Source organism: Balaenoptera acutorostrata, chromosome 17 (assembly GCF_949987535.1).
Source record: "Balaenoptera acutorostrata chromosome 17, mBalAcu1.1, whole genome shotgun sequence".
NCBI lineage: Eukaryota > Metazoa > Chordata > Mammalia > Artiodactyla > Balaenopteridae > Balaenoptera > Balaenoptera acutorostrata.
The window spans coordinates 2,501-132,133 of record NC_080080.1 but is presented as its reverse complement, the minus strand read 5'-3'; the positions used below and the strand labels follow the sequence as shown (position 1 = coordinate 132,133).

Sequence of the window (129,633 nt, the reverse complement as noted above, 5' to 3'; positions counted from 1 at the left end):
GGCTCGAACCCATGTCCCCTGCATTGGCAGGCGGATTCTTAACCACTGCCCCACCAGGGAAGTCCTCCCATAGGTTTTGGATCATCGTGTTTTCGTTGTCATCTGTTTCTAGGTATTTTCTTATTTCTTCTTTGATTTCTCAGTGATATCTTGGTTATTTAACAGTACACTGTTTAGCCTCCATGTATTTGTGTTTTTTACAGTTTTTTTCCTGTAATTGATTTCTAATCTCATAGTGTTGTGGTGGAAAAAGATGCTTGATACAATTTCAATTTTCAGAAATTTTGCAGGGCTTGATTTGTGACCCAAGATGTGATCTCTTCTGGAGAACGTTCTGTGTGCACTTGAGAAGAAGTGTATTCTACCACTTTCAGGTGGAATGTCCTAAAAATATCAATTAAGTCTGTCTGGTTGTTTGTGTCATTTAAAGCTTGTGTTTTCCTTATTTATTTTCTGTGTGGATGATCTGTCTATTGGTGTAAATGGGGTATTAAAGTCCCCCACTATTATTGTGTTACTGTCAATTTTTCCTTTCATGGCTGTTAGCATTTGCCTTATGTATTGAGGTGCTCCTATGTTGGGGGCATACATTTAAATAAATGTTTGGGGCTTCCCTGGTGGCGCAGTGGTTGAGAATCTGCCTGCCAATGCAGGGGACACGGGTTCGAGCCCTGGTCTGGGAAGATCCCACATGCTGCGGAGCAACTAGGCCCGTGAGCCACAATTACTGAGCCTGCGTGTCTGGAGCCTGTGCTCCGCAACAAGAGAGGCCGCGATAGTGAGAGGCCCGCGCACCGCGATGAAGAGTGGCCCCCGCTTGCCGCAACTAGAGAAAGCCCTCGCACAGAAACAAAGACCCAACACGGTCAAAAATAAATAAATAAATAAAAATTAAAAAAAAAATTTTATTTATTTTTGGCTGCATTGCATAAATACAATTGTTATGTTTTCCTCTTGGATTGATCCCTTGATCATTATGTAGTGTCCTTCCTTATCTCTTGTAACAGTCTTTATTTTAAAGTCTATTTTATCTGATATGAGTATTGCTACTCCAGCTTTCTTGTGATTTCCATTTGTGTAGAATATCTTTTTCCATCCCCTCACTTTCAGTCTGTATGTTTCCCTAGGTCTGAAGTGGGTCTCTTGTAGACAGCATATATACAGATCTTGTTTTTGTATCCATTCAGCCAGTCTGTGTCTTTTGGTTGGAGCATTTAATCAATTTACATTCAAGGTGATTATTGATATGTGTGTTCCTATTACCATTTTCTTAATTGATTTGGGTTTGTTTTTGTGGGTCTTTTTCTTCTCTTGTGTTTCCTGCTTAGAGAAGTTCCTTTAGCATTTGTTGTAAAGCTAGTTTGGTGGTGCTGAACTCTCGTAGCTTTTGCTTGTCTGTAAAGCTTTTGATTTCTCCGTCGAATCTTAATGAGGTCCTTGCTGGGTGGAGTAATGTTGGTTGTAGGTTTTTCCCTTTCATCATTTTAAATAGGTCCTGCCATTCCCTTCTGGCTTGCAGCGTTTCTTCTGAAAGATCAGTTGTTAACCTTGTGGGGATTCCCTTGTATGTTATTTGTTGCTTTTCCCTTGCTGCTTTTAATATTTTTTCTTTGTATTTAATTTTTGATAGTTTGATTAATATGCGTCTCGGCGTGTTTCTCTTTGGGTTTATCCTGTATGGGACTTTCTGCACTTCCTGGACTTGACTGACTAGTTTCTTTCCCATGTTAGGGAAGATTTCAACTATGATCGCTTCAAAGATTTTCTCAGACCCTTTTTCTCCTCTTCTTCTGGGACCCCTATAGTTAAAATGTTGGTGAGTTTAATGTTGTCCCTGGGGTCTCTGAGATGTCCTCAATTGTTTTCATTCTTTTTTTCTTTATTTTGCTCCCTGGCAGTTATTTCCACCATTTTATCTTTCAGCTCACTTATCCAGTCTTCTGCCTGAGTTATTCTCCTATTGATTCCTTCTAGAGTATTTTTTTTAATATATTTTTTTAATATATTTATTTAATTAATTTATTTTTGTCTGTGTTGGGTCTTCGTTGCTGCACGCAGGCTTTCTCTAGTTGCGGTGAGCGGGGGCTACTCTTCGTTGCAGTGAGCGGCGCTTCTCACTGCAGTGGCTTCTCTCATGGAGCATGGGCTCTAGGCGCGTGGGGTTCAGTAGTTGCGGCACGTGGGCTCAGTCGTTGTGGCTCACAGGCTCTAGAGCACAGGCTCAGTAGTTGTTGTGCACGGGCTTAGTTGCTCCGCAGCATGTGGGATCTTCCCGGACCAGGGCTCGAACCCGTGTCCCATGCATTGGCAGCCAGATTCTCAACCACTGTGCCACCAGGGAAGCCCCTTCTAGAGTATTTATAACTTCAGTAATTGTGGTGTTCATCACTGTTTGTTTGCTCTTTAGTTCTTATAGATCCTTGTTAAATGTTTCTTGTATTTTCTCCATTCTTTTCCCGAGATTTTGGATCATCTTTACTATCATCACTCTGAATTATTTTTCAGGTAGGTTGCCTATTTCGTTTTCATTTATTTGGTCTTGTAGGTTTTTACCTTTCTCTTTCATCTGTAACATATTTTTTTGTCGTTTCTTTTTCTTTTTCTTTTTTTTTTTTTTGATGGGTGGGGCTGTGTTCCTGTCTTACTGGTTGTTTGGCCTGAGGCATCCAGCCCTGGAGTTTGCAGGCAGTTGGGTAGAGCCAGATCTTGGTGACGAGATGAAGACCTCCGGGAGGCCTCACTCTGATTGATATTCCCTGGGGTCTGAGGTTCTCTATTAGTCCAGCAGTTTGGACTCAGAGCTCCCACCACAGGAGCTTGGGCCCGACCTGGGCACCAAGATCCCGCAAGCTGCGTGGCACGGCAAAAAAAAGAAAAGAAAAGAAAAGAAAAAAAGCAGTACAATAACAAAGAATAAAAAATAAACTTAGATAAAATTAGGGAAAATAAAAATATAGTTGAAACAACTGCAACAAGGTAAGACACAACCACAACAGAAAAAAGAAAAACAAAAACCAAACCAAAAAACCAGTTGTCTTATCTTCAAGTTCATTGATCTTCCTTCTGCTGCTCAGATCTGCTCTTGAACCCCTCCAGTGAGTTTTTCGTTTCAGTCGTTGTACATTTCAGTCCCACAGTTTCTGCTTGGTACGTTCTGAGCATCATGTGATGCCAAGTCCGGATTGTAAGTCCCCCACCCCTCGGGGTTGCTGCATCTTGCTTGTTGAGGGTTGGAGCCACCTGTGACTTTTCCTTACTTTTTCAAAGTGTAGTCCCTGAAATTTCTGTTTAATTTTCCATGTGGTCATCCAGTGACCTAACAAAGATTTCCTTAAATATCTAGTTCCCAAAAGGGGAAGAAACAAGTATCTTTTTAATTCCCCCTGGAAGCCACTTTTACCCATTTGAAACCAGTGTTTAAAACAATGACAGGGGCTTCCCTGGTGGCGCAGTGGTTGAGGGTCTGCCTGCTAATGCAGGGGACACGGGTTCGAGCCCTGGTCTGGGAGGATCCCGCATGCCGCGGAGCGGCTGGGCCCGTGAGCCACGGCTGCTGAGCCTGCGCGTCTGGAGCCTGTGCCCCGCGGCGGGAGGGGCCGCGATGGTGAGGGGCCCGCGCACCGCGATGAAGAGCGGTCCCCGCACCGCGATGAAGAGTGGCCCCCACTTGCCGCAACTGGAGAAAGCCCTCGCACGAACCGAGGACCCAGCACAGCCAAAAATAAATAAATAAATTAATTAAATAAATAAATTTAAAAAAAAAAAAAAAAAAAAACAATGACAGCCAAACCTGTGCCAGCCCCGCAGTGATCAAAAGCAGCAGTCAGCTGTCAGAACACAGTTCTCATGTTTGGAAGATGGTGGCCTTATTGCCTATCCTTCCTCCAGCAAAGCTGTGTCAGAAATGCAGTCCAGCATCCACACGGCTGTGTGCCACGGGCCAGGTGATGGGTGTGCTACATGCCGGCCAGCTGTGGATTCACTGGAATTTGCTGAAATTTCCTACCCTCTTCGTCAAGCTCTCTCCTGGATGCTGCAAGCGTCTGACTAGACTTGAGTTCCAGAATAGTTACTTTAGAGTTCCTGCCAGCTCAATGATCCTTTAGGTAGAGGGACAGAGTCCTGGAGCTTCCTACTCTGCCATCTTCCAGGACATCACTCCCTGTTAACTGCCTTTGTAACAGTAACAAAATGTCTACCTAATTAACATATTTTAGTTTTATAAAACTTATCATTTGGACATATATTATTCCACAGTGACTACTTCAGACCTTTAACTTATTCTTTTAAATTGTGTCTTTAGCATACATTCCTAGGAACAGGATAAATGTTTTAAAGGACACTGATGTAAATATGCAAACGCTTTCCAGAGTGGTTGTACCCAATTTGTAATGTCACCAGCACTGAATCATTGGAAAACTATTCGCCTGCCTGCCTGTCAGGATGCAAAGTTGAGCAGAGCACAGTCTGATTTCCACTCCACCTTCCCGCATGGACGTTGTGCTTTTAACCTCTGCTTGCAGATTAAACAGGCACGACCGTGGCCAGTGCTTCACTAACTGACTGGTTACTCAGGAAACAGCATTTCTTTGTTTGGGTTTAAGTGGGACCCTCCTCTTTCTCAGACCCTTTGCCCTGTCACTGCTTGTGGCCCAGATGATCTTTTCTTGGGTTGTCTAAGAACCCCTGCTCTGGGGGGGTCCCTTCCACTGGCGTGGATGTCCCCTGAGCCAGTGGTACCCGAGGGACTGTGGCCTACTTGAAGGGAGCCCCAAAGCCCTGGGTTGGGGGGTAGGCTGGAGAGGCAGGGAGGGGTGGAGGGGCAGTGCAGTCTGAAGAAACATATTTAATGGTGAAGTGTACCTGGAAAAAGAAAGGTACGCTGTCGTTTTCATTGTGCAGAACCAGAGGACACGGTCTGACAGGTTTTCCTGGCTGTTTGGTTTTGGCTTAATAGAGCTAGTAACACGAGTTGGTGACACATTTTCACAGGGGCCAAGCGTCCAGCCCGTCTTGGGATGGGGAGGGAGCACGGGCAGAGGGACCCACTGGTTCTGGATGTTGGCACTGGGCCGTCTTGGGCGACCGCTCCTGGGCACCTGGTCAGCTCACTCCTGTGGCTGTGTCCTGTTGTCTCCTCAGCTCAGGAGATCAGGAACCAATTTGTGAGCCTGCCTTTGGGGGTGATATCATCCCAGACCACAGGCTGCTTGTTAGATATTAATTGTTAACAGCTCTGGGCAGCTAGCAGTGAGTCAGATGAGCAGTTGGGGTCAGAGGGTCGGACAATGAGGACACTGGCCTGTTAGGGGAGGCTCAAGCATCCCTGAGTAAAAGAGGTAACGGCATCCACCCTGAAGGTCATGGTGAGGCCAGGTGAGGTCATGCTCACAGCGTGCATGTTTGGTGCTCACATACTAGGTTTTGTGCCTGGCCCTGTGCACACCCTTCGGGCAAAGACCCAGACAGGACATCAGATCTGAGCCACAGGGTTGCTGGGAGCTGGACCTGGGCCCTCCCAGCCCTGTCCTTGGGTTGAGCCAGTCCATGGGTGCCCCCCGGGTGAATGGCCTCTCTGCTCTCCTTGAGTGGCTGGAGTGGCTGGAGGGGGCCATGAGGCCTCTCATGCTTGCCTGGGGAAGCGCCTGTCCCAGTTCCCTACGTGGGTCTCGGGGTCCCCGGGGTTGTAGAGTGCTTGGACGCCTCCTCATGGGGGCGAGTGGCTCCCCTTAACCCCGTGGTGGTTGCACCTGTCCAGAGTCCTGCAAACTCAGCACGTGGATCACACGGACTGAGGCCTGGGCTGGTCTTCCCGCAGTGACTTAATTCCACACCGACCCTGTGACAGAACCCCAGGCTCACGAAGGGAAGTGACTGGCTTGAGGTCACAGTAGTTGCAGGCAGGTCTGGGCTCCAACCCACTCTTTTTTTTTTTTTTTTGCCCGCGTTGGGTCTTCGTTGCTGCGTGCGGTCTTTCTCTAGTTGCGGCGAGCGGGGGCTGCTCTTCATTGTGGGGCGCGGGCTTCTCATTGCGGTGGCTTCTCTTGTTGTGGAGCACGGGCTCTAGACACGCGAGCTTCAGTAGTTGTGGCGCACGGGCCCAGTAGTTGTGGTGCACAGGCTTAGTTGCTCCGCGGCACGTGGGATCTTCCAGGACCAGGGATGGAAACTGTCCCCTGCATTGGCAGGCAGATTCTTAACCACTGCACCACCAGGGAAGTCCCTCCAACCCACTCTTAATCACCTTTGCAGAAAAGACTACCCTCACCTCAGGAGAGGGCTGGCCTCTGTCCTGGGCTCCTGGATGGTTGGAATGTCCTGCCTGAGAAGAGTATCTTTGTTTACCTGCAGCCTTGGGCCATGCGAGGTGGTCTACACCAACAATGACCTGTGGTGGAGTCCTTGGGCTGCACGGCATCAGCTCAACCTCTGGAGGGGCTGGAGCCTGAGGTCGGTCATGCAGGCGGCCAGCTGTCACCGGCCCCAGTAAGAGCTCTGGATGCCAAGGCTCAGGTGAGCTTCCCTGTTGCCATACCCGCGCACTGTGTCCCACACCAGTGTCAGGAAAGTAATGCTGCCTGTGACTCTGCAGGGAGAGGACAACGGAAGCTCCACAACTGGAACTTTCCCTGGATTCCGCCCCATGCAGCCTCTTGGCTGATTTGAATCTATGTCTGTTCCCTGTAACACATTGTAACCATGGTATATCAGCTTTCAAGGTGAGTTCTGTGTGTCCATGTAGCAAATTATTGAACTTAAGAGTGATCTTGGGGAGCCTGAAACCTGTGAGTGGTGTCAGAGGTGAGGGCAGTCTTGGGGACCCTGAACTGCACACCATCTCACCGGCATTTCTCAGCTCAGGAACTTTTACACATGAAACTAAAAGTGTTCCCCAAACTTATCCAGATGGGCCAGAGTCGAGACCCCAGTGCTGTCCCCACCGCCACTCCTGATTTTCCTCTGCCCCCGGGCAAGTCCGACTCCTGGGCCTCAACCTCCAGCCTCTCTGTGCACAGAGTGGACTTTGGTGGACTAAACTTCCAGACTCGTTGTCCAGGAGTGCCCCCTGCCCCTCAGGGAGCCTCTGGGCTGCCTGGCACCTGCCAGCCACGTCCTGGTGCTCAGGCATCTTCCTCCAGAGGAGATGGTCACACTCTTGTGTCCCCTTACCCGGCAGGTGGACTGTATTGTCACCAGCATGCATTTTCCTGTCCCTTCACAGCTCTGCATATCACAGCATAGCCTTCAGTGATTGACTGGCGGGAGAGGCATGGTTTGTTTGCATTTGGCACCCATGAGCCTTTCTCAGGCTCTCCTGGTTGGATTGCCCACTCATGTCCAATGGCCTCTGATGTGTAGGAGATCCTTAAGCCAAAGTTACTGATCTTCCTTCACGCATAAATATGGTGTCCAGGCATTGCTTTTTTATTGGAAAATGTCAGATTATACACAGTACACCAAATTCTAGGTGGTCTAAAATATTTTCCAAATAATAGAACATTTGAAGAGAACTAAGCATCAGATTTTTGGTAGCTGTAAGGAGAAATAATAGGAAGATTTAAATACATAAAATATAAAGACTTCAAACTAAAAAAAAAAAAAAATCCAAAGTAAGTATGAATGCTGCTGACAAGTCAGAGGTGGGAGATAATGGCTGAGAATGGTGTTACCAGGGTGAGGGGGACCCCAAAGGTCATTCCAGCCTCTGACGCGACTTCCAAAAAGGGCAGACTGCCCTTAGGTCCCAGCAGGTCATGTGCTACTCCTGCTCCTTGGAGAGGCAAGTGGCAAAAATGCATGTTCCAGGCTCCTTCCCAGGGAGAGGGGCACTGCAGCTTGCCACCCAGGTCAGTGCAGCTGAGAGCAAGAAAAGGCAGAATGACAGAGTAAATGCACTTCATTTGGCAAGGTGGGAAAACAAACTATACATTTTGGAACGATTTCCCCCAAAACCCTAACTTACTTGGAGGATTTAGCAATCAGAATGATTTGCACTGTGTAACTCAAGTTGTCCTGTGATAGAGCGTCTTTCCAAATAAACATCTCTGTACATTGAAATTACCTGACCTCTTATTTTCATCTCGACTACAACATGACCATTTCTTTTTTTTTTTTCCAAGAGCATTAGTTTTTTTTTCTTTTTTAAAAAATCAATATATATTTTTAATTGAAATATAGTTGATTAACAATGTTGTGTTAATTTCTGCTGTGCAGCAAAGTGATTCAGTTATACATATATATATTCTTTTTTAAAATATTCTTTTCCATTATGGTTTATCATATGATATTGAATATAATTCTCTGTGCTATACAGTAGATCCTTGTTGTTTATCCATTAAACATTAACAATATATATAAAAGCTTCCATCTGCTAACCTCAACCTCCCACTCCATCCCTCCCCAACCCCCTCCCCCTTGGCAACCAATAGTCTGTTCTCTATGTCCAAGATTCTGTTTCAAAAATAGGTTCATTTGTGTCATATTTTAGATTCCGCATATAAGTGATATCATATGGTATTTGTCTTTTTCTTTATAACTTACTTCACTTAGTATGATAATCTCTAGTTGCATCCATTGCTGCTGCTAATGGCATTATTTTGTTCTTTTTTATGGCAGAGTAGTATTCCATTGTATAAATAGACCCCATCTTTATCCATTCATCTGTCAATGGACATTTAGGTTGCTTCCATGTTTTGGCTATTGTGAATAGTGCTGCTATGAGCATAGGGGTACATGTATCTTTTTGGATTAGAGTTTTGTCTGTATATATTCCCAGGAGTAGGATTGCTGGATCATATGATAATTCTATGTTTAGTTTTCTGAGGAATCTCCATACTGTTCTCCATAGTGGTTGTACCAGTTTACATTCCCACCAACAGTGTAGGAGGGTTCCCTTTTCTCCACACCCTCTCCAGTATTTGTTATTTGTAGACTTTTTAATGATGGCCATTCTGACTGGTGTGAGGTGGTACCTCATTGTAGTTTTGATTTGCATTTCTCTAATAATTGGCGATGTTGTGCATTTTTTCACGTGGCTGTTGGCCATCTGTATTTCCTCTTTGAAGAAGTGTCTGTTTAGGTTTTCTGCCCACTTTTTAACTGGGTTATTTGTTTTGTTGTTGTTGAGTTGTATGAGCTGTTTGTACATTTTAGAAATTAAGCCCTTGTCAGTTGATTGTTTGTAAACATTTTCTCCCACTCTGTACGTTGTCTTTTTGTTTGGCTTATGGTTTCCTTTGCTGTGCAAAAGTTTGTAAGTTTGATTAGGTCCCATTTGTTTATTTTTGTTTTTATTTCTATTTCCTTGGGAGACTGCCTCAGGTACGATTTGTCAGGGAATGTTTTGCCTATGTTCTCTTCCACGAGTTTTATGGTGTCATGTCTTATGTTTAAGACTTTAAGCCATTTTGAGTTTATTTTTGTTTATGGTGAGAGTGTTCTAACTTCAATGATATACATGCATCTAACTTTCCCAACACCATTTGCTGAAGAGAGTTTTTTTTACCACTGTATATTCTTGCCTCCTTTGTCAAAGATTAATTGACCATGGGTGTGTGGGCCTATTTCTGGGCTATTCTGTTCCATTGACTCATTTGTTGGTTTTTTGTGCCAATACCACAGTTTTGATTACTGTAGCTTTGTACTGAGTTGGCCAAAAAGTTCAGGTTTTTCCGTAAGATGTTACAGAAAAACCCGAATGAACTTTTTGGCCAATCCAATAGTATTGTCTCAAATCTGGGACGGTTATGCTTCCTGCTTTGTTTTTTTTAATAAATTAATTTATTAATTTATTTTTGGCTGCATTGGGTCTTCGTTGCTGGAACTTGTGTCCCCTGCATTGGCAGACGGATTCTTAACCACTGCGCCACCAGGGAAGTCCCCTGCTTTGTCCTTTTTCCTCAGGATTTCTTCAGCAATTCTGGGTATTTTATGGTTCCATATGAATTTTAGGATTGTCAGTTCTAGAAGTTTTTGTGTGGAGTCTTTAGGATCTTCTATATATTCAGTTGGTGAAAAAGTGCCTTTGGCTTTTAAGTAAAAATAAAAGACACATTTTTCATTTTCACCAAGAACTTTATTGAACAACGTATTCACTCTTTTGTTCTACCTTCCGCCATTTTTCAGGCAACTTCGTAATTCCATCTTCCCAAAATTTTTTTTAAAATAAATTTATTTATTTAATTTATTTACCTTTGGCTCTGTTGGGTCTTTGTTGCTGCACGCGGGCTTTCTCTAGTTGCGGCGAGCAGGGGCTACTCTTTGTTGTGGTGCGCAGTCTTCTCATTGTGGTGGCTTCTCTTGTTGCAGAGCATGGGCTCTAGGTGTGTGGGCTTCAGTAGTTGTGGCATGCAGGCTCAGTAGTGGCTCCCGGGCTCTAGAGCGCAGGCTCACTAGTTGTGGCGCACGGGCCTAGTTGCTCTGTGGCATGCGGTATCTTCCCGGACCAGGGCTTGAACCGTGTCCCCTGCATTGGCAGGCGGATTCTTCAACCACTGCACCACCAGGGAAGCTCCCCCAAAACTTTTTGAGCAAAGAACTGTTCCAGGTGCCTTTTACAGTGTTCCAGGGAGTTGAAATTTTTTCCATTAAGAGAATTTTGTAAAGACCTAAATAAATGGAAATCCAAAGGTGCAATGTCTGGTGAATATGGTGGATGAATCAGAACTTCCCAGCCAAGCTGTAATAGTTTTTGCCTGGTCATCAAAAAGAAACATGTGGTCTCGCGTTATCCTGATGGAAGATTATGCGTTTTCTGTTGACTAATTCCAGACACTTTTCGATGAGTGCTGCTTTCATTTGGTCTAATGGGGATCAGTACTTGTTGGAATTAATCGTTTGGTTTTCCAGAAGGAGCGCATAATAGAGGACCCCCTTCCAATCCATATACACAACATCACCTTCTTTGGATGAAGACTGGCCTTTGGTGTGGTTGGTGATGGTTCATTTCTCTTGCCCCATGATCTCTTCCATTTCACATTATTGTACAGTATCCACTTTTCATTCACCCATCACAATTTGATTTAAAAATGGAACATTTTCATTATGTTTAAGTGGAGAAGCGCATGGGAAATACGGTCAAGAAGGTTTTCTCCACTTAACTTATGTGGAACGCAAACATCAAAGTGATGAACATAACCAAGCTGGTGCAAGTGATTTTCAGCGCTTGATTTGGATATTTTGAGTATGTTGGCTATCTCCTGTGTGGTATAATGTTGATTGTTCTCAGTTAATGTTCTCTATTTGATCGCTATCAACTTCAACTGGTCTACCCAACCATGGAGCATCATCCAGCGAGAAATCTCCAGTACAAGACTTCGCAAACCACTTTTGACATGTTCAGTCCATCACAGCACCTTCTCCATACACTGCACAAATCTTTTTTTTGCATTTAGGTTGCATTTTTGCCATTTCTGAAATAATAAAGCATAATATGCTGAAAATGTTGCTCTTTTTCTTCCATCTTTGATATTAAAATGGCTACACAGAAATTCAAGACTTTTGATACAAGTCTTTTTTTAAATGCACACTGATATGACAGCTGTCACATACAGTCTAACAAAATTGTTTTTAATGAAGTTAAAACTTCATTAAAAGTTCATTTAAGATGGCTACTGAGCCATCTTAAAGAACGAGCTGAATGAACATTTTGGCCCATCCAATAGTATTCACATCATCTGCAAATAATGGCAACTTTACCTCTTCCCTTCCAATTTGGATGCCTTTTCTTTCTTTTTCTTGTCTGATTGCTGTGGCGAGGACTTCCAGTACTATGTTGAATAGAGGTGGTGAGAGTGGGCAGCCTTGTCTTGGAACATGACTGTTTCTTACTCTAACTTCCACACGATTAGGAATTGTGTCCTGAGGAGTAGTGGTAGGCTCAGCTCTGAGTAGCACTGGGAGTCAAATGCCAGTCATGGACTGAGTCAAAAAGTTTGGTATCTTTCCTGTGATCTCAGTTCCTCTCTCATGTTACACCTGAGTGATGTAAGCTCCTCTCAGCAGTGTCTGCAGAGAGGGGCAAACAAGTTTTCACCTGCATCAGTGATTGCTATGGACGTAAGGATCAACACTCTAGGACTTCCCTGGTGGTGCAGTGGTTAAGAATCCACCTGCCAATGCAGGGGACATGGGTTTGAGCCCTAGTCCGGGAAGATCCCACATGCTGTGGAGCAATGAAGCCCGTGCGCCACAACTACTGAGCCTGTGCTGTAGAGCCCAAGAGCTACAGCTACTGAGCCCATGTGCCACAACTACTGAAGTCTGTGCACCTGGTGCCTGTGCTCTGCAATGAGAAGCCACTGCAATGAGAAGCCCACGCACCACAACTAGAGAAGAGCACACGTGCAGCAACGAAGACCCAACACAGCCAAAAAAAAAAAAAAAAAAAAAAGAAAAAGAAAAGGATCAACACTCTGGTCCTTAATTTTTCCTGAGAAGCTGATATGTTCTCAATAGAGAGAAAAAAACTTTTACAAATTATGAATAAACTAGATATTAATCACAGTATATGACAATGAATGCTAGACTCTCTTGGAACTAGAAGTAAAAAATGAAAGAAAACCCTCATAGGAATAGAAATATTAGAAAGAGTAAACAAAAAGCTATTTGAGAATTTTGTTTTAAAACTATGTGCCAAAGAACTGTCTTTTTAGTAACACTATTTTTGGGAAACACCATAGTGTATAAAGAGGCACCCATGTGGTGTAGCAGCTGTGAGGTCTGGGCTCTGAGTGCAAAGAGGCTTCCTAAGCCTACATGGGCCCAGAAGCCCAAGACATCCCATGATTTCCGTGCACAGGTTTTGAGGAAAAGATCCATTTTTGAGTTGAATCTTCACTAATAAGTAAGTTAGGACATCCCTTCTGATCTTGAAAAGTTAAAGGACTAGATAAAGGGTTTTCTAAATTACATCATTTCTCACTAATTAATCTTTAGAGTCCCGCCCCTGCCCCACCACCCGGTTTTCATACAAAACAAGTGGTTCCACACACACAGGATTTTCAGCCATAATACATTATGACACTTGGTGACAATCTTTTTTATATCATTTTATCCACACAGCATTGTAGTGCTTAACAGAATACTGAAAGTATAGTCCAACATTCTAATTTTAAGTAAGTGCAATAATCAGAACAGTCATTGAATTTAGGAAAGGCATATAACGTTCTAAGAAAAAAACCTTTATTTGGAGTGTGAGGAAGTTTTACTGTGACAGTAATCCTTATGCTGTAACTTCCTTTACTTCCTCACTTCTAATAAACTAATGTTAAATAATGAATTGTAACTGTCTTCACCAAAATTCTCTACAACTGTGTAATTACTCTGCAATGTAACCTCAAGAAGTTGAGAGAAACAAATGAGGCATCCTCTGAAGTTCTTCCAGAGCCATGTCAGTGCTTCCCTTGAGTTTCTCAGTGACACTTGGTGATGCTGACGGGCACCTCCCTTGGACTGGAGGCTTCCTGGGGCTGGGTGCCCAAGTTCCCGAGTGCAGCTTCGCGTGCGGCCAAGGTCACAGCTTCCTGTGTACCTTCTGGTGCTGGATCAGGTGGCCGTGCTGGTTAAAGGCGCGGCCACACTCCCCACATTCATAGGGCCTCTCACCTGTGTGGATGCGTTGGTGCTGCACGAGCACTGAGTACTGGCTGAAGGCCTTGCCACAGCGGCTACACTCGTAGGGCCTCTCGCCTGTGTGGGTCCTCAGGTGCACGATCAGCGTGGCCTTCAGGCTGAAGGCCTTGTCGCACTGTGCACAGCGGAATGGCCTCTCGCCCGTGTGGACCCGCTGGTGCTGGACCAGGGACCTGCGGGCACTGAAGGCGTGGCCACACTCGCCGCACACGTAAGGCTTTTCGCCAGTGTGGACCCGCTGGTGCTGGGTCAGGTGGGAGTGCTGCACGAAGGCCTTGCCGCATGCGTAGCAGCCATAGGGCTTCTCCTCGGTGTGGATGCGTTCGTGGTTCAGGAGGGTGGAGCGGTGCCGGAAGGCCTTGCCACACTCACTGCACTCATAGGGCTTCTCGCCCGTGTGCACGCTGTGGTGCTGGATGAGGACGGAGCGGTCGCTGAAGGCGCGGCCACACTCACCGCAGGCGTAGGGCTTCTCCCCGGTGTGCACCCGCTGGTGCTGGAGCAGCGTCCTCTTCACGCTGAAGGCACGGCCACACTCTGCGCACGCGTGTGGCTTCTCCCCGGTGTGCACCCGCCGGTGGCTGCGCAGCACAGTGCTGTGGTTGAAGGCCTTCCCGCACACGCCGCACACGTAGGGCCTCTCCCCGGTGTGGATGCGCTGGTGCTGGAGGAGGTGGGAGAGCTGTGTGAAGGCCTTGCGACACTCGAGACACTCGTGTGGCTTCTCCCCCGTGTGTATCTTGTGATGCTGAGCAAGATCTGAGCTCACTCGAAAGGCCTTTCCACATTCGTGACATGCGTAGGGCTTCTCACCCGTGTGGATCCTCCTGTGCTTGCTGAGGACCGAGCTCTGGCTGAAGGCCTTGCCGCACACGCCACACACATAGGGCCTCTCCCCAGTGTGGGTCCTCTGGTGCTGGAGGAGGTGGGAGCTCCGCCCAAAGCACTTCCCACACTCCACGCACCGGTAGGGTCTCTCCCCGCCAGGAACGGCTGGTCGCTGAGCGACGGGCATGCCCTGACTCAAGGCCCGGCCTTCAGGGGGGCCAGCGTGGCTGGGACTCAGACAGAAGCTCTCTTTGGGTTCGTAGCTTCCCTGATCGCTCCACTCGGCAGGTGTTTTCCTCAGAATCATCGATATTTCCTCTGAAGTGAGGGGTCTCAGACTCAAGTCTCTGTTCTGGTCCTGCTCCTTGTTTTCACATCCTGAAACAACAAAACCAAAGTGAGTGTGTTAACCCACTTGAAACTGCAGAGCAATTGCCACCCTGAAGGCGCTTCACTGGAGCAGGGAGGACCCTGAATGCCCACGGCTGAGAAGCCACCAGCAGGTGACACAAAAGGTGCCCAGGCCGACAGTGTGGCTGGAGAGAAGGGCTGGCTCCAGTCCGAGGGCCCCTGTGAGGGGCACACGAGGTCAGAGCCCACTGCCACCCCAGCCCCGCCCTCCCTGGAGTGTCCAGAGGCCATCGGAGGTGGGATCGAGGCAGGACCACACCTATGACCGTGGGGGGTGGGAAGGGGGCTGCTAGGGAGATGTGTGAGTGCTGCGTGCGTGTCCAGCAGACTGCTCCCTGGGGGACAAGACAGGCCTTTCAGGCGTCAGTGAGGATGGCAGAGAATGCCAGGGGATGTTTCTACAGTCAGGTCAGGGGCTCTGTAGGTTGAGTGGGCGAAGCAAGGCATGCCAAGGACATTTTTTTAAATCTCGGAGACAGAGCCACTGAGTTGACGTCACCAGGGGACAGGACTGTCCCGGAGGACGGCCTGCTCAGAGTCATGTTCATCAAGGACACTCAGCAGGTGAAGGTGGCCTGCGGCAGGGCTGTGACAGCACGAGACGTGGGACAGGACGGAACCAGTCCTCCCACGACCCTCCCAGTGCCCATCTCAGCACCCACTGTGCTGCTGCCTCTAGCTTCCCAAAGGCATCGCTGGGGACAGTGCTAAAAACGGTGGTCGGGGGCTTCCCTGGTGGCGCAGTGGTTGAGAATCTGCCTGCCAATGCAGGGGACACGGGTTTGAGCCCTGGTCTGGGAAGACCCCACATGCTGCGAAGCAGCTGGGCCCATGAGCCACACCTACTGAGCCTGCGCGTCTGGAGCCTGTGCTCCGCAACAAGAGAGGCCGCGATAGTGAGAGGCCCGCGCGCTGCAATGAAGAATGGCCCCTGCTCGCCACAACTAGAGAAAGCACTCGCACAGAAACGAAGACCCAACACAGCCATAAATAAATAAATAAATAAATAAATAAATAAATAAATAAAATTTAAAAGGACTACTTAAAAAAAAAAAAAACAAAAAAAACCCAAAAACGGCGGTCGCTGAGGGACATGCCAGAGTGAGAAGTCCTGGGGGCCGAGGAAGATCCGAGGAGGGAAGTCTCACTCCCTCGCCACACAAGGACACTCCTGCGGCCTCTGACAGGTGCCAGGGCCGGCAGCCCTCGGGGGAAGCAGACTGACAAACGCTCTCCCAGCAGCGCCAGGAGATCACGAGCTAGGATGGCACCAACGTGCGTGCCCGTGGCGCCTGCCTCTCCCTCCCCTCCTCCGGGCCTTCTCGGCTCAGGGGACCTGCATTCTGCTTCACGGTGAAGACACAGAGGCCCCTCCCTGCCTGAATCTGGTGGTTAAAGGTCTTTCTGGAGTTTCTGATTAGGAAGCATACTGAATGGCAACCAGGCACGTTGTCACCGAACTGTGCTTTTTCTGTAGTAAGAATATTTTCAAGTACCATCAGCTTTTCTTTTCTTTCTTTTTTGGTGGTAACAGCATTATTGAGATATAAGCTTTACTTTTTAATTCATTCAGAACTTGGTTTGAGAAGACAGGTGCTGTGCAACGGGCTCCCTCAAACCCCAACCAGGACCCTTGGAAAATAATGGGCTCGGAACCCAAGCAGTCCCTCCACCAAGCAAGGGAGCTTCTAAGATAGACTTTGACTGAAGTGTTTGGAAAGAGATTTGTGCCAACGGGGTCAACATGTGCTTGATTTGACCTGTGATGTCTTGTGACATCCAGGAAATGGTTACCTTGGAGGGACTTAGACATACCAAATGCTAATACTTCTTGCAAAAGGATGGAGGCAGGGGCTTCCCTGGTGGCGCAGTGGTTGAGAATCCGCCTGCCAATGCAGGGGACACGGGTTCCAGCCCTGGTCCGGGAAGATCCCACATGCCGCGGAGCAACTAAGCCCGTACGCCACAACTACTGAAGCCTGTGTGCCTAGACCCTGTACTCCACAACAAGAGAAGCCACCGCAACGAGAAGCCCGCGCACCGCAACGAAGAGTAGCCCCGGCTCACCGCAACTAGAGAAAGCCCGTGGGCAGCAACGAAGACCCAACACAGTCAAAAATAAACAAAAATAAATTTATTTTAAAAAACCCCAAAAAACATTAAAAAAAAAAAAAAAAGGATGGAGGCAGCCCAACTGCAGCAAACCCTCAGCAGAGGGTCATCTCGCAAGAGGCAGGAGCAGGGCTGGGAAGACTTACCCAGGGTTCCTTAAAGAAGTCACACTGAGGGAGAGGGGCCCCCACAGTGGTGTAGAGGCTGGGGTCCCACCCCGAGCTTCAGCTGCCCCCGACACGGGGACATCCTGGCTTCCCCACCCACACTGCTCTCCAGGGCTCAGGTGGGTGTTCTGCCTGCAGCCAGACCTCTTCATCTGGAGGGCCCACCAGCACATCCATGTCAAAAGTCCAAAACGGAACTTGGCTCCTCCCTCCTGCAGCTGGGGGCCTTCAGGACCCACGTCTCTCTTCTGATTCCCTTTTTTTTTTTTTTTGGCTGCACCATGTGCCACGTGGGATCTTAGTTCCCTGGCCAGGGATCAAACCTGCATCCCCTGCATTGGAAGCGTGGAGTCTTAACCACTGGACCACCAGGGAAGTCCCTCTTCTGTTCTTCTCTTCCTCTTCCAACCCCAGTGTTCAAGCCCTTGTTCCTGTTGCCAAACAGTCACCGCCCTCTGCTTCCAAGCACTGCCTCTTCATCAGAGGCAGTGAGGGCTCCTCCCCGGGACCCTCAGAAGAACACAATCTCAATTTGGCAAAGTCTCGTGACTGCACTGACCAATCCAGCTGTGATTCCCATGTTCTTCTACCATTAAAGTCGTTATTATATTATTTAAGACAACACGTATTATTATGTCATTTTGTTAACGGCCTTCCCCCAGGGGCTAGAAACCTGGAAAGAGCATCTCTTCCACCCCGACAGCAAGAAAAAGCTAGACAATCTACAAAATCTTAACTTTTCTGAATCCATCACAGAACTAATGTCACAATAATAACCAACTGACCCGAAACCTAGGGAAAGACAGGTGCGTGGGATGGCCTATGGCTGAAGGGCGGGGTGAGAGGAAGATGGAAGGCAGGGCCACCACACAAGTGGCTCAGAGACTCCAGCTAAAACATTAACAGGGCTTCCCTGGTGGCGCAGTGGTTGAGAGTCTGCCTGCCAATGCAGCGGACACGGGTTCGAGCCCTGGTCTGGGAAGATCCCACATGCCGCGGAGCCACTGGGCCCGTGAGCCACAGCTGCTGAGCCTGCGCGTCTGGAGCCTGTGCTCCGCAACGGGAGAGGCCGCGACGGTGAGAGGCCCGCGCACCGCGATGAAGAGTGGCCCCCGCTCGCTGCAACTGGAGAAAGCCCTCGCACAGAAACGAAGACCTAACACAGCCAAAAATAAATAAATAAATAAATTTATAAAACATTAACAAATTGACAAAGAGCCCCTGGGAGCATGGACACGAGGGTGCATCTCTATGGACCTCCCCTGGGGGTTCAGGTCTGAAAGGGGGGGAGCCTTCTCTACGGAACAAAAGTTGTGAGTCACTGGGGGAGGGTAAGCAAACTTGACACTCTGGGGACAGATGAAAATCATGGCTGGGGGAAGGGAAGACTATCCTGTGCTTGGTGGGTGGGGGTGGGGAAGGGGCAGGAAACGACCCTGGGCCCAGACAGTTAGAACCTCCTTCAGCTGGGGGAGGGCTGAGCCCAAGGACGGACCAGGACAGCAGGGGTTGCTCCATCCCCGCTTCCCCAAGTCTAACAAGCGCTGAGCAACAAGCCACAGCAGGCTGTTGCGGGTGGAGCAAGCCTCTGCGGTACAGAAGCACACGGGAGACTGAGCGCCCCCGCCCTGCACGGGGAAGTGCCTGTGGAACCTGAATCTGGTGGCGCCCTGAAGGCAACTATGGGCACAAAAGAACCCAGCCCAGCTCCTGACTGAACTGACTCTGCCTTCCTCACTAACAGTTGAGCAGGAGAGGCTGTGTTTCCAGACAGACAGTTTACCTCTTTCGCTGTCCCATGAGTGATGGCTGACATTCAATAAAAAAGTAAGAGATACCAAAAAAGAAAAGGGTGTGTGAGTGCGCGCACATGCGTGCACACACACACACACACACACACTATCAAGACACTAAGCAGCAATACGCCAGGCTCAGAGGTGACCCGTGTGTTGGAACAACCTGCACCATCAGACACAAGACACAGCGACAGGTAAAGGATGCCTTTGATGTGCTCGTCAGTAGACTCAACTCAGCTGAGGAAACGACCAGGGAGCTTGCAAATAGGTCAACAGAAATTATTCAAACTGAACCACAAAGAGGAAAATGAACAGTAAACAATAAAAACAACACTGAACAGAGCTGTGGGTCAATACCGAACAGACCAACTTGCACGTCGTTAGAATCCCAGGAGAAGACAGAGAACAAGGAAGTAAAACATCTGAAAGGATAATGGCTGGGATTTTTCCAACAATAACAGATGGTATCAAAACACAGATCCAAGATCAGAGAAACACAAACATGTTTCCTATTCAAACTCCTAAAAACCAAAGAGAAGGAGAAAATCTTAGACGCAGCTACAGGGAAAAAAACCACAGAGAACACAGAGGAACCAATGTAAGAAATACAGCAGACTCGTCATCAGAAACCTTCATCACGTCAGAAGACAATGCACGGACATCCTTCAAGTGCTGAGAGGAAAACACTTGTCAATTTACAATTCTGTGCCCAGCAAAAAATACCTTTCAAAAAAAAAGATAATTTTTTGAAAAGAAAAAACCCAATGGAGAGAGTTCCCAACCATGAAATCCACATTACTGTTAAAGGAAGTTCTTCATGGGGAAAAAATATACCTGACAGAAACTTGGAATTGCACAAAGAAATGACGGTTTTTGGAAATGGTTAAAATGAAGGTAAATATAAAAGACTATGAAAAAGTTTTCTAAGTCACTCTAAAAGACAACCGTCTAAAGCAAAAACAGTAGTTGCATATTGTGGGTTTACAACATATATAAAACTTAGGACAGTATCATAAAATTGGGAAAGAAGGAACAGGGAAGTTGTTAAGGACTGAAAATTTGTGTTCTCCCAAATTCGTATTCTGAAGCCCTAACCCCCAGTGTGATGGTATTTGGAGGTGGGGCCTTTGGAAAGTGCTTAGGGCTAGTTGAGGTCATCAGGGCAGGCCGCAGTGATGAGAATAGTGTCCTTATGTCTCCACAGGCACAGAGAGTCAAGTGAACACACAGCAAGAACGTGGCCGCCTGCACAGTGGATAAGACTCCACGTTCCCAATGCAGGGGGCCTGGGTTCAATCCCTGGTCAGGGAACTAGATCCCACATGCATGCCACAACTAAGAGTTCACATGCCACAACTAAGGAGCCCATGTGCTGCAACTAAGGAGCTGGCAAGCTGCAACCAAGGAGCTGGCAAGCCGCAACTAAGACCTGTTGCAAATAAATAAATAAATATTGAAAGAAAGGGAAGGAAGGAAGAAAGGAAAGGAAGGAAGGAAAGAAGGAAGGAAGGAAAGAAAGAAAGGAAGGAAGGAAAGAAGGAAAGAGAGAGCGAGAGAGAGAAAGAAAGAAAGGAAGGAAGGAAGGGAAGGAAGGAAAGAAAGAAAGAAAGAAAAGAAAAGGAAGGAAGGGAGGGAGGGAGGAAGGAAGGAAGGAAGGAAGGAAGGAAGACAAAGTGGCTGCTTGCAAGTCAGGAAGAGAGCAGAGCCCTCGCCAGAAACCAAATCAGCCGGTACCTTGATTTTGGACTTCCAGCCTCTAGAACTGTGAGAAGTAAATTTCTGATGTTTAGGGACCCGATCAGTGGCATTTTGCTACGGCGGCCTGAGCCAGCCAATACAACAGCATGCTTTGTGTGCTCCACTATGGAGCAGTCAGTAGTGCAGGGAAGCAGTGGTTACCCTGGACCAGCCACTATACACCCTGTTGTTTGTTCCCTCTTCTTTTTCTCCTTTCTAAAAAGTTAGGTATTTTTCATGATTCTATCTTATCTCCTTTGCTGTCTTCTCAGCTATAACTCTGGGCTATTTTAGTGGTTGTCTCAGGGTTCACAGCATGAGTCTTCAGTCTGTCAGTCTGCCTTTGGCCCCTGCTTCTCTCCATGTGATGTGTCTTTTTCTCTGGCTGCCTTTAAAATGTTCTCTTTGTCACCAGTTGTCAACATTTAATCATGATATGGTTTAGTGTAATTTTATTCATGTTTCTTATGCATAGGGTCCCTTGAACTTCTTAGATTTCTGAGTTTATAGTTTTCATCAAATTTGGAAAAACTTCAACTGTCACTTCTTCAAATATTTTTCCTGCTTTGTTCCCATCAATGATATGTATCAGGCTATTTCAGGTTCTCCCACAGCTCACTGACATTCTTCAATCTTTTTTAGCCTTTGTCCTGTTTCCTTTTCAAAAGTTTCCATGCCTTTGTTTTCAAGTTCACTAATCTTTTCTTCTGCAATGTTTAATCTGCCACTAATTTTACCCAGTGAATTTTTCATCTCATCGTTGTTTTCATCTTTAGAAATTAGATTTGGGTTTTAAAAAAATTAATCTTCCATGCTTCTACCTAATACACTATTTCCTGTAGCTCCCTGAACATATGGAATTTATTCTGTTTTAATATCCTTATCTCCCAATTCTATCATCCCTGTCATTTCTGGTCAGTTTCACTTGGCTGGTTTTTCTTCTAATCATGGTTGTATTTTCTTGCTTCTTTGTATCTCTGGTAATTTTTCATTAGATGCTGGACATCATGGATTTCCCCTTGCTTGGTGCTGGATACTTCTGTATTTTTATAAACATTATTGAGCTTTGTTCTAATACTGGCTATGTTACTTGGAAATTGTATGGTTCTTGCCTTTCAACTCTGTTCAGTCTGACCAGAGCAGTGTTTAAGGTTATTCCCCCCACCCCCCATTAGCGAGGCAAGACCCTACTCAGTACTCTACCTGATGATGCCTTGTGAGTTACAAGGTTTTCCACTCTTGCTGGTGGGAAGCAACAGTGTTCCCAGCCTTGTGTGAGCACTGGGAACTGTATTTATTAGCTTACAGTTCTGTAGGCCACAATTCTGCATGGTGGGGATGGGTTCTCTGCTCAGGGTATCACAAGGCTGAGATAAAATGTCAGCCGGTCTGAAATCTTGTGTGAAGGCTCAGGGGATAAATCCACTTCTCAGCTCTTTTTTATTGTTGGCAACATTTGGCTCCTTGGAGCTGCAGGGCCGAGGCGACCGTTTCCTTGCTGGATGCCGCCTGGGAGTCACTCTCTGCTCCTACCTCCTACCTGCATCTTTAAGGCAGCAATGATGCATCATATCCATCTCCTGCTTTAAAAAAATTTTTTTTAAAATTAATACATTTATTTTTGGCCACACAGAGCAGCTTGTGGGATCTTAGTTCCCTGACCAGGGATTGAACCTGGGCCAAGGCAGTGAAAGTGCTGAGTCCTAACCACTGGACTGCCAGGGAATTCCCTCCTCCTGCTTTGAATTTGACTTGTCTCTGAGCTCTAGACCCAGATTTAGAGCATTCTCTGTTCCTTAAAGGCAACAGTGCCATTTAACATAACCTAATCATAAAACACATATCACAGTCCTGGGGATTATGCAGGGCACGTATACCAGGGATCAGAGGGCAGGGATCCTGGCGGTTATCTTAGTTGGCTTGGTATCCTAACAAAATATCCTAGACTGGGGGGTTTAAACAACAGGAGGCTGGGAAGCCCAAGATCAAGGTGCCAGCAAGGTAGATTTCATCCTGAGGCCTCTTCTGTTGGCTTGTAGGTGGCCGCCACCTTCTCATCTGGCCTCTCCTTTGGTTCTCTTCTATTAGAACCTGTTCAAGTTTTGTGCCCATTTTTCTTATTGGGTGTTTCTTCATATTTTATTCTCTTCAGAGCAATTTATTTATTAAGTGTGCACTGTACTGATAAATGGTAACAGTATTCCATAGGTTCTTCATTGAAATATCTGAATTCACTGTCATCTGTTTAATAAGATTTTTACATGTTCTTAAAAACTTGTACTATGTTTTTTTTTAAGCGGAAAACAAGTTTTAGTTCCTTTTTTTGACTTATAAGCCTCATCATCACAGAGTAAAGCTGGTAGGTCAAAGAAACAATTACTCATTTGCGTGGAAAAGTATCACTTCTAATGTTTGAAGCTTCCTGAATGGGTGGCTTCTGGCCTGATGCCAGACTAACAAGACAAGAAAGACGACTTTAACGGTGAAGAATAAATTAACATTTCAGGAGGTAACTCCCTCCATTACCCATGGCACAAACACAGCGCACAACAGACCCAGGCTGCCAGGAATGTGGGGATGGGCTGCCTCTTGCCCCACACTCTCAGGATGGCAGCTTCATCGTTGTTTCAAGTGTACAGTAGCAACAAGACAAATAAAGGGGAAAAAGCAAGTCCACTGAAACCAATTTTTTAATTAACCGCCCCCGCCCCCCGCCGGCATTCTGTAGAGATTGTGTGTGTTGTGTAATGAGAACACATGTTCTTCATCAGAGCAGCCTGGGAATCTCCTCGTGTTCTCGTGAACACGAGCACAAACACGTCAGGGATTGTACTGGATCAAAAAGAAGATGAAACACACACTTACCCCAGGGACAGGACGTGCTGTCTTGCTGCACACAAGCTGTCTTGTGGTCACACGTGAAGTTGTCTGCAAAAGGAACAGAGAGTTGAAGAGACAACAAAACCAACGCCTCTCCCAAGAGTGGAAAATCCTCTCACTTCCTGTTACAAGACCAAAGTGCAATTCATTGGGTTAGAGACAGCAGGGCCGGGCAGGTGCACGCGCTTCTCCCTTTGAGGAGCCGCCGGGCGAGGCTGAGGCACATGGTGGCGGCCCGGGCTGCAGCAGGCAGCTCCTGCTCTGTGCACACCCCTCATCTCTCAGACCCCGTCCTCCGGGGCCTGCGGGTGGGGGGCAGAGTGAGCGGGTGCTTCTGTGCGAAAGCTTCTCTCTCCAGCCCGCCATGCTCTTGGAGAATGGCGGTCTCTTTGGCATCAGATCTGAAGGACACTCGTCTAAAACCTCCATCAGGTGAAACCACAGCTGGTCCACCAGGGACCCAGGTCTGGTTGGGGGCAGCTGTTTTCTTGCCCCCTGCAGCTGCAGTCAAAGATATGCTCAACATGATGCTGTGCCTTTTCTACATTCCCTGGAAAATCGCATTCCTCGGGGTCCAGCAAAGTCACTGCTCCTCTGAGGATACCTGATTCTGCAGGTCAGTAAGAGGCGGGCTGTCCGTAACACCTGGTGCCCCTCCACACAGTACCCAGAGACCCTGGAGTGGAGCAGCCATGGGATTGGTGCCGTGCTGTCCTCACAGCCAGAGGGGCCGCGTCCTGCAGGGTAGGCTGGCTGAGGTTCCCTGAGACTCCTGTCCTCGTCCTTCGCTGGATGTCGCCCACCCCCACCCCGCCCTAAAGCAACTGCTGGCCACTGCCCTCAGGACTGGACGCCTCTGCCGGCACCCCCCCTTCTACACTTTCCTCCATAAACGTCTGGTACTTCGTCTGCTAGGTTAACTACTGGATACCTCACCTCTCTGATGCTGCGGTAAATGCTACCTTTAAGAATATCACGTCTTTAAAAAATTTTTTTCTCTCTTGCTGTTGTACCTATATGAGATGGTGGATGTGACCTAAACTTACTGTGGTTATTATTTCACAATATATTTAAGTCAAATCATTATGTTCTACACCTTAAACTTGTAACGTTATGTCAATTATATCTCAATAAAACTGGAAAAAAAAATCATACCTTTGGTGCTGATACATAGAAATAAAACTGATTTTGTACCTAGCAAACTCTCTTGTGAATTCTAATCAATCTTACAAGAGAAAACCATATGATTTTCAATGATTTCTTTCCAGTTCTATAGCTTCAACTTCTTTGTTGTGTTTCGTCTGTCTTGCCTTATTTTGGGTGGGATGCCCGGACAGCGCCACGTGGCTGTGGATGGTGGGCTCCTCATCGCAAACAGCTCCAGCCCCACTACCTACCAGGTTAAGAAACTTCCCTTCTACACTTAGGGTGCCTCCTCCTTCCCTAAACCAACCAAGTATCCCTCAAACGCTGGATGTCCCATCAGAACGGGGACCTGGCAGGGGCCCGGTCCCCATGGGTGCTCTCCCCGCTCTGCCTGCGCCCAACCCACCACCAGGCTGCACTCGCCTCTGTGCTCACTCCCTGCCCTGGGCCTCTGCCTGCTCGGCCCCGCCTGCCCGCAGGGTCCCTGCCAAATCAGACCCCAGGAGGAAGCCACTCCGGCCACCTCCCATCAGCACCCGCAGGTGCTCAGCCCTTGGTGCAGGAAGGCAGCTCCCCACTCACCTGAGCGGCCAATGCCCAGGCCCCTGCGCCCCTCATTTCCCTGTTTGTCCAGGACCCACGGCTCCTCTCCTCGCTCCAGCTGCGAGATCACCTCGGGCTTGGATCCTGGAATTCCTGCTCACGGGGAGGGAAAGGCCTTTTGTCTACACAGCATCTGTGAGCACCCTAACCCGCCCTGGGCCGAGCACACAGACAGATGAGGCCTGCAGAGGGGCCTTACCCACGGAGACCACGTTCCCATAGGTTTCCATCATCACATGTCGGTAGAGGCCCCGCTGAGCAGGGCCCAGGCGGTCCCACTCCTCCTGGGAGAGGAGCACGGCCACGTCCTCGAAGGTCACCTTGGCCTGGAATGACAGGGGCTGCTGCAGGTGGACTGAGTGTCTCCGTCCGAGACGAGGTGGGTGCAAGCAGCGTGGGCGCGTGGGGACGCGGGGGCAGTGACAGGAGGGGCCACAGCGTTCAGGAGGCAGTGATGTTCAGGCTGCCACCAGGAGCCCCAGGCGTGGGCCGACTGTGAGCAAGGCAGGGGTGCTGCGCAGGCCTCGGGGCAACTCACCTGGGGCACCGCCGGTGGCGGTAGGAGCCTGGCCGCTGCCATCACCTGGTCCCTGGGGTCTCTGAGGAAGATGGAAATCGGAGGAGCCTGTGGGACTGAGGAAGAGCAGGGAGCACATGACGGGCCCAGCCGGGCCCCCCGTGAACTCTGACTCCAGTCCCAGAGCTGCACAGATGGATCCCGAGCTCTCGGGCCCAGGAAGGTCCCACCTGAGACACCTGGGGACGCCGTGCGCCCCTAGGGCAGTGGGCCGTCTGCCCAGCTCACCTGGCACGGCCTGCAGTGCGCGCACAGGCCCGGGTGAGCGCGTCCTCACAGGAGTCAAGCTGTCATCCAGGGAGGCACCGGGCCTGGCTGCCTCCAGAGATGCTGGGCGTGGACAGTCCTGCCAGGGCCGCACTCCTGTGGGGACCCCATGCCAGGCCCTGCATGCCTGGCTTGACCACAGCCCTCCTGTGGGCCCACCGATGCCCTGGCCGCGCCTGGTCCTGCCCGGGTGGCAGCTCCAGCGGGGGTCGGGTTCTGGTGGGAGTCCAGAGTGACCCAGGGATTTGGTTTGAGCACCTGACAGGGAGGCCCGAGGGTGGGCAGGTTCTGGGGAAATGCCAGGCCAAGTAAGCTATCTGTCACACCCCAACTGCCAGACAGAAGGGGGGACCAAGAGCTCTCCTGGCAGGGCGATGGGGCTGACATCATCTGGAGGCCGAGGCGGGTCCGCAACAGGGACACAGAAGCCCAGCAGGCAGATTGCTTGGGGAAGAGCGACGCAAGAATGAGGTCAAGCCCTCAGGCAGGCACCTCACCAAGCAGGACGCTTCGCCTCATGCTATGGGCCTCTGGGGGAGCAAGTCAGAGAGCTACCACCTCACGCTCTTGGTAAAGCGTCCCGTGGATGAGTACGTTTACACACACAACTTTCAGGAAAATACACACTGAACTCATGACCGCGGCCGCCTCTGGGGAGCAGGAGCCGTGGTGGAGAGAGAGGATGGCCCTCACTGCCCACCCCTCCGTCCACCAGAAAGGCCCATTCCCCCAAAACGTGTGCGCGCGCGTGTGTCTGTGCGTGTAAAGGCAACACGACTGTAATTAGAATTCCAACCGGAGTCTTCGATTAGAATTCAAGGAGTGAATAAAAGTACCCCAGAATTCACCCGAAAACGGATACCGACCTTTGTTAACGGCACAGCTCTGGTCCTCTGGGAACCCAGCAGAGGTGGACAGTCATTTGCACTACGGGCTGACCATACCTGGGCCAGGACCCAATAATGAGCACCCACAGGCGCCCCATTCACAGCCTCCCCAGTGGGTGCTGGTGGCCGGCCACGAGGCCTTGGGCCAGGCCAGCTCCTGCCCGAGCCCGTGTCTGTGACCTGAGCTGCTTCCCGCTGCACAGGCCTGAATGTCCAGTGGAGCCCAGGGGCTCCCTTTGGTGTGCTGAACTGGTGACCTCCTTCCCCCCACCGGGCATCTCCACGTGGGTGTCCTCTAGCACCTCAGACACTTAACATCAAACACCGACCCCGCCCTCCACCTGGTTCTGCCCCAGCTGATCTGGCAGCTGCATACGATCCAGAACCTGGGCCCGCGGCAGCACCGTCCTGTCCTGCCCCCCCATGGGAACGCAGTGACTGTTCTCGGCTCCAAGGCCACCCCCACCCCGCCCCCACACCGTTCCTGAGGCTGCCCAGCCCTGCCCGGGCCTCCCCTTGGCTGGTGCTTGGCCATGTCACCCTCTCGCTGAGGCCCCTCCTGAGCCCCCTTGGGGTCCTCTGCCTCATCGCTCTCACACCCCCCTTCCTGTCCCAGCAGAGCAGCCAGTGGCTCAATGTTTGCTGAAAAAGTGTATGAAATTACAGGAGCAATGAGACCACACTCCACCCTCACAACAGCAACAAGTGCCCAGCGAACATCTGCTGCCAGCAGCAATGGGGAAGCGGAGTTTCCGGTATGCTCTTTCTCAGGTGAGAAAGTCACCTGGTATATTTAGGTGCAGCAGATACACCCTTAGGCAGTGCACGCCCTCCCGGGAGGGAGGTGAAACCAGGAGGGGAGGGGGCAGAGCACAATCCTTAAAGAATAACACAGATGTCAGATATGACAAAAACTGGTTAGAACCAACTACGCCCAAGATGGTGGAAGACTCGCCCCCCAGAGCCTCATTATATGCTCATTGTAATACATCAGCTAAATGACACACCCACAGGCCCCACAGTTCCGAGGCCCCTGCCCTTCGCCTGAAAAAGCTGGAATAATCCTCCTACTTGTTAGCCTATGAAATTACCCAGCCCATAAAAAGTAACCACCCCATATTTCAGGGCCGCTCTCGCCTTTTGAGACGGGCCACATTCTAAGGAATGTGTACCTCTCTAAATAATTCCACTTCTCACCTATCACTTTGCCTCTTACTATGAATTCCTTCTGCGCTGAGACATAGAGCAGGGGTCCCCAACCCCCAGGCCGCGGACGGGTACCGGACCGGGCCGCAGCGCAGGAGGTGAGTGGCGGGCAAGCGAAGCTTCACCTGCTGCTCCCCATCGCCTGCATGACCGCCTGAACCATCCCCCCCTACCCCGTCCATGGAAAAACTGTCTTCCACGAAACCGGTCCCTGGGGCCAAAAAGGTTGGGGACCGCTGACACACAGACCTGAGCTTCAGTAAGTCCTGAGCCTAGGTGTGTGGTTTCAATTAAAAGACAGTGAGCTCGAGTCTCGGCCCACGAATTCGAATCCCATGTGAGTCGTGGGGTTTCAGAAGCAGGCTCCAGGATGGTGCTGTTGCCAAAGCCACAGTCCTTCCACACACCAGTCCGGCACCTGCTAAGACCAAGATTCAGGCTGCGCCCGGTGGCCAGACGGGTCAGCAAAAGCACGGGATACGGCGTGTGTCCACGATGCTCCTGTTTCACAAACAATGACCTCAGGGCCGCGACGGGGTGTGAGCCCTTGCCCACACCGGTAAGACAGAGAGACACAGCTCCTCTCAGGTGAGAGCGCTTGACTAAGCGGCAGTCACCCGATGGGATTAACTCAAACCCAGCGGCCAACAGGCCTGAGGCACGGAGGGGTGGAGAGGGAGAAGGCGACAAGATTCCCACCTGCGGTGAGTCCCAGAGAAGCACGAAAGCAAAAGACCTCTGCCTAGGATGACCTCTGCAAACTGCCAAAGGGAAAAAGCGTATCGTGAAGTATGCTTGTTCCTCTGCTCTGAAGGTCTGTGTCCCCCAAATGTATATGTATGTGTTGAAATCCTAATGCCCAATGTGAGAGTGTTATGAGGTGGGGCCTTTGGGAGTGCTTCAGTCATGAAGGTGGAGTCCCCCTGATAAGAGACCCCACAGAGCTCCCTTGCCCCTTCCTCCACGTGAGGACACAGAAGTCTGCAGCCAGGAAGAGGGCCTCACCCGCCCCTGCTGGCCCCCTGACCTCGGACATCCGGCCTCCGCACTGTGAGAAATCAACGTCTGTTGTTTTACAGGCTGCCCAGTGTGTGGTGCTTTGCTATAGCAACCCAAATGGAATAAGACACTTACATCCTGATAAAAAATAAAGAAAACAAATTTAAAAACTGGTACTAACTAGTTTTTCATTTTTCTTTACTTGCACTTTGGTAGATCAGGTCTGGGTCTCCTGGAACAAGTCTGTGCCAGATGCAAAGACGTGCAAAAAACACTGCAGGCCGCTAACCGACAGCACAGGGAGGACAAGAGAGCCACCTGGGCACTGAACCTGGCTTTTACCAGGCCACCCCCACCTCGATGCCCGGAGCTCCAGGCATCAGGAAGGGCGAACAGGTGGGCAGGACAAGTCCTGTTTAGATGGTCCCCAGAGCCGAAATCACCACCACCAAGGGTCAGAACTGGCTCTGAGGAGCTGCCTAAGGAGGCCATGCCGCCCCCACCACAGCGGCAAGTACAAAAAGCACCCGCCCCAGGGGTGCCCGCAACAGTGACCCACCCACCCACCCACGGGTCACCGTCATTCTTCAGATGCAGGAATTTCGTTTTTTTGCAACTCCCACCAGGGAATAACCCAAACAAACCAGAACAGGCCAACATTCTCTGCAGCAGTGGTCACACTGCAGTGAGACTCTGCCGAGTGAGGTCTGGCTCGGGTGGTGACTAAGGGACTGCAGAGACGCAAAGAGTTCAGAACTTAACGTTTGTTATTATTTGGTTTTGTAAGCTAAGCTTTAGTAACTTATCGCTCTTGCTGGAACTGCTGATGATCTTGATGTAAAAGAGCCTTTCTTCCAAAGACCCCGCCCACAGTGACAGGCATGACAGGCACACTCCCAGTCCCTGGTCTGGGGTGGGAGGCTCCCAGAGTCTCCCCCCTCATCCTCACCGTCCTCACCCCCAGGTTTTCCTGCTGGAAGGCCTGCCCCCTCTTTCTTCATCTCCACGGAGCCCCACCCTCCAGGGTGGAATCGCCTTCCAAAGAGGCACTTCTGAGCCACCCGTAAGCCCAAAGCACAACCCTGCAACCTTCGGAAGTAAATGATCACAAACATGCATCCACGTGGACAGCTTTCCTACACACTAGCAACACGGAGTCAGAAAATACACAGGGAAAAAGGTTCTATTCACAGATGGCAACAAGAAACAAGGTTAAAATAAACCTGAGAAATGTGATGCTAATTCTGCCCACTGTATCCACAAAGCCGTGGTGCCGAGAGCCAAGCTGGCCTGGACTAGAAGGGGGAGAGCAGGGCCACGTCGATAAACAAACGGATCCCGGGGAAGATGGTCCAGTAACCGGCACTTGGACAAGGGGTCTAAACTTAGATCTTTGCACAAGGCTCAACTTATCTCCCAGAAAGCTAAGCAAAAGCAGAGATTAAAAAAATACGACAAAAAACAAAAAAAAGACAGAAAAAAAATGAGATCATTTCATATCATATACTGAAAACATTCGGCTAATGAATGAATAAGAGATAAATTTAAAAATTACATCATAAAAAGAACTTGAATAAAGTCTGGGGGGCAGAGATCCACAGATCTGCTGCATGAAAATCAAAACCTTTGCACATCAAAGCACCATGAATCCCAGAAATGGGCCCAAGACTCGAAAACTTAACACGTGACAAAGGTGGTTTTCCAAATCAATGGAGAAATGAATTATTCAGTAGGTTGTGTCAGAAATATCAGGATTTAGAGACAACACTGAAGCTGGATTCCCAACTTGCCCCACACCAACATGATTCCAGATGGAGCCAACATTTCACAAGTACCAGAGAAAAACAAGAGTTTATTTAAAAACTAATCTTGGAATAGGGAAAGCCCTTTAAAATACAGCACAAAGCCAAAAGCCTCGAGGGTAAATATCTGACCATTAAACACTCGAAATCTTCCATCTCAAAACGGAAGAAAACACCATAACCGGAGTCAAATGACAATTTGAGAAGACACGTAGGTTAAAGAACCGAGCTGATGAGAAAGGAAACGCCAAGGGCAGCGCACACCGAAGGCTCGGCTGAAAAGGCGGCACGCCGTCTCCCGCTGAAGCGCCCCGGCAAGCTTCCAGCAGGCAGACACCCGCGGATTCTGGGAAAGGCTGGTCGCGCTCACGAAAAAGGGCTTTTACAAAGTAACCGGGAAACGAGCCTCGATGGAAAATGGAGGCGGGAGGGGAACTCGGGAGGAAGCACTTTTCCCAGAGAGACTCCAAAGCCGCCGGGACGTTGAGTGCGACCCCCGCGGACAGTGGTCCCGCGACCCCGGCCCGCCCCCGGGCGCCGCGAGAAGCTGGAGCTCGCGGGGTCGAGGACCACCCGCTGGGCAGGGCTCGCCGTTCGCGGAAGCGGGGCGGGGAGGGCCCGGCGGAGGCGAGAGTGGGGCGGGGGCTCGGAGTGCGCCTGGAGAGGGCAGGGGGCGCGCGTGGGAAGCGCCCTGCCGCGTGGAGGGTCCCGGCCCCCCCGCCGCGCGGGCAGAGGCTCCCGGTGCTGCCCGCGCCCCGACTCACCGTCCCCGCCGCAGCCTCACGCGCAGATGCGACCGCCCGCACCTCACTCAGACAAAGGGGACACCCCGCCCCGTCTGCGCACCCGCCAATCCCGGAGCGCCCCGCCTCCCAGGGCCACGCCCACGCCTCCCAGGCAACCACTCCTAGAGCGCGACACTTCCCAGTCCGCCGTGGGCCCCGCCTTCCCTGCCCGGCGCCTTTCTCCTGACTGACGCCTGTGACTCGCGCTCCGGAGCCACCGAGAGACACGGCCTCCACCGCGCCTAGAGAGGCCACGCCGCGTCCGGGCCTCCCAAGGACGCACTTCCGGCGTGGCCCCCCAACTGCTGGCCCTGTAGGCCGTAGTGGCCGCCCCACCCCCGCCCTGGCCGGTCCCCGCCCTGCTTCAGCCGGTGTCACCCCGCCGAGGCGGGGCCTGGCACGGGCTGGCGGTGGTCGTCATGTGTGGCGGCGACCGCCTCCCCATACCTCTGCGCTGGTGTTTGCGCACTTCGGGGCGGTGCGCGGTCCGGGGCTGGAGCGTCCGAGGAGGACGCTGTGGCCGACGTGGAGGATCTGCGCGGGCGGAAGGAAGAGGTGGTCATCGCTGCTTCCTACCGCACTCTCTGGCCCCCCAAGGACGGGCTGGTGTCCTTCCAAGTGGCACGTTGGCTGGGCCTAGGGAAGAGCTCGGCAGGCTGGGAGGACTGGCCAGGCAGAGCCGGTGCCCCGACTGCGGGGCAGGAGAAGTGGTCTGGGGAGAGGCCCCAGGCTGGAAGTGGGGGAGGATGTGGCAGTAATTCTGTGGGTAGAAGGCACCGGCATCAGGGGCAGGGTTCCCACTCCGCGGAGAGTGAGGTCACCTTCCCACGGGGAACTCGCCTAGCACGCACACCCCTGTGAGCAGAGTCCCCTCTGCCAAGGGACTGAAGCCAGGACCAAGGTCGTCCGATTTGGCTCTACTATTGCACCGTCCCAGGTGGTTTTGGCCAGTTGCCAGTGTTAACGTAATTAAACAAGGAGGCCATAAGGCTGCAGTGGCTCTGCTGCCTTGGTAGCTACTTAAGGAGCCCCCAGCAAGGCTTTCCAAATAAGGCGACTGCTTAAATTATGGCCCGTCAACTTCCTTGCTTTGCTTCTGCCTCTTTATAAAAACCTCTTCCCTAGCTCCTGTTGGTAGAGGGGCTCCTAACCTCTTTTGGTTTGGCGCTACCCGATTCTGTTCTATGTTTGCTCAAGCAAGCTCTTCAAAAATTTTAATATGCTTCAGTTTACCTTTTAACAACAGAGAGTGAGCACTATCCCAGCCATCAGTCCCAACTGATGCTTCGAGGACCTTCTCAGCACACCCTGCTTTGTCTCCTCCACAACTTATTTTAAAAATGTTCATAAAGGTTGAAAGAATAATACAATGAATACATTGCATACCTTTCCCTTATATTCAACAGCTAATATTTTGCTACTTTTTTTTTTTTTTTTTAGCAATTCAACAACTAGCGTTTGTGTGTGTGTCTAGCTCTGCCACTTGTGTCTCTGTGTTTCACAAGCATGGTATTTATTGAGTGCCTGTTGCATGCTAGGCACTGTTGTAAGTGCCGGGGCTACGTGAATGAATAAGACAAGCAACATTCCCAATAAGTCCCTGTTCTTGTGGACCTTACCTGTGAGTGGGGAAAGCAGGCAGTACACAATCAATATGTGAATTACAGAGGGTGTCCAGAGGTGGTGTGAGCTATGAAAGGTCCACGCAGGTGCCACTGCCACTCACAATGTCCCCGGCTCACTGGGTGGCACAAGATAGCAACAGGCCTACACCTGCTCCACCTTCCTTCTGCAGGACACCCACATCATCAAAGAAAACAAAGGCTTTTCTGTCTGTCCTTAGAGGCTCCAGCTCATGACCACAGGTCCCAGCTTGTGCTTGGTTTCCCCACTTTACATCCATCTTCCCTTTCCAACCCTGTCTTGCTCCAGCATCAGACGCAAATACAAGAGCCGATAGGAATTGCTTGATTACGTCCCACAATTGCGTGAGGCGTAATCCCTGTAACATACATATTTTTTATATAATTTTTTATTGTTTGTATAATTTCTGTCTCCTAGTGGTTCTGCCTCTCTGAGTGAACCCTCATACAGTATACTTAAAAACAACACATGCACATGTGTGCATGAACACATACTCTCCTATTTGTTAAAATAAATTGAGAATTAAGATCCCACATGCTGTGCAGCGTGGCCAAAAATAAAAAAAATCATTCATAATCGGGGAAATGCAAATTAAATCTCTTTTGAGCCCCTTTCCCACTTACCCCTCTGGCACGTCAGTGCTGCAGGCATTCTACTCATTTTGTGAACTGGCGTGTCCCAAGTGCCTGGAAGAGGGCCTGGCAATGAGTGAATGGAGGGATGAATGACACTGATAAGCGAACACCCTCAGACACCACCACACCAGCCCAGCCATACCGACTTAGGTCACAAAGGGACACTTCTTCTCCTCCAGCAACTCCTGGGAACTGACCCACAGGTCTGACTGCGCTTGGGAAACAACCCCTGTATGTCTCATCCGGGTCCTTTGCTGGATGTCAGGAGGGTGTGAGGAGACGGGGCCCTCCACAGTCCACACGTGTTGTCCAGGAGGAGGTGACTCGCTACTCAGAGGCTTCCAGTCTCCCAATTTCCTTTATCCGCAGCAGGCAAAGCAGAGAGCTCCTTCCTTCTGGAGCTCACATCCGGGTGGGGAAACACCATCAACATGCAAATTAGATGACTTCAGCTGGTGAGGCTGCTGGGAAGCAGGCAAGGGGGACAGGAGCCCCTCTGCAGGGACCCACTTTCCCCCTCACTCTTTCTTTTTTCCTTTTAGCTTCTTATTCTGGAACATTTCAGAGACACACAAAGGTAAGGAAAGTGTATAATGAAACGGCATGTCCACTACACAGTTGAACAAGTGGTTGACCCACAGCCAATCTCTTCTCACCTATTCTTTACCCAGTTGTCTCCTTCCCATCCCATCATTTCCATATCTGTCTCTGAAAAATTAGGGCCCTTAGAAAAGGTAATTATGAAGCCATTATCATACCTAAATAGCAACCATTATCCCCTGTTATCAAATATCCAGTGTCCAAATTCTCCCATTTGTCTCAGACATTATTTTCATTTCTTACAACCGGTTTGTGTGAATCAGGATCCAAACCAGGTACACAAATGCACAGTGCACTTGGTCGACAGGCTGTAGAGTCTCTTAATCTATAGCCTCCTCCCACTTCTTTTTTTCCTCTTTGAAATCTATTTATTAAAATCAGGTCATGTGTTCGGTGGAGTTTTTCACACTTGGGATTTTGCCATTCGGATTCTCGTGGTGCCCTCTGTCCTTAGACGTTCTTGCAAACTTATAGAGACTAATTGGATTCAGGTTGGCGGGGGCAAGAATACTCACACATGGGCGCTTGTATTTCCACTGACAGTCATTGCCTGGGTGCAGTTCGCTCGGAGTTTGCAAGACGGTGACATTCTCCTATTGGTATCCCTTCTGCATTTGTGGGAACAGTTCTGTAAAGACAAACTTCCCCATATCAAGTGTCTGGTTGCCTTGAAATATGGTCCATAGAGAAAAGGCAAGTTAAGTGCTTAATTATTGCCTTTATTTACTAACTTTCAGAATAATGATTTGGTTTTCTAGCATTCTCCAGAGCTGACCAAGTAGGTACTTTTTTTTCTATATTATTTGAACGCAAAAATTTTAATATATTTAATGTGTTTTAATTCATTACAGTTTTGAAAATTAATACTCATATCCTCCCATCTTTGGTCAGTGCGAACCTCTTCAAGTTGGCCCTGAGTCTTTTTGACGCAAGCCCCTTGCTCACTGATTTCTTCCTAGATGTCTGATATGACAAGATGTCCTAGGCTCAGCTCCCACACCCCTGGATCCTCAGGCTGGAATCTGTCTTTTTCTCAAGGAGCCCTAGTCCACCTGAGTGGGAAATGGTGTTTGGAGGCCGTGGGGGTCGGGTGGGTGGGGCTCTAGGGATGCTCATTGCCACCAGGCTGGAGATTACTTCTAGGTCTTTTCAGAGGACAGAGCTAGAATACATAACTTTAAATGTAAAAAAAAAAAAAAAAAAAAAAAAAAGAATCGTGAATTCAGTGATATTTCAAATTCAAATTTAGAGCTAGGTGGGTTTAACTTCTTTTATTTATTTATTTTATTATTATTTTTTAATATAGGCTGCGCTCACTGCCATCTTGGCTCAGGTTACCCATGGGCCCTGATCGCAGGACAGGATCTGCTATGAAGCCGTGGAGGCCAGGATCAGAAAGCACCCGGCACCTGCACGCTGAACCCCGCAACTCAACACCAGGCCAGGATGGAGGCAGTTTGGAAGACCCCGCCCCAGCCTCTACTCACCCACCGGAGGCCTGGTTTTACATTTGTATCTGTTTTTCCTATATTGAAAATCCTGGATCCTAATTATCTAAACACAATTACTTATTTACTTTATCATTTATATGTAATGGTTTCAGAATAACAATGTCAATATTATTAACAGTATGATTATTGAAAATAGTCTAGATTTTTTTTGCAGTTATTCTTGTTGTTAGGATATATCCCATTTGGGATATTACTCTGCTTCAAAGTAAATTGAAAAATTTTGTTTCTGTGGGGTTAAGACCCTAACTCTATACTAGTTCACTTGTTTCATTTTGGTTTTGCTTTTTAAAGTTACATTTTTCAAATTTTGATATAATTTTGTTTTATGATTATGTAAAACTTATATGGTTCCAAAGTCAAGTTTACAAAACAAAGTACAGTCAGAAGTCTAGCTTCTCTCCCTGTTCCCATCAACCTCGTACTGCCCTCACCCTATTGATAGCCATTTATCAATGCTATGGTTTCTCCCTCCATTTTGAAAAATCTGAGTGAACTTCATTGAACAGCAGTTCTGTCCCAATTGCCTTGCATTTTGGCGTTTTTCCCTTCAGTGTCCTGACGATCTCTCCTCAGCAGTGTCTAGGGATGTCCCTTTCTCCTTTTAGCAGCTGCATTCGCCTCTCTTGTGAAGGGGCCATAGTGTATTCAGCCAGTCTGCTATGACTAGACGTCTGATACCATTAAAATTAATGCTGTAATGAGTAGATTTATATGGCTCTTTTCATAGTTTTGCCAGTTTACCTTTAGGGTAGATTCCTAGAAATGGACATTTGTAATCTGTTTTTGCTGTACGTTGCCCAGCTCCCTTCCACAGGGTTGTAGGATCTTGCATTTCCACTGGTGATGTTTCCTCACAGCCTTGTGAACCAAGGATGTTGTCAAATATTTGGTATTTTGTCAATTCTGCCAAGCAAGAAATGGCATCGTGGTGTGGTTTCCTTTTGCATCTTTCTTGGGGGTGAAGTTGAGCATCTTTTCATATGTTTAAGTGCCACTTTCACTTACTTGTCCGTGAGCTTGCTTGTTGGTCTCTTCCCTCTGATTTTTAGAAGCACTATTATATTAACCCTTTGTGACATAAGTTGCAGATTTTTAAAAACTCTGTTTTTAACACAAAATTATCACTTGTTTAAGGTTAAAAATTGCAAAAGAAAAAAAAAAAAAAAGCCCTTACAGTCTTTTTTGATGCAACCTGACAAGTTATAATCAATCAATCAATTTGATACCAGAGAGATGGTTGTAAAGGTTAGTCTTCAAAATCACCTTTAACTTATATTCTGTTAACCTGATTTCATTAACTTTCATCATTCAATTCATCCTCAACATACTTAATGTGTACAACTTAGGATACTTAGAAATACCCTGTTCAGAGAAGAGAAATGGAAATTTCTTAGTGGGAAATACACTATACGGCTGATAGTACATTGATTTTTAAAAATATTTGACTGCTGTGTCTTTTTTAAAGGTTTTATTGAGGTATAAATTGCACATATTTTAATTGTTCAATTTGACATAAATATATGCCTGTGAAACCATCCCTGCAGTTGCGACAATGAACATATCTCCATCAACCTTAAATGCATTCCCTTCCCCATCGCTGGCAAGGGATCTACTGTCCCTCTAGCTTAGTTTGCATTCTCTGTAGTCTTATATACATGGGGTCCTAGAGGAGTTATTATTTTGTGGGTGAGTGGGCCTGGCTTTTCTTTTCTTTTTTTTTTTTTGGCGGCTCGCCGGCTCCTTAGTTGTGGCATGTGTGCTCCTTAGTTGCGGCCGGCGGGGTTCTTACTTGCAGCTCACATGCTTCTTAGTTGCAGCTTGCCAGTTCCTTAGTTGCTGCATGTGAACTCTTAGTTGCAGCATGCGTGTGGGATCTAGTTCCCTGACCAGGGATCGAACCTGGGACCCCTGCATTGAGAGCGTGGAGTCTTAACCACTGCGCCACCAGGGAAGTCCTGGGCCTGGTTTCTTTCACTCAGCGTATTGATTTTGAGATTTATTCAGATAGCTGCATGTATCAATAGTTTGTCCCTTTTGAGTGTGGGGGGGTAGCATTCCATTGTAAGAATGTATCACAATGTATTTATCCACTGTGATGTATAAATTTACCTGTAATAGACACAAGGTTATTTTCAGTTTTTGGCTATTGCAGCTTAAACTGTTACAAACATTTGTGTATGTGTCTTTGTGTGGACCTGTGTTTCCCTTTCTCTAGGGTAAATATCTAGAGGGGCATGGCTGGGTGACATGATAGATATATGTTTAACTTTTTAAGGAACTGCCAACCTCTTTCCAAAGTGTTTTTAACCACTTTACATCCCCCAGCAGATGTGATGTTGCCTCACATACTGCTCACATTTGGTATAGTCAGTTGTTTCCCAAATCAGCCATTCTAGTGGGTATAGAGTGGTGACTCACTGTGGTTTTAATTTGCATTGCTCTAATGCTTAATGTTGTTGGATATCTATTCTTGTGTTTATTTGCCATCTGTATATATTCTTTTTTTTAAATTAATTAATTTATTTTTGGCTACCTTGGGTCTTCGTTGCTGCATGCAGGCTTTCTCTAGTTGCGGCGAGCGGGGGCTACTCTTTGTTGCGATGCGCAGGCTTCTCATTGTGGTGGCTTCTGTTGTTGTGGAGCATGGGCACTAGGCGTGCGGGCTTCAGTAATTGTGGCACGCAGGCTCAGTAGTTGTGGCTTGTGGGCTCTAGAGCGCAGGTTCAGTAGTTGTGGCGCACGGGCTTAGTTGCTCCACGGCATGTGGGATCTTCCCAGACCAGGGCTGGAACCTGTGTCCCCTGCATTGGCAGGCGGATTCTTAACCACTGCGCCACCAGGGAAGTCCCTGTGTATATTCTTTGGTGAAGTGTCTGTTCAAGTCTTTTGCCTTTTTTGTTGTTGTTGTTGGGTTGTCTTCTAATTGAGTTGTAGGGCTTCTTTATAGGATGGGGTACAAGTCTTTTTTCGGATATATGTTTTGCAAATATTTTCTCCCAGTTTATGCTTTGCCTTTTCATTTCATTTAGTTTTGAGGAGCAAACGTTTTAAATTTTGACGAGGTCCTATTCAGTGATTTCCTTCCTTGAAAGTTTCTGCCTTTTATGTCCTATTTAATAAATTATCACTAAAGTGAAGGTCAGTAAGTTTTTCTCCTATGTTTTCTTTTAGAAGTTTCTTTACATTTTTGTTGATGATACATTTTAATTTTTATATATGGTGTGGGGTAAGGATTGAGATTCATTTTGTTGGTATATGGTTAATCAATAATTCCAGCACCCTTTGTTGAAAATGAAACCCTAATTTTAAATAACCTTTTATATCTTAATTTTATATGTGCTATGTATAACATAAGTTGTAAACACTTCCTCCAATTTGCCATATTTCTTTTTTTTTTTAATATTTATTTATTTATTTATTTATTTATTTATTTATTTATGGCTGTGTTGGGTCTTCGTTTCTGTGCGAGGGCTTTCTCTAGTTGTGGCAAGCGGGGGCCACTCTTCATCGCGGTGCGCGGGCCTCTCACTATCGTGGCCTCTCTTGTTGCGGAGCACAGGCTCCAGATGCGCAGGCTCAGTAATTGTGGCTCACGGGCCTAGTTGCTCCGTGGCATGTGGGATCCTCCCAGACCAGGGCTCGAACCCGTGTCCCCTGCATTGGCAGGCGGATTCTCAACAATTGCGCCACCAGGGAAGCCCTGCCATATTTCTTTTTACTTTGACTATACAGGTTTCGGTCATGCAAAAATTTATTTCTATGTAGTCAAATTTATCATGTTTTCCCTTATTGTTTCTTGATTTCAAGTTATAGTAATATTTCCCTAACTTCCTCGTTCTAGAGGAATCCATTCATGTTTTCATCCAGTACTTGTTTCTTTACATTTAAACCTCTGTTCCATTTGGACTTTATTCTGCTCAGTGAGGTGAAGAATAAGTCTAATTTTATCTTTTTTCTAAATGGCTATCTTGTTGTCCCATTACTACATATTATGAGGTTGGTCTTTTCCCCTGGATTTGAGATGCCACCTTTCTCTCATATCAAATTTCCAGATGGGAATTGTCTGCCCAGTCAATGTGTGTTCTAACGTCTGGAAAGGCTCACAGCCTGGCCCATGGGCACAGAAGAAGACCCTGCACACAGAATAAGCCACATGGGGTACTTGGGAGCCAGGCTGCCCCCCACGCCTTTGTGTTACTTCCAAGGAAGCCCAGGGGCCAGTGCTGATTGTCTGGCTCTTGTCTGCCAAGTCCCAGGTGAGTGGTCCAGCTGGGACTCTCCTGCTGCCACAGCTGCCCTGGTGTGGCCTGCACTGTCCTCAGCCGGTGAGGCCCTGTTCCCCCCTCAGACTTGGTGTTGGCTCCAGATCTGTGGAAGCTCTGGGATGGCTGTGGACCCCGCTCCTGCTCTCAGACATCGTGCTCCAGTCTCTCTGCTTCTCCTTGTGTGGAGGGCCCGTGGGTGTTGAGGGAGATTCTCTCTTCCCCCCATACCCATCACCTGTGGGGCACGGGCTGTGGGATCCATGGAGGAGGTCTCCCAGGACTCTGCCAAGCACGTGGAGATTGTGGCACAGGTGGTACCAGGCCAGCTACCAGCTGTTAGGGCTGCTTTTTCTGTTGTTCTCTAAGGAGCTGGCATTGTTGGTTGGAAGGAGAAATGTCTGGAGGTGGAAATAAGGAGCCGGGAGAACATCCTCCTGATCTCTATTTCCAGTGGCATGTGAGGCAGGGAGAGGGCTTCAGGGGACCTGTGCAGTCAGGGTAGCCAGGCTTCAGTAGAACAAGAAGTTGAGGGGAACTTCCAGAGAAGTCACAGTACAGCAGAATTTGCTGATGTCCGTAAGCCGAAGAGCAGAGTGGAAGATGTGGGGGCCAAGGGGTGGCTTCTATTTTTTTCTTTTTTTTTAAGGCATGAAAAGATTTACTACTTACATAATGGAGGTCTCTGAGGAGAGTAGGGAAGGCCTCTCAAACAGGTCTGAGATGGTTTGAGAGAGCAAGAGGGGTCACCGGTCTAGGTCTTTACTGAGGTCAGCAGATGTGGCTGGTGGGAGGGTCCCCAAACATAGGTGAAGGCCTGCGTGCTTTCAGTCTCCCGCTGGAGTCAGAGGACAGAGCACCTGGCTCTCTTTTCAGCTTGTCCAGATGTGGGCACGGAATGAGGAGGATGAGGTCTCAAAGCTGTCAGCAAACATCAAACAACGGAGCCAAACTGCTAGTCACAACTCACCCTGTTGTTTGATGACAGAGACACGCCATGTTTCACTCGATTGAATCAGAGCTTGTTTAAATAAGACTGCAGCCTGAGGCTGGTAGGGAGCATGCCTTCTTTAAGAGAAGTGACACGAGGGCCTCGGCCACTCTCAGTAAAACCTGGGACTCCAGAGGGGATGAGGGCATCCTGGTGAGGCCTTGTACTGTGGCCTGAGCATAGGTAGAGACATCTAGTGACCTTGATTGATATTTTGGGGTATCTGTGAGGCAAGAGATTGCTGGAGTTTTTACACCATAGGGCGCAACTCTTAGGCAATAGCACAAGTTTGTAAAAATGTGCAGATGGGGCCATTTGTTAGCCAGGCCATTGGGTGCTAAGAAAACTGCTTGAAGTTTGGCCAGTCATGCTGACCCTCTGGTCTGGTCCTGTATCACCATCGTCCTGGTTAAGAAATGAGGAGCAGCTCCCCTCTGAACTCCATCTCCCATGACGGTTGGCACTTCTGTTCCTATAGTTTTTGAATTCCCACTGCTGTTCACCCAGTTCATCCCAGGGGGCTCCCTAGGTAGGCAGGGTTCCAGCAGCCTGGCATCTGGAAAGGGACCGAGGACAGGTGAGGCCATCCCTCTTACAGGTGGAGTATGCCAGAGGGCCCAGGTTTGGCTCCATCCTGTACCAAGGCGGCCTCAGCAGCCCTGCTGAGCTTGTTGGGTGCTGCTTCTATGACCCAGAGCATAATGAGTACCTGGGTGCAGAGGGTCACAGGCTCGGGAGGATCCAGTTAGTGGCCAGCAATTGCAGCTCTAATGGCGTATTATATGGGGGCAAAGAGGGCAGTTTCTTGCATCAGAAGCCCTTGGACAACTTAGAGCCATCATGAGTGGTCTGGAGACTCCAGGAGGCATAGAAGGAGGGGCTGAAGCCCCTTCCATGGAGGAGTCTTGGTGGGGACACTAATGGGCATGCCTGAGGTATCACACAAATTCTAGAACATTTTGTTGGAGAGAGCTCCATTCAAGGTGGGCCCATTTGCAAGTACTAGGATAAATGGGATTAAGTAAAATTTGTAAATGAGGGACATGTTGCCTCCAGAACTCCCAGAAGACCTGAAAGATGTTGTTGGTGAGAGGGTCCGTGGCTGTTTCTTGACAGTCTCAGGGATGGAGCAGCCCTTGGTTAACCAATCATTTCCAGGAACTGAGCGGAGGTGGCAGGACCTTGCACTGTGTTCCTTTCTGGTGAGGCCCTTTGTGCTTCTATGTCCTGAGTGAATGACAAATGAATGGAGGCCACATGGCTCTCCTTGGAGGAGAATGTCATCGATGTAATGTCACACCTGTGCTCCTGAAGAAAGGTGCACGCAGCTGATACCTCATCTGCCAAGGTACCTATGAGGATCCTAGAAAAGGTGTACTGTGTCCTTTCAGAGGTGAAGGCAAACTGTGTCTGAGGGGCTATTGAAATAGGCCCAGAACAGAACATATTAGCCAAATCAATAATAGCAAAATACTTAGCAGTTGCTGATTGGATGAAGTCAGTAATTTTAACTGGGTCCCATGTTTCAAGCCACTTTGTATTACTCGTTGGGTCAGAGCATCCATGCTCATTATGGAATACTCTAGGGCAGTGGGTGCTATGATTACGACGAATTTAGGCAAGGCAGTACTTCTGATGGTTAGGGTGAGACATACCTATTTGTCCTCTATTTTGTATTCAGTGACTGTTACGATTGTAGGGGCCCTTGTATAAATTTGGTGGGATCCCCAGGTATAACTGAAAATTGACACCCAGTATCAAGTCCATGAAGGTCTGCCAACTGGTGCGTTTCAGCAGGTGTAAATTCAGCACCCATGTCGTAAAGACGCAAAAGCCTTTTGTCTCTTTGTTATATAAGTTCTTTTAGTAAATTCTGAATGTCAAGTTGGGTCAAATTGTGAATTTCTTTGTCCACAATTTCTCTTTTGGGGGTGTGTGTGGTCTGGATATACTTCAAGGGGGTCCTCTCTATTGCACTCACATTGATAAATTTCTTCCTCCAGGGAGACTTCAGTCAGTATCATCAGGTCAAGCGCTTCCCCATGGCAATGGTTGCTTGATATGGGTTAAGGACCCTAGGCTTAATTTGGATTTGAATGAATTCCTTGGCTGTGCCAGGAGTGTTTTCTCTAGAACCCTGAGCGTGAGGATTTTCACTGTGACACAGATGCTGGCTGAAGCAGCAGCAGTGGCAGCATTTAAGGGTCCTGGTGAGCTGCTCTGGAGTGTGGACCTCAGCCTCACCTATGCTCTTCCATGAGTCACCACCCAATGGATGTGTATCTTGCATGGGGCATAGTCTCTCCCCTGAGCCTACTCAGTTGCAGCTTTGTTCTCAAATAGAGGTAGGTCTGGGATCCGACACACAACCCAAGGCCACTTTAAGGAGGGTCCCCATTCCATACTCTTGTCCCTGAACACCAGTGAAGTATGAGGAAAACTGCTGATTTTGGTCCGCTAACTCTACGAGGCTCCACTGGATTCAACAATGCAACACGTGCAGCACAGCTGAGTGATGCCGGCCTGCAGCCAGCGGGCTGGTTAGTAGCAGAGCAAGAGTAGAGGCTCCCGGGTGACGTCACCGCGTGGGCTTCCTGCTCAAGTGCCGGTCCCAACGTTCGTGGTCCCCTGGAGAGGTGGGTGGGCACCCCCCACCGAAGATGTGGTTTGATACGAAGACTGATGATGCCACACACACCACAAGTGTAGGAAAAGGCTCACCACTTACCTAACTGAGGTCAGCAGGGCAGGGCTCCCAAGAAGGTCCAAAGTGGTCTGAGAGCGTGGGCAAAGGAGACCGGCCTGGGTGCTCGTTGTGGTTGGGGTGGGGCTGGGGAAGCCCCCTCCCCCATGTTCCAGCAGGTGCCTGGGTGGTTTGAACCTTCTGCTGGCCCTGAGGGAGGGGCGCCCGGGCTTTCCCATGTGTGGCACAGGGGTTGGGGGAGGAGGGGTGAGGCTTGAACACCGTCAACAGCCAGACCCCAGAAAAATGGGCCTGTATATACAATGGAATACGACTCAGCCATACACAAGAATGAAAATTTGCCATTTGCAACAACATGGATGGACTTGGAGGGCGTCATGCTAAGTGAAATAAGTCAGACACAGACAAAGACTGTACGATATCACTTATGTGTGGAATCTACAAAAATACAACAAACTAGTGAACATAACAAAAAAGAAGCAGACTCACAGATGTCGAGAACAAACTAGTGGTTACCAGTGGGGAGAGGGAAGGAGGGAGGAGTAGTATAGGGGTAGGGAAGTAAGAGGTGCAAACTATTAGGTATAAAATGAGCTGCAAGGATCTACTGTACAACACAAGGAATACAGCAAATATTTTATAATAACTATAAATGGAGTATAACCTTTAACAATTGTGAATCAGTATGTTGTCCACCTGAAACTTACTGCTCACCTCACCGCTTGAGGAGTCCAGGTAGCTCTCTGGACAGTGGCTGTGCTCCCCGTCTCTGCTTCTTGCTCAGACCAAGGCTCAGCCCTGCACTGCTGTCCCTAGAGAATGAGTTAAGTGGTGGAATTATGTATGATATCTTTCCCCCTTTTCTTTTTTTAAAAAATAATTTTTTTTATTGGAGTATAGTGCAAGAGTGTTCCCTTTTCTCCCCCCTTTTCAACATTTGCATTTTCTACAATGATGTTGATTTTAAATTTAAAAAGTCAAATTGGGGAAGGTATATTTGAAATTATGGCTGTTACTCTCCCAGGGGCACCGATGTGTACCCCTTCGGAGACACTCCCTGGGGCTGCGGCCAGGCTCTGGCCACCCGGAACGAGGCACCCAGGCCCGAGGTCAGTGACTTTATCTATGGATCTCACGGACTCAGCCCTTACTTCCCAAGGAATACACTTCCAAGGACACCGTGAAAGTCAAAGGAAAGACACAGGCTGTGGTTGATGGACATTTGCTTTTCAAGACCATTCCTCTTTCAAAACATGACGTCCTGAAATTAAAATTTCTCAGGCTGCAGACGGCACAAAATCAGGTGAATTCTCCCCAGCTGCCTGCAGGGCTGAGGGAGCAGAGGAGCCCCTTTCTGTGGACCTTTTGTCTCCCAGAGGAGGCAGCTGTCGCTCGCCTGGGCCTCGGCATTGGGATTCACTAGCGGTGTGGAGGCCGGGAAGGGGAAAAGGAGTTGAGAAGGCAGTGAAAGAGAGAGGAGCACACGCTTGCCCCGCCAGCCTCTTCTCCACACAGCAGACAGTCCTCCTGAGATGCACGTCAGGTCCAAGCCCTCCATATCTTGCCATTCCACCCAGAGTAGAAGCTGCAGGCCTGTGGGGCCCGCCCACGATCTCACCTGTCTGCTCTCCCTTCGTCACTGCGCTCCTGGCCCACAGGCCCCCTGCTGCTGCCAACCCAAACCCTAACCCACCTTCCTGGGTCATTCTCTCACTTGCTGCAGGTCATAGCTCACAGGACGTCTCACTGAGGCCTTCTCTGCCCCCATTTAAGACTGAGACCCTCAAAACACCCAGACCCCATTTCCTGCTTTACTTCTCGTCACAGCAATCATAACCGTTAGACAATTTTCTCTCCCCCCGTGTAATGCAAACTCCTCGACGGCAGGCATTTTTGTCTGTCTTGTTTCCTGCTGTATCCCCCGTGAATGGCACAGAGCAAGTGTCCAGCATGTACTTACTGAAAAAAGGAATCATCAAATCCAGGCTGGATGAAGAGGAACATGCAGCCAGAGGAGCTGCCTTACAGTGAGAAAGTGAGAGGTCTTGTCAGGCAGAGACCGAGGCGGGGAGCTGGAGGATGGCAGGGCAGGACTGCCATCCAAGCTGCATCCCACTGGGGTGTTGCCTTGGGGGAGGGGCTGAAGTGGAGAGGAGGGTGTGACAGACGCCTCTGCAGGGCAGCAGTGCCAGCTGCTTCGCAGGGTCTCTGAGGTGAGGGTGGGCAGCCCATGCTGCCCAAGCCGACGGGACACACCTGTGCATCCAAGTCAACCCTTCCACACTCTGTTCTTTCCAAACCTCCCACCACCTCTCCCTCCGCATCTGCAACTGCTGGCCTTGCCTCTACTTCCTTGAAAACACAGGAGCCAAGACCTTACCTTCCCACCATAACTACAAACCTGATGATACCTGCCCATTGCTACCCTTTCTCCTGGAGCAATGCAGGAGGTGCCCCCCACCCCAACCCATCCATCCCGTAACACTCCCAGGTCAAGGCCCCCCTGGTGGTAGAGGTGTTGTTTCTGGGCCAAGTTCCCCCTGCTTGGGGATTAGGGGACCAGGGCCCACCTCCTAGGGGCACCTAGGTGCCCCATAAGTGTCTGATGATGGACCTGGGAAAAAACAGCCTGGGAGCCTGTGGGGTGAACAGGAGGGGCATGGAGAGAATGGACCTCTGCGGGTGAGGCCAGGACTGGAGCTTGGGAAAGAGCCTCACGTTTAATTGTGCTGCAGCCCCGAGTGTGGCCACGGGGGCCTGAGGCACACCAGAGCGAGCAGAACCACGACCTCAGGCTGCAGGCAGGCACCAAGGAAAGGGGGCGGCGGGGGAACCCCATTATGGGACGGGAGGGAGAGGGGTGAGGAGTTGGTGGTAACAGGTATGCACCGCCTCTGGGGGAGGGTGACAGCAACCAGACCCGAAACACTCTTGACCTGACTTTATGTAAACAGAATACCAACTACAGCCATTGACAAAGAACTCAGTTTTTAGGACTAGTGACCAAGCAAAAGAAGTACTGTGGTTACCTCAAACCAAATGTCAGTTTACTTCCTTGGTTATGTTCCATTACAGTAATAAACTCTCTTCATAAGTATGCAGCCTCTATAATCTTTTCCTTTCTAACAAATATGGCAGTCTGATAACAAACTGGAAAAACAAACCAAAAAGAAATGAGGCCACATGAAGCAGGAGCAATGGCAGGGGAATCAGGGGAGGGAGCCTGTCTCACAGGAGGGTCTCTGGTTTGTGGACAATGGCCTCTGTGGACAGTGGCTGTGGAGTGGAGGGAATGAGACAGCCCAGCTCAAGTCGCAGGATGGGAGAGGCTGGGACGTTGCCAGGGGAGTCGGGGTGGAGCCTCATGTGGTTTCACTCCCTGGTGTGAATCAGCTGGTGCTTGACCAACTTTGACCGCTGGCTGAAGGCTTTCCCACAAGCCGTGCAGTCATAGGGCTTCACCCCAGTGTGAATCCTCTGGTGCTGGATGAGGACCGAGCGCTGGCTGAAGGACTTCCCACACTCACTGCACTGATAGGGCCTCTCGCCAGTGTGGATGATCTGATGCTGAATGAGGTGCGAGCTCTGGCTGAAGCCCTTCCCACACTCGATGCACGCGTAGGGCTTCTCTCCAGTGTGGACTTTCTGGTGGTGGATGAGGTTCGAGCTCCGGTTGAAGGCTTTGCCGCACTGGTTACACTCGTGGGGTTTCAACCCGTTATGGATCCTCTGATGCTGAATGAGAGTTGAGCTCTGGCTGAAGGTTTTCCCACACTCGGTACATTCATAGGGCTTCTCTCCAGTGTGAACTCGCTGGTGCAGGATGAGGTTGGAGCTGCGACCGAAGGTCTTCCCGCACTCGCGACACTCATAGGGCTTGTCACCCGTGTGCACACCCTGGTGCTGGATGAGCGCAGAGCTGTGGCTGAAGGCCTTCCTGCAGATGCTGCACTCATACGGCTTCTCTCCCGTGTGGATGATCTGGTGCTTTCTGAGCACTGAGCTGTAGCTGAAGGCCTTCCCACACACACCGCACACGTGAGGCTTCTCTCCAGTGTGGATTCTCCGGTGCTGGATGAGGCTGGAGCTCTGGCTGAAGGCCTTCCCGCAGTCACTGCACTTGTAGGGCTTCTCCCCCGTGTGGACCCTGTGATGCTTAATGAGGTTGGACACCCGGCTGAAGGGTTTGCCGCACTCGCTACACGCGTAAGGCCTCTCCCCGGTGTGGACCCTCTGGTGCTTCCTCAGGTGTGAGCTCTGGCTGAAGGACTTCCCGCACTCGTCACACTCGAAGGGCTTCTCCCCTGTGTGGACCCTCTGGTGTTTGATAAGGTTGGAGCTCCGCCTGAAGGCCTTCCCGCAGGCGTTGCACACGTATGGCTTCTCCCCGGAGTGGATTCTTTGATGCTGGATGAGGTTGGAGGTCCTCCTGAAGGCCTTCCCGCACTCACTGCATTCGTAGGGCTTCTCGCTCACATGGGACTTCTGGTGCTTTTTAAGACTGGAGCTCTGGCCGAAGGCCTTTCCACACTCAGTACACACATGTGGCTTCTCTCCGCGGTGGGTAAGCCGGTGCCTGAGGAGGTCTGAATGCGTGCTAAAGGGCCTTCCACACTCATTACATATGAAGGACTTCTGTCCAGTGTGCGCTGTCTGATGCTGAATAAGATCGGGGCCTCCTTGGAAGGTGTTCCCACACTCGTTGCATATGAACGGGCTTCCGGCTGTGTGAAGCCCCTCGCAGCTGATTAGGTCCACGCTGCGTGGGAAGCTCTGGCCATGCACGTCATACAGATGTGGCCTCTCTTCTGCAGGGGCTCCCTGACGTGCCGCTGGGCTCGGGCTCAGACTGAAGCCTCTCTTGACGTTGTCAGACTCCACCTCTTTCTCTCCTGAGGAGCTCTTGAGAAGCACTTGCACTGGTGTGAAGTCCCCCTCCCAGCAGGGGGACTGCACCTGTCTCTCATCCTCAGGGGCCTCCCAGTCTCTTTTTAATGCACCGTCACAGAGTTCTCCAAGCTCAGGCGTCTGGGAAACATCACTGGCATGGTTTTCTGATGTTTCTGCCTGTGATTCCAAATCCTCAGAAACTTCTTCCTTCTGAAGAAACTCCTTGCCCTCAGTCCTGGGGTCCCAATCTGAAATGACAAACAGGAAGTCACATGGAAGGAAACAGGGAAACACAGGCAAGTCTGGGAGCGTGGGACCCACGGGGGGTGGTGGTACCAGGTCTCTCGAGGGAACTGTGAGGGGCTGGCAGAGCTGAGGGGACCAGGCTGCACAGCAACCGAAAACCAACCCTAACCTGACCCCCAGACCCCACATCTCAGGAAAGCACCTGCAGTCTCCCGACTAAGGCTGGCCAAAATCCTGGCCTGAGTCGAGGCAGCCCCTCGGCTGTCCTTCCCCTGACCCACAGCAGGTCATCAGCAGGTCCTGTTGGCTTTACCTTGGAGCGTGTCCCAAACCCAGGCACTCACCCTCCCACCTGTTCAAGGAAAACACAGCTCCCTGCACGTTGCATTGCTAGACATTCTACCTGCCTCCTGTTCCAGACGCACAAGCCTGGAGTCAGCTGCTTGGCCCAGCTCTCATTCTCTGGGTGCCCACCACTGGCTTCACAGGTGTGGGTCTGGGCCCAGGCCAGGAGGTGCAGGGCCCGTTCCCTTCAAGGAAGCAGAACTGGCTCCAACTGCATGGTGATGACTCTGGAATGTCAGATTCCGCCCCATTTGACAGAGAAGCCTTCAGAGACCGTGCCCCATTCTGCCAAAGCAACCTGTACCTCTCGGAACCTGCATTGTGACTGCACTTTGTTAGCTGGTACCAGGGTTCAGCTGCTGCATACATCCTTCTATGACAGAGACGTGCACAAGGCTGCTTGTCACACCGGGAGGCACCCCCTTTTTCACACCTGAAGGACAAGGAAACTCTGCTCTACTGGATCTCTCTCTCTCGTTATAACTGAGACATCCAGGCCAAACCACCCTTTGCTCCTGCCTGGATGGGGAGCAGCTTACCTGGCCTCCCACCTTCCCCTCCCGCCCACAGCAGTCTGGTGACAAGAGCACTTGACAACCTCCCCCCCTCTGCTCCTGCTTCTCCTGAGCAGGAAGGACCCGCCCACCTTGGGGTCTGCCCTCCCCGACGGTCCTCACGCTCCCTCCTTCCCTTCCCTTCTGCCGGTCTTGGCTCAGTCACCTCACAGGAGAGGACTTCTCTGACCACTGCCCCCGACAGGGCTCCGTGCCCCAGGGCTGGGGCCACCCAGTGGTGCTGAGTGGGTGGGTGAAGGACACCCCTCCCTACCCCCAGCCTCCTTGGGCCTGCTGCCCTCTGACCTGCCCCTCAGCTCAAGGTAACTGCCTCTCCCCACCTGGAACTTCAATCTACCACCACAGTAGCAGTCTGTCTCCCCCACCCCAACTGGAGGCTTCTGTTACCCTTGGATCTCAGTGCAGACCCAGCTTGGCCATACGCAAAGCCTGTATGCCTACCACGCCCATGTGTCCGGTGGTGACAGTTCACGTTCTGGTCACCTGACCCACGGCCCGGCTGGAAGCCCCTGCATAGAGTCTCTGCCAGGACCCCCTCCTTGGAGCTCGGCCATGTGGCCAGCACACAGATGCAGGCACCGTGCTCCGCCTTCCTGCTGACCCTCAGGCAGGCCTGTCATCACTCGCTGCACGTGGGCTACCGTCTTCTCCCAGAGCCCCAGCCCCTGGGCACCTGTGGTAATGTCCACACGCCACTGGACTGACGGTGGTTGGGGGAGGCACAGTGAGGGCTGCAGGGACAGACAGGGAGGTCACTGGAGGAAGCAAGGGTCTGGATGGGATGACACAGGGCTCACTATGTCCCCCGCTGCACCCCATGACTGATCCGGGGGGCTCCGCCCTCTCCTGGTTGCGTGTGGGGAAGGGATGGACCTTTTCCATAAAGGGTCAGAGAGGGACCTTCTTGGGCTTTGTGGCTGCATGGTCTCTGTCACGTGGTCTGCTTTGTTATAATCCTTAAAAATCCTTCAACGGTTGTTTGCTTGCAGGCCCCAAACGACTGGCTAGCTGGATCTGGCCTGTAGGCCATGGCTTGCTGAACCCTGATTGAGGTAAGGTCACTCGTGTGGCTCAGGAGGTGGTGGCAATAGGAACTGGTTTTTGAGCCAGAGCTACTGTCGACCTGGAAGAAGTTTACTGAGACAGGAAACACGAGCGAGTGAGGTGAGGATGATGAGAGGGCATTTTTGATTTGCTAAACTGGATACAATTCTCCTCTGCAACATAAGAACTATTGGAAAAATAATGAAAGTTCCTCTTTTGAAAGGAAATATAAAGTCATAGAAATATGGCTTCCCTTAAGAAAAATCTTAAAAAAAAATTGGGTTTAATGGTGAAGGAAAAGATTTGAAAACAAATACACTTGTTTGCACTGTCCGTGCTGCCCCCGCAAGTGTGACACCAAATGGAGAAAAGAGTGAAGACTCTGAGCCCTTCCAGCACACAGCAAACCTGTTAGCTTTCCTGAGAGACAACACTAAAGACCTTTATGATTAGTTGTTTCCATGTTTGTGAAGAAGTACCCCCATCAAAGCCACGCTCGTGAGCGCCACGTGTGGCTGTGGCTGTTGAGGGGCAGAGCCGTGGCTCTCCAGTGCTCACCCTGCCGTCTGCCACACAGACCCCAGTGGCACCACAGCCTCGGGCGGGGGCTCCGTTAGTCTCCCATCTCCCACAGGGGCTCTGTTTTCATTTTACTTAATAGTTTGTTGAGGTGAAATTGATAAACATAAAATTAACTGTTTGAAATGAGCAATTCAGTGGCATTTAGTGCATTTACAATGTTGTGTGATCAGCATCTTTATCTTGTCCCAAGACATTTCCATCATCCCAAAGCCCCTATGCACTAGTTTATCTCCGTATCTCCTGGCCCCCAGCTCCTGGTAACCACAAAGCTGTATTTTGTCTCCATGGATTTACCTACTCCTGACATCTTATATGAATGAACTCATATGATATGTGACTTTTGAGGCACACTGCAGCAGGTGTAAATAAGGGAGCTTCACTCCCTTTTTTGACTGAATAATATTCCATGGTGTAGTTAAAGCACATTTGGCTTATACATTCATCCACTGATAAACGTCTGGGCTGTTTACACCTCCTGGCTATTGTGAATAGTGCTATGAACACGATGTACATGTACTTGTTTGGGTATCTGCCTTGAATTCTTTGCGCATATATCTAGCAGTGGAATTGCTGGGTCATATGGTAATGCTATGTTTAAACTTTCGAGGAACTGCCAAATTGTAATCCAGAGTGGCTGTACCATTTTACATTCCCATCAGCAATGTATGAGGGTTCCAGTATCTCCAAATCCTTGAAAGCACTTGTTAATTATTTACTTTATTATTACAGCCATCCTAGTGGGTGCGAAGTGGTAATCTTACTCGGGTTTTGATTTCGTTTCTCAAATCACTGATGAATTTGAGCATCTTTTTGTTTGCTAGTTGGTCATTTGTATATTTTCTTTGGAGAAATGTTTATTCAAGTCCCTTGCTCATTTAAAGAGTGGCTTGTTTGTCTTTTGTTGTAGAGTTGTAAGAGTCCTTTATATATTCTGGGTACTAGACCTTTACCAGATATACAATTTGCAAAGATTTTCTCACATTCTGTAGGACGTCATTTCACTTTTTTCATAATGTCCTTTCATGCCCCAAAATCTTTAATTTTTTTTAAAATTTAAATTTATTTATTTATTTTTGGCTGCATTGGGTCTTCGTTGCTGTGCGCAGGCTTTCTCTAGTTGCGGTGAGCGGGGCCTTCTCTTGTGCAGCACGGGCTCTAGGCGCACAGGCTTCAGTAGTTGTGGCTCCCGGGCTCTAGAGCACAGGCTCAGTAGTTGTGGCACACGGGCTTAGTTGCTCCGCGGCATGTGGGATCTTCCCAACCAGGGCTCGAACCCATGTCCCCTGCATTGGCAGGTGGATTCTTAACCACTGAGCCACCAGGGAAGCCCCCAAAGTCTTTAATTTTGATGAAGTCCAATTTACCTTTTTCTTTTGTTGTTCATGCTTTTGGTGTTGTATCTAAGAATCTACTGCCAAACCCAACGTTATGAAAATGTAATGTTTTCTTCTAACAGTTTTATGACTTCAGTTCTTGAATTTGGTAGTTGGATGATTCTGAGTTAATTTTTGCATATGGCATGAGGTAGGGGGCCAAGTTCACTCTTCTGCACATGGAAATCCACTTGTCCCAGCACCATTTATTTAACAGAGTTCTCTCTCTTCACTGAATGGTCTTCACACACTGGTTGAAAATCAATTGGCCTCAGATGTATGGGCTTATTCCTAGACTCTCAATTCTATTGCATTGTTCTGTATGCTTATCCTATGTCAGTACCAAACTGTTTTGATTACTGCAGCTTTGTAGTAAGTTTTGAAACTGGGAAAAATGAGTTCTCTGACTTTGTTCTTTTTCAAGCTTGTTTTCGTTATTTGGGGTCCCTTGAATTCCATATTAATTTGAGGACTGACTTTTTCATTTCTGAAAAAAGGCTGTTGGAATTTTGACAGGGATTGTATTGAATCTGTAGGTTGCTCTGGATAGCACTGACATCATAACACTATTAAGACCAATCCATGGACAGGGCATGTCTTTTCAATTATTTAGGTATCCTTTCTTTCTTTTTTTAAAAACATAAATTTATTTATTTATTTATTTATTTATTTACAGCTGCATTGGGTCTTCGTTGCTGTGCGCGGGCTTTCTCGAGTTGTGGCAAGCGGGGACTTCTCTTTGTTGCAGTGCATGGGGTTCTCATTGCGGTGGCTTCTCTTGTTGCGGAGCACGGGCTCTAGGCACGCAGGCTTCAGTAGTTGTGGCACGTGGGCTCAGTAGTTGTGGCTCGCGGGCTCTAGAGCACAGGCTCAGTAGTAGTGGCAAATGGGCTTCGTTGCTCTGCGGCATGTGGGATCTTCCTGGACTAGGGCTCGAACCCATGTCCCCTGCATTGGCAGGCGGATTCTTAACCACTGTGCCACCAGGGAAGTCCCTCAGTTTAATTTTTGTAGTGTACCATTTTCTTTTTTATTCCTTTTGTGTATATTTTAAAGATATTTTCTTAGTGGTATCATGGGGATTATATTTAATATCTTAACATCCTAAAACAATCTGGTTTGGTTTCCCACCCCCTTCAGCTATTTTGGTCCCCTGCCCCCAGCTTTATTGAAATATAATTGCCATATAACATCATGTAAATTTAAGGTGTACAATGGGATGATTTGATACACATATATATGCAAAATGATGACCACCATAGGGTTAGTTAACACATCCGTCACCTCACATAGTTACTATTTTTTGTGTATGTGTGTGTGGTGAGAACTTTTAAGATCTACTCTCTTAGCAATTGCCAAGTATACATTATTAACTATAGTCACCATGCTGTACATTAAATCCCCAGAATACAGCCATCGAGTTTGAACTGTTACCAACTTAGCCACAACAGCATACAAAAACTCTGCTCCTATACAGATATGTTCCCACCTTTATGAGGTTGCTGTCACAAATGTATCTTTATGTGCTGTATGTTCAATAGTATAGGTTTATGATTATTTTTATGCATTTGTCTTTTAAATCATATAGGAAATAAAAAGTGGGTTTATAAACCAAAAATACAATAATACTAGCTTTTACCCTTACCTATGTGGTTAATTTTACCAGAGTTCTTTAGTTCTTTGTATGGCTTTGAGTTTCTGTCTAACATCCTTTTATCTTAACGGGTAAGAACCCCTCTGACACTTCTTCTTCTTTTTTTTAAATATTTGGCTGCATCAGGTCTTAGTTGTGGCACATGGGATCTTTCATTGTGGCATGTGGGCTTCTCTGTAGTTGGGGTGTGCAGGCTCCAGAGCAAGTGGACCCAGTAGTTGCAGTGCGTGGGCTCTCTAGTTGTGGCACGTGGGCTCCAGAGCATGTGGGCTTAGTTGCCCCACAGCATGTGGGATCTTAGTTCCCCAACCAGGGATTGAATGCATATTCTGTGCACTGGAAGGTGGATTCTTAACCACTAGACCACCAGCGAAGTCCCTCTCTCTGACACTTCCTACAGAGCAGGTCTATTGGTAATAAACATCCTCAGCTTTCATCTGAGAATATCTTAACTTTGCCTTCACTCTGAAAGGTAATTTTGCCAGATGCAGAATTCTTAGTTGGCAGTTTCATTCTCCCAGCAGTTTAAATATGTCATCCCACTACTTTCCAACCTCCAAGAGTTCTGATGAGACACTGGCTGTTAATTTTATTGAGGATCCCTTATACAAGACGGGTTGCTTCTTTCTTGTTGTCTTCAAGATTCAGTCTTTCGACAATTTGATTATAATGAGTCTTGGTGTGGATCTCTTTGAATCTATCCTAGTCAGAGTTTGCTGAGCTTTTTGGATGTGTAGGTTCGTGTCTTTCATGAAATTTAAGATGTTTTGGCCACTATTCAAATATTCTTTCTGCCCCTTTCTCTCTCTCCCTTCTTTCTTGGCCTCCCATATGTGTGTTGGTTCCCTTGATGGTATCCCACAAGTCTGTTAGGCTCTGTTCACTTTTCTTCAACCTTTTTTCTTCCTGCTCCTCAGACTGGATAACTTCAATTGTCTGTTTTCAAGTTCACCGATTCTATTGCCTGCTCAAATCTGCTGTTGAAACTCTCCAGCAAACTCTTCATTTCAGTTATAATTCTCACATCTAGGACTTCATTTTTTAAAATTTTTGGCTGCACCACATGGCATGTGGGAGACCAGGGATTGGACCCATGCCCCCTGCAGTGGAAGCATGGAGTCTTAACCACTGGACCACCAGGGAAGTCCCAGCTCTAGGACTTACACTCTGTTTCTTTTTAAAATAAATAAAATATAAATTGTATATTTATAATTATCTCTACTGATTTTCTCATTTTGTTCATACATGGTTTTTAGTTCTTTGCCCATGGTTTCTTTCAGATCTTTGAGTACATTTAAGACAGCTGATTTAGTCTGTCAAGTATCTGTGCTTTTTCAGGGACACTTCTGCCAATTAATTTTTTTCCCTTGAATGGGCCAGCCATATTTTCCTGCTTATTTGTATTCTTTATGATTTTTTGTTAAAAACTGGACATTTGAATATTTACTGTGATAGCTCTGTAAATCAGTTTCTCCTGCCTCCAGGGTTTGCTATTCTTAATTGTTGGAGGCTCCAGTCATCTGTTCTTTTAGTCACTTTCCAAACTACTTTTGCAAAGACTGCATTCCTTGCCATGTGTGGTCACCAAGGTCTCTGTTTCTTTAGCTTGTGTACAGCTACTGTTTGAATGGAGAGTTCCTTGAACACTAACAGTAAAATAAAAATAATACACCTCTCCCAGCCTTTGTGGGTTGGCTCTCCTGGGATGCTAACACTATTACTCTGCTGTGGCTTCCTGCTTTCATTAATCTTGGAGAGCAGCTACAGGTTATGCTACAATCTTCATAGACCTTTTCTTTCTCTCTTTCTTTTTTTTTTTTTTTTTTCATAGGTCTTTTCTGAGTATATATCCTATCCTGGGCAGGTACGTGGCTTTCTAAATTCCCTGATATACAAGGGTGCTTTTGAAGCCCTCATTTCTCCAACTTTCCCTCCTAGGCTTTAGGAGGTCAACTATACTGTTAACTGATGTCCCAAGTGGCTGTGGGATTTTAGTTCACCTTTCAGTGTCTTTGAGCCCACCACTTTTCTGCTGAGTATGTTCTGAGTTAGGCAACACAGGGACAAACACTTTGCATCGATTCTTTATCCAACCTCACACAGGTGAGAACAAAGAAAATAATTTCTGAATAAGTTATGCTCTGCTCCTTCAGGAACCAGGGACCAGGTCCCACACTGGGAACACAGGCTGCTCACTTTCAATACACTGCTGAACCAGGGAGAGTGTGTAAAGCTTTCCATCTTAAGTTGCCTTTTTCTTGACTCAGCATTTGCTTGGTTGTGTAAACCTGTTTTCTAGATTTCTGACAAAGTTGCTCCTGATAGCTTCTACTTGTTTTTTTTTTTAAATAGTTTATGTGAAGAAAGGGGTGTTTGGAGCTGCCTACTCCACCATTTTGCTCTATAGCAAAATGGCTTTTAAAACATGAGCTACCATCAATCTGTTTTTTTCCTGGAGCAAGAGTCCTGGCCTAACTCACCATTCTCTGCCTGGTATACCCCTGGCCATCTGGCAGCAGGCTTTGTCCCTCAGGGCCACTTCTTTGGCTCCATCATGTTTTTCATCCTCTATCCATCTCCTCCCTCCAACACACCTAGGACTGCCTTGCGCCATCTCTGTCCTTAGCCCAACCTTCCCTGGCCACACAGTGTCTGAACAGCGTACTCTGCTCAGATGTCCTGAGTATGATAAAAGGTCCCACGTAGTTAAGAGTGTCTTCTTATAAAACAGCCACCATCAGATCCCAGTAAGGAAAGCTAACAATGAGTAACCATCCTGATCACTGCTGAGAGGTCCACAGAAGAGAAGAATTAGTGAGTGGTGTGCAGGAAGGACTCTCTGGTATCTGACGGGGATGGGAGCAGCTGGGCAGTGTGAATGGAACAGGGCCAGGCTTGGATTAGGGCAGAGACCTGAGGGCACGGACTACCACCAGCCTGGTGAGTAAGTTAGGCAGGGCTCAGCTGGTGACCATCATGTCACACCCCTCTATGTCAGGTGAGGAAAGCAGTGTCCCACTCAGGGCACCAGGGCAGCCAGGTGCCAGGCCAATTTCCTCTCTTGGCCCCTTGACCTCCAGCCTTAGCCCCTCAAGTCCACAAGGTACTCTGCCCCTAACGGTGACACACACACCTCCTGAGGTAAGTGCAGGGTGATGTAGACAAAGTCTCCTCAGAACAAGGGCATCAGTGGGGAACTCACACCCAGTACCTGGCTGCTGATGGTGAGGGGGGGTGGCTTCTGGCTCAGCGTCACCACAGCAGAGGGGACCATGAAGTGCAGATCCAGGGTGGGTCACAGCGGGAGCATCACTCACACAGGCCTGTGTTCTGGGGGTCCAAGGAGATGGTCCAGGAACTGAGGGCTCCATTTCTGCCTCTTCAGGGCGTACTCTGAGGCTGGGCATGGCTGGGACCTGGAGACCAGCAAGGACACAGGTGAGTGTGCAGAGGGGCTAACTCCAGGGGTTCACCCACCCACCAGGCAGGGGTCACTTCCTTCACCCCTGCAGCCTGAGACCTCTGGAAGGCCTGGTGATTGGTGCCACATTCCCTGATCTTGGAACCAAGGGAAGGGTCAGCCAGCCACGGGGACACAGACTCACAAGCCAGGGCCACAGGTGGGAAACGGCAAGATGCTGACCACAGAGCAAGGTGAGCACACAGTGCCTTGTTGGCACCACCTGGAAGGGCCCAAGCTTTCCCTGATAAGAGGAAAGCAGCTCCCATGGAGCCTGCGCCTGCTGTGGTGGGCTTGTTCCTGACACAATGCCCTGAAGGTGGACCACCAGACCCACTCACGGGGGAGCAGCAACTCCAAAGGTTGGGTGGCCAGGGGTAGCCTGAGCTGCAGACCTGCACAAAGTCATCACAGTGCCACCCTATTGGTCAGCCCTGAGTTGTGTCCCTCTGGCAGCATCCAGAGTGGGTGTCCCCATCCCCAACCTCCTGGGTTGTCCTCCCACTGCACCAGTGGTTCCCTCCCAGACTCCTCCTTATCTCCCTCTTTACGTTGGTGCTCCAGGGTTCACTTCTGCATCTGTACCAACTTCCTTGGTTAATCTATCCAGTCCTGAGGCATCAACATCCTTTATCCTGTGAAGAGTCTCAAACCTGGGCTCATCTCCAGGTTTAAGTGGTCTCTCTGAGCAAGGAACAGGACATTCCCACCCAGACACATGACGGGTCCCCCACGTGGACCAAGTTACTGATTTCCTCCACCCCTCCCACTGCCCTGTCTCTGAGCAGATGCACCATGCCCTGCCCAGCAGCCCATCTGGGAGTGAGGCAACATCCCTCGGCCCCTTATTCATATTGTACCATGAGCAGGTACCAGTGACCCGTCTGCCCTTCAGGGGTGAAGATGAGGCAGAAGCCCATTGCAGACGCTGCCTGCCAACCCTTGGACTCAATTTCTCTTCTTGGGACACATGCTTTCAGTGTTTCCAAAACACCCACTATATGCCAGCATCTATTCCGGGAACAATGTGACCATCACCCTCATGGGTTTCAGTGGGGAGACAGATAATAGCAAATGCATCAGTGAGATGGGCAAGTGCTCTGGGCACAGGTAGCAGAGAAGGGGTGGAGCCTGGGGCAGGCGGGCATTTAACCAGGCCCAGAGAAGAGAGGGTTTAGGCCATGCCTGGCTGGAAAGGTAGAAGAAGGCAAGGGTGAGATGGGGCAGAGATGTGAACAGAGCTCAGAGACAGTTGCTGGGGGACAGACTATAAGAGGTCTTGACTGCCTGATGAAAGTGAGGCACCAGCCACATTTCTACATTGGGAGACAGAACTAATGAAACATCTTAGGAAGATTCACCTGGCGCGGGCACTCAGAGGGGTGGTGCATAAGATTCAAAGCAGGGAAAGCACTGACTCAAGGCACTCATCCATGTAGCAGCAGACAGAGAAGATGCTGCTTCCAAGGGGCGAACCTTCACTTTCTTCCAAGGAGACAGTCAATCATTTGTAACATTTATTCAGTTCATTTTATTTTAAAATCTTGACGTTATCATCAGTTTCTGAATGGGGACACAGTCATATGGCTCAAAATTCAAAAGGTTAAAGAGGACTTCACTACTCCTTCCCAGTTTCCAACGTGTCCTTCCTGATTACTCTAAGCTTACACAAACAAATATGTGTATTTTTTTCTTTGCCTTTTTACTATAAATTGTACCAAACTAAGCTCATTTTAAAATAAATTTATTTATTTATTTATTTAGGGCTGAGTTGGATCTTTGTTGCTGCACGCGTGCTTTCTCTTGTTGCAGTGAGCGGGGGCAACTCTTCGTTGTGGTGTGTGGGCTTCTCATTGCAGTGGTTTCTCTTGTTGCGGAGCGTGGGCTCTAGGCACGCTGGCTTCAGTAGTTGTGGCTCGCGGGCTCTAGAGCGCAGGCTCAGTAGTTGTGGCGCACGGGCTTCGTTGCTCCGCGGCATGTGGGCTCTTCCCAGAACAGGGCTCGAACCCATGTCCCCTGCATTGGCAGGCGGATCCTTAACCACTGCGCCACCCGGGAAGCCCCGAAAACTAAGCTCATTTTACATTTTGTTTTTCTCACTTCAGTGTTTGTGGGATCTTGCCCAGGAGGACATAGACTGAATCAGTGGTAGCCGATTGCTCCTCCTCACCCATGTCCACCTCCTATCCCTAGAACCTACACTACACAGCGAAAGAGATTTTGCAGAGGAAATTAAGTTTACGGGCCTGGATTATCCTGGTGGACCCAATCTAATCACATGAGCCGTTGCTGACTCAGATGCACGGGTCATATGCAAGGAGTGGGGCCTCCAAGAGCTAAGAACAGTCAGCAAGGAAAAAGCAACCTCAGGAATTGGAGTCTACCAGTGAGCTTGGAAGCTGATTCTCCTGGCTAAGGGCTCAACCTGGTGCTAAGCAAAGACACAACTGTGAAGACCAGCAGCCACTTGTCCATAGCAGGCATCCACGGGATGGGCATGACCCAGCCTCAGTCCCACTCCCCTGGGGGAGAATAAATTCCTCCCCATCCCTAGAGCCCGTTCTCCACCTGGAGGGCGAATCCACCACCGACTGGGCCTCCAGGCAGGACACCTGACGCCAAGCGACAACTCCATTCATTTCTCACCCGGCTCCGTACAGTTCCGACGTTCGCACCAATTCCTGAGGCCCTTCCTCCGCCCCAACCCCGCGCGTCAGGACACTATTCGCGCACACTTGCCCGTCGCACTGTAGCAGCCTCGCCACGCGGTCCCGCAGCCCGGCTCCAGGTCAGGGGTTGCTCGGCTCCGCCGCGCACTCTCTGCAGGGCGCCCCTCGCACGCCCTCCCGGGAGGGGCCCTCGAAGGCTGTGACCCGCCCACGCCCCTTTACGGCCCCCCCGCACACCGAGCCTTGGCCTCCCGGGGCCGGCACCCACCGCGGGGGCATCGGAGTCACGAGGGAGCGCGGTCAGCAACGCCGAAGCGCCACCGCGCCAATCGCCAACTCCGGGAGTCGCTCCGGGAAGAGGACAAGGCTGCGGGACCCAGGCCACTCGGCCCTTAGGCGGACCCCGGAAGTCCCGCCTCGACTTCCGGCTCGCGGACCCGCCCAGCCCAGCCCAGTGTGGCCGCTCTAGGCCGCGGGAGGACGAGCGACTCGGTGGATCCATGCTTGACCCCCGCGAGGTGCCAGGAGCCGCCGGGAGCCCCGCGATCAGAGTCGGTTCGTGCAACTAACCAGGTGGCAACTACCTAAAAAAAGACAAGCGATTATAAATGCAGGGAGAACCAGGGACTTAGATACACAGGTACCTAGAATCGGAACAGGTTTTGCTTGATAAAAACATGATGATGCACGTGGAAGAAACTGAATCCCTCAATCAGTAAATGATTCGACAGGTAGATGGAAAAACTCAAATTCCTTAAGTAGATAATATACATTTCGTGGGACTGTCCATGGAACATTTACAAAAATTGATTATACAGTTAGACATAAAGAATGCAAATATTTTAAAGTATGCATTTTAAACTACCAAAATTAGAATAGAAATACATAATAAAAAGTTGACTCCCAAAACTCTTTAACTATTGGAGTTTACGAAACACTGTCTACATAACCTTTGAATCAAAAATGATACTAGCAGGAAAATTACAGACTATTTATAAAGCAGTGAAAAGCAAAACACTTCATTCTCACACCTACGGAACCCAGTGTAAAGTGTAAAATATATAATATCCACTGAATATTTTCAGAGAAAAATATATATGACTATATCGCCTTAAATACTTTTTCTTTATGAAAGAAGACAAAAGCATTTATCCTTAAGAAGTTAGAAAAAGGAACATTTCTCCGAACCAGCAATAACCAATCAGATAATGTAACAAAAATGAAATGTCTTGGGACTTCCCTGGCGGTCCAGTGGTTAAGACTCCGTGCTCCCAATGCAGGGGGCCCGGCTTCGACCCCAGGTCAGGGAACTAGATCCCGCATGCCGCAACTAAAAAAAGATCCCGAGTGCCGCAACTAAGACCCGGTGCAGTCAAATAAACAAATATTTAAAAAAATGAAATATCTTCCACAATAGCAACAAAAACTATGAAATACTGGCGAATTAACAAAGAGCACTCAAGACACAACAAAGAGCTCAGGGTCAGACTTTGTACAGATGGAATTTAATAGATGGTAAAAGTGGCACCACCATAAATGGCAAAAGGATGGGTTGTTTAGCATAAGGTGTTGAGAAAATGACTTCATGCAATGGAGAAAAACAAAACCAGACCCCTATCTAACAACACAAACAGTGGTAGTCTCCTAAATGAACTAAAGACCTAAAAATGGACAGTAAAGAAATGAGGTTAGCAGAAAAATACACAGGAAATATTTTTGAGACCCTGGGATGGAAGGGATGCTCTGCTGATTAGCCGTCAGAGAAATGCAAATTAAACGACAATGAGATACTGCTTCACACTGCTGGGCTGGAAGAGCTAGGAGCCTAGGTAATGCCGGGGTTGGCACTTGAGGTTCAAATATTTTTCTCTCAAGTAAAGTCACAAGTTTGTATGGCAGGTTCCCCTATGCAGTGATCAGGGACCGGGGTTCCTTGGCTGAGGATTTTCCGCTTGCTGACTTGGAGGGGAAGAGGAGAACAGATAATAGGGATAAGGAGCTGCTTCTCCCAGTCTTCCCACGTGGTCACCTGCTGCAGCAGGATGCAGCCCTTGCCAAGAGGACAACCCAAGTCCCATCCAGTCCCTGATGCAGCTCAGGTGAGTCCCTCTGTACAAGGTGCAGCCTCTCCACCAGGTCCTATAACTAAAGGGCAAGTTGCCTGCCCCCTGACACCCAAGTTGCAGTGTGGAGAAAGAGGAGGATGGGAAACACAGCAGTGTCCAAACTATACTGACTGGGTCCGAGGAAAAGTCTGATGTGGGGTTGCTGTGCACACTGTGTAGATATTTTATTTTTTAATATTTATTTATTTATTTTTAAAAATCTTCTGGCCACGCTGTGGCATGTGGGATCTTATTCCCCAACCAGGGATCGACCCTGCACCCCCTGCATTTGAATCGCGGAGTCTTAACCACTGGACTGCCAGGGAAGTCCCTGTAGATATATATATATATATTTTTTAAAAATAAATTTATTTATCTTATTTACTTATTTTTGTCTGCATTGGGTGTTCGTTGCTGTGCGCGGGCTTTCTCTAGTTGCGGCAAGCGGGGGCTACTCTTTGTTGTGGCGCTCGGGCTTCTCATTGCGGTGGCTTCTCTTGTGGAACAAGGGCTCTAGGCACACAGGCTTCAGTGGTTTTGGCACATGGGCTGAGTAGTTGGGGCTTGCGGGCTCTAGAGCACAGGCTCAGTAGTTGTGGTGCACGGGCTTAGTTGCTCCGCGGCATGTGGGCTCTTCCCAGACAAGGGCTCGAACCCATGTCCCCTGCATTGGCAGGCAGATTCTTAACCACTGCACCACCAGGGAAGTCCCTGGTACATATTTTAAATGCAATGATTTCACACGTGTAAGTGACTTTAGCCATCATCTCTGTGCGGGGTGTGCAGAGTCCCCTGTGGGCAACTCCACAAGAGTGCTGGAGCCCCTCTCCCTGGCAGGGAGGAGCTCCAGGACAGCACCCGGTACCCAGACTCAGCTCCAGGAGGAGCTCTATGGGCCCTGGGCCTCATCAGGTCTGACTTGGCCCTCCGGGGGCCTTCCTTGTCCATGACCCATCCTCTTGCCCACCTGAGGAGGGAGGTGATAGGCTGCCCTGGCTGGGACTGTCCAGATTTACAGGGGCCTCCTCATTGACAGTTGGAAGCCTGGGTCAGCTTCTTGTCTGCATACTTCCATTTAGTTCCACATGCAAAGGCCCCATCTAGTCACGGGTTAAAGCCCGAGGTCCCTTGTCTTTTATTTATTGCCCTCTATATGCTTGCCCTCCTCCTCTCTCTCTCCAGCTCAAGGTACCTTGAGGCCACCTGCAATGCCAGGCCTGCTTACCAGACTTGGTCAGCACAAATCACAGACCATAGGCAGAGGGAAACCCCCCTTGTCCATCTCTGCTCTCCTCCACCTGTGCCTCCATCTGCCTTCCTGCAGCCTGAGCATCTCTAGGAGGGCTCTGTTGAAAGTGGCAAGAAGTAACCAACCCTTGCCAACATTCCAAACAATTCTGAACCAATTTCTCTAGGGTTATAGTTTTAGTCACACGTTGTCTACTTCTAATACATCATAAGCAAGGGTCATACCAAATACCTTTCCATGCATAGCAAGGGTCACCAGCTTTCCACCTGTAACACCTCTGCCCTCACTGCCTGATCATTAAGCCAACTGCACAAGTAGTAGGTTCTGTTTCAGCACCTACCTACTGCCAGGTATCAAGTACTGGATTATTTAGAATAAAGCTCAGCTGATGTAAAGAGGCTCAAAACTAACATTGGCTTCAGTGAGGCAGAGGGCTCCTGTCTCCTGTGATAGACCGCATGGCTGTGGTGGCCGTCCTCATGAAGATGGAGGGGCACAGACCCCTTCTACCCGAGGGGTCCACCCTGCCCAGAGCTCAGTCACCATTTCAGCCAGTGGGAACAGGACAAGGTGACACCTTGAAGACGCACGTATCCCTTCTGCCTGTGACCCACATGCCACATCTCACAGCATCGCAACTTGGATGCTTGGATGGGCAAGTGTCAGGTAAAATTTCATGCCTGAAAAGGACAGGGAGAATGCAGAGACAGTCAGGAAGAGCCAGCAGGCTCTGCATGTCCACCACAGGGGAAAATAACACAGTCAACACAAAACCAGGCAGCAACATCAGAAAAATAAGGAGGAAAACACTGATAGATGTCCAAGATAAAAACCCACCATAATGTGCCCAGTGAAAAGCACGTTTGAATAGAATATGGTTGATCATTGGTTCCCAGGCTCTGCCCAAACCCCTTCTCCAGTGGGCCTCAGGTTCTGGTCAGGGGTGGGGTGTAGGCTGGTGGTTAGAAAGTCACCACCTTAGGAGCACTGGCTGTCCCTCTCAGTGTCGGCACATCTACCTTTGTTTTTCTGTGACAGTTCAGATTGGTTGAATAGTAGTGTTTTTCATCAACCTTGCAAAAAAAAATCATTTAATTCTAGACTAATTCATGAGATGGTGGTGTTTTTACTGTAATACATAATAGACCACTAAGAAATGTATTGAGAAGAAGTTATTTAATAAATTTAGACGGAAAAGAAAGGGGGAAAAAACTGAAAATAAGAATGGGCCATAAAAACTACCCAAAATTGCTTTTCACAAGACAAACTATATAGTGAAGCCTGAAAATTTCTGTTAAATGGTTGATTGCTAAAAAACAAAAACAAAACATAAAACTAGATAAAACCATAAAATGAAGAAATCAAAACTAGTTGTTATGGACTGAATGTTTGTGTCCTCCTTACATTCATATGTTGAAGCCTAACTTCCCAAAGTGATGGTATCTGGAGGAGGGACCTCTGGGAGGTAATTAGGTTTAGATGAGGTCATGTGGGCGGGGCCATTGACAAAACTAGTGTCCTTATAAGAAGAGGAAGAGACCAGAGTATGTGAGCTCGAGGGTGCTCTCTGGCCTGTTTCCCCCCACCTTCCCAACCCCCACCCCATGTGAAGACAGTAAGAAGGTGTCAGATTGCAAACCAGGAAAAGAGCCCTCACCAGGGAACTGAATTGCCCACCACCTTAATCTTGGACTTCCCAGTCAAAAATTCCTATTTTTTAAGCCAACTAGTCAATAGTGTCATGATACGATAGCCCAAGCTGACTCATAAAGATTTTTGTGCCGAGGAGTGCTGAGTAACAAATGTCTAAAAATGTGGAAGTGGCCTTGGAACTGGGTGGTGGGTCAAGGCTGGGAGTCCTGAGGTGCAAGCAAGGAATGTGGATGTAAACGGCAGCTCTGGGGAGAACACAGAAAGAAAAGAGGAGAGCTGTAGAGAGAGGTCCCGTCTTCTTGGAGAATACATAAGTAATCATGTATAGAATGTCGGTAGAAATATGGACAGTAGAGGCCATTCTGGTGCAGCTTCAACTGAAAAAGAGGAACATGTTATCGGAAATTTGAAGAAAGGTGACCATGGTTATAAAGTGGCAAAGAACTTGGCTGAATTGTGTTTGTGGGAAGTAGAACTTGAGCAATAAAACTGGATTTTTAGCCGAGGAGATTTTTTTTTTAATACTTATTTATTTGGCTGCACTGGGTCTTAGTTGCGGCACACGGGATCTTTAGTAGCGGCATGTGGGCTCTTAGACGTGGCATGTGGGATCTAGTTCCCTGACCAGGGATCAAACCTGGGCCCCCTGCTTTGGGAGTGTGGAGTCTTAACCACTGGACCACCAGGGAAGTCCCTAGCTGAGATGATTTCTAAGCAAAGTGTTGAAGGAGTGACTCTTAGAGTAAAATGTGAGAGGAGTGAAGTGAATTGAAGAGGCATTGTTAAGCAAAAAGGAACTAGAATGTAAAGATTTGGAAAATTCTCAGCCTGTCCATATTGCAAAAAATGAGAAAGTACGTTTGGAAGAGGACACCACGGATGTGGCTAGGTTATTACTCAGTAAAGAGATTATGGGATTATATGAGCAGAAACACTTCTGAGCTCCCGCAGGTCTGAACCATAGAGCTATTCGGCTATGACGTGCACTTTTCTGCAAGACATGGGAAGAATGGTCATAAAGGCGATTCAGGTGTCATCAGGGCCACCTTCTCGGTTTCAAAGGGGGAGCCCATCACCACGGTTCCAACAGGCCAAATAGAGACCAACTGATGCCTTGTGGGTGTTCTCTGGAGCTTTCTTGATGCGACCCCGGGGGGTCACTGCTGGGGAGTGCCCCATGGCTCCATTCTGCGGAGGCCCCTCACTGCTTTAACACCGCAGAGTTGGCTCCCTCACTGTGCCAGCAGCAGCTCCACTGCTCCTCTCCAGGGCACCCCATTCTACACCTGGGGCCTCAAGTGTTCCCAGTGGCCAACACCATGCTCTCTTCAAGCAGCCCCACATTTTGAGGACTAGACTCTGGCTCCCCAGCAGCCCTCCTGTGCCCGCCCCAAAGCCTCACTGCAGGTGCATGCACTGTCTCTCTCAGACCTTGGGTCCCGTGCTTCATGCCCTCGTGCAGACTCCCCTCAGCTCACTGTCCTCCATGCCCTTCCTGCTACCCTTACCCAGCCTCACTGCTAGACTGGCCCTGGCTCTTTCGGTTCGGGATGTCACAGAAGACTGTCTGCACTTGCCGCCCACACGTGTGCATGCCTGAGACAGCCTGGCTCCGGCCCCTCTCCCACCTCCACCAGGGCTTTACGGGGCAAGAACCTGGAGGTGTGAGAATGAACGTGTGGGTTAAACGGAAGCTCCGTGAGGCTCCCGGCTTCCACGTTGATTCTCTGCTGCTTCCTGGGTCTCAGGGTTGCCATAGCCTGGTTCTCTAGTTTTTCTCACAATAAATGCCATGCGGACGACCAGCAGGTCTGCTGCCTCAGGGAGGATCTGCTAGAGGTGGGTTCTGGGCAGCCTGCACTCCCTCCCACTGCCCTGTTCTCCCTTAGCTGCCGGGACCTAGGGGAGCTGTCAGTCCTTGGAGCCTGGGTGCACTAGATCAAAGCCTGTGATCCCCAACTCAGAAATCTGATCCCCTAACTTCTTCCCAAGGGTGTGGAGTTGGAAGTAAGAGGTGGGGAATGAGTGACTTGAGATTTCTCCATGGTTGGCCAGTGTTTGAAACATGCAGTGACCACTGGTCTACATGAAATGCTTAGGATATGGAAGCAAATAAAGACCAGTCCCCACCCTCAAGCAGGCCCCACAGTGTTGAGGGGAAAACAACTGTGCCCATCCCAGGGCACCCAGCCTGCAGGGCTTGGGGACCTGGGCCCTGCAGCTACTTGCTGTATTCTTTTGAGATGAGAGCTTCCTGAGGTGTTCCTTCGGCCGTAGTAGATGGAAAGGATACCTTACTTCTTCTGTTCCATGCCCAGCTATTCTACTCCCGTCCTCCGTTTTTCTTCATAGAAAAACAGAATGTTGGAGCATTCACCACCATCCACTTATCTGCTCACCATCTTTCTCCCATGCTAGAATGTATGCTCTATGAGGGCAGGGATTTTTTTTCATTCATGGCTCTGTCCCCAGCATCTAGAACCATACTCACAATAGGTACTAATTATATATGTTTGTGATTACATGAACCCATGAATCAACGATACTAGTTCTGTTAAGGTAAGAGGGTGCTCTTTGGGGAAAAATCATGCCACAACGTTCCATGGGTTATCACACATAAATCTCTCTGTAATACGCGTTGTCCCACGCCCCCACCCCCTTTTCTTTTTTACAAATGAGAAAACAGGGCAGTGAGGTAGAGGCAGGATTATTACCCAGGCTGTCCCTCTCTAAAGGGATACGCTATGCTCTTTCTACCGTTCTTGCTGCTCTGACAAGGGTGGCAGGGAAGAGATCTGGCTTTGCTGTGCCCCTGCTGTGTTCTGAGCAGCACACTGGTTACTCTGTAAACTTGGTTCTACCTAATCCCCTAATACTCCTTCAGAGATTGGTATTTTTATCCCCATTTTGCAGACAAGCACAGTCTGAGAGGTTAGGTTGCTCAGAGTAATCCAGTATACAAGGGGGGAGCTGGACCCACCTCCTGTCCTGTCTAATCCAAATATTCCTATCATAACAGTCCTTGCTCCGTGAGCCACAGAACTCACGTGAGGATTCTGACGTGGGCAGTGTGTGTACCTCTCCTATGTATTCTTGATCTGGGTAAATACCATGGGGTGATTTTTGGGTCCCTCCGATCCTACCATGAGATGGTCCTGAGCTAAAACTTCATTTGCCCATTGACTCCCTAAGCTCCTACACTGGCTGCTGAACAAGATTTTGAATTAACATCAATTCAGAGCCAGAGTCCAGTAACCCCTGCCATAGCCCAATCAACCTCAGACCACTTATACTCTGACAAAGTCAGGGTTATAGATCCATTACAGTGAGGGCAACAAACACATGAACGGCAAGTATCTCACCAAAGAAAGGAAAACAGAGTTGTTACAGAACTTGGAGAGGGGTGGAGTTTAGGTGAAATCTAAGCGGAGCAGTGTCTTGATGGGCAGGCAAGGCAGGGCTGACTCACCGTGGGTCATCCTGAGGTCTGGACTGTGAAATGGACTTAAGCTCCTGTTTCCTTGGAAACCACAAAATTAAGATAGATGTGGAACGTGGTGTCCAAAACTCCTTATCTGATTCCAGCTGTAAATCAAGGCTGTTCCTCTGCGTCAGTGACTTAGATCCACCAAGAGTGGGGTGTTTCATTCTTGATGTCGTTTCCAACACTTTCTGATGTTATAAAGTTTCTCCACGAGGAAGAAAGCAGAGGTATAATGTTACATTTTGTAGCTGCACATCTCTTTGGGAGAAATATTGTTTCCTATTAACTCTAAAGCTGGTTTTTTATCTGCGTCTGTTATTCTAGCCTGATGAACAGTTTACCAGATTTTTTCTTTCTGAGTCCGAGCTAATTTTTACTTTCACATCCTTGAAAAGTGTGGGTATTTCCTGTTCTCTAATGTACAGTTACCCCATCAAATGGCCACATTCCCTTTGGGGGAGAGAATAAAACATAGTATAAATTTTGGGGAGCGTATCAGGGTCTTTCCCCAAGGGAAAGCTTGCCTCTTCTTTTTTCATGAGGTTCAGGTGTCTTTTCACCAGATTTAATGTTTTTTTCACTAGTATTGATATAACCTTTAGTAGGCTGCCTACCTATTTCAGTCACCATCACCATTATCCAGGGCCAAAACATGTGGCCAAACAATTCTATTACTACTCTGGCCCTGGGCCTGTTACAGTGACATGACTGCCCTGTCTTGGAAAGGGTTACATGCTACTGTCTGCTATCTGACCACCCCCACTGAGCATGGAAAACATTTTCATGACAGCCCCTCTTACCATTATTCCCAGCCTACAGAAAATAGCCACTGTAGTCTTTCATGGATGGTGGCACCTCCCTCATCAACACATTTCTCAAAGCCTGGGTGAAAGAAGTGTCTCTAGACTCTCCTGGAGGACACAGGCAGGGGTGGGTGGGCAGGTCCCACAGCATCCACTCCAGCATTCCCATCGCCCAAGCCTCTGGCTGTCCTGCACTGTGAATTCAGGCAGATCTGACATGCCAGCCTCATCAACGCAGGCCACACCGCATACAGACTTCCATCAGCCAGTCACTGCTGAGACAGCTCCCTGAATGTTCCATCTGCCGTGTAACAAATTCAGTACATTCTCTCCTCTAACAGCCCTAGAATCTATTCCCATTTACATTACCCAGGTTTCTGTTGATAGTAAACTGACAAAGTCTTGCCATCCTTTGCTATGAGGCATTCCCTCTCAGGTCAAACTGCACTCATCCCCTGGGTACGCTGGGGTTCAGTTGCTAGAAGCAATCAAAGTTGGTGTGTATTTAGGAAAACCCACATTCCACTGCAAGATGACAGCTCAAGAATGTTGAGGCAGGTAGCTGAGGGTAATTCATTCTGATAAAGTTTTCCATTGTATGTATGAATAAAACCTTTTGTCTTCTCTCCACCTACATTAGATTGTTATCAGGTATTGCTATTACAAACACGGCTGCTATGAACATTTTGGGACACATCTCCTGGTTTTCATGCAAGTCTCTGCTGTGTGTATGTGTAGGAGTGGAATTGGGTTGTGGGCTATTTGCATCTTTGTTAACAGTGCCAAAGTATTTTCCAGTGTGTTGTTCCAACTTCATTCCTATCAACAGTATGTGAGAGTAACTGTTGCTCTACATTTTTTGCAACACTTGTCGTCATCAAACTTTTAATTTTTGCTACTCTGGTGAGTGTAACACGGCATCTCATAGTGATATCATTTTGCACGCCCGCGATTACTAATGAGCTTTGCCCATCTTTTCATACAGGTCAGTTGTGGGAATACCTCGAGCAGTGGAGAAGCTTTAGCAGGTTTTGTAGCAGAGGCTGGTGGCGGAGGCAGGAAATCCTGAAGGCTGGACACAGGGGTGGATGCTAGACCACGTGGTGCAGCCCCCATGCTAGGGACAGGGCATCTGCCAGCACTTCTGCCCACTGCTGAAGGAACGTCTCCAGGAGTCAGGCCTGGAACACAACTGCTGAATCCTAGCTCTTCTGTAGAGCTCACAGACTCAGGAGCAACTGAGACGCCCCCCACCCCAAGCCCACATTTTAGGGAGTTGGAACCTCAGTCCAGATGCCCTTGTGTCAGCATCTTTGTGCACCATCCCAGACCTCCCCCCCTCCCCCCACCCCCTGCGCTCACTCTAACCCTCTGTCCAGATCAGGCCACACCTGGCACGATGCTCCAACACCTGGAGACGTGGCCAAGCCCAAGGCCGATGCTGCTAGGACTATCTGGGTCCCCAGAGCAGGTTGCTAAGGTGGGGGCAGGACTCGCCCAGGCCAATTCTGGTGCCTATTTCTCCCGTAGAGCCTGGTGCTGGTTGGGGGCTCATAAGTTCTGCTAAGAGCAGTAGGTTCCTTTCCAGCCCCTTTCCCATTCACAAGGCCCTCCTGTCCTCCAGCTATCCCTTCCTGGGTCGCTACCTACATGACCTTCTAATGCCCCATGCCCTATTCAAGGATCTGCTCTTGTCCACTCAACAAATACAGTAGCCCCAGCAGCCATCCTGCCCCTCTGGACACAGCCAACTGGACAGGTGTTGACATCCAACCCAGGTGGGCCAGAGTCCATTCCCCAAACTCTGCATCCATGGCCACATTCATTGGAGTCTCACAGGTTTATGGGTACATGAATGGACACCAGACCAGAGAGTGGCCAGCATCCTCTCCTTAGAATATGAATTAAAATACTAAGTTCCCAGCCTCATTCTGGCAGGTCTCTTGGAAGAAGCAGATGTGAACCCAGTAACTGTGGTGGCAGCCAGTTTTTCAGCCCAGTGCACTATTAAACTGAGAAGGCAGGTCTGCAGGGAAACTAGGATACAATCCAGGGGTGGGAAATCCAGAAACCTTTCCAGTTCCTGACTCCAGCTGTTTCCTTACCTGGGGTGCCATAAGACATCCCTGGATCCTGACAGATGGTGCTCCTTTCTTTGCTCGGGTTATCTTAAGTAGGTGTCTGTTACTTATAACTAGGAGCCCTAGTGCACACAACTAACCCCTCCAACTTCCATCCTGCAGTTTTCTTCTGGTCCCATCTTCAGATACACAGAAGATGCTGCACGTATGCAGCGTTAAAGTGAAAAAATCCCAGTGCAGTCCTGCTGCCTGGAAACTCAGGTCCTCAGACTCAAGGCAGCAGCTTGAGTCACTTGCCACCCACTCTTGCATGAACATAAGCAATAATGGAATCCACCCGCTACCTTTCAACGCTTGTGAATAAACGCATGAAACTCAAGTAAACCCTAGAATTGGTGGGGAAAGAAGACATGTCAACTACACATGGTAAACCAGTAGGATTGGCAGGGGAACACACAACACATTAACAGGCACTTAAGGGCAGACCATCTTTTTCAGCAGAAAGAGCAGATCTTGGTCCCCTTATGATTCACATCTTCAGTTGTGGTTCAAGAGCTAGTGGTGGAGGTCAAGGACATGGGTCATCCTCAGGAGTCCACCACACCAAGGCATCAGTGGAAATGCCGTAAGACAGGCAGGCACAGGAAAAGTGAAGGGCTCCTGTGACCCTTCAGCACCTGCCCCCACTGTCTGGGGTGTCCTTTCTCCTGACAGCAAAGGCCACCCAAAGTCTCTGGGAATTCTACAAAATAATCCCATGTTCTGGCAATAGGCAGACACCAGAACTAACAAAACAACTCTGGATTTACAAATACGACACTCCTGACACCCCCACAGGGAGCAGGTCCTGGTTGGGCCCCATGACCCACACCCTCATGGTGACGGCTGTCTGCCAGGAAGGCTGAGTCCTTGGGCAGCTCCTGCAGCACAAGCTTGAAGGTAGGGGCCCTTCTCAACACCCCCACACCATCCCCACCTGCTGCCAATGTTCGGCCCCCAAGTCCAGTCAGGCTACAAAAGTGTTTCATGGGGAGCAGACCATCCAAACTGCAACCAACTCTACTAGTTCAACGAGTAGTAAACAATGTCTTCCTCCAAGTACTAACTGCCCTGAGTTCCTTCCAGTCATAATCCCACACAGCCTGTGGCAAGAACTACCAATACATGGAGATCTAAGGCAGGAGACTTCACCCACCTGCTGGGCAGCAGGCAGGTGACAGAGAACACCTGTCACCTCACCAGAACAGCGGCTCCAGGGGGACCTGAAAATATCCTTATTCTTCCCTGTGTGAGGGTATCGAGCCCGACCAAATAGAGCAGCAGGAATATGCTGGTACGATGATGGTACGATATGATGGTACGATGTCTGCTGACCAGAGCTCAACCTCCTGCATGTCAAAACTGTCCTGGCCACTGTCCATCTCCCTGTTTCTAGTACCTTTCAGGTGATGAGAGCCTGGGCCACAGTGGGGATTTTGGAAGGTTGCACATCTGCTGGCACTGGCATAAAACTCCTTTAGAAACAGCTTCTTCGCATCAACTGGGGAAACCGAAATGCCCTTCTCAACTGCAGGTAATCGACTGGGTTTAGACGCCAGGCGGCACCAGGTGGATGGGCGCCCTGTGCTCCTCACCATGCAGCACAGAGAGGCTTCGAACCATCAGGAGACAAGTCTGGCTCCAACCAATACTAATGCCATCACCAAGCTAGGTAAGACTAGCTAACAGGGATATTTATGACTGAAATGGACAACATTAGCTATGTAAATAAACTTCAGTACAATTTGGGTAAAACATTTAACTGAAAACTAAAACATAATCCAAACTCACTGCAGGAATTACTCATAAAGACGTTTTAGCCACACAACCTAAAACAGAGAATTAGAATAAAAGCTGAGGTTCTCAATTAAGTAAACTGTCCACCGTATGTAAAGATGTATAAAGAAAAAAACCCCACATATTTCCTCCCGATTTGGCATTCTAATTATATGGCCTCGAGGAAGACACTGTCACAACTTCCGAGTCCTTTTGTCTCTTGAAAGGATGCCAAGGAGATCCTTGGAGCAAGAACAGGGAACTTCTTTTTCTTCCTTCCCAGAAGTTCTTTCTCTACAAGAAGAAGTTGTAACTGGATAAAAAGCTCCAAGGCCCTATCTCAGACTGAAGCCAGGAGAGCCATGGGAGGAGCTTCTGACACAGCTCAGGAGATTAAGGTGTCCAGTCACCTCAGGAAAAGACAGACATGCCCTCTCTTTTTGGAACACGGCGATCGGGCAATGATTAGTAAAGTCACAAGCCAGAGGCTCCCAACTTTGGACCATTTTCCCATTTTCCTTCATTGATAACACATCTAGAAGACCTATCCACCAAACCACATTAAGTGAAACATACAACTTCAATGGGCCAGAATTAGTCAGATGGGTCAGCCTCAGGACTGCAAGCTCCCTGCCTCGGGTGCCCGGGGGTGCAGCGGGTGTGGGCCTGGGGCAGGCGCCCAGTGGGGGATCCACGACTGTAGGCGGCAGAGCCATGTGGTACCAGAGCCACCCCAAGCAGCCTCTCTGTGCCTCAGTCTCATTGTGAAACAGGGTTAATAAAAGTACCTACTTCACTGAGGTGATGTGAGGATTAAATGAGAAAACCCAGGAGAAGCATTCATCACAGTGCCTCGCACATACTAAGGTAAAAAGGTAAAGGTTTGATGACTCAATCAGAATTTTTGTTTAGCACGTGATAACCATTATTATCACAGTGTATTAATTCCAGTTTTAAAAATGTCAAAGCTATTTGTGGTGAAGTGTGCTTAGGAGAAGTATCATTAAGAGGCAGATTTTTCAATCAGCTCCTCAAAATTCTAAAACGAGTAAAGACCAATGCTACTGCTATATAGACAAGAGCCTGGAAAATAAGGCCTGAGCCATAGGTCAAGTCAACATAAGGAGAAAAGGTCAGTTAACTTCTAAGAGAAAGTTTCTTTAATAAAGCAGGAAAATAAGAATAAACTTATTACTGAAAAGGATACTATAAAGGAATAGAATGTCCAGCTATTAAGCAATTCACTGCTCCTCTTTCACTCCATTCTTACCCTGCCTTATTCATAAAGCGCCGTCCCACTATAGCCCATCCCAGATCCTGTTAGTCCCTTCTCAAGGGTTCACACACGGTACCAGCTTCTCATCAGACTCTCAACAGCCACTTTCAATTGCCAGATTTGTTTCTAGAACTGTCTCTCACAGACTCCTTCTGCTGAATCTCTCATATTTATAACCCTTTTTCAGCCCATTTTGATGCTAATCTTTCCTCCACAAAAACAGAAGGAAGTGCCATAGAAACTTCTGGAGAATGGGGTTCTGAGGACACTGGAATGAACCACACGTGATGAACTAGGGGCAGCCACTCTGAAGACTGTGCTCAGGAAATCAGCTCCCAGGATGTTTAGCATCACCTCAAGGCGTCAGGTGGGAGGATCACGGGCACTGAGACACCACTGACTAATACAGCTCCTGGGAGGGACAAAAGCATGTTTACAGCATGCAGACAGGGGTCCAAGGCTGACAAACAGCCTGCACGATAAGCTACCCACGAAAAGGTGCTTAATGCCGTGTCCCTGCCTCACCTGGAGTCTTGTCCTCTGGCAGCAGGAGGACCTGCCCTTCTCACCAGAGTCTGCTCAGTGCGAGGCCGCCCAGTGAAAGGGAACAGCTCCAACCACTCACCTCCTCTCCCTCAGAAGTGGATCCAGAATATACCAACAGAATCTGTAAGCTGCGTCCTGGGTCCCAAGCCAGCCTGTGTCTACTTTATGCCTATTCCACCCCTCCAATTCATGGGGTTTTTTGTTTTCAAATTACCCTGTAGGAAACCCCAGTTTACATGAGTCACTTGACTTCCTAGCACGATCTCAACAGTTTGAATCTACACACAAGCCTCACCTCATTCCATAACAAACTCTGCTTATACTTATATGCCTTCTTACCTCTGTGGATTACCGGATGCTGAAAAGGGACAACCCCTTTGAAATTAAAGGTATCATATCCCTCACAATAGAACAAAAACATTTTGAAAAGGCCCTACAAACAAACAAATAAGAAAACCCCAACCCAGTTCCATCACACTCCTAAGTCCAAGGATCCCAGTTACTTTTCCTGAAGCTGAAATAGATGATGAAGAGGAAAGAAAAGAAAGGCAGGGGCCAAAGGAAACACCTAACTGTACACTAAGGTCTGGTGCTATAAAAACATGATCTAGGAAAGTATATTTAAGTTGCATTCATTTAAAACACTCAAGCAGAGAGCCATCCTCTGGGTCTGAGGGAAGGCATGTCACCTTGGAATGTTTACCACATAATTCAGCAGCCTGCCTTCAGTGAGCAGCACATTGGGAGATAGTTTAATTCCTTAAGAGCTGAATTTCCAAAAGGAAAGTCATAAAGTGAACTTTCTTATCAGTAGAACTCTCCTGCTGTAAAACTGTGAAGAACGTATCAGAGTGAGTCACTCTCCACTGTGAACCTTCCGGTGCTGCATGAACGCTGCCTGTGCGCCAAAGAGCTCCCCACACTCGTCACACTGACGGGCTTGCTCTCCACCGTGGAGTCTGTGAACTTTCTCATGACTAATAAGAGATATTCTCTGGTTGTAAGTTTTCCCACATCTACTACACATGTAAGGTCGCTCTCCACTGTGGATTCTCTGATGTCGAATGAGGTGAGAGCTTTGTCGGAAGGATTTTTGACATTCAGTGCATTTATAGGGCTTCTCTCCAGTGTGAATTCTCTGGTGTTGGATAAGGGACAAGCGTGCACTGAATGATTTCTCACATTCACTGCACATGTAGGGTTTCTCTCCAGTGTGAACCCTCTGATGCTGAGTAAACTGTGAATGCTGGCTGAAGGCCTTGCCACACTCACTGCACTCGTAAGGCTTCTCGCCGGTGTGAACCCTGAGATGCTGAATGAGGGAGGAGCGGACGTTGAAGGCCTTCCCACAGTCACTACACGTGAAAGGGCTCTCCCCAGTGTGAATTCTTCGATGGCGGATGAGGTGTGCGCTCTGGCTGAAAGCTTTCCCACAGTCGCCGCACTCATAGGGCTTCTCCCCATTGTGTGTCCTCTCATGCTTAATTAGGGTGGATATCTGTCCAAAGGTTTTCCCACACTCGCTACACTCGTAAGGTTTGTCTCCAGTGTGACTCCTCTGGTGCTGGATTAGGTGTGAGCCCTGACTAAAGGCCTTCCCACAGCTGTGGCACTCGTAGGGTTTCTCTCCATTGTGCACTCTCTGATGCTGGACAAGGGAGGAGAGAACACTGAAGGCTTTGTCACACTCATTACACCCGTAGGGCCTCTCACCATTGTGTGTCCTTTGATGGTGAATGAGATTAAAACTCTGGCTGAAAGCTTTTCCACACTCATTACACTCATAGGGCTTCTCTCCAGTGTGAATTCGCTGATGCTGAATAAGGTGTCCTTTTTGACTGAAGGTTTTCCCACACTCATTACACCCATAAGGTTTCTCTCCAGTGTGAATTCTCTGATGCTGAATGAGGGACAGGTGAGCACTGAAGGATTTCCCACACTCATTGCAGCTATAAGGCTTCTCTCCAGTGTGAACCCTCTTATGTTGAATAACTTGTGAGCGCTGACTGAAGGATTTTCCACATTCATTACATCTATAGGGTTTCTCTCCAGTGTGGATTCTCTGATGAACAATAAGGGTTCGGTTCAGGCTAAAGAATTTTCCACATTCGTTACACTCATAGGGTTTTTCTCCTGTGTGAGTTCTCTGATGTTGAATGAGAGATAATCGTGCGCTGAAGGCTTTGCCGCACTCAGCACAGTCATGGGGTTTCTCTCCAGAATGGGTTCTCTTATGCTGAGTGAGGTGTGACTGTCTCTGGAAGGCTTTCCCACATTCCACACACACGTACGGCTTCTCTGCACTATGCACTCGCTGATGATGGATCAGGTTAGAGCTATGATTAAAGGCTTTTCCACACTGACTGCACTCATGGGGCTTCGCCCCAGTGTGAACTTCACAATGCTGAATGTAAGACGGACATGTGCTAAGAGCTTTCTCACATCCGTTAGCCTCACAGGGTCTTTCTCCAGTGTAAGTGTTACAGTGCTGCATGGCGTAGGGACGGGCATGGGAAGCTCTGCCACCTTCCTCACACCCGCAGGGCTTCTCTCCACTGTGAATTCTCCGGTGCTGAATGAGAGCTCTGCTCTGACCAAAAGCTATTCCACACACAGCACACTTTTCAAAGGTTTCTTCTGGACTGTTAATCCTCTGGTTCTCACTGAAAACTGAACTCTGCCTGGGCACTTTCACAAACACATCTGCCTGACAGCCTTGTTCTCCTACACAGAAACTTTGGAGGTTAGTGAGGTCCATACTTGTTTGGAAGTTTTCTACACGTGCCACACTCTGGTGGAGACTTTTCCCTGAAGACAGCCTGCAGTTTCTGACAGAACTTGTGTCTGCAGCGCAACTTACCTCAGCTGCACTGAATTTCGGACCTCTTTCCCCCAAGGGGGTTTTCACATGTGTCACTGTCACTGGCCTGAAATTACTCTTCTGGGGGAAATCCTTCTTAAGTCCCTCCACTGCATATTTCCCCCAGCAATTCTTTAGCTTTCCCTCAGTTTTAGTCATCTCTTCAAAATCAGATTCCTTGGAAATATTCCTTACATGCTCTTCTAATTTTGTTCTCTGGGATTCCATTTCTTCAGAAATTTCCTGCTTTGGAGTCAATTCTTTTTTTTCCTTCCTAGAGTCATAACCTAAAAAAAAAAAAAAAAAAAAAGAGTTACTCGTGTTTTACTATGGGAAATACTTAGAGCATAAATAGAAACATTTATATGAAACAATTATCTCCTAGGAGGATTTGGATTTTCAGAATGCAAAACCAAAAATGACCTTACTGGGAAGAGAAAAGAGAAGGCGAGGAGAGAGAAGCATGCTCTCAGAGCAATGAAAGCTGGTGTGAGAAGGAGGGAGGGAAGGAGGGAGGGAGGGAAGAAACCCAAGGTGAAATGCCTCCATTTCAGATGGGCTAACCAGGCACAGATGGAGCAGGAACTCGAGGCGTGACCTGAGGGAGAGGCGCCCTCAGAAGGCGAGGAGGGGGGACTTCCCTGGCGGTCCAGTGGTTAGGACTTCACCTTTCAATGCAGGGGGTGAGGGTTCCATCCCTGGTCAGGGAGCTCAGATCCCACATGCCTCAAACCAAAACATAAAACAGAAGCAATATTGTAACAACTTCAATAAAGACTTTAAAAAAAATGGTCCACATCAAAAAAACAAAAAACTAAAAAGAAGGCAAGGAGGGAGATGGGGAAGTCAGCAGTGGAGGCTTGGACGGTCAGCACCTACACTGATGTTACTGCTGCACACTCTGTAAAAAAAAGGCATCTTCCGTGGCTTATACATAACAGGCATTCAAACATTTGTTGAAAAATAAATGTATCATAAGTGATTTATAATGAATGAAGGGTATACTGAGCAACACATAATGGGAAAAATTATTTGATTTGGACAACTTGGTTTCACAGAAGTAAATCATGGAAAATAGAGAAAAATAGAAACAAGCAACCTACCCATTCAAATAGCAGGTACAGCACAAGGCAAAAAACCCAAATGTGTACACCAGTCCATACCACACGTTCCCAATGAATAAAAGTACCTGAAAATTTGTAAAAACTGTGACACAACTGAATTCTGAGACTCAATGAAAGGAAGTGTACCAAAAACAAAACCACCCAGCCAAAAGCACTGAATCATGTGGCTACAAAGACCAGTGGAAGAACAAGCCTGGTGAGAACTGTGAGAGGGTAGCCCTGTTTTGAGAGACCGCAAAAGCACAATGGACTCTCTCTTTTGTAAACAGTGGTTATTATTAGAGCTGTCACTTTCAGACTGTTTAGCCAGAACAGAGACTGAGCTGAAAATATTAACTGGGTGGGACCTAACATTGGGCTAAGTCGTCTTTGCAGAACTAGGCCCAGTACTTCAAAGGGACTGATTTTTACCATTCAAGTCTGAAAGGTAAAAAGCAAACAATACTTCATTCTAGAAACCTAGGAGCAGCCTGAAGGGGCAGGTTGTGGATGGTAAAGGTCCTGAATTCCTGTGGCTTCTGTCAGGAGTATCTGAGGAGTTAAGAGTCTTCAACATCCTGGGACTAGAGTCTAAAAAGATGATCCTTGTCAAGAGGTGCTATTTCACCAGGTAGGAAACAGAATGAAGAATGTGACAAAACAAGAGACCACAGAACAAAGTGATCTATGAGTCAAGAAGCAACGTCTCCGGGACTTCCTTGGTGGCGCAGCGATTAAGAATCTGCCTGCCAAGGCAGGGGACACGGGTTTGAGTTCTGGTCCAGGAAGATCCCACATGCTGAGGAGCAACTAAGCCCGTGAGCCACAACTACTGAGCCTGTGCTCTAGAGCTCGCGAGCCACAGCTACTGAACCCATGCACCACAACTACTGAAGCCCACGTGCCTAGAGCCCGTGCTCTGCCAACAAAGAGAAGCCACCGCCATGAGAAGCCCGCGCACCGCAACGAAGAGTAGCTGCCGCTCGCCTCAATTAAAGAAAGCCTGCGTGCAGCGAGGACCCAAAGCAGCCAAAAAAAAAAAAAAAAAAAAAAAAAGAAGCAACGTCTCACACCAGTTCATGTTGCTTCAGATGTCAGGGGATCCTTGGTTGCCTGTTTGTATTTTATTTTATTTTTAATTTACTTTTATTATTTTTTTTAGCTCTTTTTTAAATTGAATTATAGTTGATGCCTGTTTGTATTTTAAATTGAGGCAATAAAAAGATACTTGGGAACTCTATGAATGAGGGTATTTATGAATCAGAAGGGCATTTGAGTGAGATGGTGGTTATAAGTCCAGGGTACCTCCAAATGCCAAAATTTGCAAGTCTTTACCTAGGGCTATTTGGTTTTTTGAGGCAATTCCTTTGTTTTTGCCCTAGGTAGAAGATATTTTACTGCTGGGTGTTCTTTGTACAGGGTTAGAGGAAGGAAGTGGTAGGATTAGCTGACTTCTGTATTTAGAATTTTTGGCTGTTATCTCAGGATTCAGGTTTGACCTTTTTTTTTTTTTTAAACCCTTAAAGTTTCTATGAAGAAACTTTTACTCATCAATTGTCTAGTTATCCTGAGGGATAACCCACTTAGTAAAGGCAGAATCAATCCTTGATTCTTTTATTTACCAGTTTTCAGAATAATGAATCAGGTCCCTAACATTCCTCAAAGGGGACCAATGAGTAGGGAATTTTCCCCTGAGTATCAGACCAGCCCTAACAAAGCTTAAGACCAACCCCTTAACATGGGAAGGTGATCCAATGGCATTTTATCTGTCTGCCAGAAGGAGACTTAATCCTCTTTCAAGAATGTAACATCGTTAGATAGCCTCAACCACCAGAGGGCAGGCAACAGAAGCAAGAAAAACTACAATCCTGCAGCCTGTGGACCAAAAACCACAGTTACAGAAAGACAGAGAAGATGAAAAGGCAGAGGGCTATGTACCAGATGAAGGAACAAGAAAAAACCCCAGAAAAACAACTAAATGAAGTGGAGATAGGCAACCTTCCAGAAAAAGAATTCAGAATAATGATAGTGAAGATGATCCAGGACCTCGGAATAAGAATGGAGGCAAAGATTGAGAAGATGCAAGAAATGATTAACAAAGACCTAGAAGAATTAAAGAACAAACAAACAGAGATGACCAATACAATAACTGAAATGAAAACTACACTAGAAGGAATCAATAGCAGAATAACTGAGGCAGAAGAACGGATAAGTGACCTGGAAGACAGAATGGTGGAATTCACTGCTGCGGAACAGACTAAAGAAAAAAGAATGAAAAGAAATGAAGACAGCCTAAGAGACCTCTGGGACAACATTAAACGCAACAACATTCGCATTATAGGGGTCCCAGAAGGAGAAGAGAGAGAGAAAGGACCAGAGAAAATATTTGAAGAGATTATAGTCGAAAACTTCCCTAACATGGGAAAGGAAATAGCCACCCAAGTCCAGGAAGCGCAGAGAGTCCCATACAGAATAAACCCAAAGAGAAACACGCCGAGACACATAGTAATCAAAGTGGCAAAAATTAAAGACAAAGAAAAATTACTGAAAGCAGCAAGGGAAAAACGACAAATAACATACAAGGGAACTCCCATAAGGTTAACAGCTGATTTCTCAGCAGAAACTTTGCAAGCCAGAAGGGAGTGGCATGATATACTTAAAGTGATGAAAGGGAAGAACCTACAACCAAGATTACTCTACCCAGCAAGGATCTCATTCAGATTTGATGGAGAAATCAAAAGCTTTACAGACAAGCAAAAGCTAAGAGAATTCAGCACCACCAAACCAGCTCTACAACAAATGCTAAAGGAACTTCTCTAAGTGGGAATCACAAGAGAAGAAAAGGACCTACAAAAACAAACCCAAAACAATTAAGAAAATGGTCATAGGAACATACATATCGATAATTACCTTAAACGTGAATGGATTAAATGCTCCAACCAAAAGACACAGGCTTGCTGAATGGATACAAAAACAAGACCCATATATATGCTGTCTACAAGAGACCCATTTCAGACCTAGGGACACATACAGACTGAAAGTGAGGGGATGGAAAAAGATATTCCATGCAAATGGAAATCAAAAGAAAGCTGGAGTAGCTATACTCATATCAGATAAAATAGACTTTAAAATAAAGAATGTTACAAGAGACAAGGAAGGACACTACATAATGATCCAGGGATCAATCCAAGAAGAAGATATAACAATTATAAATATATATGCACCCAACATAGGAGGACCTCAATACATAAGGCAACTGCTAACAGCTATAAAAGAGGAAATCGACAGTAACACAATAATAGTGGGGGACTTTAACACCTCACTTACACCAATGGACTGATCATCCAAAATGAAAATAAATAAGGAAACAGAAGCTTTAAATGACACAATAGACCAGATAGATTTAATTGATATATATAGGACAGTCCATCCAAAAACGGCAGATTACACGTTCTTCTCAAGTGCGCACAGAACATTCTCCAGGATAGATCACATCTTGGGTCACAAATCAAGCCTCAGTAAATTTAAGAAAATTGAAATCATATCAAGCATCTTTTCTGACCACAACGCTATGAGGTTAGAAATGAATTACAGGGAAAAAAACGTAAAAAAGACAAACACATGGAGGCTAAACAATACATTACTAAATAACCAAGAGATCACTGAAGAAATCAAACAGGAAATAAAAAAATACCTAGAGACAAATGACAATGAAAACACGACGACCCAAAACCTATGGGATGCAGCAAAAGCGGTTCTAAGAGGGAAGTTTATAGCTATACAAGCCTACCTCAAGAAACAAGAAAAATCTCAAGTAAACAATCTAACCTTACACCTAAAGAAACTAGAGAAAGAAGAACAAACAAAACCCAAAGTTAGCAGAAGGAAAGAAATCATAAAGATCAGAGCAGAAATAAATGAAATAGAAACAAAGAAAACAATAGCAAAGATCAATAAAACTAAAAGTTGGTTCTTTGAGAAGATAAACAAAATTGATAAGCCATTAGCCAGACTCATCAAGAAAAAGAGGGAGAGGACTCAAATCAATAAAATCAGAAATGAAAAAGGAGAAGTTACAACAGACACTGCAGAAATACAAAACATCCTAAGAGACTACTACAAGCAACTTTATGCCAATAAAATGGACAACCTGGAAGAAATGGACAAATTCTTAGAAAGGTATAACCTTCCAAGACTGAATCAGGAAGAAACAGAAAATATGAACAGACCAATCACAAGTAATGAAATTGAAACTGTGATTAAAAATCTTCCAACAAACAAAAGTCCAGGACCAGATGGCTTCACAGGTGAATTCTATCAAACATTTAGAGAAGAGCTAACACCCATCCTTCTCAAACTCTTCCAAAAAATTGCAGAGGAAGGAACACTCCCAAACTCATTCTATGAGGCCACCATCACCCTGATACCAAAACCAGACAAAGACACTACAAAAAAAGAAAATTACAGACCAATATCACTGATGAATATAGATGCAAAAATCCTCAACAAAATACTAGCAAACAGAATCCAACAACACTTTAAAAGGATCATACACCACGATCAAGTGGGATTTATCCCAGGGATGCAAGGATTCTTCAATATACGCAAATCAATCAATGTGATACACCATATTAACAAATTGAAGAGTAAAAACCATATGATCACCTCAATAGATGCAGAAAAAGCTTTTGACAAAATTCAACACCCATTTATGATAAAAACTCTCCAGAAAGTGGGCATAGAGGGAACCTACCTCAACATAATAAAGGCCATATATGACAAACCCACAGCAAACATCATTCTCAATGGTGAAAAACTGAAAGCATTTTCTCTAAGATCAGGAACGAGACAAGGATGTCCACTCTCACCACTATTATTCAACATAGTTTTGGAAGTCCTAGCCACGGCAATCAGAGAAGAAAAAGAAATAAAAGGAATACAAATTGGAAAAGAAGAAGTAAAACTGTCACTGTTTGTGGATGACATGATACTATACATAGAGAATCCTAAAACTGCCACCAGAAAACTGCTAGAGCTAATTAATGAATATGGTAAAGTTGCAGGTTACAAAATTAATGCACAGAAATCTCTTGCATTCCTATACACTAATGATGAAAAATCTGAAAGAGAAATTATGGAAACACTCCCATTTACCACTGCAACAAAAAGAATAAAATACCTAGGAATAAACCTACCTAGGCAGACAAAAGACCTGTATGCAGAAAACTATAAGACACTGATGAAAGAAATTAAAGATGATACCAACAGATGGAGAGATATACCATGTTCTTGGATTGGAAGAATCAACATTGTGAAAATGAGTATACTACCCAAAGCAATCTACAGATTCAATGCAATCCCTATCAAATTACCAATGGCATTCTTTACGGAGCTAGAACAAATCATCTTAAAATTTGTATGGAGACACAAAAGACCCCGAATAGCCAGAGCAGTCTTGAGGCAAAAAAATGGAGCTGGAGGAATCAGACTCCCTGACTTCAGACTATACTACAAAGCTACAGTAATCAAGACAATATGGTACTGGCACAAAAACAGAAACATAGATCAATGGAACAAGATAGAAAGCCCAGAGATTAACCCACGCACCTATGGTCAACTAATCTATGACAAAGGAGGCAAAGATATACAATGGAGAAAAGACAGTCTCTTCAATAAGTGGTGCTGGGAAAACTGGACAGCTACATGTAAAAGAATGAAATTAGAATACTCCCTAACACCATACACAAAAATAAACTCAAAATGGATTAGAGACCTAAATATAAGACTGGACACTATAAAACTCTTAGAGGAAAACATAGGAAGAACACTCTTTGACATAAATCACAGCAAGATCTTTTTTGATCCACCTCCTAGAGTAATGGAAATAAAAACAAAAATAAACAAGTGGGACCTAATGAAACTTCAAAGCTTTTGCACAGCAAAGGAAACCATAAACAAGACGAAAAGACAACCCTCAGAATGGGAGAAAATATTTGCAAATGAATCAACGGACAAAGGATTAATCTCCAAAATATATAAACAGCTCATTCAGCTCAATATCAAAGAAACAAACACCCCAATCCAAAAATGGGCAGAAGACCTAAATAGACATTTCTCCAAAGAAGACATACAGACGGCCACAAAGCACATGAAAAGATGCTCAACATCACTAATTATTAGAGAAATGCAAATCAAAACTACAATGAGGTATCACCTCACTCCTGTTAGAATGGGCATCATCAGAAAATCTACAAACAACAAATGCTGGAGAGGGTGTGGAGAAAAGGGAACCCTCTTGCACTGTTGGTGGGAATGTAAATTGATACAGCCACTATGGAGAACAATATGGAGATTCCTTAAAAACCTAAAAATAGAATTACCATATGACCCAGCAATCCCACTACTGGGCATATACCCAGAGAAAACTGTAATTCAAAAAGACACATGCACCCGAATGTTCATTGCAGCACTATTTACAATAGCCAGGTCATGGGAGCAACCTAAATGCCCATCAACAGACGAATGGATAAAGAAGTTGTGGTACATATATACAATGGAATATTACTCAGCCATAAAAAGGAACGAAATTGAGTCATTTGTTGAGACGTGGATGGATCTAGAGACTGTCATACAGAGTGAAGTAAATCAGAAAGAGAAAAACAAATATCGTATATTAATGCATGTATGTGGAACCTAGAAAAACGGTACAGACGAGCCAGTTTGCAGGGCAGAAGTTGAGACACAGAGGTAGAGAATGGACATATGGACACCAAGGGGGGAAAACTGCGGTGAGGTGGGGATGGTGGTGTGCTGAATTGGGCGATTGGGATTGACATGTATACACTGATGTGTATAAAACTGATGCCTAATAAGAACCTGCAGTATAAAAAAACAAACAAAACAACTAATACTAAACTTTCATTGGGTTATTTGTATGGAAATATGTTAATATAAATGTTTCAGACATTACATGAAATTTCTAAAAATCTTATATTTGTATTTGTATGGAAATATGTATGGAAATATGTTAATATAAATGTTTCAGACATTACATGAAATTTCTAAAAATCTTATATTTGTATTTGTATGGAAATATGTATGGAAATATGTTAATATAAATGTTTCAGACATTACAGGAAACTTCTAAAAATCTTATATGTTCTGGTATAATGTTATAAGTAATAATCCTAGTTATTACTTTAAAATGTATATCTCATAAATAACTAATTTTCTTGTCAACTGCATTATTATGAACTTTCATCAACTCTTTAACCATGGTCATTTTTAAGTCTTTTGTCATTTACAGACAGTTCTGGGTGTACTCTGATGATTTTGCAAATATGTTCCTATAAAAGGGTTTCATCTTCAAGAAATTCATGGAAAAGACTCTGACAAGTACAGGTTTCTGGTAACTGACTGTACTACTGAACTGAATGAATAAGCATTTTCAGAACTCTAATGAAAAACTGATGAACTCATAAAAGTGCTAACAAAAGATCAAGATGAAAAAAAAAAATTAATTACATGGGACTGAGTGAACTGATGAGGATGAGTATAATTTTTGTGACTTTCTGTCTGAATTAAAAAAAAAAATCCCACAAGGACTCAGAGGCAAAGAATATACAAATCAATTTTCACTGCAAAGTAAAGGAGCTGTGTCAGTGGAGGATTACTGGACTGAATGTCAATACTATGACATAGTATGAGTGTGTTTCATGTTTAGTAACTGCAATCATTGTTGCTTTTGTTGTGGTCATCCATGTACAATGCTTGGTGTCAGTCTACTTATCTCTTGTAAAAAAAAAAAAATGAATGTAATGCTAAAGGTATCACCACTTTAAATATGTCAATGATATTGCCTACTGGAATGTTATGGAATAATTTCTCACTTTATTGAACTACTGTTATAATCTTTTTAAAATTTAGGTAAGAATTGTACTGATTGTACATTAACATTAATACATAAGGATGCAATTCAAAGTGAATTTCCTATTGCTAATACAAAGGTAAACTTTGATGGACATGTGAATTATATAATTTTATTAGACAGTTATACTGCAAAAAATTGAAGCAAGGAGCAAATAAATTTAACTTGTTAGAGCTTAAAGCTATCAACATTCTTTTCAGTACCCTTTCTACTCATTAATGTCATATTTAATGTCTCCAATAAAACAGTGTAGTAGAAAAAAACACAGATTATTAATGATGAAAACCTAGATGCTATGGTAGCCTACTAGAGAAGAAAACGTTGAAAAATGAAACAGTACAATAAATGAATCACACTTCATATTATTTTTAAGTAAGAATTTAGATCTACTTTATGATTAGTCAACCTTGAAAACCGTGTAGGGTTTTCAAATTATATAAATTTAAATATAATGGTCACTAAATGCATACTTTTTATCAAATAAGTATTTATGTTACTCTTAAGGAAAGAAGAGGCTTTAGCTGGACAATAAGTATAAAAATGATTTAAGCTGCTTATTAAGATGATTTTTTCCAATTATTTAGAAATATTGTCCTTTCTCCATTTCATGTACTTTTTATTTGTAGACCAAAGATTAATTTTATTCATATAAAAACATTATGCTTTTCCTGGTCATAGGATGTTTCTAATACGAAGTCATAATAAATATTTTAGGAAAGAAATAAAAGACAAATACAGAAAAGCCCTATCAAGTTTTTTGTATTGTGAAAGGGATACTTAGTAACTAATTGGGATTTTTTTGAAGATCATGAATGGACTTTAATTGTATGGAATCAACAAATGTTTTTGGTTACCCTTTGGCACACATCGTCTACAAACGTCAGTTTTAATTATGAATTATATTTATTATATTCAGATTCCTTTTTTAGAGTTTTTTTCAATTTATATTTAAAATACTTATTAAGGAAGTAAATAGATAAAGCACTAATAAAATTTCTATTTCTTGTGAAAAAAAAAAAGAATGTAACATCATATAAAGCCTCTATAATTTTTAATCTATAATAACTAACATAATTAAATATCAGAAATCATGTTTTAAAAAAAAGACTAAACAACAAGAAACCAGGAGAAAAATATACGATTGAAACAAACCCACAGGCAATTCAGATATTATCAAGAACCAGCTTAAAACAAACAAACAAACCATGATTAGTATATGTAAGAAAACAAAGATATAGAGAATTCACTAGAAATCAAATGAAAATTGAAATTAAGAGTTCAACAGACAAGAGAGTACATTGGCAGATAGCAGGTAACAAAACAGAGGATTACGTAACTGGAAGGTACGTAAGTAATATCTGAAAAGTATTCAGATTGAAACACAGCAAGGAAAAAAATAGGACAGGGAATACAGAAGAGAGTATAAGAAGCAGGTGCAACAAGGTGGAAAGCATAATGTGTATATTCTCACAATCTCAGGAGGAGAGGAGAAAAGGAATAGGATAGAAAAAATAATTTAAGAAATTTTGGCCTAGATTTTCCCACAACTGACAAAAGTCTATAAACCATAGATTCAAAAAGCTCGAAGAACCCTAACTAATGTCAATGCAAAGGAAACCACACATGGGTATAACATAGCCAAACTGTTGAAAACCAAAAAAAGAAATGTTAAAAGCAGCAAGAGGAAAAATATGTATCACCTTCAAAGCAAAATAAAATCGCAGGCTGACTTTTCAACTTCAGAAGTGGAAGAGAGCAGACAGAAAGACATTTTTAATGTACTGAAGAATACAACTGCCAACCTAGAATTCTACGTCCAGCAAAAATATTCTTCAAAATTGAAAGCCAGGAAATTCCACTTTGATGACAGTGTAATAAAGTCCATGGATCCAAGTCACAGCAAAACAAAGCTGGCAAGAACTATTAAAACAAAACAAAAAACCCAACCCCAACTAACAACCATTTTAATGACTCTGGAAATTGTCCTAAGAGCAAAAAGCAAATGAAGAAACGTTTATTCAAGAAAATCTACTAAAACTTGGCAAGAGCAGCAAGAGTGTGTGGCATGTGAGCCCTAACCCGCCGCACCTCCACCCGCCCAGCTCAGCATGGCAGATGCTCTACTCCTCTTGGGTGGGGCCAAGAAGGAGCTCCCTCTCCCCGCAGCTCCCAGGGAAAGCTCCCCACATCTCACCAGGCTAGGCCACCAGCACCTATCATCCCCTCCAACTCCAACCTGAAGAGGTGAAATTCCTGGTGAGTGTGGCTGAGAGGGTGGGGGATCCCTTCCTGCATCCAGCCTCCTTGAGTCACAACAAACCTCCAAGACTAACTTTTTTTTTTTTTTTCATTTTATAGCTACTTTATTTATTTATTTATTTATTTTTGGCTGTGTTGGGTCTTCGGTTCGTGCAAGGGCTTTCTCTGGTTACGGCAAGTGGGGGCCACTCTTCATCGCGGTGCGGGGACCGCTCTTCATCGCGGTGCGCGGGCCTTTCACTATCGCGGCCCCTCCCGTTGCAGGGCACAGGCTCCAGATGCGCAGGCTCAGTAGTTGTGGCTCACGGGCCCAGCTGCTCCGTGGCATGTGGGATCTTCCCAGACCAGGGCTCGAACCCGTGTCCCCTGCATTAGCAGGCAGATTCTCAACCACTGCGCCACCAGGGAAGCCCCAAGACTAACTTTTAAAAATACTGCTGCCCAAATTTAACTGGATTGGACTGCTAGGGCATTTTCAAAAACAACAGAGCAATTTTCACTACTCTCATTACTTTGGAAATTCCGAGGGTTTTAGGAGCTCTGTGCCAGAAACGGGATGAGGACCAAATATATACTTCTTATTATAAATCACAATATCACAGATAGAAATGTATTGCATGTGACAAAAACAGCACAAAGGAGATGGGTGAGAGGTGAGATACACTGGAGTAAGGAAAGGACAGCAGATGTAACTTAAATGCACAGGAACAAACAAAGAGAAATGGTAAATAAGAAAGTAGATGATATAACAAACTGTATACATATATGCTGGTCTCATTTCTTCTTTTAGTTTCCACAACAGACATAAAATTATATAAAGTATTATAAGAATGTATTGTTGAATTTGTAACACACACAGATATACAACAACGCACAAAAAGGGAGAAAAGGGACTTCCCTGGTGATCCAGTGGTTAAGACTGGGGGCCCAGGTTCCCTGGGTCAGGGAACTAGATCCCGCATGCTGCAACCAAGACCTGGCACAGCCAAATAAATAAATAAATATTTAAAAACAACAACAACAACAACAACAAAAAACAAAAAGGAAGAAGAGGAAATGGCGTTCTACAGGAATAACTATTCTATAGTCATTGGAATAATATAAACCAGAAGTAGATTCTGATAATTTAAGATGTAGACGGTAAGTTCCAGAGCAACCACTAAGAAAACAGCAGTATTAGGTGTGGCCACGTAACTGAATTCTCAGCAGTGGAATGTGAGTAGAAGCGACTTGGGCAACTTCAAGGTCACAGACTCCATGGCAGTGAAATGGCCTCCTCCACTCTCTCCCTCTCCCATAACCCAGTGTTACACCTGGAGGTGAGTGTTTAGGCATGCCAATCTAGAGGGTGGCAGAGAAACAAGACAGATGAGCTGGCCTCCTAACAAGCATGTCAAACTGAGAATCCACCAAACAGGGACGCTGTTACACGAGGGAGACAAACTTCTATCTGGTCGAGCCAATGCATGAAATACTATCACCTAATGCCGAGAATGAACGTTTCTGCAAGGCAAGATTTGGGGTGATGTTTTATTCTTGTCACCACACTTCTCTACAGGGATCAGTTCTGTTGTTCTACTAAAATGACACATGTTCACCGCACAAAAATAAATTATTTTTAAACACACATTCCATAGCTTTCCACCCTCCTAGGCTAAGAATCAAATCCAACACAGCCTGACGTGGTCCTGTCTACTCCTCCTTGGACACCTCTGTCTCGGCTGATGTCTCTCCTCCCCTGGACACTATGGGCTGAGACATCAGACGTCTCCTGGGAGATGAACCACTTCTTAGTCCAGGTAAGGAGGAAAGGGAAGATAGAAAAAAGGGTCACCAGGGGACGATATTTAACAGATTGTGTGCCCCACAGAGGGTGGTGCATTGTATGTGGAGAAACTAAGGGGGACCCTAAAAGTAAGTTTAACTGGTTATGTTTTATCAGGGAAAATCCAGGTGAGAGAAACAGAGGCCATGGTACCACCTGTTTATTTCCAGCACTTTGTTACCCATAACTCCTTCCTGCCATCATGGGCCCATTCCCCTACATGCCTACTGTTCCTATGGTACGCACCCAAAAATCAATTCTGTTTTTATATATAAGTAATGAACAACTGGAAATTGGAATTTAAAAAAATACCATGTACAAAAACATCAAAAAATATGAAAGAGGGCTTCCTTGGTGGCGCAGTGGTTACGAATCTGCCTGCCAATGCAGGGGACATGGGTTTGAGCCCTGGTCCGGGAAGACCCCACATGCCGCGGAGCAACGAAGCCCATGTGCCACAACTACTGATCCTGCGCTCTAGATCTCACGAGCCACAACTACTGAGCCCGTGTGCCACAACTGCTGAAGCCCGCACACCTAAAGCCTGTGCTCCGCAACAAGAGAAGCCACCGCAGTGAGAAGCCCACACACCACAACGAAGAGTAGCCCCCGCTCGCCACAACTAGAGAAAGCCCACACGCAGCAACAAAGACCCAACGCAGCCAAAAATAAGTAAATAAAATAAATAAATTAAAAAAAAGAAAAAAAAATATATATATAACTGGATCACTTTGTTGTACAGCAGAAATTAACACAACTTTGTAAATCAACTATACTTCAATAAAATAAATGTTTTTAAAAAAATGAAATACTTAGGGATAAATCTGACAAAAGATGTAAAATGCCTGTACATAGAAAAAGATAAAATACTACTGAGAAATTAAGACAAATAAATGGAGACATACATCTTGTTCATGAGTCAGAAAACAATATATGTCAATTTCCCTCAAACTGATCTATGGATTCAATGCAATCTTAACAAAAATGCTAGCAGGACTTTTTTCAGATAGCAATAAGCTGATTTTTCAATTCACATGAAAATACAAAGGATCTAGAATAGCCAAAACAACTCTGAAAATGAAGAACAAAATTGGAGGACAAATGCTACCTGATTCCAGACTTTTAATGAAGCATCCACAACAGTGTGGTGTTGGAGTATAAAGATCGACAATAGAACAACGGAAGAGAACAGAGAGCTCCAAATAACCTCACATATATATGGACAACTCTCTCTTTTTTTTTTTTTTGGTTGTGCTACGCAGCTTGCAGGATCTCAGTTCCCCAACCAGGGACTGAACCCAGGCCACAGCAGTGAAAGTGCCAAATTCTAACCACTAGACCATCAGGGAGCTCCCATGGACAACTAATTTTTGACAAAGGTGCAAAGGCAATGCAAGTGGAGAATGGATAGTCTTTTCAACAAATGGTACTGGAACAACTGGACATTCACTTGTAAAAAATTAAACTTGGATCCATACCTCACACCAAAAATTAACTCAACATGAATCAAGACTTAAATGCAACAAACAAAAATTTTAAATTATAAAATTTTCTTTTCAAAGAAGAAAATCTTCTGGGTTAGGCAAAGATTTCTTAGATATGACACCAAAAGCACAATCCATGAAAGAATAAATTAAAACTGGACTTCACCAAAATTTAAAACTTCTACTCTTCAAAAGACACTGTTAAGAGAATAAAAAGACAAGGCACAGAGTGGGAGAATAATCCATGCAAAGTATATATCTGATAAAGGACCTGTAAATAAAACATTCCTGTATTTAGAAAGGAACTCTTTTAAAATCAACAATAAGGAAAGAAAAACACAGTTAAAAAATAGGCAAAGATCTGAACAGACATTCACCAGTGAAGAAATCCAGAAGGAAAACAAGCACATGAAAAGATGCTCAACATCTTTAATCATTAGGGAAATTAAAAATAAAACCACAATGAGATACCACTACACATCCATCACAGTGGCTACAATTAAAAGACTGACCACATCAAGTGCTGGCAAGGAAGTTGAGGAAATGGAACTCTCATCCACTGCTGGTGGGAATGTAAAATAGTACAACTACTTTGGAAAGCCCTTTGGCAGTTTCCTAAAAGTTTAAATAAACACCTGCCATGTAATCCAGCCATTTTATTCCTGGGTATTTCCAAGAGAAAAGGAAATGTATGGTCAAGCAAACAAAGGTTTGTACACAAATGTTCATGGCAGCTTTATTTGTATTAACCACAAATTGGAAACAATCTAAATGTCCATTAACAGAGAATGGATAAACAAATTGTGGTATATCCATACAACAGAATACTAATCAGAAATAAAAAAGAACTGAATTATTGACACACAACATGAATGGATCGCAAAATAATTATGTGAGTCAAGAAAAGCCAGGCCAAAAAAAAAATACATGCTCCATGACGTCAATTATATAAAACTCTAGAAAATGTAATCTATAGTGACAGTAAGCAGATCAGTAATTGCTTCAGGATAGAAGTGGGAAGCGGTGAGAGGGAGGGATTACAAAGAGACATGAGAAAACTTTTGGGGGTAATGAATATGTTTGCTATCTCTACCACAGTGGACAGTTTCATAGGTGCATACATATGCAAAAATGTTACCAAATTGTACATTTAAATATGTACAGCAGGGACTTCCTTGGTGGCACAGTGGTTAAGAATCTGCTTGCCAAGGCAGGGGACATGGGTTCGATCCCTGGTCCAGGACGATCCCACATGCCGCGGAGAAACTGAGCCCGCGTGCCACAACTACTGAAGCCCGCGCACCTAGAGCCTGTGCTCCACAGCAAGAGAAGCCACTGCAACGAGAGCCCGAGTACTGCGACGAAGAGTAGCCCCTGCTCGCTGCAGCTAGAGAAAGCCCGCTCGCAGCAACGAAGACCCAAAGCAGCCAAAAATAAATAAATAAGATAAATAAATTTATTAAAAAAAAACAAAAAAATATATACAGCATATTATATGCTAATTATACCTTTAAAAAGCTGTTTTAAAAAAAAAAAAAAAGGCGTGTGGTAGGGAGCCAGTCCACCAGAGATCCAACTCACCTCTGTCCCTGGCCGGCTGTGTGACCTCGGGCTAGCAACTGAACCTCTCTGTGCATTTTCCTGAGCACCGACTCTGTAGGGATGCTGGAGGATTGTGTAAGTTCACTGTGCCAGCACAGTGCTAGGAATGCACAACAGAACAGGTGATTGTTAGCTGCTATGCAGCAAAGAGCACAGGAACTCTCCTCCGCTTACCATTTACACGCCCAAGTCCTTCGCTACACAAGAAGCAGCCCTAAGTCACGCATTTCTCCGAAGCCCAGAATCAGCCTGGGAACTCTGAGTGAACAGCAGGGGTGAGAGTCTGGGCAGGATGGCAAGCCTCCAGGTGGACTCTCCAACTGGTGTCTCCAGCAGCCAAGGCAGAGCTGGCCAGCAAGGCCTGAGGACTGGGTGACATGGAAGCGACTGAGAGGCAGCCAGGGTAGGGAGGCAGCTGCCAGGGACACACCCGAGCTCTTTTCAGGAACTGAAAGAGCATCCTTCTAGGGTAAGGTAAACATGATCCCATTCAGGGGCACAGAATAGGGGCCATTAATAGCAAAAAAGAGAAAAGAAGAGAAAGAAGACGGAGAAGGAAAGCAAAGCTCTGGTGGTGACGCAATCTGGCCTGGTGAAGTGGCGGCACCTGCCAGCAGGGGCACGAGAGTGTGGGGGTGTTCCTGCAGACTCACCTGCACGCCTGCGTCTCCAGATCCAGCTCCCCTCAATTCTTGGTGAGTGTGGGGCCCATGGCTCTTTCCCCTGCTCCAGCTTGGAGATGACATCAGGTTTGGAACCTTGAAGTCCTGCTCCAGAGAAAGAAAGCAAGACTGACAACTCATCCAGGTCCAGGGCAGGATGGCCCCATGGGCAGCGCCTGTGTGCTGACCTTGCCTGCCACCTGGTCTCCAAAGCATGGAGACAGATGTAGGCCTCTGTCCCAGCTGAAGAAAAGTCAAACCCAGCTCTTCTGGGGGTCACAGATAAGGGACAGACTTGGGGCCTGAACACATCATGGCAGAAGACTCATGGTAGAGGAGGTGTTGGTGTATGGCAGAAGGACTAAGTATAAGGCAGGTATAAAGCAAGGCTCTGAAGCCAAATGGATGCAAATCCCAGATCTGCCCTGACAGCCTGTGTGATCTTAATAAAGTGATATTTGTCAGCCTCAGGTTCACCTATAAACTATGTATCTTACCACCAACCTCGAAGATGCATGAAGATTAACTGAGGGGATATGAATATACTTGGCATTCAATGAATAATGTTCTCCTTCCATACTTCCTACAAAGAACTTGGGGGAGTCCCTGGCACCACCTGTCCCCTCCTCTGCACAGACCAGGCCTGCCTGGGCCCAGGGCCACAAATGCCCCATGTCTGGGCCCAGGGGGTGAGAAGCCTCTGAGCCTTGAGCCCAGCCCCAGTCCCAGTCCCCAGGGCCATTCATGGAGCAGGAAGCCCAGAGCTGAGCACCTGGGAAGAGCCTCACCCAGCGAGACCAGGTTCCCATAGGTTTCCATCATCACATCCCTGTAGAGCCCCTTCTGAGCAGGGCTCAGACGGCCCCACTCCTCTTGGGAAAGGAGCACGGCCACTTCCTCGAAGGAAACCAAGACCTGGAATGACAAGATCTTGTTGCAACCCCAGGACAGGCCTGGGGGTAGGGAGGCACTAGGCTCAGGATGGGCAAAACCCCTCTGAGCACATGCACCAGACTGCCTCCCCCACAAGAGCAGGCTCTTTGAGGCAGACACCATTCTGACTCGTGTTTACCTGCCCATCCCTTGCCCTCCTCTGTGCCCAGGCCAGGGGTGAGATGATACAGACCAGAGTGCATTTCAGGGACTTGAACCCGAGGGTTGAGGACATCAATGAAGACAGGGAGCCATCTACCCTGAGACCAGTGCCTCAGAGGGAACCGTGGAGACTCCAGCCAGGAAAGGGCTGAGGCCACACAGAGGCGTCTCCACGAAGACCACTCACCTGGGGCCCAGGAAGCAGCTGCTTGTGGGCCATCACTGGGTCTCCAAGCTTGTTCCGAGGAGGCAGGCCGAGCTGCAGCAAAAGGGAAGAGTGCGATGGAGCCTGACCCCCCTTCTGCTCCCCATGGCAACGTTGAGACTTCCGGGCCTGTACCTCAAGAGGTCTGTGGCAGCAGAGACCCAGTTGTAGGCTACCTGAAATCCCCAGGAAGGAACAATGGTCCCAGCACCCAGTGGCCTGAGACTACATATTCCCTTGCCTCCCATGAAGCCTCCCCAGCAGCCCATAGTACGACAGCATAACAAGGCCACACGTGAAAGCCAGGTCCCCGGCAGTGCACCTGACCAGGGGAGACGACGGTCTGCATCTCAGGCCCACCTAGGAGAATCCTGGGCAGTGGGCAAACAGCTGAGGAGAAGAACAAGCTCCTACTCTACAGCAGTGCACAGCCGTAGGGAGGTTGACAGACATGATGCTTGTGTCAGGGGATAAGGAATAGAAACAATAAGCAGCACGAGGGCAGCAACTGTTGGGAGATCTTTTACGAAAGGCAGCCAGGGAAGGCACCTCTGATAAAGTAACATCAAAACAGATATGGATGGAGTGAGGGCAGGCACTAAGTAGATATCAGGGGAGATACATCCTGGGCAGGGGGAGGCTCAAGTGCAAAGGCTGCAAGGTGCAAGCACACTTGACGTGTTCAAGGAAGGGCAAGGAGGCCAGAGGGGCTGAAGCAGAGTAGGGGAGGGCAAGACAGAGGGGGGCGGGTTAACTTGTGGGCTATAGGACTTAGACTTTTACTCTGAATGAGATTGGGAGCATCTGGAAGGTCTGGGCAGTGATATGACTTGACGTGCGGCTGCTCCAGCTGCTGCTTTGAAAATGGACTAGGGGGCAGGGAGGAGGGTGTAAGGGTAGAAGCAGGAAAACCAACTGGAAGGTCCCAGCAGTAACACAGCTAGAGACGATAGTGTCTTGGAGCAGTGGTGGTAGCAGGTGATAAGTAGTCAGATTGCAGATACCTTTCAAAGGTACAGTCAATAGGATTTGCTGACAAATTAGATGTGGGATGAAACACCAAGATGTTTGGTCCAAACACCTGAGATGATGAAATTTCCAATTACCCAGGAAGACTGTAGAAGTATATCTGAAGGATAAAAATTAAAAGTTGTCTTGTACATGTTATGTTCAAGATGCCTATTAGAACTACAAGTGGAGAATGCGGGCATTTCGATCCACAAGTCCAAATTTCAGGAGAGGTTGAAGCTGGCTAGGTATATACTGGGAACTGTCAGCATACATATGACATTTAGAACCACAGATCTGGTGATAATTTAGGGTGACAGGTGACACGGGGTGTCACTCCCATGGAAACCTTTCCAACTGGCCTCTGATACACAGTCAGCCTCTACCCCCACAGCCTGCTTCATGCAAACAGACCCCTTAATTCAGGTAGAAATGTGCCCTTTTTCCTTGGCCCCAGCTACTTCGGCCCTAGGCCCATCTTCTGGTCAACAAGATGTTAAGGGAAGTTTGCAAATAGGCTTCTAGAAAAGGCTTTTCCTCCCTGATGATAAAAAAAGAAACAAGGAGAAACACTTCTGTCTAGTGTGACTATGAGGTGAAAACCCAGAGAACCTCAGAGACACAACCCAGAACAAACCCTGCCTGCCCCGCCTTCATCACTTAAGCCTCTGTTGGGCTCTAACTGACTGCTGAACCCAAGTTTATTAATGCCCAGTTCATTTCTCTTGGGCCATCCCGGAATCTCCACCTCAGGCCACCCAGGCCAGAGGTAGCCTCTCGGTCCTCAGCCAGGGCTTGCCTTTGACAGGTCCCTGGCGCTCACGCCCTTTGTGTGCTGTGCTCAAGTGGTCCTTCCAAATGCACTCTGCCTTCCCTTTCAGCCTCATGTGGGAGGCACGTAACACTCCTGTTAGAAGCATAGGCTCTGGGCTCCACCAGACTGAGTTCCAATCTCAAATACACCACCTCCTAACGCAAGGGTCTCGAGTAAGTGACGTGTTTCTCCACAAACCATAAAGTGAGAACATCACCACTTACCTTAAGTGACTATTTTGAGTTAAGTGAGAAAAATGTATAAAGTGCCTCGCATAGTGTTCACAAACCACAAACAAAACCCAGTAAATCTTAATAATCACCAAGGCAGTGTGTAGTGGGCGCCCACCGAGCGAATGAATGAGCCCTGGGATTGTTCAGCGCCGGGATGTGCACCAACGTCCCTTCGCTGCACAGCCTTCGCGACTTCATCCTTTCACGGAACCTACCCCTGATAAGTGAAAAATATCCTCTCAGCTGACAAAAAGCACAGGTTCGGTGCATCCCCTGACCGCGCCCAAACTTCGCCTCCTCCGTGAGGCCTGGCTCTTGCCCGCCGCCCCGCCTCCGCGCCAGGGTAGCCCGGACCCCACCCCCGCGCGGGTTTCCGCCCGGCCCGCCCCTCAGGCCACACGAACAGGTGCTCCCCCGGCTCGGCCCAGCCCCGCGCCGTCCCGCCTGTCGCAGCGCCGCAGGCACCTCCGCGCCAAGTGAGGCCAGGACTCCCTCGGTTCCGCCGAGAAAGGTAAACGTGCCCCACACACCACGCCGAGGAGGGCGGACCCGCCAGGCCGGAAATGCCCGCTAGGAACTTCCGCCCCGCCTCCAGCTTACCGGCCAATCAGATCTTAGGGTTCTGTCGGGCCGCTCTAGGCGGCTCAGAGGACTCTATGCCACTGGCCCCCTCGTCTTGGGAGAGGCTTTAGAAGTACGTCAGAGAGTTAGGGAGTGACGCAAGAAACTCGGATCTACCCAGAGAAGGGAAAAGGATCAGAGAGGGAATAAGTGAAGGTAAAATAAAATCTTTTACTTGTCTTACTCCTAAGTAAAATAAAAGATAATTGTTTTTCAGAGTAATATTGAATATTAGTGACAGTGTATTGGGTAACTGTCGCATGTGTAAGGTGAGTGGCAGCGGTGTCCTAGGGACGGGAGAGAGGAATCGGGACACTGGGTTATAAGTACCCGTGCTACCCTTGAGGCGGTGTAGTGTTATTTGAAGGTGGACTTACATTAGTCCTAATATATATTGCAAACTTCTAAGACAAACATTAAAAATTTTTTGAAGTATAATTGACATGCTAAATAGGAGAAAAAAATCTAATCAGATAAAATGCTCAATTAAACCGGAGAAGGCAGGAGAAGAGGCAAAGATTTTTAAAAAGAAACAAGTGTAATGAATAAAAAACAGTAACAACCATATTAATACTCACTTTAAAAGTGAATGGTCTAGATACACCAATTAAAAGACAGAACTGTCAAAGCAGATAAAAAAAAATAAGACATATAACATATAATTATATGTTGTCTATAAGAAGCCCATTTTAAACACGAAGACACAGATAGATTAAAAATAAAGGGAGGAGAAAGGCATACCATGCTAACACTAATGGAAAGAAAGTTGGAGTATCTATATCGATTTCAGACAAAGCTGACTTCAGAGCAAGTAAAATTATCAGGGACAAAAAGGGGTATTAAGTATGATAAAGGGATCAAGTCTGTAAGAAAACACAAGGATCCTTATCGTGTATGCACCTAACAACAGAGCATCAAAATACATGAGACAAAAACTGATAGCACAGCACATTTTTCCAACAGCATTTGCTCACTTCATGTCTTGGTGTCACATTTTTGTAATTCTCGCAGTATTTCAAACCTATCATTATTATATTTGTTATGGTGATCTGCAATCAGTGATATTTGATGTTTTGACTATGACTTGCTGAAGACTCAGATGATGGTTGGCATTTTTTAGCAATATTTTTTATTAACGTATGTACATTGTTTTTTAGACATAATGCTATTGCACACTTAACGGACTATATTGCAGTGTAAACATAACTTTTATATTCACTGGAAAACCAGAAAAATTCGTGTGACTTATTGCAACATCCACTTTATTACGGTAGTCTGGAACCGAACCTGCCGTATCTCTGAGGTGTGCCTGTATATTAACTGCCACACCTTTTGTATTTTTATGATTTTTCTTGGGGATTTCACTGTTTAAAATGGCCCTCAAGCATAGTGAAGTGCTGTCTAATGTCCCTAAGTGCAAGAGGGCTGTGATGTGATGCCTTTATAGAGGAAGCGTGCTAGATGAACTTCATTCAGCACAAGTTATAGCGCTGTTGGCCGAGTTCAGTGTTTATGAATCAACAGTCTATATTAAATAAGGTGTCTTTAAGCAGAAACACACATAAAACAAGGTTATGTATTGATTGGTTGATGAAAATGTCGTGACCAGAGGCTCCGAGGAACCTAACTCTATTTCCCCTAGGAGCAATGGTTTGTTATTCCCTAATTCAGCGTTCCCAGCTACTTTATACAACTACCGTGGATGATGAGAATTGGCTGTATGTAAATATTTATATTTGCACATATGAAATTTATAGTATATTTTCTAAACAGGCCAGGGGAGTAGGCCAAGGAAAGACTGTGTCAGTAGAGACTAGTGTGTCTCAAGAGACAGAAAGCAGCCATGATGGTTGAGAGTGAAACGTTAGGCATGGTTCCTGCAGTGGCTGTGGAGGTGCAGACAGCCAGGCACAGCTAGATGAAGACTTGCTGTTCATTTTATGAGCCTTTATTACATGCCAGGGTGGGAGGCAATGTAGAGGAGATCTGGGGACTTAGTGACATGGAGGACTAGATCGTCTATGCTTTCCTCTCTAGAGCTCTTCAAGGACCTACTGTCTGAGTTTGGGGGTTTGAACAGGTGCTAGTACTGTCAGGGAAGAAAAATGAGGCGGCTGGCTGGGCAGAGGGCAGTGGGGGCTGCAGGGGCCTGTAAGGAGAGGTGGGGGGTGAGGCTCGGAAGGCTGGCAGATCAGCAGGGCCAGAGCAGAGTGAGGTCTGGAAATAGTTGCCTCTGTATGACTTATGGGGCATGTGCTGGCTGGAAGTAAGGAGCTTGGACTTTATGCTGGAGGAAATAGAAGATTTCTAGGCAGGAGAGCAACACAGTTTCTGTTTTAGAAAGACCACTCTCACCACAGGGTGGTTCAGAAAAGACAGGAGAGAGTGAAAGTGCAGGCAGAGAGATGAGTGAGAACTCGATTGAAGTTCAGGGCAGATACGGGGGGGTGGGGGTGGGTAGGGGTGGAGATTACTTAGGAGATAAACTGATAGGATTCAGTGGCTGACTGGGAATAGAGGCTGTGGAAGGGGAAGCATCTGGTGTGAGGCCTGTGCTCAGGCACACATGTCTGGGCTGAGAAGGCTTCTGTAGGAAGCAGTTTTGGGCCAAGTCATAGAGGGGTTTCACAGCCAAAGGAGGCAGGGAGAGGCCCCTTAGGGTCTGGAGTCCACTCACCACCAAAACCTCAGTCTCCCAGGACTGAAATACATCCTAACTGTGGTTGTTTTAAAATATGTCTAAAAAGTCTTTGGTCTTCCTCCAAAAGGTGAAGCAGCCTCAAAGAGAGCCTGATCTAGAACCAACCAGCTATGCTTTTGCTAGGTTCCTGACCCTCAGAAACTATGAGATAAAGAATGTTTGTTGTTTTCAATCTGATAAGTTTTGTGGTAATTTGTTACACTTCAGTAAATAGCTAATATATTAGCTATTTGGGTTGGCCAAAAAGTTCGTTTTTTTCTGTAAGATGGCTATAGTAGTGCTTAGTTGTCTTTAACTTCATTCGAAACAATTTTGTTAGGTTGTATTGCGACAGAGGTCATATCAGCATACATTTAAAAAAAAATATCAAAATTGGTGAATTTTTGTGTAGCCATTTTATTTTACTTTAAAAAACATTTTAAAATAAATTTATTTATTTAGGTTTTTTTTTTTGGCTGCGTTGGGTCTTCATTGCTGTGCGTGGGCTTTCTGTAGTTGCGGCAAGTGGGAGCTACTCTTTGTTGTGGTGCATGGGCTTCTAATTGCGGTGGCTTCTCTTGTTGCGGAGCACGGGCTCTAGGTGAATGGGCTTCAGTAGCTGTGGCGCACAGCCTCAGTAGTTGTGCCTCGCGGGCTCTAGAGCGCAGGCTCAGTAGTTGTGGTGCACAGGCTTAGTTGCTCCGCGGCATATGGGATCTTCCCGGACCAGGTCTAGAACCCGTGTCCCTGCACTGGCCGGCAGATTCTTAACCATTGCTCCACCAGGGAAGTCCCTGTGTAGCCATTTTAATATTGGAGAAGGAAGAAAAAACCCAACAGTTTCAGCATATTATGCTTTATTATTTCAAGAAAGGTAAAAACGCAACTGAAACGCAAAAAAAAATTTGTGCAGTGTATGGAGAAGGGGTTGTGACGGATCGAACGTGCCCAAAGTGGTTTGCGAAGTTTTGTGCTGGAGATTTCTCGCTGGACGATGCTCCATGGTTGGGTAGACCAGTTGAAGTTGATAGCGATCAAAGAGAGAACATTAATTGAGAACAATCAACGTTATACCACACGGGAGATAGCTGACATACTCAAAATATCCAAATCATGCGTTGAAAATCATTTGCACCAGCTTGGTTATGTTCATCGCTTTGATGTTTGGCTTCCACATAAGTTACGCGGGAAAAACCTTCTTGACCGTATTTCTGCATGCGATTCTCTACTTGAACATAATGAAAACGTTCCATTTTTAAAACAAATTGTGATGGGTGATGCAAAGTGGATACTGTACTATAATGTGAAATGGAAGAGATCGTGGGGCAAGTGAAATGAACCACCACCAAGCACACTGAAGGCCAGTCTTCATCTAAAGAAGGTGATGTGTATATGGTGGAATTGGAAGGGAGTCCTCTATTACGAGCTCCTTCTGGAAAATCGAATGAGTAATTCCAACAAGTACTGCTCTCAATTAGACCAAATGAAAGCAGCACTCAGTGAAAAGCGTCTGGAATTAGTCAACAGAAAACACATAATCTTCCATCAGGATACCACAGGACTGCATGTTTTTTGATGACCAGGCAAAAACTGTTACAACTTGGCTGGGAAGTTCTGATTCATCTGCCGTATTCACCAGACACTGCACCTTTGGATTTCCATTTATTTCAGTCTTTACAAAATTCTCTTACTGGAAAAAATTTCCATTCCCCAGAAGACTGTAAAAGGTACCTCGAACAGTTCTTTGCTCAAAAAGATAAGAATTTTGGGGAAGACGGAATTATGAAGTTGCCTGAAAAATGGCAGGAGGTAGTGGAACAAAACGGTGAATACGTTGTTCAATAAAGTTCTTGGTGAAGATGAAAAATGTGTCTTTTGTTTTTACTTAAAAACCTAAGGAACTTTTTCACCAACCCGGTACTAACTACTGGGATGACCAAACTGTACCTTCTGAGACCTCCCATCCCCTCGCCTCAGGAAACAACGCCGATTTCACTGACAGGAATCATCGGACAGCAGCACCTCGGACTCCTGTCCTCTCAAGCAGCACCACGCACCCGGGTCCTCCTGACGCCTGTGATGCGGAACAAGGAACGGCGCCTGGTGGTGGGGCGGCCTTGGGCAGGGAGCGCAGAAGGGCAGGTAGATGGTGCCCACGTCGAGATGCCAGCAGGTGCGCGGGGTCTTCCTGTTTCTGACTCCCCTCCAGGTCCTCCCCTCCCCTGCCCCAGCCCCTCTGGGCCCTCACCACACAGCAGCATCTGGGTAAGGCCGCGTCACTCCTCGGATGGACGAACGTCCCCCAGTGCTTCCACTGCGCTTACAACAGAAGCCGCCTCCCGCTGCGGTCCAGGGCCCTGCAACTACCCCACCTCACCTTGCACCTCGGCCCCCGCCCTCCTTTCCGCTGCCGGACCAGCCCCTCCAGGGCTGCTACTCCTTGCAGGACTTTGCTGACCACTCGCCGCCCCGTTGGGGCCGCTGTTATTCACAGCGCCGCTCTGGCTGACAGCTTTTCATGTCTGTTTACCTGCTTTTCCCTCCCCACTGGCAGGTGAGCTTTAAGGGCACATTCCCTTGTGTAGGCGTCGTCCTTTTATCCAGAGCAGTACCTGCAACCTAGTCAGTGTTGGGGAGGGTCTCCTGCAGACCTCGCTCCGAACGGCCCGGGCCCCGCCCACCGCGCTCCGAAAGGCCCGGGCCCGCCCACCGCGCCGCCCGCGCCCTGCGGAACTCTGCTACGCGGAAGTGTTTGGCGGGGAGCGAATTCGGCGTCGGTCCCGAAGCCCTCCTCAGGCTCTGGCTACGGCTGCAGCGCATGGCGGTGAGTGCTGCGGTGAGGGCGCGCTGGTGGCGGGGCCTTGGGCCGTTGGCTCCTCGTGACCCTCGTACTGTCCCCCCTTCTCCAGGCTCCAGGACATCCTGCTCGGGAGACATCGGCAGCCCCAGGTACTGCCCGCGCACCCCGCAGCCCCCGGTTCCCCCCGGCGCCCCGAGTCCTTCCGCTGTAAGGCCCTATCCAGTCTGTCTGCTTAGGGCACCCTACGTGCAGTGACGCTGCCTCCAGGGCCAAGAAGCAAAAGAAGAAGAAGAAAACCCGGAATGGGGCCTCTGCGGTGAATGGAGGCGGGAAGGCCACAGAAAGGCCGGCCCCAGAGGAAGCCCCGCTAAGTGCGGAGGCCCAGGCAAGGGCGGGCCTTAGTCGGGAAGGGTGGAGCCTCGGGGTGCATTCTGGGTGGGAATCCACCGGTGGGTGTAGTCTCGGATTTGCGGGCTGAAAGCGGGGAGAGGATGAGACGGGGCATTTTGGGTGCCTGTGGGATGGGGCTGGAGGCCGCGGGGTCCAGGTGCCCTCTCACAGCCACTGTCCCCGATCCATCGCAGGCGGAGCAGCTGGCTCGGGAACTGGCCTGGTGCGTGGAAAAGCTGGAGCTGGGGCTGAAGATGCAGAGACCCACCCCTAAGCAGAGTGAGGGGCCTGTCTGTAGAGTTGCGGGGGGGGGCGGGGGGGGCGGGTGAACGGTGACAGTCCTGTGGCCTGCAGGTGCTCCCAAGGGATGGAATCGTTACCCTTGCGGTAGGACAGTTGGAGGTGAGGATAGAGAAGGTTACTAGTCCTGTGTTTTCATCTGCAGAAGAGCAAGCTCTTGGGGCAATCCGAACCCTGCGCAGCCAAAGAACCCCCCTGCCCCGGAAGAGGCAGCTGATGCGCTCCTTGTTCGGGGACTACAGGGCTCAGATGGAAGCCGAGTGGTGCGTGGCCCTGCGGGCTCTCAGGACTGGTGAGGACCTGGGAGCTGCTTGGTGCACACCTGCCTAGTTCAAGGGGGCGGGGAGGGAGAGCCTGGGCAGTGGAAGGAGGGAGCCGAGAGCAGTAGGGCTGGTGGGGGTAGAAGATGGCTCAGGAAAGCGTCAGGGAGCAGGGAGAGAGAAAGCCTGGATCTCAGGAACACAGAACTCGGGCTTGGACCAGGGAGGCAGGGGCAGGAGAGTTAGTGAATCTCTCTGTGATTCTCAAGGGGGTGTGATGATAGTGTGATACCTTATAATTTTGAGAAGTAAGTCAGTTAATTTTTACAATGGGGATAGAGTTGTATGGGCACAGTTAACATTAGCCATTATCATTCAATTCTGATACCGTCTCTCCCCTCCCTTACAGCTGCCCACTCAGTCCAGTTGCAGCCTGTAGGTGAGGCCGCCAGAAAGAAGAGCCGAAGGGTCTGCAGGCCTCGTCTAACAGGGAGAGCCAAGGACACCCTAGACACTCCTTATGAAGAGTTTAGGTTCAATTTCTTTTAGCCTGTTCCCCATTCTGGAACGGTCCTCCTCTGCAGTTGGTGCAGGGGTTTGTCTTGAGTGCAGAGCTTTCCCAGGAATGCTTTGTCAGACAGATGTGGGGTTGCTCTGTCCCTGGCTGGTCAGTGAATCTGGTGCCATGGCTGTTGGGCAGATGCAAGACCTGCATGTTGGGTACTGACCTGACTGTGAGACAAGCCCAGGACCCCGTTTATAGGTTTTCAGCTGAAATGTCTCTCCTGCCAGAAGAGGGAAGTCCATTCAGAAGTTTCTACAGTAAACTGAAGTGAGTGTTTAGCATGTTGTAGAAGGACTCTTTTAACAGGCTTAGGAGCAGACTAGGTAGATGTTGGTAATAAGGATTAGTGGGGAAGCTACATAGTTGTACACTGGTGCTCACTTATGGAAGGATGTTCTGTCAAGTGGTGTAGAGTTCCATGCCATTGTGTCACATTGCCATAATAAAAATATTCCTCATAAAAGTGGAGGAGTGAAAACGTGTGTTAACTGTCTGTATAGTTGAGGTGGTGTGTGGCACTGCTGGGTCCAGGCTCTCACCCCAGTGCTTGGTCTTTTGTCTGTATTGCCTTCATTCCTGAGCAGGTATCATCCTTGGGGAGCCATCGTAGCCCCCAGCAGCCCAGGCTTTGTTCTGAGGAGCAGATAGCTTCCTGCCCTAGGAATCCCAGCCAGATGCTAGCATTGAGCCTCAGTGGACAAGCTCTGATGTCAGCTGCTCCAGGTGATAGTCCCAGGCCTTCTGCATTAAGTTGGGTTTTCACGGGGGTTAATCCTCTTCAGTGGTTGTTATGCCATCTTTGGTGGTGTCTCCCAAACTTGCAGACTAGACTAGATAGATACCTGGAGCCCACCTGCCTACTCAACATCTCTATTTTGCTGTTTCACAGGCATTTCAAACTTGACGTGTCCAAAACATCCGATTAGTCCCTAAATCTCCATTTGTTTTCCGCTTTTCAGTGAATGGCACTACTGCCCAACTAGTTGATCAGGCCAAAAATCTGTGTCACCTCTGCAAAAGGGATTCGTGGATCCAATTCCAACGTGTGTGTGTGTTTGTGTCGAGGGTTCCCGACACCAACAGCAATTCTTGGATGTCAGCAGCGTGTCCAAGGATGCAGCTCAATTCTGACACTGTCTACCCCGAGATGGAATCAGATTCCACAGGAAAAGCGCTCAGTCCCACAAGACCCCCCTCCACTTCACATGCCAGTCACGAGTCCTATAGTTGTTCCCTATACTTCTGACCAACTGGCTATAAATCAGGTTCCTGTGACCCCCTTCTTGGGTTCAGTTAACTTGCTGTAATGAATACCAGAACTCAGGAAAACTTGTTCACTCACTAGATTACCAGTTTATTACTAGGATATGAATAAAAGCCAGATACGTATCACCAGGCACAGGGAAGGGCATGCAACTCTCCTTCGGTCTCCGTGTTCACCACCCGGAAGCTCTCTAAACCCCGTCCTTTTGTATTTTATGGTGTCTTCCTTACATAGACATTATTGATTCAACTTTTAGCCCTTCTCCGCTCCCCAGAGGTGGGAAGTTTTAACTCTCTAATCACATGCTTAGTTCTGCCCGCCAGCCTCCATCTTTTGTCGGAATTCGAAAGTCACCTTCCCTGAAGTGTTTTCAGGAACTGAGGACGAGAGACCAAATAACCTATTGCCATTGTTCCTCAGGAAATTCCAAGGGTTTTTTGGAGCAGTGAGCCAGAAACTGGATGAAGACCAAATACATGTGAGAAATAAATATTTTGATCATTTGAATGAACATATATATATATACATTTCTTATAAATCATGGTATTGCGTCCTCTATTGCCCTTTCTCCCCCACGTGTGTTCAGTACTTCAGCTGGTATGAGCTCTGTCTTCAAAATAAGTCTCAGATGTTCTGCGCTTTCTTCGTCTTCTCTGCTAAGCATCCTCATGCTGGCCACGTCTCTTGCCCTGAATGCCACGTGAGCCTCCGGGTGTGAGTCCCCTCTGACAGCCACTCCTGCCTCCTGTCTATTCAGCAGCCAGAGTGTTCCTCCTCCATGTGTGCTGGGTTCTGTCCCTCTGACCCAGTGACTTGATCGTACCTAGGATGCCATATAAAGGCTGGTGGGTGAGGCCCACACAGGGCCTGCACACATTTAGGCTCCTGACCCCCCGTCTGACGTGGCCCCCTCGTCGCCACCCCGTTCCTGCCTTGCTGGCTTCCTGTCTGCTCCTGAGGCAACCAACTTAATCCTGCTGCAAGGTCTTCAGTTCTGCTGCTCCCTTTGCCTGATTGCTCTTCCTTCAGATCTTAGCAGGACTGGCCTCTGGAGAGTAAATGGCTTTGATGGAGAAGTAGCTCCACCCCGCCACTCCTCAGCTGGAGCTGGGGAGGGGGACACAGAGGCGAGCAGCTCTGAGGCGCAGCGCGGCGGGTTCCATAGAGTCCACCTGCAGCAGGTCCTGGACTTTGGGAAACACGGGACAAGGAAACAGGATGCGTTTGGAGACCGGAGATGTGGGGGAACTGCCTGGCCTCTGGGTGGGCAGTCATCTAGGCTGCCCTCTCCAGTCTTGGATCATCTTTCTACTTGGGATGCTCCTCCTTTGGCCTGTACCCAGTGGTGGTCTTGGTGGGGTTCCCTCTGTGACTTTTCTGTTGTGCAACTACAGCTAAGTCACATCCCTTCCCCTGTCCTCTGTTCAGCCATCTGCACATGGGGTGGGTGGAGGTAGTGGTGGGCGAGGTGAACTGGAGGCCGTCACCCACCTGCCATGCTCTTCAGCGTGTTCTGGTCTGTGCAGCAGGCCCTGGTGTGGGGTGGGGGTCTCAGGCCGACACCAGCTCCACGGCTCAGCGGCTCACCTGCAGATCCTCCAGGTGGCCTTTGCCCTCTGTGTGAGCTACATCCACATGTCTGGCACAGACCACTGGACGATGTCCTCCTGGTCTGACCCCTGCGGGGGTGCTGGTGTCCAGCCACACTGTGAGCCCCCCGACCCCCCCAGTTGCCCAGTGACCCCACTCAGGGACCCTATTTCTTTTCCTAGTCCCTACTTTCCTGGGGCTCCTCTCATCCTCTCCTTCGTGCTCTGAGAAGCCAGTCCTCCCCACCCCACTCTTCCCCTGGTGTCCCGCTCCCCCTGCCCCGCCCCCAGGACCTACTTTTCTCACTGCTCCCCACACTTAGTACCCCTGCACTCGTGGGCTCCCTTCACCCCACTCTCTACCTAGTGTCCCGCTCCTGCTCCTTCTGGAGACATCTGCCTCCTACCTTTAAGAAACCCGTCGTCCTGGAGCCTGTGCCCCGCGACGGGAGGGGCCGCGATAGAGAAAGGCCCGCGCACCGCGATGAAGAGCGGTCCCCGCACCGCGATGAAGAGTGGCCCCCGCTTGCCGCAACTGGAGAAAGCCCTCGCAGGAACCGAAGACCCAACACAGCCAAAAATAAAATAAATAAATAAATAAATAAGAAAATCCTTTAAAAAAAAAAAAAAAAAAAAAAAAGAAACCCGTCGTCCGCCTGCCCCCCACCCCCCGCCCCCAGGTTCCTTGTTCCTACCCGGGTCCCCATCCAGTCAGCTCTCTCGCCCCTTTCTAGATCAGCGATATCTTGGGCTTCTTTAATCCTGCCTGGAGGAGGAGGCACTGGGATGGAAACCCCGCCTGTCCCTGCACTGGCTCCGGGCAGTGCCGACCACAATTGTGCTGCCTGGTCTCTTCCTCCTGCCGCTGGGAGCCACCCAGGCAGGGCCCAGCTGTGAATCCAGTTGAGGTTCAGCCTGTGGGTCACCGTGTCTGTGGTCCTGGCAGGACCCTCACCTGGGATGGCGGCGAGGACTCTGGACAGGCTCTAGGTGTCCTGAGCTGGTGGCAGCAGTATGCTGGCTCCACTGCTCCCACATCCCTGTGTGCACTGGACCAGGGCTCTGGGGGTGCCTGGGGCAGCCTTGAGCATTGTAGGAGGGACCCTGTCCTCATAGCTCACTGAGTACCCCCTTTTTGTGGAGTGAGTTAGGGAAGGGGCCAAGAGGTCAGAATGGATGCAGTTTTGTAAAATGTAATGTACACGTTGGTTTTTAGTAAAATAGACCATTTATTTTTCCTACAAAATTTTATCAGCACCTGCTCTGTTCCCTATGGCCTGTTCTGAGGACTGTGTTCCTTCCAGCAGAGGGAGGCCTTCCCCCTCACTTTGAGTCCTGTTGTCTCCTGAAAAATGGAGGTGTGTCCCCCACCCTCTGGATGCCTGGACAGGTTTGGCTCAGGGATACGCATTCTGCCCCTGAGATTTCAGAGCCCCAGCTATGTCCACCTGCAACTACACATACCTTGGTATCCTGGGGTCCCAGCCTAGTTTGCCTGCTTGCTGTGCCCCCGTGGAACTCGCCAAAAGCTGATCCCCACCTCAAGTCTTGCCCTCCAGTCCTGGGCCCCAGCTGCCCACTCCCCTCTGGTCATGTGGACCGCACACCTGGGGAGCTTCAGAAACAGGTGACTCCCAGACACTCCTGTTGTCTTCCTTCGAAAGGGATGCTAGCTTCTCACTCACCATTCACAATAATGAATGCTGGAGGAGTAGATCTAAAGCTGTAAACTAACCTCTAGAAATGCTGGGAAAAAAGCGAGAAAACATGTTGAAGACTGGAGTGTGGGGAAGATTTGCAGAATTTTATAATTCATTCCACACGCTGGGAAGAATATATCTAAAATGACATTCAAGCCTTTGAAACTGATAACTGAGGGGCTGACATTCCTGAAGGAATTGCTGAACACACAGAGCTTACTTTCTTCAATAAGAGGGTAAGTAGTAAATCTAGCTTTAGTTAGGATAAGAGGCAGGACATTAGCTAGGGACAGTGTCAGGTTAAGGGCTAGGGATAGTGTCAGGAAATGAGCTAGGGATAGTGTCAAGACCTTAGTTATTGAGACGTCAAGGCCTTATTTAGTACTAGCGTCAGAGCCTCAAATAGTACCAGCGTCAGGGCTAGAGGTAGGGACAGCATCAGAGCCTGTTAGTGAGAGAGACAGGCTTTGAGTCAGGGATTTCGTCAGGCCCTGAGTTAGGGACAACGTCCCTAACAATAGAGAGACAGGTCTCACCCTTGCTTCTCCACCTGTATCTTACAGAGGTGGAAAGTACAAACTGCAGCCCAGCAAGCCAGGGACCCAGGCAATCCTGAAACTGCAAAGTCACCTGTGTTGATTCCAGCCAGCTTTTAGTAAGTAAATCCGTGACTTTTGTAAGAAGAGATTTCTGAAGATGTGTACCTTCTACAGAATTCACATTTAGTGAGGGGCACGTGAAAAGGTACACACAATTTTAATCTTTTTATTTTACTAATAGCGTATCTTAATGATTGAAAAATAGAAATTCCTGTAAATAAAAAGAAAACCAGAAAGTACTCATACTTTACACACCTAGTGTTCACGATCTAATGGACCTGCTTCGCCTTCCCCTCTCTCGTCTATCTGAACCTCCACGATGGACAGGACTCACCTGGTACAAGTGACGCGGGGTCAAGCTGGACCGTTGGTTTTCTGCTCCGCCTCTGCTTCCTCTACGCATCCTGGACTCTAAAGAAGATGAATGAAATGTCTGCTCTGGTTGCTGACTGTTTCATCTCCAACTTAACCTCAGTCTGTGGTTGTGGAGGGTCTCAGAAGTCAGGAAGGTCCCCTGACGCCAACCTGGGGAGGGTGGGGCCGGACCCAGGTTCCAGCCCAGCCCTGACACGCAGTGTGCTCAGTGGGACATGTTGGCATGTATGCAAGGCTGTAGCGCTGCCAGCCCCCATATGCTGCCTTCTTGAGGGCTGGCAGTGCCCTTCAGGACTGGCTGCATCCTCCGTCCCATTTGAGTGGGCAGTAGTAGATAATAAAATCTCAGAATATCCCTTGACCCCTGACCATCCAGGCGGGCATCTGTGGTCCTCCAGCTCAGGTCTGCCTGGGCCCTGTCAAGCCCCTGTGGCCAATCACTGAGCTGACCTTGCTGCTGGGCAATTGAACAGCTACCTGGGCAGCGTAGACGGCCCCTTGGGATGTTTCAGTTCCCTACATCCATGTGATTGAGAAAAGGGCCTCCTTCCTCATAGCCTCTCAGCCTTCCGAGAGGGCGTAACCCTCCAGACATTGAGTGTGGCCCTGGCCACAAGCAGCATACAGCAGACCGTGGCCCTGCAATCCTCTGGCCTTCGGGTTGTTGCAAACCTTTGACATTCATACTCATTAAAAATCAAAGGTATGGGAGCAAGTGGCTTCCCAGCTGGTGTTCGCACTCTGAGGCCACGTGGTCTCCAGGAGCCACGTGCATCCGGGCCCAGTCCCTGCGGCCTCTGGAAAGCCAGCCAACTGTGGATTCCACGGTATAGAATCATCCTTGAGACACTGCTCCGTTGAGTAACAGTTTCCTTACCACCTACCATTTGGTTTCTGTTCTCTGTAAAGGAGAGAGCAGAGACTGGAAAATGAGCAAATGTGTTCTGTGGAGATGGGTGATTAATATAGTCAGAGGGCAGGTGTGACTCCTGGGCTCCCACCTCCCAGGGACACAAATGAAGTCTGTGTGCATTTTGAGGTACACAGGTAATCAGGGCAAGCCTCTGAGGTGAGGCCCCGATGCCCAAAGCAAGGCCATTGAGTTTACCACGAACAGCGAAGTTGCTATTTTAGCAAGTGGAAGAGCTTCCTGCCATCAAGGGAGGACAGCAAGAGCCCTGGATGGGTGACCACAGTCACTGACCTTAACTGAACCTCTTCTTTTCTGTTAAAATGGACATTGAGTGGGTGTCGCCTGGAGTTTCTGGAAGCCCTGGATGCAGTGAGAGAGACTGTTCCTGTGAATGGGGCCACCCAAAGGCATTTAGCAGGACAAAGGATTGGAGGGAGACCAGATCACACTGCAAGAGAGTGAGCGACCAGAACTGCCAGGTCCAAATCCACTCTTAAACCTGTCTCTTGCAGTTATTAATTTATTTCTATCGTTTAAAAATCATGTTTTATTTTACTTTAGTAAGTGTGTCCAGTCCATTGGAATCAAAAAAGTCATAGCTGATACATCAGAGCCAATAATCCCTGAGACTCCCTTGGGTGCCCTACTGGATGGGGCATGGCTGGGCGAGATGAAGACACTGAGCGGGGTCCGAACTTAGGGGAACTGCCAGACTGCTGTGTCTCTGTTCCTTCCCTGTCCCAGGAGAGCGAAATCCCGGAACAGTGAAAGGACAAGCAAAAGGGGGAAGAGGTCTTTTGGTGGCTTAACTGTTCTGTTTGTATTTTCCTTTGTTATGTTCCATTTTGTTAATGTGTGTTTTTACTAGGAAGTTACCCATTTCCTCTAGATTTCTAGTGTGATGCAATAGGTTTCTCATTCTAGTTTTCAACCGAATTGTCACTTATTAACTGACATCCATATTTCATTTGGGTTTCCTTCATTCTAAGTTTTTCTCTTCCAGGATGCCATCCAGTGTATCATGTGACATTTAGTCATCATGTCTGTTTAGGCTCTTCTGGGCTTTCACAGTTTCTCAGACTGTCCTTGTTTCTATGACCTTGACATTGGTGAGGAGTACTGGTCAGATACTTTGTTGACTGTCCCGCATTGGAATTTACTTGGTGTTTTTCTCAGGATTAGGCTTGAGTTATGCGTTTTGAGTAAGCAGGTCACAGAGGTAAAGTGCTTTCTCATCACTTTATATCAAGGGAACAGGCTCTCAAGGCAACTTATCACTGTTACTATTAACTTTGGTCACCTGGCTGAGGTAGTTTGTCAGATTTCCCCACAATGAAGTTGTTTTTCCCATTTCCGTGCTGTGTGTCTTCTTCAAGAGGAAGCTACTTTGGGAACCAGCACTTGTGGAGACAGGAGTTATCTCCACCTCCACAGTCCATGGATGGCTGAGTGTCCACATCAATTATTTGGACTTCCACATAGGAGATTTCTATTCAACCTTATTGATTAAAACAAACAAACAAACAAAACCCTATGCAGTTACTTATTTTTACCAGCATGGACACCTGTGGACAGTTTTTTTTGTTTGTTTTCTTTGTTTTTTTAACTTTTTGTTATAATCCAGCAGTCCAGATTTTGTTGCTAAGTTCATTCCTACTTTGGCTATTGAGAGCTCTTTCCATTGGCTCCTGTTTTCCTTTGACATCATTCCACTCTGTGGATTTTTTTTCTTGATACTTCCTTATTTTCTGGTATAAGATTCAAGATTGTCCTGGCTCATATATTTACTGTGTCAGTCCTAGTGTCAGCCATTATTTCAAAGAGCTCTGGTTCCTTTTACTAGAGAATGTTATGAAAAAGTTACATATAGGAGCTAAAAGTGCTCAGCTGATAATGCAAGGAAATATATGCATGTATTCCCACCTTTGTGTATTGTTGGGTCTCAGGGAGGGGTGCTCCACAATGGCATATCAATTATTTTGAATGACAGTTCCTTAATAAATGGCTGATGCAAGAGGGACACTCTATCTCCTTGAAAGCAGGAAATAAGTCTCTCATGTGAAAGGTGCAGAAGCCTATATGAACAACCCTTGGTACTTCTTTAATTTACTACCCCAAGCCCAAACTCTGTTTAGATTCTTCACTAATTGAGTATCCCAAACCTAAGTTTCTTAGGCCTGTAAGTTCCTCATAACTTTATTCTGTGATGAAACTAAGCCTCACTTTCTGTTACAGTTGGGGAGGGATCTGTAAAGCACCTTGGTTTTTAAAGCAAAGGTTTGTCACTGGAACAAAGTGTCCCCCCAAAATAGTCTGATGCTCAAGATGTCTGTGTTCCCTTCATGTGATAGTTCAGGGCAGGTGGGGGTCGGGGCCCGGGCTCTGTCCTCCTTGTTTCTCTTCCCTGCTTTCAGGTGGAGGGCTCCCACCAGCAGGGGATGCGGTGCCCACATGGCACCGTGCCCTCCGTCCTAGGACACAGGCTGGCCAAGACCCTCACCACCTCCAGCACTTCCATTTGGAGCTGCAGTGGGTGGGAAAGCTGGGAGGTGCAGGTTGGCTGTGAACAGGAAAAAGGGACGTGGGTTCTGGTGGACAGCTGGGCGGCTCTGCTGTGGCAGGGTCACCCGGAAGCTGGCGCACAGCCTCTGGGTCCTGTGAAACACGATTACACAGCAGCATGCAGTCTTTGATGCTTTGTGGTTCTGGAAATCCTATAGGAGGTGGTTCAGAGCAGATTAAGGTAATGCTCTCAGTGGAGGTGGTGAAGCCAAAGGTCTGCCCTTGAGACTGAAGGTGCTAATGTGGGTGTATATACAGGACAAAACCATCTCGTGTGAATGTAGATTGGGCTCGTTTAAGATCAGTGCAGTTGTGGGGCTTCCCTGGTGGTGTAGTGGTTGATAATCTGCCTGCTGATGCAGGGCACACGGGTTCGAGACCTGGTCCGGGAAAATCCCACATGCTGCAGAGCAGCTATGCCCGTGTGCCACAACTACTGAGCCCCCATGCCTAGAGCCCGTGCTCCGCAACAAGAGAAGCCACTGCAATGAGAAGCCCGCGCACCACAGTGAAGAGAAGCTCCCCTCGCCGCAACTAGAGAAATCCCTTGTGCAACGAAGACCCAACGCAGCCAAAAATTAATTAATTAAATAAATAAAGATTTAAAAAATCTTTAAAAAAGGAAAAAAAAATCAGTGCAGTCGTGTTATGCCTAAAATCTCATATCTTGTGCCTTTCCTCGGGCACACCTTCCTCAGTTCCTGAGGCTACTGTAACTCACATACAGGGGAATGGAGAGTGGGCTATCTAGTGTGAGACCTTCTTTACCCTGTGTGTGAGTCTGCTCGGGGCTGCCATAACAAATACCACAGACCGGGGAGTTTGAACAACAGACCTACCTCCTAGTCCTGGATGTTGCCTGAGATCAAGGTGTCTGCAGGCTGGTTTTTCCTTGAGGCTTCTCTCCTTGGTGTGTAGACAGCCATCTTCTCTTCACATGATCTTCTGTGTCGTAATCTCTTGTGGTAGGACATCAGTGTTATTGGATTAGGATCCACCCTAGTGACCTCATTTTAACTTGATCACCTCTTTAAAAACTGCATCTCCAAATACCGCCACATCCTGCGGTCCTGGGGGTTAGGGATTCAGCATGTGAATTTTGGGGGGCACAACTGAGCCCACAGCATCCTGCTTAGGAACTAACGTGCCTGGGTTCTTCCTTCCCTCAAGTCCCATGGGGATCATGCGATAGCTAAGGGAGAGGCCACTCGTGCAGTGTTTGTGTCCCAGTTGGGGAACCCTTCTCTGCTCTCTTTGATCAGGCAGCAGCAGTGCCAGCCCCATCCTGAGGTGAGCAGTTCTGGGGTTTCCTGCCGTGTCGCCTGGCCTGCTGAGGTGCTCATTGTCAGGGAACCAAGAGCCACCAGCCTAGTGGGGATGCCGGGGAGTCTCAGGGCCTTGGCAGATGTCTCTCCCAGCAGATACTCTAGCGAAAGTGGGGAAACATTTGGGGATTACATGTGGGAGAGAGTCACAGTCTCGTTTATGCTTCAGAAAGACCATGTTGGGGTGGGATGTGAGACGCACCGTGGGGACAGGGAACTTTGTCAGGGCCTGATGGAGGAACCAGGCAGTAGATCGGGCTTGGGCCAGGGCTGTGGGTGTAGAGGGGAATTAGTGTGAATTTGGAGGAGGGGGTCGCAGGGTATGAGATCAGCTGGTGCACAATTCTCTGGTTGGTTGATGGTGAGGTAACAGGGTGGTGAACAGTATCAATTCTTAGGTGCCAGTAGGTCTGGGGGCTCTTGATCATCAAGTGCAGTAGTTAATGTCTTCCATCTGGTAGAAGTCTGTAAAACAACTCAGGAAGCGTGCATCAGATGCTGTTATCCAGGTACTTCATAAAATACCATAAAAGCCCTCAAACTCCATAAAATAAAGTCCACTGTTTGTGTACATTTTGCATTTAGTCTAGAGATTGCGTTCATTTCCACAGTTAACTTAGGTCAGCACCTTTTATCCCATCTCCTACAGTGAGTTTTTTCCATGCATTTCTAATACAGTTAGAGTCTGTCACATTGAGTATTCCATCCTGTAATACTCCTACACCGTAAATAACTAAATTTGAATAGAGTTTGATTGGCCCCTTGGGCTATACACATCTGTGGGTTTAGGCAAATGCATAGTGACAGGTATCCATCGTAAAGTATCACATGGAACACTTCAAACCCCCCACCCCATGATCTGCTTATCATCTATGTAGCTTTGCCTTTTCCAGAATGTCACCAATGGGGTCATACTGTGTGCAGCCTCCTCAGCCTGGATGCTTTCACTTAACAATATATACTGAGGATTTATCCATGTCTTTCCATAGGCTGATGGTGCATTCCTTTCTGCTGCTCAGTAGTATTCCATTGCATGTGTATGGGAGGAAAAACAATTTTCACTCTGTCCTTCTAGGTTCTTGGTTGAGCCCCACCCCCGCCCTGTAATAAAAGCCAGATTAACAGGAGAAAAACAGATGTTTAACACCATGTATACCTCCTGTATACAGGGGAGCTACCCAGAAAAATTGAGTCAGTCCCTGAAATGGCCAAAGCCATCACCTTAAATACCAAATACCATGTTCAGATAAAAACAAAAGACCTTGGGGAAGGGGGGAAGACAATAGTGGCAGGTTATCATGCAAAGCACAGTAAACAAAGGTATTGTATGCAGATTTAAGTCGGGACTTCTCCGTTGATAAGAGTGACTTGAGATTTAATCATCCTTCTATTTCTGGTGCAAAGAGGGACACTCCGTTACAAATGGAGATTTCCTTATAAATGTCCTTCATAAAAGGTCAGTCTCTACTCAGTTTTTTCTATCTTTCTTTTTTTGAATGAGATTGAAATAATCCTCATGCCAGAGAGACATATATTGGCGTGGTGTATTCTGCTCGCCTTGACATGGAAGTACTCCACTTTGCTTGTGCAGTCATCTAGTGAAGGATATCCTGATTTCTTCAGGCTTTTAGCCATTATGAATAGTGCTGCTGTGCATAATTGCATCCTTGTCTGCTTTTGGACATAGATTTTCAAAGCAGTTGCCTATATACTGGACGCATAATTGTTGGACCCCGAGGGGAGACTTGATTAGTTGTTGAAAAAAGCTGTGGAACTGTCTTGCCTCGTGGCTGTACATGCACCCCAGCTATGAGGAGGGGTTGCTCCTCACCCTCCAGCAGTCGGTGTTGCCATAGTTTTGGAGTTCAGCCATCCTAGTAGGTGTGCTGTGATGGCTGACGATTTTAATTTGGAAATCCCTAATAGTATATGATTTTTTGTATAATTTTTGTATGATTTTTATCATCTGTATATCTTTTTTGGCCAGGTGTGTGTTCAAATCCTTACCCATTTAAAAAATGGGGTTGTTTTAGAGGTCTTTGTCCATTTTGAGTCCAAGTCCTTTACTGGATATGTGGTTTACAAGTATTTTTCTCCCAGTTTGTGGCTTGTCTTTTTTATCTTGGAAAGGCAGCAGTGAGTGGTGGCATGAAGCGAGATCTTCATTCCCTGCCCAGGAATTGAACCTGGGTGGCCTGGATGAAAACTAGGAATCCTAGCCACCACCCCTGCTAGCTCTTGCCCCCAGTGAAAAATGCATTTGTCATAGAGGTAAAAACTGTAAAAACAGGTACAAAGTTTATTATTAGAGACATAGCACAGGAACAAGTGGGAGAGCACACAGAGAAACCGTTTGTTTAGTTAAGACAGAAGCAAGGCAGAGATGCACACCCGGAGAGAAAGGGTGTGGACACCCTGCCTAATGAGGAGGAGTGCAGTAAAGAGGTGGTTAAGTCACTTATATAGGGCAGTTCTTCCGGGTCTCTGTTCACCTCTGGCCAATTATCTGCTTTCTTTTTCCACAGCTGCCCTGCCCTAGGACCCTCCCCAACATGCGTGCGCAACTTTTTTCCAAGATGGATTACAGACCAGAGGCCTATGGGACGACCTTAGCATCACCTATTTTGGGGTGGTGCCCCTTCCTTTTTGACCCCCAAGGAACCTTTCTGCACATGTGCAATGTTTCCGTTGCCCCAAGGATGAGAAATGTATGATCTCTTGATCTTTTAACAGGGTTTAGTCCCACTCTGTCCCTCCCATAAAAATGTCCAATGTCTGGTTATTTACCCTATTTCTGTTGCTGGTCTTCATATCGAGGTGCAGACCTCGAAATGTAGATAGGAGTCCGGTCATAAATATGTAGTCCTAGAGCCCGTTTGTCTCTTGCTTCAGGAAATGTAAACAGGGGGCTGGTAATGAATGTCCAGCCTGGAGCCCATTTTTTTCTCACCCCAGGAAGTGTGAACCGGAGGCCAGTTGTAAATGTGTAGGCTGGAGACCATTTATCTCCTGCCTCATTTTGACTTTGTGAATAAGGTCTTTGAGAGTAGAAATCTTTAATTTTATAAAGTCCACCATATTTTTTTCTTTTGTGATTGGCCTTGTATGTTAAAACTCAAAGCTGGCGATCTATAGACGAAACCCAAGGTCATGTAGATTTTCTTCTATGTTTCTCTGTAATTTTCATAGCCTTGCATTTGAAATGTCTGTGAATAAATTTGTGTGAATTTGGCATAAGTTTTAAAGTTCGTGTCTAGGGACTTCCCTGGTGGTCCTGTGGCTAAGGCTCCATGCTCCCAGTGCAGGGGGCCTGGGTTCCATCCCTGGTCAGGGAACTAGATCCCACGTGCCTCAACTAAGAGTTCGCATGCTGCAACTTAAAAAAGAAAAAGGTCCCGTGTGACACAGCTAAGACCCAGCGAAGCTAAATAAATAAATATTAAAAAAAGAGTAAAGTCTGTGTCTATAATCATTTCATTTATTACGGTTTCTAGTTAATTGCTCCTTAACTATTTTGGAGAATTCATGGGTCATTTGGCTCTATTTCAATTTGAATTTCCACAGCAGAACGGATGTAGCAGAAGCCGGGTCTCCTCAGGACCCACTGGGGCTTTGGGACACTGTGGGGTCCGGTTCACGCTGACAGGAGCCAGGTGTCCTCTGGACCTGCTGGGAGGTGATGCTGCTAAACGAAAAGGTGAGGAAAAGTGGGGGAGAAGGTTCTTGTGTCTGGTTGACTGCTGAGGGTGTCCGTCCTCAGACGACCCAGGAGAGGAAGGGCTTCATGTGGAACACTGGGTTTTTAGCCAGTTTTTGTGTGGTGTAGACAGAGTGCAGTGTTCTTTGGTGTGTGGTGTCCAGTTTTGCCAGCAACATTTATTGAGGGGACTGTTGTTTCCCCAGTGTATGTTCTTGGCCCTTTTCTTGTGAATTAACTGACCGCATAACCGTAGGTTTATTTTTTGGGTCTCTGTCCTGTTCCTCTGGTCTGCGTGCCTGTTTTTGTGCCAATTGCACACTTTTTGGTGACTGTAGCTTCGTAATGTAGTGTGAAGTCAGGGAGGGAGATGCCTCCAACCTGTTCTCTTTTCTCAGACTCCCTTTGGCTATTCAGGGGGCTTTGTGTTTCCACACAAATGATAGGAACGATTGCTATATTTCTGTGAAGAATGCCATTGGAGTTCTGACCAGGCTTGCTTTGCATTTGAACATTGCTTTTGGTAGAATGGACATTTTGACAGTGTTCTTTGCATCCGTGAGCATGGGCTAGCTTTCCATTCATTTGTGTCTGTTCAGTTTCTTTCATCAGTGTTTTACAGTGTTCGGTGTGCTTTCGCATCCTTGGTTCAGTTTATTCCCAGGTATTTGTTAGATGCAGTTGTAAACGGGTTTGTTTTCTTCATTTCTCTTTCTGATGGCACATCACTAGTGTATAGAAAGACAAGTGATTTTTAGAGCTTCCTTTGTGGCTCAGTGGTTAAGAATCCGCCTGCCAATGCAGGGAACACGGGTTCGAGCCCTGGTCCGGGAAGATCCCACATGCGACGGAACAACTAAGGCCGTGCGCCACACCTACTGAGCCTGTGCTCTGGAGCCCGCGAGCGACAACTGCTGAGGTCATGTGCCACAACTAGTGAAGCCTGCTCTCTTACAGCCCGTGCTCCGCAACAAGAGAAGCCACCGCAATGAGAAGCCTGTGCAGCGCAATGAAGAGTAGCCCCTGCTTGCCGCAGCTAGAGAAAGGCCGTGCACAGCAACGAAGACCCAATGCAGCCAAAGATAAATAAATAAATAAATAAACATTTTAAAAAAATTTATTAAAAAAAAAAAGAAAGAGAAGTGATTTTTGTGTACTGATTTTTTACCCTGCAGCTTTACTGAATTCGTTTATTAGTTCTAACAGGTTTTTGGTGGTTTGATGTGGAAAACTAGAATTCAGATATCCCACTGTTTCTACTACAGCCAGGTCATCCGCAGCACCCAAGACATAGTGGCTCCTAATATAATCTTCCCATGGTGCCTGTTAATAACACGTGGACCCTACAAGAATGATGAGCGTCACCACTTTAGGTGAACCGGATCTGGTTAAGGCTTGGCCTCTATTATGAAGTTTGATGTCTTCTCTGCTTTTTTTGGGCATGGTTTTGACATGGTTCTTTTGAAAAGTAATGTACTTCCCAGTAATTTCAAGTGTATAAAAAAACTATAAGCAGCAGTACAAAACACACCACCTCACATAAACTACTCCAGTGTGTTTTATGCAATACTGGGGTCCTCTCCCAGGGAACCAGCACATAAAGACCCAAAGATGAAATTTTATGGTTCCACCTTATAATCCTATCCACGGGCCCACTTCAACATTCACCATCTCCCCAACTCTATGGAAATGTCTTTTCCCATTCTGATCCAGTTTTCTTTCTCTGAAACCATTACTGAGACTTTCCCTCATTTTCAAAACCTTTATGGATTTAAAACACACGAGATAAGTATGATCTGGGTGACCTTATCTGCATGACCTCTTTGACTTAGAATGTTTTCAGTGTTCATCCATGTTCTAACATGTATTATCAGTGCTTCATTCATTTTTTCATTGTGATTAAAACTAACATTTAACATTTAAACCATTTTGAGTATACAGTTCTGTGGCATTGACTACATTCACATTGTTGTACAAATATTCTCACCATCCATCTCCTGGACCCATTCATTTTCCCCATGGGAAACTCTATCAATTTCTCTACATTTTTGCCAAAATTTGTTATTTTTAATTTTCTTGATTATAGGCCTTCTAGTGTTTGTGGAGGGGTATGGCGTTGTGGTATTAATGTGCATTTCCATCGTGACTAACGATGTTTAACATCTCTTCAGGTGTTTGTTGACCATTTGTATGTCTTATCTGGACAAAGGTCTTTTCAAGTCCTTTTTCCATTAAAAAAATTGGGTTGTGTGCGGGCGCCTGCAGCTCCGCCGCCCGAGCCGGGTCCCGCCAAGCGATCCTCCTGGCGGCGTTGGCCTCGCTGAGTCCAGCCTGGAGCGGTCTCCGCGCCGCAGGGGCCCGCGCGCCGGGGCATCGCTAGCGGCCTCGCAGGGGCGCCGCTTCCTGCCTCGCGCTCGCAGGAGGCGGGACGCCCGGCCCCAGACGCCCGTGGCCGGAGTGCCGAGACCGTGCTGTGCCGCGCAGACGCGGCGCCGGCGGGGCGGGTCTTGCTCGGCATTGGCTGCGGCTCACCTGAGCGCGCCGGCGGTCCGCGCGCCTCTCCCGGAAGTGGGCGTCCCGGCCGGAGCGCACCTGGCACGGGGCGTCCTCGGGGCTCCTCGCCGTCGGCCCCCGGCGAGCCGGCGCGGTTCCGGGGAGCTAGCGCGCGGCGGTCAGGAACGACCGCTCCCGTGGGTCCCTGGCACCCTAGCGGCATCGGAGCGCAGAGCGGAGGACCGCGGGCCGCAGGTAAGGAGACGGGGGCTCGTGGGGGTGGGTGGAGGAGGGAAGCACGACTCACACCAGAGCTGTTCGGCACGGTCGCGGAGCCCCGTAACCTGGCGGCCGCAGGAAGGGCTCGCCTTTGAGTAGAGGCTTTGAGGACAGGCCCGAGCCTACCCTGTCCAATTTTACAAAACAACTGCTGGTGTAAAGCTCGCTCCCGCGCGGTTTTCGCAAGTAGCCAAGTGCCCCACGCGAGGTCTCTGCAAGGAGAAACTAAGAGGGCCTGTAGCCCTGAGAGACTTGCCCTTGGCTTATGGCAAGGCCAAGGGATTTATCCTGCATGGTGATTTCTCCTGCTGTGAACCGCCAAACCCCATTCTGGCCAGCTGGCCCAACTCTGCTTCCTGCACGTCTCCGGCAGGTCCTTGGCCGCCTGCTGGGATGGGAAAGGGAAGGGTCTCAGAATTGCATCTCAGAAACTTGCCAGGGGGCATGGATTGAAAAACATGGGGGCCATCCAGGCAGCAGAGAAGGGAGAAAGGCACTTTGCTGCCCTGTCATCGTGGAATCGGTGGAGCTTCTGCTGAGAGGGGCCTTTCCATGGGGACCCCGTGCAGTGTGTTTGGTGTCTTGGAACTGAAGAATTAGAACCTGTACAATTTTCAAATTATGTGGTCCTTTAATTTAAAAACAAAACCCCCAGAACCTTTGCTTTATAAATTGAGGTCTGAAAATTGAAGGTCTGTTTTGTTTCCACTGTGACACTATATTAAGAAATGTGGATTTATTGAGAAAAGAGTCAGAATAAAGAAGGAAACAGAGAACTCAGAGGTACTGCTGTAGTTTGGCAAAGGCTGGGGGGAGTTAATTTGTCAATGCTGCTGGCTTTCAGTAGCCTGCAGCCATTCTCCTCCTGCGGCTGAGGGGGTATAAAGCTGTACTGGGTTGCTCTACTATTCTTTTGTAGAACTGCAGCTCAGAGCCATCTCTTGATGTATAAGTATTTCGCAGACTAGGTCCCCAGGCAATTCCTGGAGGGCCAGGGGAATTCCTTCCTTCATTATACCTGTTTGTTTGAATGAAAACCAGCAATGACATATTTTTCTTTAAATCTGGTTTTTGGTCTATCATCCAAAAACCAGATTAGCTATTTCCTCACTCTCTCAATAGGCTCGAGTTCCTGGAATGAATTATAGTCAAATGCCCGTGTTTTTACAGATGAGGAAACTGAAATGCAGAGAGGGTGGAAGAGTGCCCGAGGGAGAACGGGACAGCCTGTCCGGAACTGTGACTCTTGGATTTTTAATGAGCTTCCTAAACAGCATGGTCATTAATTGGCAAGTGATGACCTTAAGGAGAAACTACTGGTGAAAATGTAAAAAGCCTTTTGTTAAGAATGTGCCCACCAGGTGCGCATCTTATGGAGTATTTTCATTGCATTTCCAACACCTGGGAGGGTGTTGGGCAGAGGTTAGGGTTAGGGGATAGGGTTTAGGGGTTAGGGGTTAGGGATTAGGGTATAGGGGATAGGGTTTAGGGGATAGGGTTAGGGTTAGGGTACGGGTAAGGGTTAGGGTACGGGTTAGGGTTAGGGTACGGGTTAGGGTTAGGGTACGGGTTAGGGTACGGGTACGGGTTAGGGTTAGGGTACGGGTTAGGGTTAGGGTACGGGTTAGGGTTAGGGTACGGGTTAGGGTACGGGTATGTGTTAGGGTTAGGGTTAGGGTTAGGGTACGGGTTAGGGTTAGGGTTAGGGTACGGGTTAGGGTACGGGTTAGGGTACGGGTTAGGGTACGGGTTAGGGTACGGGTTAGGGGTTAGGGTTAGGGTTAGGGTTAGGGTACGGGTTAGGGTTAGGGTTAGGGTTAGGGTACGGGTTAGGGTTAGGGTACGGGTTAGGGTTAGGGTTAGGGTACGGGTTAGGGTTAGGGTACGGGTTAGGGTTAGGGTTAGGGTTAGGGTACGGGTTAGGGTTAGGGTACGGGTTAGGGTTAGGGTTAGGGTACGGGTTAGGGTTAGGGTACGGGTTAGGGTACGGGTTAGGGTTAGGGTACGGGTTAGGGTACGGTTAGGGTTAGGGTTAGGGTACGGGTTAGGGTACGGGTTAGGGTACGGGTTAGGGTACGGGTTAGGGTTAGGGTACGGGTTAGGGTACGGGTTAGGGTACGGGTTAGGGTACGGGTTAGGGTTAGGGTACGGGTTAGGGTACGGGTTAGGGTACGGGTTAGGGTACGGGTTAGGGTTAGGGTACGGGTTAGGGTACGGGTTAGGGTACGGGTTAGGGTTAGGGTACGGGTTAGGGTACGGGTTAGGGTACGGGTTAGGGTTAGGGTACGGGTTAGGGTACGGGTTAGGGTACGGGTTAGGGTACGGGTTAGGGTTAGGGTACGGGTTAGGGTACGGGTTAGGGTACGGGTTAGGGTACGGGTTAGGGTACGGGTTAGGGTTAGGGTACGGGTTAGGGTTAGGGTTAGGGTACGGGTTAGGGTTAGGGTACGGGTTAGGGTTAGGGTACGGGTTAGGGTTAGGGTACGGGTTAGGGTTAGGGTACGGGTTAGGGTTAGGGTACGGGTTAGGGTTAGGGTACGGGTTAGGGTTAGGGTACGGGTTAGGGTACGGGTTAGGGTTTAGGGTTAGGGTACGGGTTAGGGTACGGGTTAGGGTACGGGTTAGGGTTAGGGTTAGGGTTAGGGTTAGGGTTAGGGTTAGGGTACGGGTTAGGGTTAGGGTACGGGTTAGGGTTAGGGTTAGGGTTAGGGTTAGGGTTAGGGTACGGGTTAGGGTACGGGTTAGGGTTAGGGTTAGGGTACGGGTTAGGGTACGGGTTAGGGTTAGGGTTAGGGTACGGGTTAGGGTACGGGTTAGGGTACGGGTTAGGGTTAGCGTTAGGGTTAGGGTACGGGTTAGGGTTAGGGTACGGGTTAGGGTTAGGGTACGGGTTAGGGTACGGGTTAGGGTACGGGTTAGGGTACGGGTTAGGGTACGGGTTAGGGTTAGGGTACGGGTTAGGGTTAGGGTACGGGTTAGGGTTAGGGTACGGGTTAGGGTTAGGGTACGGGTTAGGGTACGGGTTAGGGTACGGGTTAGGGTACGGGTTAGGGTACGGGTTAGGGTTAGGGTACGGGTTAGGGTTAGGGTACGGGTTAGGGTTAGGGTACGGGTTAGGGTTAGGGTACGGGTTAGGGTTAGGGTACGGGTTAGGGTACGGGTTAGGGTACGGGTTAGGGTTAGGGTACGGGTTAGGGTTAGGGTACGGGTTAGGGTTAGGGTTAGGGTACGGGTTAGGGTACGGGTTAGGGTACGGGTTAGGGTTAGGGTACGGGTTAGGGTTAGGGTTAGGGTACGGGTTAGGGTACGGGTTAGGGTACGGGTTAGGGTTAGGGTACGGGTTAGGGTTAGGGTACGGGTTAGGGTACGGGTTAGGGTACGGGTTAGGGTACGGGTTAGGGTACGGGTTAGGGTTAGGGTACGGGTTAGGGTTAGGGTACGGGTTAGGGTTAGGGTTAGGGTACGGGTTAGGGTACGGGTTAGGGTTAGGGTTAGGGTTAGGGTTAGGGTACGGGTTAGGGTTAGGGTTAGGGTTAGGGTACGGGTTAGGGTTAGGGTTAGGGTTAGGGTTAGGGTTAGGGTTAGGGTTAGGGTACGGGTTAGGGTTAGGGTACGGGTTAGGGTTAGGGTTAGGGTTAGGGTTAGGGTTAGGGTACGGGTTAGGGTTAGGGTTAGGGTACGGGTTAGGGTTAGGGTTAGGGTTAGGGTTAGGGTACGGGTTAGGGTTAGGGTTAGGGTACGGGTTAGGGTTAGGGTTAGGGTTAGGGTTAGGGTTAGGGTTAGGGTACGGGTTAGGGTTAGGGTTAGGGTTAGGGTTAGGGTTAGGGTTAGGGTTAGGGTTAGGGTTAGGGTTAGGCTTAGGCTTAGGGTTAGGGTTAGGCTTAGGGTTAGGGTTAGGGTTAGGGTTAGGGTTAGGGTTAGGCTTAGGGTTAGGGTTAGGCTTAGGGTTAGGGTTAGGGTTAGGGTTAGGGTTAGGGTTAGGGTTAGGGTTAGGCTTAGGCTTAGGCTTAGGGTTAGGGTTAGGGTTAGGGTACGGGTTAGGGTACGGGTTAGGGTACGGGTTAGGGTTAGGGTTAGGGTACGGGTTAGGGTACGGGTTAGGGTTAGGGTACGGGTTAGGGTACGGGTTAGGGTACGGGTTAGGGTACGGGTTAGGGTACGGGTTAGGGTTAGGGTTAGGGTACGGGTTAGGGTACGGGTTAGGGTACGGGTTAGGGTACGGGTTAGGGTACGGGTTAGGGTACGGGTTAGGGTACGGGTTAGGGTTAGGGTTAGGGTTAGGGTTAGGGTTAGGGTTAGGGTTAGGGTACGGGTTAGGGTACGGGTTAGGGTACGGGTTAGGGTTAGGGTTAGGGTTAGGGTTAGGGTTAGGGTTAGGGTAGGGTTAGGGTTAGGGTACGGGTTAGGGTACGGGTTAGGGTTAGGGTACGGGTTAGGGTACGGGTTAGGGTACGGGTTAGGGTACGGGTTAGGGTTAGGGTTAGGGTACGGGTTAGGGTACGGGTTAGGGTACGGGTTAGGGTTAGGGTACGGGTTAGGGTACGGGTTAGGGTACGGGTTAGGGTACGGGTTAGGGTACGGGTTAGGGTACGGGTTAGGGTACGGGTTAGGGTACGGGTTAGGGTTAGGGTACGGGTTAGGGTACGGGTTAGGGTACGGGTTAGGGTACGGGTTAGGGTTAGGGTTAGGGTACGGGTTAGGGTTAGGGTTAGGGTACGGGTTAGGGTTAGGGTACGGGTTAGGGTACGGGTTAGGGTACGGGTTAGGGTTAGGGTTAGGGTACGGGTTAGGGTTAGGGTTAGGGTACGGGTTAGGGTTAGGGTACGGGTTAGGGTTAGGGTTAGGGTACGGGTTAGGGTTAGGGTTAGGGTACGGGTTAGGGTTAGGGTTAGGGTACGGGTTAGGGTTAGGGTACGGGTTAGGGTTAGGGTTAGGGTACGGGTTAGGGTTAGGGTACGGGTTAGGGTTAGGGTTAGGGTTAGGGTTAGGGTTAGGGTACGGGTTAGGGTTAGGGTACGGGTTAGGGTTAGGGTTAGGGTTAGGGTTAGGGTTAGGGTTTAGGGTTAGGGTTAGGGTTAGGGTTAGGGTTAGGGTTAGGGTTAGGGTTAGGGTTAGGGTTTAGGGTTTAGGGTTTAGGGTTAGGGTTAGGGTTAGGGTTAGGGTTAGGGTTAGGGTTAGGGTTAGGGTTAGGGTACGGGTTAGGGTACGGGTTAGGGTACGGGTTAGGGTACGGGTTAGGGTACGGGTTAGGGTTAGGGTTAGGGTACGGGTTAGGGTACGGGTTAGGGTACGGGTTAGGGTTAGCGTTAGGGTTAGGGTACGGGTTAGGGTTAGGGTACGGGTTAGGGTTAGGGTACGGGTTAGGGTTAGGGTACGGGTTAGGGTACGGGTTAGGGTACGGGTTAGGGTACGGGTTAGGGTACGGGTTAGGGTTAGGGTACGGGTTAGGGTTAGGGTACGGGTTAGGGTTAGGGTACGGGTTAGGGTTAGGGTACGGGTTAGGGTTAGGGTACGGGTTAGGGTACGGGTTAGGGTACGGGTTAGGGTACGGGTTAGGGTACGGGTTAGGGTTAGGGTACGGGTTAGGGTTAGGGTACGGGTTAGGGTTAGGGTACGGGTTAGGGTTAGGGTACGGGTTAGGGTTAGGGTACGGGTTAGGGTACGGGTTAGGGTACGGGTTAGGGTTAGGGTACGGGTTAGGGTTAGGGTACGGGTTAGGGTTAGGGTTAGGGTACGGGTTAGGGTACGGGTTAGGGTACGGGTTAGGGTACGGGTTAGGGTTAGGGTACGGGTTAGGGTACGGGTTAGGGTACGGGTTAGGGTACGGGTTAGGGGTTAGGGTACGGGTTAGGGTTAGGGTACGGGTAGGTACGGGTTAGGGTACGGGTTAGGGTACGGGTTAGGGTACGGGTTAGGGTTAGGGTACGGGTTAGGGTTAGGGTACGGGGTTAGGGTACGGGTTAGGGTACGGGTTAGGGTACGGGTTAGGGTTAGGGTTAGGGTTAGGGTTAGGGTACGGGTTAGGGTTAGGGGTTAGGGTTAGGGTACGGGTTAGGGTTAGGGTTAGGGTTAGGGTTAGGGTACGGTTAGGGTTAGGGTACGGGTTAGGGTT

At 47.8% G+C, this 129,633-nt stretch overlaps 4 protein-coding genes across 24 annotated transcripts; 1 reads left to right on the top strand and 3 right to left on the bottom strand.

Annotated features, from left to right (window-relative positions):
- Positions 1-13,028: 13,028 nt before the first annotated feature.
- On the bottom strand, positions 13,029-32,320 carry LOC103009056 (zinc finger protein 250). Of its 7 annotated transcripts, XM_057532353.1 has the most exons (7): positions 31,815-31,873; positions 26,118-26,372; positions 25,851-25,945; positions 25,512-25,638; positions 25,292-25,405; positions 23,549-23,611; positions 13,029-14,838 (listed from the first exon to the last, which is right to left on the bottom strand). In XM_057532353.1, the coding sequence occupies exons 3-7, from the start codon at positions 25,890-25,892 to the stop codon at positions 13,514-13,516; spliced, it is 1,671 nt and encodes a 556-aa protein (XP_057388336.1). In that variant the 5' UTR covers positions 25,893-25,945; positions 26,118-26,372; positions 31,815-31,873; the 3' UTR covers positions 13,029-13,513. The 7 variants fall into 7 exon arrangements, with proteins under 7 accessions (XP_057388336.1, XP_007185550.1, XP_007185549.1 ...); XM_007185488.3 differs by lacking the exons at positions 26,118-26,372; positions 31,815-31,873 and adding an exon at positions 32,283-32,320 and having other exon boundaries at positions 25,851-25,911; XM_007185487.3 differs by lacking the exons at positions 26,118-26,372; positions 31,815-31,873 and adding an exon at positions 32,283-32,300.
- A 14,788-nt stretch (positions 32,321-47,108) lies between these two features.
- On the bottom strand, positions 47,109-61,421 carry ZNF16 (zinc finger protein 16). Of its 5 annotated transcripts, none has more exons than XM_057532350.1 (3): positions 61,085-61,421; positions 58,103-58,307; positions 47,109-49,320 (listed from the first exon to the last, which is right to left on the bottom strand). In XM_057532350.1, exons 2-3 carry the CDS (start codon positions 58,296-58,298, stop codon positions 47,555-47,557), a joined length of 1,962 nt encoding a protein of 653 aa, XP_057388333.1. In that variant the 5' UTR covers positions 58,299-58,307; positions 61,085-61,421; the 3' UTR covers positions 47,109-47,554. The 5 variants fall into 5 exon arrangements, with proteins under 5 accessions (XP_057388333.1, XP_007185558.2, XP_007185556.2 ...); XM_007185496.2 differs by having other exon boundaries at positions 61,091-61,421; XM_007185494.3 differs by having other exon boundaries at positions 61,289-61,421.
- Positions 61,422-71,676: 10,255 nt separating this feature from the next.
- On the bottom strand, positions 71,677-99,670 carry LOC103012053 (zinc finger protein 252). Of its 9 annotated transcripts, none has more exons than XM_007185502.3 (7): positions 99,514-99,526; positions 99,199-99,326; positions 98,059-98,183; positions 97,037-97,230; positions 96,543-96,669; positions 95,746-95,859; positions 71,677-79,179 (listed from the first exon to the last, which is right to left on the bottom strand). In XM_007185502.3, exons 4-7 carry the CDS (start codon positions 97,067-97,069, stop codon positions 76,889-76,891), a joined length of 2,565 nt encoding a protein of 854 aa, XP_007185564.2. In that variant the 5' UTR covers positions 97,070-97,230; positions 98,059-98,183; positions 99,199-99,326; positions 99,514-99,526; the 3' UTR covers positions 71,677-76,888. The 9 variants fall into 9 exon arrangements, with proteins under 9 accessions (XP_007185564.2, XP_057388216.1, XP_007185565.2 ...); XM_057532233.1 differs by having other exon boundaries at positions 97,037-97,199; XM_007185503.3 differs by having other exon boundaries at positions 97,037-97,108.
- Positions 99,671-99,779: 109 nt separating this feature from the next.
- On the top strand, positions 99,780-107,191 carry C17H8orf33 (chromosome 17 C8orf33 homolog). Of its 3 annotated transcripts, none has more exons than XM_057532423.1 (8): positions 99,780-99,886; positions 104,388-104,583; positions 104,965-105,234; positions 105,320-105,359; positions 105,447-105,595; positions 105,795-105,879; positions 106,046-106,192; positions 106,570-107,191. In XM_057532423.1, exons 3-8 carry the CDS (start codon positions 105,229-105,231, stop codon positions 106,707-106,709), a joined length of 567 nt encoding a protein of 188 aa, XP_057388406.1. In that variant the 5' UTR covers positions 99,780-99,886; positions 104,388-104,583; positions 104,965-105,228; the 3' UTR covers positions 106,710-107,191. The 3 variants fall into 3 exon arrangements, with proteins under 3 accessions (XP_057388406.1, XP_057388407.1, XP_007185567.2); XM_057532424.1 differs by having other exon boundaries at positions 99,784-99,886; positions 104,413-104,583; XM_007185505.2 differs by lacking the exon at positions 99,780-99,886 and having other exon boundaries at positions 104,381-104,583.
- Positions 107,192-129,633: the final 22,442 nt, after the last annotated feature.

Coding starts and splice junctions, on each gene's coding strand:
- LOC103009056 (XM_007185488.3), bottom strand. CDS start 25,892: ATGGCAGCGGCCAGGCTCCTACCGCCACCGGCGGTGCCCCAG. Junction 25,639..25,850: donor CGCCACCGGCGGTGCCCCAG/GTGAGTTGCCCC, acceptor CTGTCATTCCAG/GCCAAGGTGACCTTCGAGGA. Junction 14,839..23,548: donor CAGCACGTCCTGTCCCTGGG/GTAAGTGTGTGT, acceptor TTGTTGTTTCAG/GATGTGAAAACAAGGAGCAG.
- ZNF16 (XM_057532350.1), bottom strand. CDS start 58,298: ATGCCCAGCCTCAGAGTACGCCCTGAAGAGGCAGAAATGGAGCCCTCA. Junction 49,321..58,102: donor CCCTCACCATCAGCAGCCAG/GTACTGGGTGTG, acceptor TTGTCATTTCAG/ATTGGGACCCCAGGACTGAG.
- LOC103012053 (XM_057532232.1), bottom strand. CDS start 99,307: ATGAAGTCGCGAAGGCTGTGCAGCGAAGGGACGTTGGTGCACATCCCG. Junction 95,860..96,542: donor TGGGAACCTGGTCTCGCTGG/GTGAGGCTCTTC, acceptor TCTCTGGAGCAG/GACTTCAAGGTTCCAAACCT. Junction 79,180..95,745: donor CTGGAGACGCAGGCGTGCAG/GTGAGTCTGCAG, acceptor TTTTTTTTTTAG/GTTATGACTCTAGGAAGGAA.
- C17H8orf33 (XM_057532423.1), top strand. Junction 105,596..105,794: donor CGCTAAGTGCGGAGGCCCAG/GCAAGGGCGGGC, acceptor GATCCATCGCAG/GCGGAGCAGCTGGCTCGGGA. Junction 105,880..106,045: donor GAGACCCACCCCTAAGCAGA/GTGAGGGGCCTG, acceptor TTTCATCTGCAG/AAGAGCAAGCTCTTGGGGCA.